Raw genomic sequence first — 121,896 nt, 5'->3', positions numbered from 1 at the left:
CCCAATGTTGGATGTTACTGAGTAAATAAAGCAAGGATCAGTGCCTCTTGTGTAATCAGCGCTCTATGACTTTTGTGTGTATATGTTTTCATTTAGTGGGACCCTCAGGGGAAGACACGGGACTTTACAGTTTGGTGATAGGTTGGCATAGTTATGTTGACAATTTCAACGCATCTTTAATTTCATTCTCAAAACAGATTCATCTCTGAACTGATCCTGACCCTGTAAGATAGTCCAGTTGAGATATTGTTTAATTGGCTTGACTCTAAGGAACCCATTCAAAATGGTGGGTTGCCCTAGGTTACCCATTCACAAGTAACATTAACCTTTTGCCTGCTACCTCTCACCAAACAGCTCAGCTGGAAGGGAACCTTCTATAGAGTAACAAAGCAAAGGCATTTGAGGGTTTCTGGTCACATTCTGGTTGTGAGAAGAATGAGACCACTATTTCCAGTGTCAGAAAACAGTGTTGAGTATTCCTAACTGTGAAAAGGGTAAAAGAAAAGGATTCCATGGTAAAGTTTGAGAGTAGATAAAGAAGTTACATGACCACCTAAGTTTTAGTTTGCTGACATACATTTTCATGAGCGCATGAACATGCGATTATCTCTAGTCTTTAGGAAATGCTCTTGACTCCATGCCCAGCCCCACCTACAGAAAAGCTTAAGCTTGTCCCAAAGTATCTTCCTGGAGTGACCCCACACTTCAGAGGTCCGCCCACTGCACGGAAACATCGTTGTCCTGCCCACAACGATGTCAGCACTGAGAGCAGAGTTTTGTTCCCAATACTGAGAACAAGTGCCTAGCAAGTTGTAGGTGTTCCAATATTTGAATGTGTTTCTTTAAAAGCATAGAATATGCAGATTTTTGTAGCCTCCTTTGCCCCCCAATATCTTGCAGGATAAGTGTTGTGCATAAAAAATGCTGGGCTGGACACCTGGAAGAAGTGCTACCGTGGTGTGAGTCCTCAGCTGTAACCTGGCCTCCCTCATCCAGATCTTTTGCCCTGGCAATACAAAGGTTTCACGTTTTAGATTTTATAATATGTTTTTAGAAGTTGGGCCTTGGTGTTCCTTTTTTAATTGAGAAGATGAACAAAAGTCTGCAGTGAGTCCCCCTCTGCCGTTGATTATATCCTGTATTCTCATATAGGTTGTGCCACAGTAATCCTGATAAACCCAGCCATCCTTGCCAATAGAGACTTCAAATTCTCCCAAGGATTACAGTAGAGGCATAGTCCTTGGAGCTTTGTCACATTGATAGTGGTGGTCTTTTGAAAATATATAAATTTTTTATTGTTTCAGAGAGGGAGATAGAAACATTAATGATAAGAGAGAATCATTGATTGGCTGCCTCCTGCACACCCCCTGGGGATCAAGTCTGCAACTGGGCATGTGCCCTAATTGGGAATCGAACCGTGATCTGGATCATATATAGGTTGATGCTCTGAGCCACACCGGACAGCAAGAAGGAGCCTTATTGTTAAAAGAGACTGGAGTGTGGGGAAGAAATGGGGTCCAGGTCAAAGTGAGAATGGGTAACCCTATGAGTTTCTGTTCTGTTTCTGAAAAAGCCAAACCCATGCACTTGCCCAAAGGCCCAGTGTGTTGATCTGGTCTAGGCCGCACCTTTGTGGAAAGTGCACTGAGGCAGAGGTGCAGGGAGGGGTATGTGTGGACCAGGAGCCCACTCACCAGTCAGAGGAAAGAGGTGTCGGTCCATACAGGCAGGAGGGCCAGCTGGGTTTGCTCCATGGGCCTAGACCAGATCAACACACTGCTTAACTGCAATGACTCCGACATCCGAACACCCAACAAAAGGCCTTATGATTATCTCTTTCTTTGCCTCACTTTTAATATTGTATTGCCTCTCTCTTTGTAAGCTGCCAGAAATACATTTGGGAACAAGTTGAGTATAAAAATCAAGTAGGAAAGTATGGTTATGTTTTAAGAGAAAAATTACTTGAATTTGGACTAGGTAAAGATAAGTATTTTTATTCATTAAGTATTGTTATACAAGGATGCATTCTTTTTATTTTTTGTGAATCCTTACCCAAGGATATTTTTCTATTGATCTTTTAGAGAGAGTAGAAGAGGGAAAGACAGAGAAACACATCAATTGGTTGCCTCCTGCACGCACTCTGACCAGGGCTCAGGCCGGAAGGAGCCTGCAAGTATGTGCCCTTGCCTGGAATTGAGCCCGGAACCCTTTGGTCCACGGGCCAATGCTCTATCCACTAAGCCAAACTGGCTAGGGCAAGGATGTGTTCTTTTTCAAATGAAGATGAGGCTCAGAGAGCTTAAGTTACTTGCCTAGGGTCACACAACTAAATAGGAACTCAGTTCAACAGTCTGTACTCTAAACCCAATCCCCCTAAAGTAGGTAGAGCAAGCTACATAACCCCTTTGTGTCTGTGTTCTATTGATACATGACCAATCACTCCAAAACTTAGTGGCTTACAACAACAATGATTAAGTTATCCCTTGTGGTGCTAGGCTTTGACTGGGGTCTGGGAGACCTCAGTTCCTTTTTTTTATATTAATCATCACTTGAGGATATTTTTCCATTAATTTTTAGGGAGATTAGAAGAGAGAGGGGCCCTGACCTGTTTGGCTCAGTGGATAGAGCATCGGCCTGCGGACTGAAAAGTCCCAGGTTCGATTCCGGTCAAGGGCATGTACCTTGGCTGCGGGCACATCCCCAGTAGGAGTGTGCAGGAGGCAGCTGATTGATGTTTCTCTCTCATCGATGTTTCTAACTCTCTATCCCTCTCCCTTCCTCTCTGTAAAAAAATCAATAAAATATATTTAAAAAAATAATAAAAATAAATAAAAATTAAAAAAATAAAAAAGAAGAGAGAGGGAAAGACAGAAACATTGATGTGAGAGAAACACATCAATTGGTTGCCTCCCGCACACACCTTGACCAGGTCCAAGGTGCGTGCCCTTGACCAGAATCGAACCCGGGACCCTCTATCCATTGAGCCAAACCAGCTAGGGCTATGAGGCAGTTCTTACTCAGTTTTCAGACAGACTGGCTGGGTTGGAGTCTGAGACGGCCTCTCCATGTGACCTGGGCTTCTTCATAGCATGATGGCTGGTTCCCGAGACACACTGCTAGGTGCATACTGCTAGGAGACTGGGATAGCATTACCATCACTGTACTCTATCAGTCACAATCCAGATGAAAGGGAGAGTATATAGACACTACTTGTCAATGGGGCCATGCTTAAAACCTTCACATTATACAATCTACAAAATGGGCATCTACACAATGAAGACACTGTTTCTGTCAGCCCAAGCCTCCCTTTTTCCAGCAATAGAACTCTTGTTTCCCTTTTGTGGGTTCCCTCTCCTCCCTGTCCACCCTCTCATGCCCTGGACTTCTCAGTTTGTGAAACTAAACTTCCTCAGGAGGTTTGAGTTCAGTTTCTATAACCTGTAACCAAAAGGTCACACTACATCCACTTAAAGATGGTTGTGGAGATTAAATAAGTGTAAAATGTGCCTTTTACACAGCAGATATTCAGGAAACAGTTTACTGTCACTATGGAATAATGTTATCATGAAGAATGTGGCCATAGGTGGAGGAGTTTTGACTTAATGTCCCAACTGTGATTCAAACTCAGGCTACCTGGCTCAGAAGCTTTGGCCATGCTCCTCCTGTATTTCTGTGGTCTCTATGACCCAGCCAGGGTTGGCTAACATACCCACATTTCAACTCCTTCCAATAAAAAAAAAACTAAAATGCCATGTTATTATTTCCTAATAGTCTAAAAACTGCTCTAAATCCTCAAGAAGTACTTAGCAGCTACTAATGTTTTGAAGCAGCAAGTGAAATGAGGCCTAAGATAGACTAACCACAAATTATGGCCATATTTTGAAGCTCTTCAAATTAAGAGGAATTTGGGCTTAACCATATGCCTTGCTTTGATCAATGGAACCTTACCAACATGACACAAGCTTGAAGAGCACTTGTGTATTGGGGTTTACTCTTCCTAGATGCTGGGAACGTGTGACCAGTTGCCCCTGTTGCCCAGCCAACCCTTGACAAGTGAGTGAGGTTATCTGGGACCAACCAGCCCCCTGGCGATCTGCCAGCTCACTTCACTCACACGAGAGCCCAGGTAAGTAGACCCACCCAGTTGAGCACAATGCAAATTGCTAAGCCACAGAATCAGAAGCTAATGTTTATGGAAAGGTACTAAATTTCAGAGTAGTTGTTATATAACAGTTAATAACTGATAGAAGGCCCATACTATTACTGGTCGAGGCCAACCCCTCATACAGACGAGGAAACAGATCTGGCAAGGAAAGACTTGCCTAGGGTCACAACCCAGTAAACCCACTGGCTGAGATACTCCTTCAAGATGGCTGCTAGAATCACAAATGAGGTTTCAGATCTTAAAAACATCTAGGGCAGTGGTCGGCAAACTCATTAGTCAACAGAGCCAAATATCAACAGACAACGATTGAAATTTCTTTTGAGAGCCAAATTTTTTAAACTTCTAATGCCACTTCTTCAAAATAGACTCGCCCAGGCCGTGGTATTTTGTGGAAGAGCCACACTCAAGGGGCCAAAGAGCTGTATGTGGCTCGTGAGCCGCAGTCTGCCGACCACGGATCTAGAGAGATTGGTCCTTTGGGCACAATCTGGTATCACATTTCTTCACCATCTCTTTTCGGTTTTCAGAGGTTAAGACAGCAAATTGAAAACTGTTGAGCATGGAATGGGAGATGACTTTCCTAACCCCAGACATGGGGAGGGCAGGCATATGTATGCAGGGTTTTATGGTTATGAACCTCCCGCTCAAGGATACAACTGTAACTGTAACTGGAATGCCAGGACAGGGATCCCATTCTCTGTCCAGGATATGTTCTGGTGCCAAGGCGATTAGGCAGGCCTCTGGGTAGAGCAGATGCTTCCTGCTCTTCTCATGGTTCTCTATGCCTGACATACTACGGAAGCCCATAGCCCCTGCTGTTCTAGCTGTTCCCCAAGCTCTGAAAAGTATCTCAGCCAAGTAGAGACTTGTAGAGTCTGGGAATGTTGTTACTGTGCAATGGGCATATAGCACTAGGCTCTGGGAACAAAGGAATACAGTGCCAGCCCTCAGTGTGAGGTTCATCAGGCTCCCAAACGCCTTCTTTAGACTTTGCCCAAGCTCCAGTACAGAGTAGTAGTTCCCCATCTTGTATAGGTGGGGACACAAACATCTGCCCAGGTATGCAAGCAGGTCTGCCAGAGCTGGGCTCTGGCCTTCTGGCAGTAAGGAAAGATTGTGGGTTCAAGGATGGTAGAGGTGTGTTTCACTGAGGGCTTTTTAGGGGGAAAAGGACATTCCTTGTGGACCTAGTATCTTCCTCATCTCTCCAAACTGAAGCCTTTTGTTTTGACCAAGCTGGGCAAGGGCCCATCCCGGTTCCAAGGGGCTTTTACCCCAGGTCTGGATCTCTGAAATTTCTCAGAGGTGAGGACTAGAATAGCAGCTTAATAATGAGTGGATACTTCCCAGGTAGAAAAAGTAGGAGCAAGAGTATGTTTATGAGTGCCTGCCCACCCACAGCCCTAAACCAATGAGACCAGCCTAAGTGGCCACACGTGAATCACCCGGTTCACTGGACCAGAGGAGATATCTGTAATCTATGACTAACTCAAAATATACTGCTGTGGCAGTTAATTCTCCACTGGGAATGTGAATGTGGAGAAATTGGACAATTTATGGGGAATATAGGGAAGGGGAGGGAGGGGACGTTAGGACAGAAGTGGAGGTTGAAGGAGCCTGGCCTGTTAAAGAACAGAGGTAAGTGCAGATAGGCCACATGTATCCTGATGCCAAACCCTACTGTGTGAGGTAACAGGAGTGGGGCTCCATTTTTTGCTGTTGATGGGTGTGAAGGACTTGTTTTGTGCAGTTGCAGTCTAAGGTTTGTGTGTGTGGTGTCAAAAGAACAGGAGAGACCAGGATCATGTACCCCATATCCAGAAGCTGGCATTTTGTCTAGATGGTGAGAAGCCAGTCAGAAAGGGTTTTGTACAGGGAAGGGATATAATTCAGAGGTAACACTGTGGTGGCCAATGAGAAATGGGGCAGGGAGAAGCTGGAGACGGGGAGGCTGGTGAGAGGACAAAGTCCAAGTGAATAAAAACTAGTGTCCTAAACCAGGACAGAGAAGGGGAAGAAACAGCAGGTTCTCGGATTGCTTTAGAGCTGGGAAAAACCAGACCTAGTGAGAAGCTGAGGCCTGGACCTACTGCCTGACCAAGTGGCTCACAATTGGCACTCAGCCACCAAGGTACTGGCACATCTGACCCTCCCCAACAACCCTGCTGGCTATTTTTATCTCCACTTTAGCTGTGGAAATTAAGGCCCAGGTGGATCAATATTATACACCCTAGACCAGCGCTCGCCAACCTTTCGGACCTCACGGACCACAACTGGTCCGCAGACCACCGGTTGGCGACTGCTGCTCTAAAGGTTTCCTTAACCCAGTGGTCGCCAACCTTTTGGACCTCACAGACCACAACTGGTCCGAGGACCACCGGTTGGCGACCGCTGCCCTAGACAATGGTCCCTGACAGGTGAGAGTGAAGGGGGTACAGCAGATCTGCTTTCTGGCTGGGCAAGAGGGCCAGGGTACCTTCATGAGAAAATGCAAACCATCCCATTTCAGAGAAAGTTGGAATCCAATCTCTTTATTGTCAGGGTCTCCTCCCTGTGCCCCCCACCCCTCCCCTCTCCAAACCTATAGAAAAACCCCAAGCCTGGGAGTGTCCTGGACAGAGTGTGGAGAAAACTCTGTGCTCTGCCCTCTGGCCTGGGCAGTGCCAATAGGGAGGGTGTGTGGGGAGGAGAGACCGATAACTCCACCTGCAGAGGATGTGGCACTGGCTGGGATGCATGGGGGATGAGGTGCCTGCTGCCAGTTCTCCTCTGGGACCTGCTGGGGTGGCATCCAGGGGTGGGTGCCCAGCCTGAGGCCTGGTACAGTGCACGCCCTTCGCCTTCCAGTGGCCATCGCTCCTGTCAGACTGAGAAAGAGACAAATAGAGACTAAGGCTGAGAAGAAAAGTCCCTTGTGCTCTTGAAAACGGGTTGGGAAAAAGCAAGGGTAGCATGATATTTGCTACTTGCAGACAAGACGTATGCCTGTGCTCTGGCTCTGGCCTCATCATTTTCTGGCCATGGAACTTTGGCCAAGTCTCTTCCCCCTTCCTGAGCCTCCATTTGGCCCCCGCACTTCACCTGTAAACTGGCTTAACAAGGTAAAACTTACTCTCTCTGGTAAAACCAACCATGAGGCTCCAAGAGAAAAAACTGCACGTATGGAATTTCCTAAACTAAACTGTCAGGGAAGCCCTTGCTGGTGAAGCATCTCACAGCATGAATGTTCCCTAAGGTGCTTCCTGTTGTTTGATGTCTTCCTCCATCCAAACCTGTCTAACTCTGAGCACGGCCCCCAAAGGAATAGGGCAGAGTGGCAGAGCTAGGTGGTGAGCACTGGCGAGAGTGGGCTTTGAAGTCACACACCACTGGGTTCAAATCTAGGCCCCAACAATGACCACCCTTGAGATCTTATGAGATATGTGGTTCATTTCCCTGCCCTCCCGTTCAGTGCCTCACTTTCCACATCTGTTATGGTATTAGCACAATCACAAGCTGTGGGGCACCTCCTGGCACACAGAGCATTTCCACCTGAGAGGATCAAGTCCCAGACCCTAAGCCTGGCACAACCTCACCCTCTGATGATGAGCAGCTCCCTCTCCCTACTATGCAGAGCTGGGACTGCAGCCACAGGAGATCCCCGGGCATTTCCCACACACTGAGGACTACCAGCACTCTGTGCCTCTGCTCAGGGCGTCCCTCGGATGCTTCTCCCTCAATCCTGAACAGGCTCAGCTGCGTATCACCTCTTCCACCACAGCCCTCTTTGACACCCCGCCCCCCCCCAGTTCTTCAGCCTGTGTTCCTGCTCACACTGGATGGTAATAGTTTGTGTCTTCCTCCAGAAGAGAGGATTCTCAGAGATCCTCAAGGGTACAGATAGGTACCATGGCTCAGTACCTGCTTACTGCAAGGAAACCTCTGCTGGACGAACCTGGCTAGCCCATCCTTGGTTCCTGCTCCCATAGCCTACCAAACCCCGACCACAAAGAGGGGTGGTGAGATGGCTGTGATAGAGGGGCCTTCATTGCTGGACACAGCACTACCCTGCCAAGTCGGCCTCATGGCATGCCCTCCACTTCACTTCACCCCTTGCCCACCAGGACCGCCGTACCTGCTTACTGCAAGGCCCCTTCCTCTGCATCTGTGTCCTGGCTGTGCTCCTGATAGGGAGGAGGCAACAAGAGACCACACATCACTCACTGCAAGCTCTGAGTCCTGCCCTGAGGCCCAGAGCACAGCTGGAGGCCACACTCAAAAAGCGAGAGGGACAGCCAAAGGAAATGACTGTGGGACCAGTCTAAACAAGGCTGATGTGGGATTGCATCAGGGTGGGCTGAGGGCCCCTCAGGAGAGAGAAGGGACCAGTCAAGGAAGTTCTATGTGCGGCAGGGGGCACGTTTCTGCATAGAAAGACCATCTCAGATTGGAGCGGGCTAATAGCCTACAATACCGGTGAGCTCCCCATCTTGGGACATCTAAGCCTTTGTTACAGCCTTTATGAAGACTCCTATGCCCCAAAGAGTGAGCTGAATTACCAGACTAGGTGCAAAGAAGAAATGAGCTGGACATGAGGAGGAGCTCTTAAGTCCATCTGTCCTCACATCAGAGCCCAGCAGGGATGAAAAGAGGAAGTTCCAGACCTAAGTGAAGAAGTCTGGGCTCCAATCCTGGCTTGACCCTTATTAGCTGTAAGGCCCTGAGCAAACTACTCAACTCCTCTGAGCCTCAGTTTCCTCACAGGGTAAAATGTGGAAGAGTAATACTTTGCACAATGCAGGGCTATTGTTAAGGTTAAATGAAGTTAGCAAGTATGGACTGTAGGGCCTGGTGCTCAACTGAGTGTTCCTTAGGTAAACAAGTAGTAAGCACACAACAAATACCATATTGGCTCAGAATGTGGTTTACCTTCCACTTAATGTAAGCTCCTTGCCAAATGGCTTTCCACCCTCACAGATGGGGAACTCCCTTGATCCCTCATAAGACAGCCTATTTCATGCTCAGGCAACAAAGGCTTTTAGAAAATCGTCAGGTAGAATGGATACCTACTTCCCTGTGGCTTCCCCAGGAAATCCCAGTCCTGCCCCCTGCAACTCTGCACACCGTATGTGCTTCATGAGCTCCTGACTCTTCTGTCCCCATGTGGAAAACCGAGTCTCGAATGGGCCCTGGGATCAAGAGAGGTCTGCCTCAGACCTCTGTGGGACTTCTCTGACTGGTGGCTGAAATAGGCAACTACTTCCTGCTCATTCCCCACTTTCCTCACAGGACTGGAGCCCCTGGAAAAAGGAACCAGCTCAGAGGTTCCCCTTCCCTTGAGGCGACTAGGAGTGAAAAGCCCAGTCTCAGCCCCTCCAACCATGCCCTCACCAGCTCTTCCTCGCTGTGTGTCAGCAGCCCCTCCTCATCGCCGTCATCTCGAGCCTGTGCTTCTCCCTGGGGTGTGCCTGCCTCAGAAGCTGTGTCCTCTTGGGGGGCCAGTGGTCGGCTACTGCCACCACTATTGCCGCTGCCGCTGCCGCTGTCGCCTTTCTTCTTGCCATCTTGAGGGGAAAGGGTGGTGAAAAGGGGAATAAAACTCAGCCTGGGACAGCTTCCTGGGCAACACTTCAGCAGAAGCTAGGCCTCAACACAGTGGGTCCAGGTGGGATGAGAGGCCATAGGCCCTCTCTGTACCATGCACTGTCCTCCCCCCACCCTTTGCCTTGGGCCCCTGGTCACTTGAATCAGGGAAGGACCCTTGGAAGCTGACCTGGGTTGGCCTTCTGCTCCTCAGCAATCTGTTCCAAGCGGCCCAGCAGGGCGTCAATGTTGGACTTGATCTGCGTCAGCTCTGTCTTGATGGCCTGCAGCTCACTGCTCTTTACTGGGAGTGGAGGGAGTACAGGGCTGTCACCTGGGGACTGGGAGCTCTACTAACACAAGACCCTAGCCCCATTCTGACATTAGGAAGCCAGGCCAATGGCAGGAACTGTCCTTGTCTGCAGCTCTTTTTTTGGCCAGGGGAGAGGCTGAGGCTGCCCGTGGCTTCCCTTGAGACTTTCTGAAAGCCATTCTTAGAGCGACCAGACTGCCCTTCTGAACCTGTATCTTTCCCACACCCAACCTCTCAATTCTGAAAGGGACTGGGGCTGGATAAGAAGGAGGTGTTCCTGAGCAAGCATGTGTCTTTGCTGGTGATATAGAGTGGTTTCTGCCTTTCAAGGTGTGTAAATGTGGGTGTTTTACAATCAGATTTCCTGGGCGCCTGACCACAGCGTTTGCACACTAGAGTGGATGTGAGTAGTGGGCCTGTGTAGACCTGTCCTGTCCTTACTAGAGGAAAGATGACCCCATCTCCTCACTGGGCTCCATGTCACAGCACTGGACTCTGCCCAACCCAAGCCCCTCCGCCTGAAACGTCAGCCTTTTTCTCTTAGAAATACACAAAAATACTCACTTGGTTGTTAGAGCTGCAGAACTGTGGGAGATTTGTTCCTTTATCTATTTTCCAATGTAAAAAAATGTAATTCTATTATTTTGCTAATGACAAAAAAAAGTTATTTAGGAAGAAAGTAAGTCACTCACACTTAATTTTGACTGAGCTGGTGGAGATGGCTGTGGAGCGGGCAAAGAGCTTGACAGGAATGGTGGTTTTGACACGCCGGACCAAAGGGACTGTGACCCGGGGTCGCTTCACAGGGACAGCCCTGGGCACAGGCACCGGCGAAAGGCGGCCCCGATGGTCGAACAGCCTGTGAGGGCAAATGGGCCAGAGGCTGCAGCATGGCCTGTGGCCACCAAGGGTCACTGTAACTTTAGAATGAAATGTGTGTAAGTGGTGACGGGCTGGCCTGCAATACACACCTCTGCTTGCTCCCAACAAGCCCTGGGGTGAAGAGAAAGGGTGTTCAGAACCCTAAGAGCTGCTGGGATCCTCACTACGTTCACTTTTCCTACCAGCCAGCTGCTTAAGGGCAGGTGAGGTTGCAGGTGGTAATAGTTACAGCCCCATTCAATAGAGCAGTAAACTGAGACCAGCCCCAGAAAGGAGCCTTCCCTAGATAGAGCCACCCTGACACCCAGGCCTGCTCTATTTCTGACCTACATTCTGCTCAATCAACTGCCACCTCAATCCCTGGTCAGAGTTTGTAAACTTCGCCAAAGCAGCACAAACCTTCAGCTGGGAACAGAGAGCTGTGGGACTGGAGGGCAATCCCTAAGTCTGCCTGAGCCTCAGTTTCCCCATCTGCCTAATGAGGATGGCTATCCCAAATTCTGAGCCCCTGTGCCCCCCAAAACTGCTGTGAGGTAACGCACAAGAGAACGTGGTTAAAACCCATGTTAGAAGGTGTGACTGACGAATGACCAAGGGTACTAAGAGAAGCATGAGGGCCTTTCCTCATTCTGGACCCCCTCAGTCACTTTCTCCTTCTTAATCCACTTCAGAGATGGAGGGCAGGAGACCCAGCAGAGTATCAAGGTTGGGCAACTCAATCAGATCCCCAGGTGCCCAGACTATGTGCTGCCTGCCCCCCTCCCCCCCAACACCATTACCCAGCCCTCCCAGGAAGGCCTCTTTTCCTGTCATGCAGCTCAGTAGGCTGAGTAGGAGTCTCTGCCATCACATCTGCTGCTACCACCTTTCTGCAGGGAATGGCAGCCTCAGGGGTACACTGTAGGATCACTTTCCTGATGACGACCAGGAAACCTGACATCAATGGGCAATTCAGTGCCCCATGCCTTGGCACTCCTTTGTTCAGGGAGCCCCTGCCCTGGGTTGGTGATGACTGGAGATGGAAAGTCTCTGGGAATGGATCCAGTCCCAGACACTGCATTTCTGCCCCAAAGGGGAGGCGGCAGCTCTGGCCTTGGTCAGAATCACTGAACCACAGAATCCCAGAGCGGGAGGAGCCCTGAGGGATCATTTGGTGCAAGCCTATTTCACAGACTGGGAGGGAATTTACCCAAAGTCACGCAATCCATTCAGTGGCAGAGCTGAGATTAGCACCCAGGTATTCTGACTCCCAGGCTAGGGCACTTTCAACTACACTGCACTGTCTCCTGAGACAATTCACAGGTGAGAAAACCAAGGCTCAGAAAGGTCTGTTCTTCTTGGACAGCCTGGGGCAGGCCAAGAGGGAGGGAGGAAAAGATAGAGGGAGAGAAGCCGAGGGAAGTTTGGGCCAGCTTCCACCATGATTTCCACTCAAGAATGTTGATGGAGCCATGGAATGGAGGCCACAGCCTCAAGTCTGGGGTCTGGGTAGGCTGGGCCAGAGCCTACCGGGGACTGATTCACATCTCTAAAAGGGCCGTTAACTCTTGGCCATAAAAATAAGGCCCAGCAGCTCAGACTGAGCTCTGAGGTCCCTTCCTGCTGGCTGGGTACCTTAGATGGAAAGCAGAAACATAAGAGCCCAAACTCCCTGCCCTGGGCCCTGTACCGTGTTGTACTCCAACTTGCTGCATTTATGTGTCTCTTGGCTGTCCAGTCCCACTGAGCTCCACCCTGGATTTAGGAGGAAGACGGGCAGGCAGAGAATGGGAGACAATGTGGGGTGGGGGAGCTATAGCCTGGGCACCTGCAAACTTAAGTCTAGTCCCCGCTCTGCCACCAACTTGTGGAGCAGCCTTGGGCAAATGCCTGTCCACATCTCTGGGCTTAGGTTCCACTTTGATGGCTGAATGGGCTGCACCAGCAATCTCTCAGGACCCTTCCAGCTTGGCTGCTTCATGCCTGGGCACGCCCCTTCCCTGCTCACCTGTCGTAGAAGTCGTCCCGGTAGTAATCATAGTCAAAGCTGTAGCCACTGGGGAAACAAAGGGGAGAGGGCAGGGGCTTAGGGACAGCCACTCAGCTCACTCTTCATAGGCCCTCATCTCCAAACACCCTCCCAAATTCTAGGCTCAGCACAGCAATCACCAGTGCTTACTCCCTCTGTGGAAGAGGGACCAATCCCACCCAGACAGACAGACAAGGCAGAGTGCCCCACCTGTAAATGGCAGATGCTGCTCTCTTTAACCCCTTGGGTCTGTTGGGCTTGGGCTCACCAGCCATGTTGATGTCTGTGTGAAGGGAAAAGGCAGAGTCAGATGCTGGCAGGACAGCAGGTGCCCATACACATATCACCCTCATGCAAGTGTGCAGCAATTTATGTGTACATATGATATACCCATGAACTTTAGTCACTAACACAGCCAACTCAACAGATGTCCTCACACATTAGACTCATACCCACATAACACATGGAAACACCTCTTTACATATTCATATACATTCAGACACATGCATGCAAGCTCATAAACATATCACTCACACATACTTCATGTACATCACACACATATGCATTCTCAAGTACACTCATGTAAACACAAACATAGATAACACCCTCACACATGTTCACATACACAGGTAATAAGGTCACACAGACACACACAATATATATATATACTCTCAAGTACATTCAGACTTGGTTCCAATACCATATACAAAAGATCTAATGTGCATTCATACAAACAATCTAACAAACATATTTATGCCTAGAGCAGTGCTTAGCACGTGATGGAATCTCAACAAATATTTGGTAAATGAGTATATGCATATCTGCTTACACACTCATATATATTCTGACACATACTACATACATATCCACCATAGGTATATGTCCACGTATTCAGTTATATCCACATACCACATACTCAGGAATACATATACAAATATCCCCTATCAAACATACACATATACACAATACACACTCCACACTAGACCACCAGCATGGCCACATCACATGTATATAACACCAAGGCCAAGGGTACCTGCTTGCTTCAACTGTGCTCCTAGCGCCTCCTCCTGGCTCTCAGAAAGGGTTCTAACCTAAGCAATCTGTAGCCTAATGCATTGATTTGTAACTTCTAAATTTATAACTAAGTTATAACATCTCCAACGGGGATAGTGAGTAGTAGTAGGGGTAACATAAAAGGGATTAAAAGGGAAGCTGGAGAGTGAAGGCCAGCACCTACTCAGGAGAATACTGGGAGCTTACCCAGGGTCTGCCCTGCCAGCACCCGCCCATTCTCTCCCAGCACAGCTGCTCGGGCATGGCGCTCGTTGGCATACTGGACAAAGGCATAGCCCTTGTGCACGGAACAGCCGGCCACACGGCCATACTTGGAGAAGATGGTCTCCACATCTGACTTCTTCACCACAGCTGTGTTGAGGTTTCCGATGAAGACCCGAGAGTTGATGGACTTGGGGTCATTCTTGTTGGTTACGTTGCTTGTCTGGATCTTCAAGGACATGGTGGGCACCTGAAGAGAGAGCCACTGTGAGGCTGGGTCCACGGGTTGGGCTCAAGGGCTGCCCATGGCCCACATCATAGCTAAATGGATTTTTTATGCTTTCCTACATCCCCCCACCCCACAGCATCCAGCTTCCCATTTTTGCTCATCTTATTGGCTGATGAGTTCATGCCAGGTGCTTTACATATGTTCTCTCATTTGGTACGGACAAGCAGAAGCAGGATATTTTACAAAGAAGAGAACGCACATTCAGAGGTCACAATGCTAGTGAATGGCACGGCTGGGATCTGAACCCTGGTCTGCTTGATTCTAATTCTGTTAAACCCACTCCATCTTTAATGCTCATCTCAAAGGTTACCACCCCACACAGGATCTAAATTTGAAGACCTGCCACAGCTTCTGTTCCTTCAATGTAAAACCATGGACAAAAAGTCACATGGTAATTACAAGTAATGTCTGCTCCAGAAAAATGCCATATTATGCGTATTGCTCAGTCTGATCCAGACATGGACCTAGCTATTGCTGTCCTTATTGGTACCCGCCATTTTGAAAATAAGTCTCACTCAACACTCAGTGTGGGCTCAGTCTTCTGCTCATTGGTGCAACTCCCTTTGGAGAATGCCTAACCCATGAGTATTACTAATATTTTACCAGAAACACACTTCAATAACTTCATTAACTTGCCAAGAATGGTCATTCAAACCCATGTCAGTTAGTCCCTAAAAAGCCCATTTCTTTCAACTTTATTACAGTCCTTCCCAGAGCTCAAGCCCATGTAAACACTACAGTAAAGTCAGCATATTTATTTGAGAATTGTTTTTAAATAACTTTTTTAGAGTTAACTATTTTTATACGTACTCATTCAAATTTATTTCTCTTTGCTAGATATACCGTACCTACTCTTTGCTCTCTATACTCTTGCAATGTCTTTTACCCCAAAGGGCTGTATAAATATCTCTGCTACCCCCTTCCATAGACAGGTTACAGCTGGGCACAAGCTACAGCGTGAAAGGGAAAAGGAAGCTCAATTTCAGTAGAAAGGGCTAATGTTAAGCCTTGGCATTTATGCTTCTTGGCTCAGTCTTCTGTTCATTGGCATGGGTTGATGTAACTCCCTTCTAGAGCATGCCTATCTCAATACCCCATCCTGGAGTTATTTCAGAAGGTGCTAAAAAGAAAAAAAGGTGCTAAAGACCCCAAGCCATATGTATAAAACTCTCACCAGTGTAAGCTAACCGCAAACTCCTACCTAATTACTTAATATATTTGGATAGAGGGGGCTTCTTTTTAGTAAAATAGAGAAGAGCTAGGTGTAAGCTGGAAAATCTGTATCCTTTGTTCCATCAGGGTTAGAGTCCACAATTCTCCTAGCCTGGAAGCTGGCATTTCTGACCAACAGATGGCATTGTTTACAAGGGAACCATAGGCTGGACCGGAGCATTCTGGAGAACCTGCTCCTAGGATGGGCTTGCAGTAGCTCCAAGGATATAGTGGGGTCAAGTGTGCCATCCTAAGTAAGAAAGTCTGAGAGGGCACTGCTGTTGATGAAGGGGCTGGTGCCAGCCTTGGAAATGGCCTGGGAGGGACAGATTATTTTTTGTTACTCAGTTTCCCTTTACATCCAGTCATCAACATTTATTGAGCAGTGAGGGACACAACAGAGACCCATAAAAACACACAATACACTGTCCATTCGCAGGAGGAAATGCTCGATATTTGTGGTTTTCTTTGGACTCCCCATTCCTCACAATTCTCTCTGACATGCTTTTTCCTACCTGGATGACAAGCCACTCAAAGGTGAATTCCTTTGCCCATCTGTGGGTATACAAGAAATTTGTGGAGCTTCTCCATGGTAATCAGATAACTCTCTTCTGGTTGGTTCAGCTCACAACCATTACGTTTTGGCCCAGGGAGATGCTACCTGCTTTGGCTGGAGGGGACCAACCAGGCCTGGGGTGTGGACTGAGTAGAAAGAGGAGAGGGGGATTATGGTTCAGAGATCTGTTGATGACTGCTGGCTCTGCCACTGATCTGGTAGGGACAGGACAGTTGTTGCGTTTCCTCAGACCTCTGCCAGAACCCTCTACCACCACGGTGCAACTGCTCTTGGTACAAAAGATAGCAGGATCAGTTCTTGCTGCTTGGCTGGTGAGCACAGTCCTTTCACTTTAGCCCTGGCCCTGTCCAGTCTTTTCTCTCATCACCTAGGGTTTAGACAATGCACATAAAAGGACTTTGCAAGCTGCGAAGCTTTTTGCAAGATCTAATAACTATTTTGACTAGGTTCAACTTCTCTGTTCTACTAACACTACCATTTGTGGGCCTATTCTAGATGAGGGTCAAGGTCAGACTAGAGCACATTCTGAATGATACCAAGGAGAGACAGCCAGAAGCCATGTTACAATGAAGGTCAGTTTTCTGATCTGTAGAGAAGAGACTTGGGAAGTGTATATATGTGGCCGCTCTGGGTGAGGAATCTGCAGAGCCAAGGAGAAATGTCCACCTGAAGCATGCTCCAGGCACCCAACCTCTATACCTTCCTGTCTAAACAGCCTCCAATCCGCTTTCAAAGCCTGCACATTCCTTGGAGGCAGGCTGTGCTACTGCTGTGTGTATCCCCTAAGTACAAGGGGATATATCTATGGAGATAGAGAAAAGCTCAAGTGTCTACATTCATGTCCATGAAGCTCCTAGTAGGGAGGAATGGGATTGGGGGTGGGAAGTGGAAAGGAAGCATACCCAGATTAATTCTCCCAGAACTGCTAGGTTCCAGTGCAGAATCCCAAAGAGTCAAAAATTCTAAATCCAGGCACGGTCTTCCGGGTTGTTAGGAAGAAAACAAATTTGTTAGCTTTACTTAAAACTTTCAAATATTTAGACATATGGTATGTTGGTCTCCATCTATCCTCTTTTTTTAAAATTTATTTTTATTTTTTTTAAAAATATATTTTATTGATTTTTTACAGAGAGGAAGGGAGAGAGATAGAGAGCTAGAAACATCAATGAGAGAGAAACATCCATCAGCTGCCTCCTGCACACCCCCTATTGGGGATGTGCCCGCAACCAAGGTACATGCCCTTGACCAGAATCGAACCTGGGACCCTTGAGTCTGCAGGCCGATGCTCTATCCACTGAGCCAAACAGGTCAGGGCTATTTTTATTTTTTTAAAAATATATTTTATTAATTTTTTATAGAGAGGAAGGGAGAGAGATAGTCAGAAACATCAATGAGAGAGAAACATCGATCAACTGCCTCCTGCACACCCCCCACTGGGATTGTGCCCGCAACCAAGGTACATGCCCTTAACTGGAATCGAACCTGGGACCCTTGAGTCCACAGGCCGACACTCTATCCACTGAGCCAAACCGGTTTCGGCTCCATCTATCCTCTTGCTCTGTCTTCCAAAAGTTAGAGACAGGACTAACAAGGCCTGGGGCACAGTGAGTGCTCAATAAATGTTAGAGAGAGGTGAGGAGGTGAGGTGAGAAGGGCTAGCTGATGGCCCTGCCATAAGTGGGACCATGAAGGGCTGAGATCCCAGGCACTTTCTCTGGTCTCTGACCCAAACACCGCCCTCCACAGACCAACCATCCTCAACTCAATCTTTCCAAGTAATTCTTTTTTGTTTCTTCCAGGCTTCCCCCTAGCTTAGAGTGGGAGCCCTATAAAATATTGACATCCTACTCAGCAGAAGTTGCTTAACTTGACAAGCTATTTTCCCTCCTGGGCTAAACTCTGCCTCACAGATTAGCTATGTAATTGAGAGCAAGGTATCTGCAGCCCCCAGAGGCCCCACGCTTAGCAATGAGCTAAGGAGAGAGCAGTAGAGGGACTGTTCTTGGTGGTGGTGGTGAGGAGGGGAGGTAAAACAGGGGAGGGGGAGAGAGAACCAGACTTGTTTCCAGAGACTTTTTACAAAAATATATTTTATTGATTTTTTTTATAGAGGGTAAGAGAAGGATAGAGAATTAGAAACATTGATGAGAGAGAAACATTGATCAGCTGCCTCCTGCACACCTGCTAATGGGAATGTGCCCGCAGCCAAGGTACATGCCCTTGACCAGAATCGAACCTGGGACCCTTCAGTCCGCAGGCTGTCGCTCTATCCACTGAGCCAAACTGGTTAGGGCTCCAGAGACTTGAAATGTCAGATTAGCAGGGACCTGAGTGAGCATGAAGCTTATATGTCCCCACTGAGGAATAGAGAGAATGCCACAGCCATGAGTAGTAGCGTCAAGAAACCCATGGGTCCTCTGACTCTAAATCTAGGGTCCTTATATTCCATTTTTCCTTTTGGGCTGATATGAGACAAGCCCCCAGGACAATGAAGAGCTGGGAGGGGGTGAGTGTAGATATGTTATGTTTAAGAAAACCAGGGTCTAGCTCCCAAGTAAGTGTCCATACCTTTACCTGCTAGAAAAACAACTGCTGCAGAAAACTGGGTCCTTAAGCTAATTAAAGCACACCAGGGACACAGTCTTTGAAATGCAATTTACAGCTCAAAAGGATGGGCTAGCTTCTTCAGGTTAATAGGAATAGAAGAAATTGGGCAAAAACAAATCATTTTCCCAGTTGAAACATTTCAGATGGAAGCTACGTTTTGAAAATCAAGAACCAAACCTAAACATGGGATGAAGTAACAGGGTTTTGTAAAGGTAGAAAAGTCCTAAAAGGTACCTCCACCCCTGAACTCTAGGTAAATGAGACCCACAGAGGCCCATCCCAGTAAGAATAGCCTCAAATTACTGACTGCTAACAATGCGTCAGAGACTTTTACATAACTCATCTTATTTAATCCTCACAACAGCCCAATGAGGAGGTATTTTAAATAGGGACACAGAAGCTCAGAGAGGCAAAATAGTTGATTAACAGAGCAAAGCCAGACCTGGGACCCAGTCTGTTTAACTCCAAATCCTATGCATAGAGATGTTTGGGGTAGTTATTCCCATGATGAGAATGTGTCAACCTGAGCCGTCACACCCTCTCCTTGGTCCTCACCTGTTCCTATTTTCTACTATAACGCCTCACACACACTTGCACAGGATTTTAGTAGACAAAGCCAGTATATACCCTTGATCCTGACATTGTTGGTCCTATTTTATAGATAAAAAAAGCCGAGGATCAGCAAAGATAAGTGACTTATTTAAGGTCACCTAGGTAGTGAAGCAAGTATCTAGGGGACTTGAATCCAGGCTTTTTGTCCAACATTCTGCATCCCAGTCTCAGAACACCTACAGTAAATAGGTAAACCCTCCGCAGCACTGGATCTTTTCCTTGAAATGCTCGTTTCAAAAGAAGAGCTGCTGCTCTTGGCCTTAATGATTTACCACCAACACCATCTGCTGGACATCTCTGACCTCAGTTTCCAGCATGGAATGAGGGTCACACCAGTCTGTGGCTTGACCTCTGCTCTTAAATAACCCTGGGGACATTCGGGCGGTTTTAAAGGAAAATAGCTATCAGAGATGAGGAGGCTATTTCTGAAGAAAGCCAAGCAATTATACTGATCAGTGCCTGGGGCCTCCTTGGTCCAGAGGCTCCTGGTTACCAGGAGGTCAGGGATGACAAAACATCTATTAATCTCATTAAACTCACCTGGCCCCAGCTCATTAGCATTGCCAAAATGATCATTACTGGCCAGATAGAACTAATTTTCCCAGGCGTGCTCTTTTAGTTCCTGACCATTCCCATTCCCATGAGAAACCCCAGCTTGAGCATTCTGAACCCTGAGGGACCCAGGGGTGGGTGGGAGTATAAGGGATACAGGCTACGGGTCCAGGAAGCTTGGACCTGGCTCTACTGTTATGTGACCTGCAACAAGTCATATAATTTGTCTGAGCCTTATCATCCTTATTCTGAAAACAGACATTTTTTTTCCTGATTACCTTTCAGATTTGATATAAAAATCAAATAGGCTAATCAATGTGAAAGTATTATGTTGCATCTATAACATACTATACAAGAACAGGGGCTTTAAACTATTTCTATTATTACCCAACACCTTTCCCCTTCATTCATTCAACAACCATTTCTTGCTTTTTCTCCTCGGTGCTGGCAGTGTGAAGATGCTGAAAACAGTGCTCATGGGCCTTGTCCTCCACTTGTTTTTCAAGACAGCCCTCTCCCCAGGAACCTGTTTCTTGACCATTTCTTAACAACAAAGGAAAAATGCACAGGAAATGGTAGTAAGAGCACAGGCTTTGAGGTCAGACAGGACTGAGTTCCAATCCCAGTCGTACTACTTGTGAGATGTAACCTTGAACAGGTCCCTTAACCTCACTGAGCACCTCAGGTGCCTCAACTACAAAATGGAAATTATGTCAACCTCCCAGGATTAGGGTAAGGATTAAAGATAAAGTGTGTAAAGTGCCCAGTATAATGGCTGGGACCAGTAGGAAGTTAAGTAAAAAACTAAAATGCCCTATGCCCTTTGAAAACAGAAACCCTCCATATTCCAGCCCTAATTTTCTTTATCATATCATCTCACAATGCTCCACACTTCACCTATTAAGGGGGTCAGAGGTAGTAGGTCTATGCATGCTTTTCCCATCCTAGTATTTGGAGCCAAACCTAGAAACTTCATAAAGGTGTCCTCCTCCCCATTCCTGTCAAATCAGGCATGTATGAGACTGGGAGAGGAAAGAACGCTGACTGGGAGGAGTTCTAAGACTTGCTGAGCTACGGACTCACCCTCAGCTATACCATGAGTTCTTTAGTCCTATACTATGTAACATTGGTGTCAGCATACCATAGGCCCAGAAAGGAGACCCCAAAATAGAAACAGAAGAAGGCAGAACTGGGGCCTCAGTCATGTCTCCCCATAATGTGGTCTGGGTATATGTATATACCTTACCTTCCCTGCACCTTGCACCCTAACTCTACCCCTGACTGTGGCCTTAGGTTGAGGCTTACAAGCAGCTCTTATAGATACAGGGAGAGAGGTAACAAGGAATGAATAGGTGCAACTTTGGCCCTACAATCCCAATACTGAGTTAGAGTTAGGGACCCACAAATTATTGGCAACCTCTTTTTTTATTTTTATTTATTTACTTACTTTTTAAATTTTTTTTTTATTTTTAAAAATATTTTATTGATTTTTTACAGAGAGGAAGGGAGAGGGGTAGAGTTAGAAATATCGATGAGAGAGAAACATCGATCAGCTGCCTCCTGTACACCCCCTACTGGGGATGTGACCGCAACCAAGGTACAATCGACCAGAATCGAACCTGGGACCTTTCAGTCCACAGGCTGACGCTCTATCCACTGAGACAAACCAGCTAGGGCTACTTACTTTTTAAATACATTTTTTAATTGATTTCAAAGAGGAAGGGAGAGGGAGACAGAAATATCAATGATGAGAATCGTTGATCGACTGCCTCCTGCACGCCCCCTTCTGGGGATGAGCCCGCAACTCGGGCACGTGACCTTGACCGGAATTGAAACCAGGACCCTTCGGTCACAAGCCAATGCTCTGTCCACTGAGCCAAACCGGCTAGGGCCAACCTCTTTTTAAAAATATTTGCCAAAGAAGCCCTAGTCGGTTTGGCTCAGTGGATAGAGCGTCGGCCTGCGGACTCAAGGGTCCCAGGTTCGATTCCAGTCAAGGGCATGTACCTTGGTTGCGGGCACATCCCCAGTGGGGAGTGTGCAGGAGGCAGCTGATCGGTGTTTCTCTCTCATCGATGTTTCTAGCTCTCTATCCCTCTCCCTTGCTCTCTGTAAAAAATCAATAAAATATATTTTAAAAAAATATTTGCCAAAGAATTATCTAAACACCTACCTACTCATTCAATCATAATTACAGATATCCAAATACTCATTGGGCCAACTATGGGCCAGGTGTTAATTAACAAATGAATTGTTCATTCATTCATCCAGCTATTGGTCTGTTACCTGATCTCAAAGAGCTCCCAGCCCAGAAGGGGACACTTACCACAGCCACAAAGCACATGTCACCTGGGCTGGAGTCCACTGACCAGAAGCAACCCAATGCAAAACAGCCAGAGATATCAGAGAAGGGGTAGGAGCATTATAGAAGGCTTTACAAAAAAGAGAACATGTTTAAGGTGAATTCCCATTGAGTGGTGACATGGGGAAAGGCAATACCTGGCAGGAGGAACAAAATATAAAACATGCTCCTTTCTCCTCTTTGCTCCTTCAATTCTGCCCTTTCTCTTGGTTTATTGAAATAAGAGCATTTCTTTAATGCTGTCTCCTCTTCCTTTGATAGCTGCATACTAATTCTTGTCTTGAGGGAGAACAAAAAGGGAACACACAACTTCTTTTTTCTTTTTTAATTTAAATTATTTATTGTTTAAAGTATTACATGAGTCTCCTTTTTCCCCAGTGACCTCTCCCCGGCCACCCCTACCCCCCAGCACAAGCCCCTACCCCCCTACTGTCTGTGTCCATTGGTTATGCTCATATGCATGCATACAAGTCCTTTGGTTGACCTCTTTCCCCCTCACCCCACGCCTTCCCTCATAGGTTATACAGTCTGTTCGATGCTTCTAAACACACAACTTCTTTATGTCAGGCACTGTGTTGGAAGCTTTTCAGGCATAATCCTATATAATAAAGAGGTATATGCAAATCGACCCTCACGCCCTCGCATCACAAGATGACCGCCTCCACGTTGTCACAAGATAGCCGCCCCCATGTCGTCACAAGGTGGCCGCCCCTACATCGTCACAAGATGGGCGTCCCATGTCGTCACAAGATAGCTACCACAAGATGGCTGCCTCCACGTCATCACAAGATGGCCGCCCCATGTTGTCACAAGATGGCCACCACAAGATGGCAGACAAACAGACATGAGAAAATAAGATCATGCTGCTAGGTGGAGACCCCACAGTGTCACAAGATGGCCAGCAGGGGAGGGCAGCTGGGGGTGACCAGGCCTGCAGGGAAGGGCAGTTGGGAGTGATCAGGCCAGTAGGGGAGCAGTTAGGTCTCAATCATGCTGGCAGGGGAGCGGTTAGATGTCAATCAGCCTGGCAGGGGAGCAGTTAGGGGGCTATCAGGCTGGCAGGCAGAGTGGTTAGGGGCAATCAGGCAGCCAGGCAGGCGAGTGGTTAGGTGCCAGCAGTCCCGGATTGTGAGAGGGATGTCCGACTGCCACTTAAACGGGCAGTCAGACATCCCCCGAGGGGTCCCAGATTGGAGAGGGTGCAGGCTGGGCTGAGGGACACCCCCCCCCAGTGCACAAATTTCGTGCACCAGGCCTCTAGTCTTATATAATTCTGATCACAACCTAATGAAAAATAAGTAGTATCATCTTCATTCTACAGATGAAGAAACTGAGGCTCAGAGAGAGCTTAAATAATTTTCCAAGTCACATTAAGTGGCATGATTAGGATAAAAGAGCCCCAAGCTTGCCTAGTTCTAAAGCTTGTGCACTTCCCACTTCACAAAATTGCTCCCACTAACCCCTCCCCCTCCAACAGGACTGGTCCTGGCTTTGCTGCTGATTTGCAACATGACCTTGGGTTCTGAAACATGTGACCACAAAGGACCCTTCCAGGATTAAATGTGTGATCGTGATTATCATTACCAACATTTACTTAGGTGTCAGGAACTGCACTAAGTCTCCTGCTATGAGGTGACGGTATGTATAATGCCTCCTTCACATGAGGAAACAGGGTTGGAGCTTAGTTCTACGTAAGCCATGCAATGCCAGCGCTGGGACCTTGGCCCAGAGTGGCTTCATGCTAAGCAGACCCTGTACCTTCCAGGAGATCAGCTTCTAACACTTTCTGATCCTTTTCAGTATAAACTCATGGGGCCTTGCTAAGAGCATACTTTCAACTTCAAGAGCCAATAAGTATTTGCTGTAAGCCTGGGGGATGCCCCTCCCCCCCTTTCCCATGCCTTAAGGGCTGGCTCCTCACTGTGATAATGTGGCAAGATTAGTCACTGCTTGCTGTTGGTTGATTATAGCTATTCTTTTCTGTAAATGAAGTTTAAAAGTCATCAAAGGGTTTATCAGCTGTGACTTATGAGCCTCTTTCCCGCAGGGAAGTCGGGCAGTGACAAATGCCCCTCTCGTTCTGCCATCTATTACAAGTCGGAAGGTGCCATGTTCCAATTACGGAGACCCCGATGGAGCTCATGGAAAACCCTGCTCCAGGCTGCAGCCATTACTCAGGCCTGGCAGGGCTGCCAGCAGAGCTGCCCTAGGCTCAGGCCCCACTGGATAAGAATGGAGTAAGAGCATGTTTCTGACTTTGTGATCCAGCCCCTTCCACTCTGTACTTTATTATCCCTGGTGAGTTTAGTCTAGACACATTTCACAAACGAGTAAAACCATGGGCACTATGTGGGCTGTCTCAAAGTACCCATGAACAAGGCTGGCTAAGACAAACAGACATGAGAAAATAAGATCATGCTGCTAGGTGGAGTAGGTGGAAATATGGTGCTCAGGAGGGAGGGAGGAGGATAAAGTACCTGGGATGTTCAGAGAAAGTAGAGACTGAAAGAACGCTTAGAGATCATCTAGTGCCGTGGTCAACAAACTGCGGCTCGCGAGCCACATGCGGCTCTTTGGCCCCTTGAGTGTGGCTCTTCCACAAAATACCACGGCCTGGGCGAGTCTATTTTGAAGAAGTGGCATTAGAAGAAGTTTAAGTTTAAAAAATTTGGCTCTCAAAAGAAATTTCAATCGTTGTACTAGTGTAATCAATTATATCAGTACTCAATATCCATTATATATCAAGCCCTATTCAGCTAAATGCTGGGGAACCAAAGATGAATATAACATAGTCTCACTACTGAGGATAGATGAGATAATCCTATATATAAAAGCCTAATATGCTAAGTGTCCGGTTGTCCGTTCAACCAATCAAAGCATAATATGTAAGGCCGCTCAACTGTTTGCTATGATGTGCACTGACTACCAGGGGGCAGACAGTCGATTGGTCGACCAGTCGCTATGACATGCACTGACCACCAGGAGGCAGACGCTCAGACCGGTAGGTTAGCTTGCTGCTGGGGTCCGGCTGATCAGGACTGAGCAAGACTGGCAGGACAAGACCTGGAGTCCTCCCACATCCCTCCCTGGCCCGGATCATGCACTGGTGGGGTCCCTTGGCCTGGCCTGTGCCCTCTTGCAATCTGGGACCCCTTGGGAGATGTTGGAGAGCCAGTTTTGGCCTGATCCCTCATGCCAGGCTGAGGGACCCCACTGGTGCACAAATTCATGCACTGGGCCTCTAGTTATGGTATAAAGAAGTGACTTGCCCAAGGTCGCAAAATCAGTTAGGGTCAGTGATGAAATGAGAAAGCAGGTCTCCAGATCTCTAGTAAAGTTGAGAAAATGGAATGACAGGGAGCCCTCCTGTGTGCCAGGGTTTTCATGCAGAACATGGTACAATACAGTTAAGAGTACCAATTCCCATTCAAGTTCCACATACACACTTACTATAGGTTTAACTTCTGGCAAGTCCCTTAACCTATCCAAGTCTCAGAAAAATGGGGATGATAACAAAACTTATTTCAGAGTTGTGGTGATGATTAAATAAGATAATACATCTATAATAATAAAAGCGTAATATGGTAATTAGACCAGACAGCTAAATGACCTCCCAGATGTCATTCTGGATGACCTTCCGGACGAAGCCGAGGCTGCAAGGGCTGAGCCCCTTGCACGAATTTTGTGCATCGGGCCTCTAGTGTACAATAAATGCACAGTGGCAGGCAAATATTATGTGTCCCAAAATTTTATTTACAATCAAGTAATTCCAAAAATAATAATTTGAGGTATTATTAATCTCACTAGTGGCCTGGTGCATGAAATTCATGCACATTAAAAGGGAATTATTAATTAGAGGAAATCTTAATATATAAAGAGGTAATATGCAAATTAGGCTGGGACGCTGTAACGAGACGACCAGACAGGAGGAGGTTGTGTGTGCAGGTGAGGCCCGGAGCGGAGACGGAGACGGAGACAGAGACGGGGTCCTGCCCAAGCTGGCGCAGCAGCTCCAGCGGCCCGGAGCAGACACAGGCAGAGGGACCGGGGGTGGGGGCGGGCCTGGGGCTGGCTGAGCCGCTGCGCCAGGCAGCCCCGGAGCAGACACAGGCAGGGGGGCAGGGGAGGCCTGGGGCGGAAGTCAGGCGCGGGTCCCGGCTGCCCGTGGTGGCGGACCGGCCTGACTCCTGCTGCAGCCCGCGGGGTGCCTCCTCACACGGCGGGAGGTGTGGCACCTCCTCGAGCGGCTGGGCCTCTAGTATTTTAATATTGTGGGTATCTGGCTCCCTCCTCCCTCCTGTCAGAGTCTGGGACAGCATCAAGACCCACCGGCACCACAAGACCCAGAGTCAAGTCCCGGCCCATCCACACCCGCCTTGCTGCGCACGCAGCCCCGCCCATCCACGTGCACCTCAAAAATGTGCGAGACCCAGACCTGCGGGGATGCAGCATCAAGCCCCTGCAGACATTGTGTGGGACTCCCCTGATTCCCGGAGTCCCGCCCACGGGGATGCAGCGTCAAGTCCCCGCCCACCTGTGTGCGCCTCGCTGTGCATGCAACCCCGCCCACCTGTGTGCCCCTGCCTTGCACGCAGCCTCCTGGTGATCGGTCATTACGGCGTGAGGGCGTCTCGACCACAGGCTTTTTATAATATAGGATTTTACAGACAAGAACACTGAAGCTCTTTTTCATTCTGTCACACTAAATAAGCCAGTATTTCTCAAAACTATTTACCATTTTTAGTGAAGGGCCAGTTTTTTTGTTTGTTTTGCTTTTTAAATCTCCAACCCATTATAAACACAATTATAAAATATAATAAAAATGTCAAATTTTACTGTAACAGTTTCTAAGCACTTATATACTTATCACAAACCAGCAACAGTTTGTGAACTGGCATCATTCAATGGGCCACACTTGGAGTAGCACAGCTCTAAGCCTCTCACCCATCCTATCAACCTCTATAAAAATCAAAGCAAACAAAAAACAGAGTTTATTAAATTTCTTTCAAGTCCTTTAGCCTGACTTCTTTCAGACTTTGGTGTTAAACTGATTTACTAAAATTTACCTAATCTTTTTCCTTTTCATTTCCTTCAAGAAAAAGAGAAGAGGATAAATAGGCCAAGGATGAGTTCAGGAATTTGCCTCCAAACACTTCAGGAGGTGATTTATTTTACTAATCTGCTCTAGGTCATGCCATATCCTTCAAGGGAAGATGATCTAGGCCTAATAGGGATTGAGGCCCGGGGTTCTGAGAGGAAGGTACATTCCTGAAGAGGCTGGTACTCCTAGACCAGTGATGGCGAACCTATGACATGTGTGTCAGCACTGACACGCGAAGCCATTTCTGATGACATGTGGCCGCATGCGAGGATGAAACATTTGCTGCTCCTGAGGATGAAACATTTGCGACTAGAGTCTTGGAGTTAGTTTTTTCCTCAAAGTGACACACTACCCGAGTTATGCTCAGTTTTTTGGCGAAGTTTGACACACCAAGCTCAAAAGGTTGCCCATCACTGTCCTAGACCCTCTCTCCTCACATTAGAAGATGTGAGGAAACCAGCCAGGAAGGGGAGGCATATTAGGACTTTTCTTTTTGGTATTTCTAATTTCAGTTTTGTATCATAGCTGTTTACAAAGCAGTTTTCTCACCCCTTCTAGGGAATTTTTGAGAACAAGATGGGCATCAGATTCACTCCTGATTGCCACTGTACACCCAAGAGTGTCACTGGATGGGGCAGATGAGTAACCAATGTGCCAAGACAAAGTAGTGTACCTTGAATCTTCCAGGTGTTTAGCCAAGTATGTCAGTGTACAAACTTCCTTTTGTTCTGAGCTTATGTGGTGCTATCTTTCAGCACAACCCAGAGATGAGAGGGTCATATGACATGGCGGAGAGGGAGGGAGAACCTGCAGCTATGAACAGGGACCTGCCATCAAGCAGGAGCTAAAGACTAAATGTTTACTCTCATGTAAGAGGCCATATGCCATATGGTCAAGAGAGTAAATTCTGAAGCCAAAATGCCTTCATTCTGCCACTGAACCAGCTATGTGACATGATCTTTGGGAAGTATCTTAAGTTCTTTATGCTTCAATTGTCTCACATGTAAAATGAGGATAGCAGTATATATCTCTATGGTTCCTGAGGATAAAATAATTTAAGTCATGTAAGTGTTTAGAACAGTGTATGGCATATTTAAAAGTATGCAAATATTAGCTACTATTATTATTGTTGGAACCTGCAAGAACTTTTCCTTGTGAGTATAAAAGGGAAGGTGGTGAGTTCTACTCTAACACTAACCTAGAGGTGAACTGTGGTCAAGGAAAGAATACTATCACTGTGGATTCAATAAAGTCTTTTCAAGCATGTCACCAAACTTCTAGTATTTGAAAATGTGCCTTGAACCCAAAATGAATCACAGGAGTAGGCACTCATTAAGTGTTGAATTGAATGGAAGGAAGGAAGGAAGGAAGGAAGGAAGGAAGGAAGGAAGGAAGGAAGGAAGGAAGGAAGGAAGGGTCTCTAGAATAAAGCAGCCTCCTGAGAATACCACTTGAGAAGGGGGCAGAAAGAGAGCCCCTAAGTCCTCTGTACCTTGAGGACACAGAAGGCATGCTGGGCTCCACTTCTGGGCAACAGGTATTTTTAAAAAAATATATTTTATTGATTTTTTACAGAGAGGAAGGGAGAGGGATAGAGAGTTAGAAACATCGATGAGAGAGAAACATCCATCAGCTGCCTCCTGCACACCCCCTACTGGGTATGTGCCCGCAACCAAGGTACATGCCCTTGACCAGAATCGAACCTGGGACCCTTCAGTCCGCAGGCCGATGCTCTATCCACTGAGCCAAACCGGTCAGGGCTGGGCAACAGGTATTGTAAGAAACCTGTTTGCTCACTGTTCTGTGTCTGATGGAAACTCCACATTCAGTGGCTATTCTAGAATAAGGCTGCAAAAGGCTGTGTGCATGTGTCCCCAATTTCCAGCCTATATTAGAAAAGCAAGGAACTCTCTGAGGAACAGATAGGGAGGCCTAACTTCTCCCATGGCAGGCCTCACCATAAGTAAAAATAGTAATAGGGTATTATTAGCTTTGGATTCCTGATTACCTGTGGAACTCTGGGTCCTACCCCCGCCCCCACCCCCCCCACACACACACACATGCTAGCTGTGTGAACTTAGGCACTTCACTCCTCTGAGGTTCCAGGCTCCCCTTCTGTAAAATGAGGAAACAATCCCTGCCCTGCCCACTTGCAGTGCAGGTTGTTGGGAGGGTCAAGAGAGATAACATATGGAAGGAAATGTACTGTTACCTGGGCTGTACAACATAAATCCCCAGGATGGACAGCTGCTGCAGGTCTTCTGAGACAGAGGCACCAGGCAGTAAGCCAGCTGGCTGAAAGCAGGAGGTAGAGGGTATACAGCCTGGCACTGCAACCAAGCATTGTGCCCCTCAGGTGTAAGGGCAGTTGATTAAAATCCTTTCACATGAAACCAATATTTTCCTCATTACAACAATCCTTCTCTTTGAAAACAGCAAAATGCCACCCCTCACAGCCCCACAAAGGCTTGATCCTGCAAATAGCATATGCACTAGCAAATATACAGGGTGTCCCCCAAAAATGTATACACACTTGAACAGCTGCTAATGCAGGTAATTTTCACTCCTTTTCAGGTTTAACTGATTTGAAATAATGGGTCAGGCCAGACTAAGCTTCGAACAAAAAATATTTATCCACTAGACTCTTTCTTATGGGAATACATAAAAAACAAAGTGTACTGTACAAAACAGGCAACAGTCGACAAATTCAGGGCAGCTATTGAATGAGAATGTGCAAAAATACCACACAAAATGATTCTTGATGTTTTGTGACTCCACTGCTTCGTGCTATCAGCAGTGCCTGGACCAGCATGGCCACCAGTTTGAAAACGGGCGTTGACAAAAAAATTACTAATTTCTGTAGATCCTTTTAAATTTTGAAAATGAACTGTATGTTAATGAATACTGTCTTTATAGTCATTCAAAGTGTGTATACATTTTTTTAAACACCCTGTATTTATATGTATATATATTTAATTTCCCACATTCAGATAGGAGAAGGGAAGAAGCTGACCTCTCTCCAGGATTCTAATCTAAACATAACTTAGGGCTCAGCTCAAAGCATCATTTCACAGTGCCATATGTTTGGCCCAAAGATGACCAAGACTAATACCAGAGTCATAGCCACGTTGCCTTCATCCCTCTGGTAACATTAACTTCACAAACATTACTAAGCATGAGCCTCTTGAGGGACTGAGCTTTCACCTCCTGTTTAAGACCCATCAGTGAAGTAGCTTCCCACCACCAAGAACCAAGTCCAACTCCTTTAATGCGGCTTACAAATCCCTTCATGAGTTAAGGCTACCAAATCCACACACAACAATTCTCTGAGGGATTATAAGTCACACTCACTTTACAGATGAGTAAACCCTAGTGCAGAGAGGCAAAATCAGTTGCCCAAGATCACACAGTGAGCAAGTCAGTATGAACTCAGTTCTTCCTGAACAATTGGGTATCAGACTCCAAAGTATGGATTCAAGTTTGACCCCACCTTTTCTTGGACTAGTCTTTATGTGTCACACATGGGGATGGGGCAGTGTATGGCTTAGGTGAACCCTTCCTGTCAGTGAGCTGCTTAGACACTGGTCATAAGTCTAGGTGGTCATTTTGTTTTTTTCCAATTCCTCACTATTACAATTAATAGCACTTGAGGGAAAGTTATTCTATATATTGGATTATTTCCTTAAGACAGATTCCCTGAAGTAAAATTACTGTGTCAAAACATATAAACATTTTCATGGCTCTTGAGATGCACTGCGTAATTGCTTTTCAAAAGTGCTGTACCAATTTACACTGCTATCACCAATAAATGCCACTTTCATGGCAACCTCACCAGAATCGTGTATTATCATATTGTGTGGGGGTGGGGATGTTAATTAGCAGGAAGAAAGCAAATCTTCATTGTGTTTTCATGTATATATGAAGGTAATAGTATCCTGTGTTTACTCATTTTTGAGTCTATAACAAAGAAGTTATCGTAGAGGAATAATATGCTGAAATTTTTAGTTATTTACTCATTTATCCAAAAATAATTTATTAAGCACCTATTACTGCCAAAGTGACTGTACAAAGGATAGAAATGAACAAAATACAACCCTACCCCAGAGGAGTTCACAGTCCAGTGGTAGAGATCTTAACAAAACCAAACCTGTGTGTCATTTTGAGAGGGGCTATGCCAGGAAGACTTGGGAACTGGGGGGCATGTCACTTACCAAAGGCACAGGAGAGAAGGGAAAGGAGGGAATCAAAGAAGAGGGATCATCAAGTTCTGATGTTGTATAAAGTTGAAATGAGCCCACACACGGATGAGATAACATTTAGAAAAGAGGAAACAACATGAGCAAAGCTGTGAAAGCTGGACAGAGCTTCCATATTTAGGGAATAATATGTATTGTGGTTTCGGCTGGAGTGTAGAGTGGATGACACAGGAGACAACAGCAGAGAGCCTGGCAAAGGCCGGATCAGAAAGGGCCTTGTGGGCCACTGAAGAGCCTGAACTTCATGGGAATGGACCACTCTTTTGTCATATGCAGGGCAGTGATCAGTAAGGAGGCACTCATGCGTTCCTATAGCTCCTGAGAGTCTGAGCCCCACAAGTCAATGCCTGATCAAAGCATCCTATCTGTGTTGACTCCTCTTGTCTGTGTTTGGCGAACTTTGGGGCTTTTTCACATCATCTTGCACATTGCTAGGCGCATGGCAGGAGCTCCAATAAACCTCATTAATCTATTAATTGAAGGTACCTCATGCAATAATACATATATTCATGAAGTCTTTGCTGCCTTGGCATAGCCCCTGCCAATCTCAGCAGATGCAAAGTCACTGCTTCTCTTGGCAGATTGTCCTGCCTCAGAAAGCTACCTCCCCCTTCTTGCTCATTCTACCAAATTAAAAAAAAAGTGCCTGGGTACAAGCAGCTATAAAATAAGTGATCACTAAGGAGCACATTGGGTGGCCAGAGGGCTATAAATCCTTCCCCATAGTATGTTCCTCAAGCCAAGGACTCACTAGCCCTACCAGCAGTTTAAGAACACCACTACCTCCCTCCCATACAAATAAAATTGAACATGTTAAAGGTCTCCTTTGAGAAACTGCTGACCTTCTCTAAGGTATTACTACTTTCCACATTAAAAATGATGCTTTAATGATGAGAAGGATATTAATAGGATGATTATTTCAACAATTAATATAACAGCAAATCATTCTCCTAGCTGTGGAATGAGCTATGGGCAGTGGAATCTGATGTGCTGCCTAAGATCCATCTGAGGTCACTGTATTAAAATGATCTGTTTTTGTGTTATCTCCCCACTTAGACTGACTGTGAATTCCTGGGTGGGGACCACAATCTATTTCATCTTGCCATTCCCCCTTGCCTTTCAAAATAGGTCCTGACCCCAGTTTAAGAACACCACTTAAACTGGAAAGTATCTGCTGAACTGAACACCATATACCACTGTCCCCTGCCCCATCCATTCTTTAAAAAAAACAAAGAAGTAGGCTGTACAGATAACAAAGCCAGGAGAGAAAGGTAGGAGGCATCTTTGCAAAGGCCCAATCCACCCAAGCCTTTAGGAAAGGCTGTTTTGTAATATAATAAATAATCATTATGATTTACTAATTACTTATCATTTGGTAGATGTATTACTACTAAGTATATTATTTCTCATCCTATATAATAAAAGGCTAATATGCAAATTGACCGAATGGTGGAACAACCAGTCGCTATGATGCACACTGACCACCAGGGGGCAGACACTCAACGCAGGAGCTGCCCCCTGGTGGTCAGTGTGCTCCCACAGGGGGAGTGCCACTCAGCCAGAAGCTGGGCTCGTGGCTGGCGAGTGCAGTGGCGGTGGTGGGAGACTCTCCCACCTCCACTGCAGTGCTAAGGATCCTTCAGGGGGTCCTAAGCCGGCAGTCAGACATCCCCTGAGGAGTCCCGGACTGTGAGGGCTGAGGGACCCTCCCCCAGTGCACGAATGTCATGCACTGGGCCTCCAGTTTTTACAATAATCCTTTGAGCTAAGAATTATTTCAAGGTCATGTGGTCTTTTGAGGCCCTTTTAGACTGACTCTGAAGTCAGACTGCATAGGTTCAAATTCCAGCTCTGTTACGTATCTGCTATATGATCCAGGCTAAATGACTTAACCTATATGTGCCTTAGTTTTCTCATTTGTAAAATGGGAATAATATTACAGTACCTTTCCCACGAGGTTGTTTTGAGAATTCAATGAGATAATGTACCAGTAAGTTAAGCATTCAAGAATTTTCTAAATAAAAGTATTATTACTATTGGCTCCATTCAATAGACAGCTTCAAATATCACACTCTTACCATTGAGCAAGGTTATGACAGATTGCTGATCAATTAAGCAGAGCTAGAACCAATTTCTGATTTAGTGATGGAGGCTGGGGGCAAGTTTCCTGAGCACAAATCCATTGATGTGGTGCCCTGATAAAAACTCTTAGGAAGGCCTTTTGTTTCCCATCCGTTAGGCAGATCCAGTCACTCCCTCCTATGCGCCCCATATCCTCTACAGACTTCTGATGCAGCAATTATTTGCTGCACATTTGTATTCACATACTTGTCTCTCCCCATTAGACTCTGAACTCCTTGAAGGTAGATTATTTTATTAATCTTTGTAATCCCAGTCACCAACACTGCCCTGGTAACCAGTAGATGCTCAGTGAATTTCAGCTAACTAATAGGGGAAAGGAGTCCAGGTGGACATTGTTTCAGTAAATGGTTTCTCAATGTGCCTGACACAGCAACTTTTTTTTCCCCCCAACTAAGTTAATGAAATGTACTGTCTTAGAACAGTTCTTTTTTTATTTTTTAAGTAATTCTTATTGTTGAAAGTATTACATATGTCCCCTTTTTTCCCATTGACCCCCTCCAGCCTGCTCTCCCCCTGTCTCCTTCCCCCACCCCATTGTCTGTGGCCAGGGGTCATGATATGCATACAATGTTCTTGGTTGATTACTTTCCACCCACCCTCCCCTGCCTTCCCTCGGAGATTCCACACTCTGTTCCATGACTCCATGACATGGCAACTTCTTTTTTTTTTTTTTTTTTTTTAATATTTTATTGAGTTTTTACAGAGAGGAAGAGAGAGGGATAGAGAGTTAGAAACATCGATCAGCTGCCTCCTGCACACCCCCTACTGGGGATGTGCCCGCAACCAAGGTACATGCCCTTGACCGGAATCGAACCTGGGACCCTTGAGTCCGCAGACCGACGCACTATCCACTGAGCCAAACCGGTTTCGGCACATGGCAACTTCTTAAAAGTGAACTGTATAGTGTTTATGAGATGAGCCCACATTCCTCACCCATCAACAGAACTGAAGGACAGGCAAGACAGTGATGAGAGAGAAAATAAATGAGGGACAGAGTGAGAAGCTGGAGAACACTGGTGTCTTCTTGTTCAGTGGACTACAGGGAACTCAAAGAGGTTGAATCTGCAGCCCAGAAACTGCAGAATCTGGGCTTCCTGTGGTGAGAAAGATGTACAAGGTCCTTACCAAGAAGAGCGCAGCAAAGCCTAGAAACCACCATCCTTGTCAGTAATCAACAGCAAGGGAGACAGAACCAGCCCTCCCTCTCCGAATTATCGATGACCCTGAGAAGAGCCCAACCACTATGCCCCACCATCCTAGCTTAATGGAAAAAACACTAGATAAAAAGTTCGAAGACCTGAAGTTCATTCCTGAGAATGTACTAATTATTTAACTGATTTATTTCTTAAGGATCTACTATGTCAGGCTTACACTGGACACCCGTAATACAACAATGAACATATCACTAACTTGCTGTCAGACCTTGGACAAGTCACCACACCTTCTCTCAGGCTTAGAGTCCTCATATGGCACATGGAAAATAAACTCTATGCTACAGGGTTGTATTGAGTATCAGATGTGTTGTGAAAAGTCTACTGCAGGGAGCCTAGCCAGGCTCCCGAGCAGCTCCTCAGACTGGTTAAAAGTTGGATTGACCTTGGGCCCAGTCTTCTCGTGGATTTATCTCAATCGATCTCAACAAAGAACATAATAAAGATGTTTTAGAGTATAAAAGAAAAAATGGGTTGGAATAAACTTTTAAAACACTAATACAGTATGTTCTATAGCAATTAAAGCAGTTTCAATCTATTTATTCAGTTGTAAACGTGAGAAAAAGTTATTGTGAATATGTTGTCAGCATCTGTTTGCATCATTAAATGAAAAAAATAAAAATACTTCTGTATTCTTAAAAAAAGTCTACTGTACAACTTTGCAAATGTAAAGGTAATATTTTTACTAGAGCTGAAATAGAAGGCTTAATAAAACGCAAAGGTAGCCTTCACCAAATGCCAAGGACAACTCCCTCTGCCAGGATCTGGATAGAAACCCAGTAGCATATCCCTAACCATTGAATTCAATGATGAAGATGCTGATGGAGAAGCAGAAGTTTGATACATTCTTTTCAGACCCCTCTCAGGATCGTTTCCATAGTTACTGCTTATCATTGGGAACTGCACTGTGGGCTTCTTAGATGAGCCTGTGGTTGCAAGGTTGCAACTGAAAAAAAAAAAAAAATAATAATATATACATATATACATACAAATATATATATTTATGTTGATTTCAGAGAGGAAGGGAGAGGGAAAGATAGAAACATCAATGATGAGAGAGAATCATTGACCGGCTGCCTCCTGCATGCCCCACACTGGGGATCAAGCCCAAAACCCAGGCATATGCCCTAATTGGGAATCGAACCATGACCTCCCGGTTCATAGGTCGACCCTCAACCATGGAGCCATGCCAGCCAGGCGCAATGGAAACTTCTGAAAGCAAGAACATACTTTAAACTGTGTGGAAAAGCAGAGGTGGGGAACCTTTACTCTGCTGAGGGCTATTTGGATATTTATAACATCATTCACAGGCCATACTAATTTATCAACTTAAAAATTAGGCTACTTCCCTAGCCGGTTTTGCTCAGTGGATAGAGCATCAGCCTGTGGACTGAAGGGTCCCAGGTTCAATTCCGGTCAAGGGCATGTACCTCAGTTGCAGGCTCGATTACCAGCCCTGGTTGGGGAGCGTGCAGAGGCAACCAATTGATGTGTGTCTCTCACATTGATGTTTCTGTCTTTCCCTCTCCCTTCCACTCTCTCTAAAAACCAATGACAAAATATCCTCCAGTGAAGATTAATAATAACAACAACAACAAAATTAGCCTGCTATATTGGTCAAACATTTAATTAACGCATCCCTAACGCATTGGCAGGGCCAGACCCGCAGGCCGGATAGAGAACCTTTCTAGACACTGAGATAATTACCTAACCCCTGCTCCTTCCATTGTTTGGAAACATTTGTTGGCCATTAAGCCTGTTTTTCCCCTCATTTTCCTATTTTCTGGGATAAACACATCAAAACAGAGAGCTCGACTCTAACAATGCTCTCTGATTAGTGGTTTGCAGAATGCTCTGTAATTTTATGATTTGCTGGCTAAAAATGGAAAAAATAGTGGAGTGCAAATAATGCTGTGGCCCAAAAGGGAGTGAGGCACTCTGAACTTGGTTCTACTGTGGACTGCCTCTATAAACTTGGTTACAGACCTCAGGTGCCTCATCTAGAAATGGAGAAACTGGACCAGATCCGTGTTGCATGAACTCTTCTGTGGAAGACCAGTGCTCAAGATGTTAGTAAGAGTTCTCAGAAAAGAGGCTCTAAGGTCAAAGACAGGAAAGTTGGCACACTCCATTCACCCACCCCCTCTCCAAGTCACATGCACACTAAAGGCTCTAAGATGTCAGCAATAAAGAAGTGTACTTTGCATTATTTTGATCTGACTTTTTCCTGGATTATTAATATCTATTCTGAGAAAGATACATTGGAATAAATCTCTAGGGTCCCTATCAGCTCAAACCCACTGTGATTTGTATCAAAAGTACTTAGCTAGTGCCTGGGATACCCGTTCTTTCCACTAATCCAGTTCTCTTAACCCACTATGGCACTTAAATGATACTCTGGTCAATAGGAATTTATTATGTGTAGTTCATTTTACTGTAATCAAGAGTAGTAATTTTCAAAAACTCAGAATACAAGACATTTAAAACACTAAGGGGAAAACCTACAGTTACTGAGCTTCTAATATTTAATCTATATTGTGCCAGCATTTCCCCTATATCATTTGATCTTCAGACAACCATTAGAATATCATTATCATTCTAATATAGAGAAGGAAACTGAGGCTTGGATAGGCTAAATAACTTGCTTAAGATTATGCAGCCAAAAAGTGGTGAGCACCAGATTTCAAATCTAGGACTATTAATCTCCCAAATCTTGGCTCTGCTTGGGGATCTGCCACTATGATTAACCTTCCCTGGTATCAAGTATCAAGTGGGAATAGTAATCCTCACATTGCTTCTCTCACAGAGTTGCTCTAAGATTCAAAGGCAACAACAGGTATGAAAGAGCTCTGTAATGTATAAAGATATAAATATGAAGGACATTTGAAACATTGTGCATATTTCCTTTCATAGTTTATAAGGTATTTGAGGTCTTGCAGGCTTCCCATCATGGAAGTCAATTGTCCTTATCCCAGACACCCCCCTCAAGTAGAGCTTCTTAACATTTTCCAGTTAGGATTTTGGATAAACAGGAAACATGTTGGTTTCTCAGTATCAGTACTGATTGCTCTTTAGGCTGTTTGTCAGAGTCATATTAAACAACCACTCTGCTTAAGGAGTCAGGAGTAAAAGCAGCAGAGTGGGCAGGGGCCTGGCAGAAGGCCTGTAGATAGAGGAGAAGCCAGACTGGCTATGGGGTGAGACTCCTTAATCTCATCTTAGAACATGCCTTGGACAGCAGGTCCTAGAAGCCTTTGTTTTTTTTTTTTTTGTTTGTTTTTTTAAATATATTTTATTGATTTTTTACAGAGAGGAAGAGAGAGGGAATAGAGAGTCAGAAACATCGATGAGAGAGAAACATCGATCAGCTGCCTCTTGCACACCCCCTACTGGGGATGTGCCTGCAACCAAGGTACATGCCCTTGACCGGAATCGAACCTGGGACCCTTGAGTCCACAGGCCGACGCTCTATCCACTAAGCCAAACCGGTTTTGGCCCTAGAAGCCTTTGTATGAAATCTATCCAGGTGACCAACAAGAGCGAGAGATGATATGGCGGGTAGCAGGGGGAGGTGGTGGGAGATTGGGGAGCAGGGTTGGCCAGCTTCACATTGTTCTGGAATAAAAAATACCTTGGCAGCAATAGATGAGTCTAGGGCTCTCAACTCATCCTCTAGTCTTGTCTGGGATCACACCCGCATGATCACATTGCTGTGGCCATCTGCTCCCTCCAGCTTCTGGCAGACTGAGGCCAAAAACAACAGCAAGACATTCTTGGAACTGGGCCTTGGTTAGGGACAGAGAAGTAAATAACAAAAGTCCTTGCTCTTAAAGAAAGCACTGTACCAAAATGGTTTGAGCCTAACCAGAGCCTCTCTTGTACAGCAAAGTGTCTACTTCACGGGATATATTCAAGAATTGTATGAAGTGAAATGAATCAACAGAACCTACATTCTATGACTTAGCACCTGTTTGGTGTCAGGAGCTCTGGATTCTGGCATGAATAATTCAGTGGCTATGGGCAAATTACTTACCTCTGTGGATCTCGGTTTACCCATCTGTATAACAGGCTCTGTCTATCCCACAAGTTGCTATGTGTAGCCAATGAGGTGATGGTTGAGAGAGCACTCTGTAAATGGCATGGGACGGAACTGCGGGAGCTGAAGGAGCACTGGGGCGCATGGTCCTAAAAACTTAGAGCCCAGTCTGTGGAAGACTTAAAATAAACTCCCAGAGGAAATAAATAAATAAATAAACTTCCTTTCTTTCTCCCTAGGCAACTTAGGTTTGCTTTTCTCACACTGGAGATGTTTTTTGCATTTCTAGTGAAGGGAAAAGGAAATTTGTTACTCAAGTAGGGGAAAGAAAGGTTGTCATCTGTCTTCTTTTCAAAGTTTGTTTGAACCACTGTACTGCAAAACACAGCACAGGATTTGGAATTACAATCCTAACTTTTGTTAATCAAAAGCTATAAAACCATGAATAAGCCTCAACCTTTCTGACACTTGGTTTCCTCATCTGTAAATTGGGAAATTTCCCAAGTCTTAATATTATAGTTAAGATTCAATTAATTGATGATAGAAAAGTGTTTTGTAACCCACAAAATGCCACACAAATACATCATTACAAAGCTGTCTTCCCATGAGCTCATGAGCTACATAGGACAGTAGTTATCACCATTTGACAGGAGGAATCATCAAAGCCTTGAGAAAATAATGACAGTAACATACAGTTCAATTCTGACTTCCTCCAGCAGAGGTAATTATTCCTTTGATTTATTATAGAAGTTGTTTATTGGTGTGTTTGCCTCATTAAACTGACAGATCTGGGGAAGGGGACTACATATACCTTACATCGCCCAATGCCCAGCATGGCACACTTAAAAGATCTTAAATACAGTAGGTCCTCGGGTTACTTCGGAGATCCGTTCCTACAGCGTGATGTAACGCGATTTTTGCCGTAAGTTGGAACCCACCTACATAAGCACCTACGTCACTCACATGCAACACATACACAGCAGTAATGAAGTGAAACAGTAAAAAAAAAAAAAAAAAATTAAAGAAAGATAACAATTCCTGACCTTTTCTTGTGGTAAATAAATAATAAAAAACATAAAGCACATATGTACATACATCAAAATGATGGAACTTTTTTTTTTATAAATAAATGGGAGATGGCGATGTAACCACGAAACGACGTACGTCGAGTCCGACATAACCCGAGGACTGCCTGTAAATGTTACCTGAGTGATGACTAACACATCTAAACCCAGAACTCCTAATCCCAGGTCTAGGGTTCTTATATCCAGAGGAAGTGGACTAAACCTCATAGATTTGACTTATCTTAACTTTTCATCTCTTCCACAATTCCTCCACTCAGCAACACTCAACTTTCCATTCCTGTAGAGTCTGGTTCTTTGTAGGCACTGGTCCTTGAACACGGCTCATCGACTTCTTTGCCAAGCTAATAATTCCTATTCACCCCTCAGGTCTTTCTAATCTCCCCTAATACTAGGGCTCCCTCTGTATCTGCTTTGTTTATCACAAAACCCTGGCACACAGCATGTGTCAAAATTACCTACTGGAAGCTGAATGAAATACTGGATCTAGAAACCCAAGGGTGTCGCAGGGGAAAATATTACTGGCATGGAAGTCCGGAGGCCTGATTGATTTTAATGCTAGCTCCACTACTATTGTGCTGGGTGATCTTGGCCAAGCCCCATTTGTTTGAACCATCCATAATGAGCTATCATCTACGAATGATCTCAAAAGGTCCTTTCAGCACTGACAGTATATGAGACTTGAATTCACGCTAAGTCGTAGGGGTGAGGAACTTCTGAAGCCAGCTGTGTGCTCCACAGTATGGGAAACCCAACATTCCCACCCCACAAGCAGCACTAGGCACATTGGACTCTGTTGTCAGCAGCCTCCCAGCCTGTTGGTTTACTTAATTCCTCTTGATGAACTGCCAAGAATAAATCGTAGGTGAGCAGCAGAGCATTTTAATGAGTCCAGAGTCTAATGAATCTTTTCCTTCCTGTGTCAATTAGAATTTCAAAGCTAGGATCCCCAAGGACCAATTTATTGGGAACAGAGAGAAGCCTTTTGTTCATTAGCTGCTGCCTGAGCTACCTGCCCTGGCCCTGTATGTCTGATATGTAACAATCCTGCTTACTCAGATATTTCACCTGGTCAGACAGAGATAGTATGGGAGGTCAGATAGAAATGCTCAACATTTCTGGGGCCTGAACGTAAGAAAAAGGAGGGGTCCAGGGTATTTGGAGGCAGTGGGGTGGTCAGAGAATCAGAGCAGCTGAGACTTTAATGCCACCTCCTAAAGATACTGGTCTCCAAAGAGATAATATGCCATTCACCCATCTAAGTATCAGGTGTGACACCTATTTAACTAAGATATTTTGAAGTCTAACCCCAAAAGTAGGTACCAATAGCACTACTTTATAGACAGGGATGCCCTAGCCAGTTTGGTTCAATGGATAGAGTGTCAGCCTGTGGACTTAAGAGTCCCTCCCAGGTTGGATTCCAAGCAAGGGCACGTACCTTGGTTGCAGGCTCAATCCCTAGCCCTGGTTAGGCCACGTGTGGGAAGCAACCAATCAATGTGTTTCTCTCAGTCCAAGTTTCTCAGAGTCCAATGTGTCTCCGTTCTACTCTCTCATAAAATCAATGGGAAAATATTCTTGGGTGAAGATTAATAAAAAGTTAAAATAAAAAAATATAGAGAGAGACAGAGAAACTGAGGCTCTGAGAGGTAAAATAAGAATTAGCCTGGCCTAACTGGTTTGGCTCAGTGGATAGAGCGTTGGCCTGCGGACTCAAGGGTCCCATGTTCAATTCCGGTCAAGGGCATGTACCTTGGTTGTGGGAACATACCCAGTAGAGAGGTGTAGGAGGCAGCTGGTCGATTTTTCTCTCTCATCGATGTTTCTAACTTTCTATCCCTCTCCCTTCCTCTCTGTAAAAAATCAATAAAATATATATTTTTAAAAAGAATTAGCCTAAGGAGCACAATTAGTAATTGTGCATTGTTGGTCATCTATTCAGTGGAGTTTGCAATCCCCCTTATTCCCAGAACATAATCTAAGCAGACAACCCCCAGGCCCATACCTCAGAAATCTTTTGATTTATTTGATTTGTGATGAGTTGCCAGTTCTTGATCTAAAGGCTCCCAGGCACCTAGTTCTTTGCCTCCTGTCCTGTCCTCTCCAAGTCACACAGGGCCAGCCCAGTGGCTGCTACTCTGTCATCAACACAGGAACATTTTCCAAGGCAAACAGGTAAGCAAGTCAGGTTTCAAAACACTTAAGAGTGAGGTCAAGAGGCTTGTCCAAATTTACACAGCTAGAAAATAGCAACAACTGGGACATAGGTACGTACTGAATCCTAATCTCACATCTATCTACATAACTTTTTATTTTGAGATAACTGTAGATTCACATGTAGTAATAAACACTTTTTTTAAGCACTTGGCACGTCGCCTAGCACACAGAAACCCACTCAATAAGTGTTACCTATTAGGTAATTAGGAAAAAGAGAGAGGGCAGTTCAAGATAGGCCTTCAAGGAAGAGTTAGCTTCACTTTATAAAATGCCTGAGGTGTATACATATAATACCTTAAATAATCTTTCTAATGACCCCATCAAGCAGGTATTAACATTCCATTTTACAGATGAGAAAACTGCTCTCAGGTCAAGTTACTTGTCTAAGATTACTTTGTTCCAGTATGTGCCAAAAGTGGGATTCAAATCCAGGTACAATCAAACCTTGTTTCTGGACCAATGATAATTCGGTTCTCAACCAAAGTTGTTCACAGAAAATGTCTCTGTTGTTGAACCAACTTCAGCTCTCCACCTAACAACCCTTTCATACTGATACCTCAGCATGACAAAAAGCATCTGAGGGCAAACACACACACACACACACACACACACACACACACACACACACACAAAAAAAAACAAAAAACAAAGGAGAGGATGCTTTTGTTGCTGGTGAAATCAAGGATTAGCACAATTTTAAAACACAAAGAGGCCCATCAAGAGTGCTAATGTTGCTAAGGTTGTGAAAGAAGCAATGATCACAGGCAATTGAAGAGGTAGAAAAACTGTTGTTGATTTGGATAAACAAAAAGCAGTTAGCCAGTGACAGCATTTCAGAGACAGTGATATATGAACAAACAAAGATGCTGCATAATGACCTGAAAGACACCCCTAGAATGAATGCTGAAAGTGATTCCTTTAAGGCGAGTAGGGGGTGGTTTGATAAACTTGAGAAATGTGTGTATTTATAGATTAAACAGTACATTAGATATGTACTGTATAGAAAGGTTAAAACAGAATCATTTGGGGGTCTGGATTGGATTAATTCAATTTATATTCTTTCTAATGGAAAAAAAATGATTCGGTTTTCAAACAAATCACTTCTTGAACAGCCTTCAAGAACCAATTAAGTTCAAGAACTGAGGTACGCCCTAGATGGTTTGGCTCAGTGGGTAGAGCATAGCCCTGCGGACTGAAGGATCCCAGGTTGGATTTCAAGCAAGAGCACATGCCTGGGTTGTGGGCTCAATCCTCAGTAGGGGGCATGCAGGAGGCAGTCGATCAATGATTATCTCTCACCAATGTTTCTATCTCTCTCTCTCCCTCTCTGAAATAAAAATATATTAAAACAAAACAAAACAGAACCGAGTTACCACTGTATATCCTTTCTACATTGCTTCTCTAGAGAAGCTGGGGCTGGGTTCAAAGACAAGCCTGGATACAGACTGGAGGTTAAGAGCAGGCTGCCAGTTCAAGTATGAGGACAGCATGAACAAGGGTGAGCAATTTACGGACATGCTGTCTTTGCAAAGGGTAGTTTAAAGACCCTGGACAGAATAAAACAGTAAATTCACATGACAAAAGCCAAATAAAATGCTAACGTAAGGGCAGGGGGAAGAGGGTCACTGAATGTGAGCTCAGTTATATGGATCACAACTTGACGCCCTTTAGCTGGACATTAAAGATAGTAGTAGCATGAATAAAATGAAGAGCCAGAGAATAGGAGACAAAGAAAATCAAGTTCTGCCACTAATTAGATAAGTGGCCTTGGGCAAGTCACTTGTCCTCCCTGGGTTTTTTATGTTGGAGGCTGAACTAAAAGACCTTCAAAAACTTCTGTAGCTTTGACCTTCCAGAAATCACTCTATTACCAGGTCATGTGTACAAATTTGAGTGTGGGAAATGCTAATGCTGTGATTAAGCAAAGAAGCCTGGAAAAACAAAACTTTTGTGCTGTGTGACAGAAGTCCTGGGCACAGGGGAAGGGAAAGATAACTGAGAGAGGAAGAGGAGATTGAAGAAATTAAATGGGGTTCAAGTTAATCTTGGGTAAAAGCCAGAAGACATCAGGGAGGTAAAGGAAGGGAGGCTGAAGCAGGATGGTACCAGTCCTGACCTTGCCACTAACTTGCTATGTAGCCGTGGGTATTCATCACCCTCATTTTCTCACTGGCTACTGGCCGAAAGGACCTCAAGGATCCTGTAAGTTCTGGCCTCAGCTGCCCCCTCTCCAACCTTACCTCCTGCTTCTTTCCCCCTCAGGGTACTGTTCCAGCCACACAGTCTGCCTTCTAGTTTTTTTGTGTCCCTCCCTCCCCCGCTGCAAACACACTCTTGCCTTGAGGCCTTTTCACCTGCTCCTCTCTCAGCTGGAAATAATCTTCCTCCTCAGAAAAGCCAGTCCCTGGCCACTTTTTAACCCTTTACCCCCGCTTATCTTTCTTTGCAACGCCTATGAAATGACATAATAAATGATATAATAACTGATTTACTCATTTTCTGTCTCCCACTACAAGAATTTCTATAAAGGCAGTCTGCTTTGTTCACTACTTTAACGCAGCTCCAAGAGTAATAGCAGGCATTTGTTGAATGGATAGATGTCTGAGCTACTGGTGCCTAAGATCACTTCCAATTCTAATGCTATGATTTGGGGACTTGTGGAACTGAGAAGTTCAAGCCCAGGTGAGCATAGGTCAAACCTGTTCTTTTGGCTCTAATTTTTGATATTTGCTTTGCTTCAGTGATCTTCAAAAATGATCTCCAAATGTAACACATACATCCTAACATACATAGACAAATACATACACTTAATTCAAGAATCATTATCTCATGTTATGTGTGAAACACAATATACATCACTAATTCCTTAAGCCTGGAATGTTAGGCCTAACAGTTTAGCCCTAACTTCCTTTGATAACTTTAACCCTAACCACACTCCATTCCTGAAATCCTATACTCTTGCTACACTGAACTGTTTACCCTTCTCTAAGACACACGTGCAAGCTTCTGTGCCTTTGTCCTCACTGGGTTTCTTTGCTTGGAAGCTACAGATTACCCTTCACAATTGCCAAATAAATACCTCATCTTTGAAGTCTAACTCAAATATCACCTCTTCTGTGAAGCCTTCCTTGATCTCCCAGGAAGTTAGTGTCCCCCTCTCCTCCATGTTCCCAAAACACTACACGTTTCCATAATACTGATCATCACTGTCGTCTACTTATTTTACCTGCCTGTCTTCCTTGATCAACATGGCTTCAAAGGCCTTGACTGTGTTTGCCTTCTCCTTACTCCTAAGTACCTACCCGTGGTGTGTGGCACAAATGTTTATCAAATTGGAATGTTTATCAGTTAAGAATGCTTCCTAACTTTCACGGGCAGATTTGATCAGGTTGTTAGATCTTTCTTCATATTATCCAAAACAGTTGGTTTCCCTAATATTTTTATCCACTAATATGAACTCCTATGGAACTGAAAGCCTGAGGAAGAGGGGGAGGAAAGGCTTCAAAGAATGAAGAGAAATAGTCTTTGCAGAGCCTTGAAGGTCATGCTAAGGGGATTAGATTTATTCTAGAAGTTTTATGAGCAGGGAAGTGGTAGGAATAAGATCTGTATCTTAAAACCTATGGAGAAAGAAAGGAAGTTATATTTTAGGAACAAAGCCTGGAGGTGGGGAGATGAATTAGTTGACAATTAAAACAGTCCAAGAGAGAGATGATTAAGATCTGGCCTGGGGTAGTAACAGTGGGGATGAGAGATGGGCAGAATGTTAGGAGATAAAACCATATAATGAAAAAGCAGTTACCTACTTTACCTGAGTAGAACTGTGTGCTCAAAACAAAAACAAACTTCCTCCACAAGTAACTCTGTAACCACTTTTCATCCAAGATGATCCTGAGAATAACTAGAGGCAGGAAAAAACACCTCCTTGACCAGAGAAGAAGCAAGTCTAGGATTAACAAAAGCCAAACTTCAGGCCAGTGAGCAGAGCTGCAGGAGAGCTCAACATCTTGCTGATGGCTGCTACCTGCAGAAGTTTTAGCAAAGAAGTGGGAACTCTACAACTGAGCAGAAAGGTAATTTCCTGGGCTAGGCCTGTTCTAGCTCTTTAACATAATAGGCTCTGATCACTTTCAATAGGATAAAGAAAAGTACCCAGCCCTAACCGGTTTGGCTCAGTGGATAGAGCATAGGCCTTCGGACTCAAGGGTCCCAGGTTAAATTCCGGTCAAGGTCATGTACCTTGGTTGAGGGCACATCCCCAGTAGGGGGTCTGCAGGAGGCAGATGATTGATGTTTCTCTCTCATGGATGTTTCTAACTTTCTATCCCTCCTCTCCCTTCCTCTCTGTAAAAAATCAATAAAAAAATAATTTAAAAAAAAGTATCCAAAACTTGGAAGTAAGGCCAAAAATTATTGTGTGACCTTTTAAAGTCGTTAGAACATTTTAAAATATGTACCTAAGAGTCATCTGACACAACTGGAGTATGGAAGTTTCTTTGACTTACTGTTCACAAGTGGTTAAAGACCAAGTGTTTAAAAACTGTAAAGTTAAAGGTTAATGTGTAGAAAACTGAGATGGTACACTTTTTTAAAGCACAGAGGATAACACCAAAGGTTCATTTCATTAGGACATTAATCAATGTTGGATCTAATTTAGCAATTTAATTTCAGCAATTCTTTTTCCACCAACAACATAAATCTAGTTTCTCAGCTATTCTCTTTCTGCTGTTTCCCACATTAATGAGTTAAACAAAACGTGAAACATGCTTACCATATGTATAAGAATTACTCCCATCCATAGGCTTGCCTGCTTCACAGGAACCAGATGCCAGCAGGCAAGAGAAGCCTGACAGCCAAGCACAGGATGTTAGTGAAGTGGAACAGGTGGTCACTTACGAACAGGGCACCAGACTAAGAGTCAGGAGACCTACCACTAATTCACTGTGCAGCCTTAGACATATTTTTTACTGCCCCCTTGCTGGATCTCAATTTCACAGTTATAAAATGGGAAAGTTGGTCTGCGTCAGTTGGTCAGGGTCCTGGGAACCCTGGAGGTTTAAGGCAGGGGCTATTTTTGGTGAGGGTAAGGGGAAAGCTGAACAGGTTCTAACATCACAGCACTTCCCTACCCCCACTTCAAACAGAGCAGCTGTTTGTTTGTTTGTTTGGTTAATCCTCACACCAGGATACTTTCTCTGTTGCTTTTTGGAGAGAGTGGAAGGGAGGGAGGGAGAGAAACAGAGAAACATCGATGTGATTGTCCCCACGTCCTCCCTGCCTGCCATGTAAATCACATTCAGTAGTCTTACTATTTGCCCTTTCCCTCTTGATGGAAGTAACTGACCAGGTATTGAACCAGCAACTTAGGTATGTGCCCTGACCAGTATCAAACCCTCAACTTTTTGATGTGTGGGACAACGCTCCAACTGACCAAGCCACCCTTCCAGGGCAGAGAGCTCTGTTTTTTTTGTTTGTTTGTTGTTGTTTTTATTGATGTCAGAGAGAAGAAGGGAGAGAGAGATAGAAACATCAAGGATGAGAGGGGTGTGGCTCAGTGGTTGAGCATCGACCTATGAACCAGGAGGTCACGGTTCGATTCCAGGTCAGGGCACCTGCCTAGGTTGTGAGCTCAATTCCCAGTAGGGGCATGCAGGAAGGCAGCTGATCTATGATTCTCTCTCATCATTGATGCTTCTATCTCTCTCTCCCTCTCCCTTCCTTATTTATTTTTTAATTAAGGGAGATAATAAATTTAAAGTACCTATTACAATACCTGCACATGGTGGGCATTCAATAAATGTTACTTCCATCAAGAGGGAAAAGGCAAATAGCATGACTACTAAATGTGACTCATGACAGGTAGGGAGGACTTGGGGACAAACCCCAGCCAGCTGCAGATCAGAACTACGAGTGGCTCAGAATGGAAATGGGCTGATTTGGAGAGTCTGTTGTGCTCTTCTAAGAGCATCTGGATCCTGTTCCAGCCAAAGCAAATCAAACAGGAGTGCTTCTGGAGCGCTTGTTTCTAAAACAAGTTCGGGCTGTGTTATTGACACACGCCACAGGGGAATTGAGAAGGCTGTTGGCAGAGATGTTAAGAAAGCTGACATGCTTTCAGTTCCAATCTTTGCTAACACATTTGTGTGGGTACAACTGACCTTGGCTCCAGAGGAGAAGAAAACCCTGGACTAAGACACAATAAAACCTAGGTTTTGGTCTGAGCTCGACCCTGAGCAGATGACTTCACCTCTCCGGCGTGTTTTTTTTTTTCCTCCTCCACATAATAATTCTCTATGTGCCTGCTCTATTATCAATATCCTAATTTTCAGATGATGATACTATAACTCAGAGAGATTAAGTTAGTACTGGCAGAAATTTGAATTCAAGGTCTGCTGTCAAAGCCTGTAGTCTTTCTACTCTGCTGCATAAATAAATGGATTGAACCAGGTGGACCAAGGTTATTTCTCAACCTGAAAACTTATGATCTTAGTGGCCTGAAATTGTGGTTTCAAGAGCATTCTAAATACTCCAGGGCTAGATAAAGCCTGGCTGGTTAAGGAACCTTTCTCATATGAATGATACACTCAACATCAGCAAAAACTAGGTACAAACAATTTAAGAGCCAGAAGAGAGTGGACAGTGAAATTTTAGAAAGCCCTGAAGAGGCCCTTGGAGAATATATCACCTGATGGAGAATATATTATAGATGAAGATATGGAGGCTGCAGAAAGAGAAATAGCTTGACTGGGAACACCCAGAAAGTGGGTAATGGAGCACAAACAAGGTTCTATGCCTCATGGTCTCTCTCATACTTGCTTTGTACTCAGTCTCCAACTTCCTAGGCCAGTGGTCGGCAAACTGCGGCTCGCGAGCCACATGCGGCTCTTTGGCCCCTTGAGTGTGGCTCTTCCACAAAATACCACGGCCTGGGCGAGTCTATTTTGAAGAAGTGGCGTTAGAAGAAGTTTAAGTTTAAAAAATTTGGCTCTCAAAAGAAATTTCAATCGTTGTACTGTTGATATTTGGCTCTGTTGACTAATGAGTTTGCCGACCATTGTCCTAGGCTATTCTCATCTTCTCTTTGATATTTCTTTTCCAAATGCTGGGTGACAGGCATTCAATGCTCCAGCAGCAGACTCCCAGACACTTCCAACACCTCTTTGTAGATAAGGGCTCTTTCTTTTTAACTGTCCCTGGTGTGGCCTCAGCAGGTCTGAGGCTAAGGCTTCTCCTTTGGCCTCCACTTGACTTTTTTTCCCCCTTTTAACTCTTTGATGTCTTTGAACCACAGACCAATATGCCTTTAATATATTTTTATTGATTTCAGAGAGGAAGGGAGAGGGAGAGAGAGATAGAAACATCAATGATGAGAGAGAATCAGTGATTGACTGCCTCCTGCACATCCCCGACTGGGGATTGAGCCGAAACCTGGGCATGTGCCCTTGGCCTGAATCAAACCTGGGACCCTTCAGTCTTCAGGCCAACGTTCTACCCATTGAGCTAAACGGGCCAGGGCCCAATATGCCTTTAAAGGCACAGAACTGGAAGGGACATCAGCAATTATAGATCAACTTTTTACCTCATTCCCTCTTTTTAGAGCTGAGGAAACTGTGGCCTAAAGATATTAAATGCTTTCCCAAGGTTGAGTTAGTAGAACAGGGTTAAAAGCCTGGATTGTAATACCTTCTACTACAATCTGTCAATGAACACATGGTATCAGAATTTACTCAATTACCTGATTGAACAACAATCTAGGCCAGGCATTTTTTTCATCATCTCCTATTGGCATCACAATAACCACATAGGCATTACTGTCCCCATTTTGCAGATGAGAAAACTACAGCTCAGAGAGATTAGTCACACAGGAAATAAATGCCAGAGCAAGGACTCAAACCTTTGGCTTTAAGGCCTCCTCTCTCTCCCCAGTATCATATGGCCTAAGGTTTTTAAAACTATATGCAATGGTGGAAAAGACACAGTTAATTAATCTCCCAAAAGGTCAGTTATACTATAAGTAACTTTTATCCCTTGGCCTATGCACTTATTATCATAACTCTTGACTGATATGCAAATTGGGAAAATGGAGAGGGGGATGAGGGTAAGGGAGGTGAGTGGAGATTCAGAAAATACCAAAGGACAGATAATTCAAAAGAAGCAATTTTTGCTTTTGTGTTAACATGGAATTCTGTAGGATAGTTTTATTTTTCTACATTTGCCCATCATAAAATCATAAATCCTGTTTATTCATGTCCTACTCTTCTCAGGGTTCTAACACTTTAGGCTCAGGACTCTGCTTCTCTGCCACGGACAACAGCCTAAGAACTGCCCTCTGATTGCTGACCTATAGGACCTATCAGTACCTCTTCTCTCTGGCCTGATGCTCCAGTAGGACAGAAAAATCCTCTTTAGTTTTAATGAAAACTGGGAAAGGCAGGAGGGAGACACAGGGCCCAAGGGGGCCCAGAGCCCTTTGCACACCATTCCTTCCCCATAAGTGAGCTGGGCCTTATTGCTTTTCTGTGACAGCAACCCTCAAGAAAGCCAGCTGAGAAACAAAGTAATAAAATGCGGGCAAAATTCCTGGGTGAGGAGAGAACCAGGACAGCTGTTTCTTATATGAGCCACTCTGTCAGCCTCCCCAGATTTTCTCAACTGAATTCTCTTGGGGCCATAGGATGACTACACTAGCAGACAATGAACCTCCTTATTAAGGCACAAGGTCCACTTTGGGCAGACATTCATCCCCACACCTTAAAGGATGATGAGGCACTGCTACTACTCCCAGACCTGACTCTGCCTAGGTCCCTGTCATGATAGTTACTAACATTAATAGTCCTTTAGATTTATATACAGCAGTTATTTGAGATGTGCCTTATACAGTAGGCTGGGTTAAAGCTGCTCATTGTTTATAGATAAAAAAAAAAACTAAAGGCCACAAATATGTACCCAGTAAGCTCAGACATTGCTCAGAGCTCTTGCTACTTCAATGTTACCCTATGGGATCTATACGTAAGACTTATTTCTCTCCTCCCCCTTTCCCCCCAAATATTCCCAAGTGGCCTTTATTTCACAAAAATATTGCCAAATACTACTTGTACTACATACTATTTAAATGGGAGAAAAAGGCAAATTCACAAATTATGTACCTTAAAAAGTTATTTCTTCTACTTTGAAGCTCTACACATCAAATAGCATCAGTTCCCAAGACTGAATCAGTGAATTCTAAACTCTCTTACATTAATCTTTCACATTAGGTGGGGTATACATACATCAAAGGAGCTTCTGAGTCATGTCACCTGCCCAGGCAGAGGCTTAGATTTTCTATGCTCTTGTGTGGCTTTCCCCAGTCCATTCTTAATCAATCAGCTAGTCTCTGAAAACCACAGCCTATAATTTTATATATATGTGCTACCACTGTGAACACAGAAACCACTAAGCCTTATTTCTTTAATGGAATCAAATCTCTCCTTTGAATCTTAGTCATTAACAGGCAACAGAAGTGTTCTGCAAGGCCTCCAAAACCACCTTGAAGCCTCTGAAGTCTGTGAGGTGGGCAGCTGTCTCCTCCAGCCATGTACCAGGCAAAATCTCCTCAGAAGCCTGGGGAGACTGGCTTTCCATGTGTCACCTGACTTGTGCTGCACTGCCTCCTTCTCCTACACAGAGCTCAGGCCTGCCCAGTGCTGACAGGCAGGCAGGATCCAGGCTGCCCAGCACTATGGGTCGAGCCCTAGCCCACTCCTTGTTGGTAAGGCATACACTACAGACCACTGTCTTCCCCACTGTTGCTGAGTGGGGAAGACAGTGTCTCTTCTCCAGAGACATCAAGAGCAAACTGCCAGCCCACAGGTAAGTCCAGCTGAAGAAAAGTTCATCTGGACTGCACAGTGCCTTAAAAAAAATTAATTAAGCCTTAAGAAACTAAAATAAAAGAAGAGCAAACTAAATCCAAAGCAAGCTAAAGTTAGAAAATAATAAAGATTAAAATAAGAAATCAATAGCCCTGACTAATATGGCTCAATTGTTTGGGTGCTGTCTCATGCACCAAAAGGTTGCCGGTTCAATTTCCAGTCAGGGCATAGGCCAGGGTTTCGAGCTCGATCCCTGGTAGGAGACATGAAGGAGGCAGCCAATAGATGTTTCACTCTCATATCAATGTTTTTCTCTCTTCACCTCCCTTCTTCTTCTCTCTCTCTAAAAAAAAAAAAAGGAAAAAAAATCTTTTTTCTAAAGAAATGGAATAAAAAATGCAACCAAAAGTTGGTTATTTGAGATCAACAAAATTAACAAAACTGTAGCAAAACTGAGAAAAAGAGAGAAGGTACAAATTGCCAAAACCAGGAATGAAAAGGTAATATCACTATTGACCTTACAGAAGTTAAAAGGATTATAAGGAAATACTGGGAACAACTTTACGACAAGAAATTAGGCAGGTTAGACAAAACAAACATATTATGAGAAAGATACAAATGATTAAACGTGACACAAAATGAAATAGAAAATCTAAGTACACCTAAAACAAGTAAAAAATTACTGAATTAGTAATTAAGAGAAAGCTACTGACTAATATCTCTTATGAATATAGATAAAAATCTGCAAAAAAATATTAGCAAACTAAGTCCAACACCATATAAAAATAAAAAGGATTATACACTACTAGAGGCCCGGTGCACGAAATTCGTGCACGGATGGGGGTTGTCCCTCAGCCCAGCCTGTACCCTCTCCAATATGGGACCCCTTGAGGGATGTCCGACTGCCCGTTTAGGCCCACCGGGATCGGGCCAAAACAGGCAGTCGGACATCCCTCTCACAATCCAGGACTGTTGGCTCCCAACTGCTTGCCTGCCTGCCTTCCTGATTGCCCCTAACCGCTTCTGCCTGCCAGCCTGATCACCCCCTAACCACTCCCCTGCCAGCCTGTTTGCCCCCAACTTCCCTCCTCTGCTGGCCTGGTCACCCCTAACTGCCCTCCCCTGCAGGGTTGATCGCCTCCAACTGCCCTCCCTTGCAGGCTTGGTCCCTCTCAACTGCCCTCCCTTGCAGGCTGGGTGCCTCCCAACTGCCCTCTCCTGCTGGCCATCTTGTGGTGGCCATCTTGTGTCCACATGGGGGCAGGATCTTTGACCACATGGGGGCAGCTATATTGTGTGTTGCAGTGATGATCAATCTGTATATTACTCTTTTATTAGATAGGATAGAGGCCTGGTACAGGGGTGAGGGGCCAGCTGGTTTGCCCTGAAGGGCGTCCCGGATCAGGTGGGGGTTCCCTTGGGGTGTGGGGCGGCCTGAGCGAGGGGCCTGTGGTGGTTTGCAGGCCGGCCACGCCCCCTGGCAACCCAAGCGGAGGCCTTGGTATCTAGAATTTATTTTCCTTCTACAATCGAAACTTTGTAGCCTGGAGCGGAGGCAAGCCTGGGGCTCCCTCTGAGGCCGGCAGCCATTTGTGTTGGGGTTATAATTGAAACTTTGTTGCCTTAAGCGGGTGGGCCCGGCCAGGGTGTGTGGAAAGCTTTGCTTCCCCTGTTGCCGGCGGCAACCCTGGCCTGCTCTCTCAAGCTCCAATCTGCCACCATTTGTTTGAATTTATTTACCTTCTATAATTGAAACTTTGTAGCTTGAGTGGAGGCTTAGGCCTGGCAAGGGCAGGCGGAAAGCTTGGCTTCCTCTGTTACCTAGGAAACCTTGCTCTCTGTGGCTGTAGCCATCTTGGTTTGGGTTAATTTGCATACTCGCTCTGATTGGATAATGGGCGTGGCTTGTGGGCATGGCTTGTGGGCGTGTCGGAGGTATGGTCAATTTGCATATTTGTCTATTATTAGATAGGATGATCAAGTGGAATTTATTCTAGGAATATAAGGTTGCTTTAATATCAAAAAAATCAATGTATTGCCATGTTAGTACAATAAAGGACAAAAACCACACAACAAAATCCAACATCCATACATAATAAAACCTCTCCATAAACTAGGAATAGAAGGGAACTTAGCCTGATAAAAGTTATATACAAAATACCTACAGCTAACACCATACTTAATGGGGAAAGACTGAATACTTCTCCCTGAAATTGGAGAAGTGTCTGTTTTCACCAATTATATCCAACATTGTACTGGAGGTCCTAGCTGGTACAATCAGGCAGAGGGATTTTTTTTTTGTTTTTAATGGACATTAGAGTATGTCATTCTACTCAAAACTCTCCAGTGACTTCCTATTTCACTCAATATAAAACCCTACATGATCTGGGTCCCTGTCTAACCTTGTGACTTCTCCATAATCCACTCATACCTACACCCTTGCTTACTTCATCTCTAGCCACACTGACTTCCTTTCATCAAACACAATAAGCATACTCCTGTTTCAGGGCCTCTGAACTTGTTGCCTGAAATGTTATTCCCCAAGATATACAATATACATAGCTTACTACTTTAGTTACTGCATATTTTTGCACAGATTTTATTTTCTCACAGAAGCCTTCTTTCATCACACGGTCCCTATCCCCTTACCCAGCTTTATTTTTCTTCATAGTATTCATTTATCTATTTTCCTTCACTAGAATGTAAACTACAAGAGAGAAGAATATTTTCTTCACTGCTATATTTCAAACTCTTAAAACTGTGCCTGGTACATGGTGGAAACTCAATAAATACTCACTGACTGAATGAATGTCTTTAAAAAGAAAATGTTATATAGGAGAATGAATAAAAGAAAGGGGGAAAGAATGACTAGCCCAAGAGGCTGAAAAGGACCAGGGTTTTGGATCACAGGGAATGAGCGAACAAAGGATAGCAGAAAAACGTGGTTCTCTGAAGCCAGAGTCTTCTGGGTTCTAAGCTTTGCTCTTCCAAGCACTGTCTATTGTGTCCCTCTCTAAGTCTCAGTAATTTATAAAATGAGAACATCACCACCTAACTCCTAAGTTGCTATGAAAATGAAATCAATTTATATATAGCACATAATAGACATTATAATTAACATTTTCTGATACCTCTGGCCTTTAAGAGTAACCTAAAATTACCTTAAAAATTACCACTTACTGAAGCACAGATATGTCCGTAGGGCTGTTGCCCCTAAATTAAATGGCCTCCATACTCATTTTAGCTTCTTTCTTATCATTCTTCTTTCACCTCCTCTCTTACTGTTGGTTCTCAGCTCTCACCACTAGCTCCTGTTAATAGAGCAGTTCCTCCCTGCTTTTTTATATGCTGCTTTTAATTTTATGGGGGTATAGAAACTAAACTGCTAAACTTGTTATAGTAACATGTAACAGTAAGAATTAGTGCTGTGCAAGGGCTTAAGGATGAAAATGACTTGCCTCCTCCTTGTTCTTTAGTTGGGCTCTACAAAATTGAGGATGTTAGATAAATACCCTACTATATGGATATCAGTATTTTATATACTTTTTAATGTGGAATCATTCAAATTTTAAAATAGTCAACGGTGGAACTTCTTCACAGGGTAGTTATTATAAGAACAATAAGATCCAAACTTGGGCCCTGGCTGCTGTGGCTCAGTTGCAACAAAAGGTTGCTAGTTCAATTCTAGGTTAGGCACATGCCTAGGTTGCCTTGCGGGGGGGGGGGGGGGGGGGGGGGGCGGGGATAGGAGCAGGAGGCAGCCAATATATGTTGCGCTCTCACATTGATGTTTCTCTCTTCTCCCTTCCTCTCTCTCTAAAAATCAATAAACTATTCTTAAAAACAAACAAATAAAGATCCAAACTTGGCAACCAAGATGTGAAAAAGCCAGAAGCTATAAAACTTTAGATTAACCAGACAAAAAGAGGTGGCAAACAAGAGTCTGGAGATTCAGAATAGGAAGGAAGGTTGGCCAACCAAGAGCACCAGGTAGGGGACAGACCCCTCTGTGCACCCTCAGGCACACAGAGGGAAGGACAGAATGCCCATTGTTACATAGTATTAAGAAAGTGGCCTACATCACTGGCCAAGGGTGAGAAAGAGATGGTGGGAAACACGACCTCTGATAAGTTATGGGGCTACATGTGTAAGTGCCTTTCTCACTAGCAGTTGGGGGGTGGGGAGGGCGGTGCCTAGAACCTATAGCCAAAAATAGGAATAGCCTTCCTCTTCTGAGATGACAGTAGGGAACAAGGCAACATATTAGTAGAACTAGTGGTTGAGTGCAAACACACGCTGGGAATGAGCTCTTGAAGAGTGCTTTAATATCTGTGCTGGCAGTGGCCTTGGAGCCAGGCTGTGTAAGTGCATTAAAACCTGCATTCGGCAACCAACATGCTGCAAATCATGGCTGATGCTGCCTGGCTTTGTCTCTGTGCCCTGAGATCCCTTCCCTTCTGAAAAGATTGAGCTTTGGGTAGGGCCTGCAGAAGGACAGAAGGACATGGGAAAAGATTTACAGTGCAGATTTCCAAAGGAAAACCCTCCCCTTTACCTTCGGGGAACGGAATGGCAAATAGGTCAGGGACTGAGATGTAAGGGACACTTATGTTTTCTTTACTTTCTCTCATTTCGGTCATGCTGCTTTACAATCCACAAAGCTTTCCAACTTGCATTTCTCATTTGATTCTCTATAACATCCTGCATGGTTACGGTACACACAATAGACGTGGGGTGTGGGGAGCACTCCAATTTTACAAATAGGATAATGGAGATTGTCCAAGGGCAGATGTTGAGAGAGAAGGTAAAAACCCACGATTCTCAGCTCCAACCCAGCTCTCCAGATCCCTGTCTGTTCTGGTCCAAGTGTTTATAGGACCCAATGTGTAACAGGTGTTTTCTTCTGTATTTAGCCTAGGCCTCTGCCTGTTTGAAGGGTTCTTCTTATCATTTTTAGCCTCTTATCCCCTCAATAGCAATGCCATTGTTCAGAAGACACCCCCAACTACTACCTGCCCTGCTGGGCCCCCTCAAATAACTAGACCTCCTTTCTGAATCTCTAAGGAGGTCTGTCTTCTTGAATTTATAAGAAAAATCAGTATTCCAGGGAGATTAGCAACGCAAAGAAAGCCTGCCAAGTCAGGGAGAACAATGGTATTTAGAGTTAGACTGACCTAGGTTCTAACATCAGCTTTGCCCAGGTATGAAACCTAGGCAAATTATTTTAGCTTCCTGAGCCTCCATTCCCTCATCTACAAAATGGGGTTTTGTCTAGAGTAAATAAGATCCATAACACAATTGGTTCTTAAGATGTAGATTTCCCGCCCTGACCAGTGTGGCCATCGCCCCTGCAAAGCATGGTTGCTGTGATCCGGGGAAGGGCACATGCCCAGGTTTGGGGCTCGATCCTTGGTAGGGGGCATGCAAGAGGCAACCAATTGATGTGTCTCGCTCATTATCAATGTATCTCTCTCCCTTCCTCTCTCTAAACATCAATAAAAATCTTTAAAAAAAGAGAGAGATTGATTTCCCTTCCCATTTCATTATCTGCTGTCTTCCCTCTAAGCTTCCCCTGACTTCCCCTTTACACAGCTCGACTCGATCACTCCACCCTCACCACAGTTCAAGATCACACTTTGCAGGGCTGATAAAACTACAGCATTTTCAAAAGCTGACTTATAGGCTTGGTAGGGCACAGTCAAGACTGGAATCAGGAAAGTCTCTAAGGGCTACAAGGTCTTGTTAAGAGATCTTGTGGGAACTGCCAGGTTCAGAAGACCTGCAGCACAAAGCAACTGGCAGAAGCCAGAAAGCATTGAATCTGTTTTGCCTTATTCATGGGAAAAGACCATCTCATGACAACTCCAGTAAAGGAAGTTCAGTTTTCCTTTCAATACAGGAGGCTACCTATGTCAATCTCTTAGACATGGAATAGGAGAGTAATCACCTATAAGTTATCTGTAGTAAGGGTAAAAATAAGCCCCAAACTAGTTACTCTGTACCTTAGCCCAAGCTTGCCAGAGTTTGCCTCACTCACCGAGGCTGAGCTCAGTCTGCGATTACAGAATCAGCACCAGCTGCCTCTGGGAACAGGGCTCACCTATAACAGAGAGGGAATTCAGTCAGGGTCCTGCTCAGAATTTAGGTATATGCAGGCATTCAGAGTCTTTGCCCTCACCCTGGTTGGTGTGGCTCAGTTGGTAGGAGCATCGTCCAGTACACCAAAGAGCCGTGGGTTCGATTCCAAGTTGGGGCATATACCTAGGTTTGATCCATAGCCCTGGTTGGTGGGGCCTGCGCAGTTGGGGGGTGGGAAGGGCGGAAGGCAACTGATGGATGTTTCTTTCTTTCTCTCTTCTCTCTCTCCCCCACTCTCTGAAAATCAATGAAAATGTCCTTGGGTGAGGATTAAAAGATATAAAATAAACAAAGTCCCTGCCCTCACATGTCTTGTATCATAGCAAAAGATAGGTTAATAATTAAATATATCATTGCAGGTCATGATAAGTGTGATAAAAAAAAAAATGCAGCCCTAACCAGTTTGGCTCAGTGGATAGAGCGTCAGCCTGTGGACTAAAGGGTCCCAGGTTCGATTCCGGTCAAGGGCATGTACCTTGGTTGCGGGCACATACCCAGTAGGGAGTGTGCAGGAGGCAGCTGATTGATGTTTCTCTCTCATCGATGTTTCTATCCCTCTCCCTTCTTCTCTGTAAAAAATCAATAAAATATATATTTTTTTAAAAAGCAGAGTAAAAGAAAGAGAATGAAGTCTATTTTTTAAAAAATTTACCTTTACTGCTGAAAGTATTACAGATGTCCTTTTTCTCCCAGTGACCCCCTCCACTCACCCCTAGGCCTTCACTGCACTATTGTCTGAGTACACAGGTTATGCATATCCTACATAATCCTATATAATAAAAGGATAATATGCAAATTGACCCTAACGGCAGAACAACCAGAACAACTGCTCGACCAGTCACTATGAGGCGCACTGACCACCTCTCGGTTCCTTCCCCCAGGCGGCAGGCTCTGATCGCCTGATGGCGAACAGGGAACCGGGGGTGGGTGGCAGGGGACACAGGTGGCACCAGGCCAAGACCCCTACCCTACCACTCACCCCACACACAGAGGGCAACCTGTGGTGGGGGTGGGCAGAACAGCCGATCTCTTGGTTCCTCCCCCTGGCCGGCAAGCTCTGATCACCTGATGGCGAACAGGGAACTGGGGGTGGGTGGTGGCAGGGAGTGGGACTTGCTGCGGGCAACCGGGGAAGATGGCCCTGATCGCAGGCCAGGCCTAGGGACTGTACCCATGCACGAATTTTATGCGCTGGGCCTCTAGTATGAATATAAATGCTTTGGTTAATCTCTTTTCACTCCCCCACCTCCCCTGCCCCTGTTCCCTCTAAGATTCATCAGTCTGTTCCATGCTTCCAGTATCTCTGGATCTATTTTTTTGTGTTTATTTTGTTCATTAGATTCCACATATAAGTGATATGATCATGTGATATTTGTCTTTCTCTGACTGGTTTCTTTTGCTTAGCATAATGACCTCCAGGTCCCTCCAAATGGTTAATGAGGTCTATTTTAGGTAAAATGGTCAGGAAAGGCTTCTTTAAGAGTTGACTACTAGACAGAGATTTGAATAAGTATGGGGTAAGATTTGCAAAGCTCTAAGGGAAGAGTGTTTTAAAGAGGGGGGGAAATAACAAGTACAAAGGCCCCGAGGCAATAGGCAAAAGTAAGTTTATTATGCTTAAGGAGCAAGTAAGTCAATATAGCTAGAATGTAGTGATGGGAAGAATGACATACTAGATACACATGGAGGAATTACTCATTCTCCTTATTTTACATATGAGAAAACTGAGGCTCAGAAAGGATGTCAGTGACAGAACTGGGAATGGAACTCAGGTCTTTGGAACAACTCTAACTCTATCTCACTCCTGGGCCAAGTTCAGATAGCCTAGAACCAAGCTGGGACAAACTTTTAAGTACTCTGAGATTACTTAGATAAGTTTCAGGTTTCTCTGATCATCCCCTCCTCTGCTGGGTGAGGAGGCTTGAAGAACAGAGAAACCCCATACATTACCTGGAATGTGGAATAAACATGACTTTGGGATAAGGAGAATAGGAGCACATGCCAAGCATTGTTGTAAACCCTTTGTTTGTATTACAACAATTTTGTAAGGTTGGAGTGTTGTTATATTTCCCATTTTACTAATGGGGAAACTGAGGTACAAAGAAATTAAATAAATGTGCCCAGGTTACAAAGCCAATACTAGTAGATGGTAGAGTTGGGACATGAACCCAGGAAATCCAGCGTCTAAGTCTTGCCCTTCTAACCACACACTATGCCAATTCTCAAAAATAGAAGAAATAAGTCAGGAAACATGTTCTCTAGTCCTAGCTGACATGGCTCAAAGACCCCATTTATAGCCAATCCTGAGATCGCCTCCATTTACTTGCAGTCCAGGCTTTTTACTGAATACCAGCTGAATGACTCCTGAGTCCTTCAGCCAATTAGTTCCAGAGGCTTCTCTAATTCTGTAGCTACTGTAATCACAAAGCTATGATGATAACCACAAAAATAGTCACTTCATAGCTACTAACATTTAACACACATTTTGAAATTAGACTAGGTACTAGGCTAAGCACCTTACATGTACTATCTTATTTCAGCGAGAGGAAAAAGAATTGTTCTAAGACATAGGTAGAGGGATCTGTGAGGGACTCCAGGCTTGAAACAAAGAAGAAAACACATGGGACTGAAGAATCTCTGATGGCCTGGGTAAAAGAACTAGGGCAGAGGCATTAAGGGATTGGTGGTAAGGGCATAGACTATTAGCACCTTCAATTCAACATGTCAGTAGACTGAACTCATCACCTGTTTCCCACCTCCATCATTCAGCAAGTAGAATAACTATTCTCCAAGTATTAAGAATCCAAATGTTCATGTTCTCCAACTCCTCCTTCCTTCATTCCCCATTCTCACAATTGCGAAGTCCTTGTGGGTTTTTTTTTTTTTTTTTTCTCTAAGAGCTCTACATCCACACTGTTCTTCATTATTCCCTACTGTGTCAACTTCCTCTTGGTTCAGGATCTCATTACCTCTTGCCTGCACAGCTAGAGTATTTCTTAAAATGTGCTGACATTATAAAGACAGACTGTTATAGTAGCCTCTTCCCTGGTCCTTATTTCACTAGCCTCCCTTCACTCCTCCTGTTCCAATCCATTGGGCACACAGTCAGACTAATGTTCCTAATGCTACTCTCCTGCTCAAAAAAAAAAAAAAAAAAAAAAAAAGGTCGTGGCTCCAACCACCTCAGACTCACTCCATAGGTATGCCATGATCGAGTCATCATCTGCCTTACATCTGCCTTGGGCCTTCCAAGCTCTCGTACATTTTTTGTTCATGCCATTGTCTCACCTGGGATGCTTGTCTTCGGGCATTTTTTAGTGCGCTTTGTACATGTACTATGTACTTTGTACATATTTAAATCCTTAATCTTCAAAGCCTAGAAAATCAGTGAAGTTATCCTAAATCCATTCTCACCACTTCCTGTCATGTTCTTGAAACATCTCTACATCTGCCTCTGGCCTCACCATTAGCTAAGGCCTCAGAACTATAGTCCCCCTGTTCCTTCTTGCTTATAATGATTTGTACCTCTTCCAAAGAATGGAAACCTAGTCAGTTAGGATTTCTAGTCTCATTCCTGTTACTCCTATCTTATACTGGAGCTATCTCTTAACAAGAGACCTGGATTCTAATTTGAGCCTCAGATTCCTCAGCTACAAAATAGGGATATAATTCCCATCCTGCCTATATCAGAGGGATTTTGTGAGAATCAATGTGGTAATAGAAAAGGGGAAAAGTTAGGATGGAAGACTCCCAGCCAGATCTTTATTTAATAGCTCTTTCTGTCAGCTGCAATACACTGAATATATATAAAAGCCTTCTATCCAATCAATCAAAAATATTTCCTGGGCCTAGTTGGCTATGGCCATAGCTCTGGCTTAAGGGATACTGAGAGTGCAGGGATGAATAACAGTCCTTATTCTTGGGCTCCTTACAGTTCAGGGTAAGACTGTGTCAACTTCCGGCAAAGAACTACTAACAATATTAGGCAGATCTAACAGTTCAGAGTGCCATAAAAGTGGAGAAAGAAATGTCTGACTGGATATGGCCTCAGAAGCTTCATAGAAGGAATAAGGACTTACGTAAGCCAGGTCTTGATGCAAGGTGATAGAAAGGCTTGGCCTACTCTGCACCAAACACTGAACGAGGCATTATGCTATTAACCCTCACGATACTCTGTGAAGCAGGTGATGGCATGTCCATTTTATAGCCAAGGTAACTGAAGATGGGTAAGGCTAAGTTTGCATTCAAGGTCAAACAGCTAGTAAGTAGCAGAGCCAGGATTTGAACCTAGGTCTGCTTTGCTTCACTTGAAAGCCTATGTGCTTCTTACTTTATGGTCTGCCTTACTTCATTATGTAGCAACATGAAAGGAAGAACAGATAAGGTCCTTTCTACCTCAAAATCCAATTCTTTGAATGGGGAGAGGAGGGAAAGGAGGTTTACGGCTGCTATGTCTTCCCCATAAGACTGATCTTATGGCAGGTTTAGGGTCTTATTAACTGGAATAGTCCAAGTATCTGGCAGAGAGCCTGGCAGGTATGCGACACTAAGTATTTGGGGAACATGTGAATGAATAAATGAATGAATAAACACCTGCCCCAGCACCTTGGTTCTGAGGTCTAAAAGTAAAGTCCAATATCTCAAGCTCCATGTTCTGACTCTCAGCCCCAGTACCTATAATATCAGTATTTCCTAATCTGTTAGCTAAAGGTGCGCTTTTCTCATTCTTGTTTTCAGGAGTTGGGGAGAGGCAAGGAAAGGAAGGGATAAGAAGGAAAGATGGGCAGTTAACAGAGAAAAGAGAGGGAGCCCAGCTGGAGTGGCTTAGTTGGTTGAGTGTCATCCTGTGCACCAAAAGCTGGAGTGGCTTAGTTGGTTGAGTGTCATCCTGTGCACCAAAAGCTGGAGTGGCTTAGTTGGTTGAGTGTCATCCTGTGTACCAAAAGCTGGAGTGGCTTAGTTGGTTGAGTGTCATCCTGTGTACCAAAAGCTGGAGTGGCTTAGTTGGTTGAGTGTCATCCTGTGCACCAAAAGCTGGAGTGGCTTAGTTGGTTGAGTGTCATCCTGTGCACCAAAAGGTTGCCAGTTAGATTCCTAGTCAGGGCACACACCTGGGGTTGCAGGTTCGAACCCTGCTTGGGGCATGTACGGAAGGGAACCAATCGATGTTTCCTTCTCACAATGATATTCCTCTGCCTCTCTCCCTCTCATTACCTCTCTTTCTCCCCCCTCCCCACCTTCCTCCAAGGATGTCCTTGGGTAAGGGTTTTAAAAGAGAGAGAGAGAAAGGGAGAGGAAAGTGGTGAAAGCAGAAAAAGTAAAGGAGGAGACAAAAAGGAAGAGGATGCCTAGGCAGGATTGAAATGTCTGAAGCCTAGACTTTGGGAAAGATTTATTTTTCCTTCTGGTTCCAGAACCAAGGATTTTTTGTTTGATTGATTTTTAAAAGCAGCAGTAGGAATTCCTCGTCATAAATTTTAAATGAAGGGAACTTACTTGTCTAAACCTCAGACTGAAGAGATAGGCAAAAATAAAGTAAAGCTCCTCGGGGTTCCAATCCTCAGTTCTCACCACTGTCCTGCCGGAGCCCACCCCTCGCCTGTTTTAGGCTGAAGCCTGCAGAGGTCAGAAGACATACAGGTTCTTCCGCTATTCCTCTGCTTCTTCTACAAGGGTTACTCCAGGCTAATAAGCCCTGGGAGTCTAACCTGCCTATGGATAAAGGGATACGGACATCCTCGGGACCCTTCCCCACAGCTCCCTGCCATAAAAACTTTATTGAACCATAAAAGGAAAGTGTTTCTCCTTATCTGAATTCCTTAAATGTTTGTAAATGAACTAGGATGAAGTGTAGATGGAGGAATCAAGGTCCCTTTTCAGAACTCTCTAGATCCTAGGTCCTAGTACAGATCAACCCTCTTTAGGCAGATCTAACAGTTCAGAGTGCCATAAAAGTGGAGAAAGACTAGGTCTCATCTGCATATTGTACACAAGTACTTTTCCTTCTTAACTAAATTAGTGGAGAGAGCACTGGGCTAAGAATCAGAAAACCTGAAGGCTAGTTTCAGCTTTACCTCAATTCACCATGTAACCCTGAACAAATCATTTCACCTTCCTGGACCTTAGTCTCCATATCTGTAAAATGAGGATAATAGAACCTACTCTTTTGAAGGATCTGCTGATGGGTCAAACAAGGTTGATAAAACTATTTGGTTTGATGTGAACAGTAAAAGAAGTAATGATGGGATTGTCTCTTTTTAAAAAGGTGGTAGCTATACCATCTTTCAGTTAAAGGGACCTGCTCTGAGTGGAAGAATTAAGAAAAGCTGTAGCATACACAATGTCACTATCTGTACCTCTAAGACAGTCAGGCATTAACTGTGACTTAAAAAGCTCAAGAACTACATGCACACAAATCCCAGCAGATCCAAGTAGAGAGAGAATTGCTCAGGGAAAGTAACAGAAAAGTAGTAATGACCAATTTAGGGCTGAAGAGCTCAGGCTCTAGAATCAGACACCTGGGTTTGAATCCCAGCTTTGTCTCTACTAGCTTTGTGACCTTAGGCAAGGTACTTACCTTCTGTGCTTCAGTTTCCTTTATTTGTTTAAAATGGTTCCTGCGTCACAAATGTGTTATTGGGAGAAATGAGATAGCATAGGAAAGCCCTTAGCTCAGGGCTTGGCAAAAGTGACTCAATGACAGGAATTGTTATTCCATTTAAGTACCACAAAAGTATAAGAAGCAATAAAAAGGCATAGGAAAAAGGAAAGAAATGTACATTTGCCCTTCCTATCATACCCTATGCCCAAAGCCTTATTTATTCTCATTTATTCCTAATAACCTTTTGAGGTCAGTAGAATTATCCCATCTTACAGGAGGAAACTGAGTCTTGGAAATAAAGCAACTTGTCTAAAACAACTCTGCTAAGATAGAGAACTTATTGGAACCCAGATCTGACTCCAAGGTCTGTGTTTTTTCTATTAGATACATTGCACTTTCTCATGCTCAAAAATAAAGGAGTCTGCGCATATCAAAGCAGGCACCAATAATAAAATTTTAGGAAATGGACCAAATTCTCCCATTTTGTAGTTGATGAAGCAACTGCTAGTTTTGCATGCCTGGGAAAAAGATGGGCAGGGATAGAATGCAAGTGCATATCAAGTTCCAGCGATGCAGGACTTGACTTACCAGGCTCTCCCCAAGGGGCTCTCAGCTCATTGTTGCAGTAAGAGAAGAGCTGGGCTTTTACAGAACTGGATGCCATGCCCTTATGGACAAAATATTCTAAGACAATCTAACAAATAGTCAAGAAGTCATGAGAGGTACCTGGGTTAAACCTGATCAGAATACCTTATACTGGAAGGAAATACGATGCTATGAACACCTTTGCAAGAATCAGCATGAACTGTGTCCTTGGGTATGTATACTGTCTCTATTTCTGGGAAGCAATTTACTATGTCCCAGATGACTGCAAGTTAGCCTGGAAAAAGCACTCCTTCCCATGGACCAGGTTATTATTTTGGAGCACTTCATAAAAAAAAAAAATAATAGGGCAGGTTCTACAGGAATATATGGAAACCAGGAATCTACAACTGGTGACTAGAGGAAAGAAGCCAGGAAGTGAATTAGGAGAAAATACTGGGAAGAACTGGGGTCTGGACATCAAAGGCTTTTGGTAGGTGAGGAACCAAGCAAAAGGCCTGGGAAAAGAGAAAGAGTGCTTCAGGGGGCTAAGGAGAGATTCTGACAAAAGAAGTTATCTCCTACACTTGTAAAGCACATTTAAAAAAAAAATAGCATGTCGCCCTAACCAGTTTGGCTCAGTGGATAGAGAGTCGGTCTGCAGACTGAAAGGTCCCAGGTTCGATTCCAGTCAGGGCATGTACCTTGGTTGCGGGCACATCCCCAGTAGGAGGTGTGCAGGAGGCAGCTGATCGATGTTTCTAACTCTATCCCTCTCCCTTCCTCTCTGTAAAAAAGCAATCCTATATAATAAAGAGGTAATATGCAAATTAACCCTCACAAGATGGCTGCCTATGACCAGGCCTGCGGGAGCGGGGGGGGGGGGGGGGGGGGGTGGAGTGGGGTTAGTGAGGGACGACCAAACGACTAAACAAGCAGGCTGTGTGGGGTGACCAGGCCAGCAGGGGGATTAGCGAGGGATGACCAAACGACTGAACAGGCTGTGTGGGGCAACCAGGCTGGCGGGGGGGTCGGGAGAGGCGACCAGGCCAGCACGGGGGGCTGTTGGGGATGACCAGGCCAGCAGGAGGGGCAGTTGAGGGCATAATAGCTCCAAGGCTCAATCAGGCAGGGCTCACCTACAGGTGGCCTCAGACTGACTTCTACTGTAGTCAGCACTTGAAGATGCACAACTGCCCACATCCATCAAGGAGTACAAGACTGGACATAGAGCAAATAGCCCTTGTCCCAGGAGCCCCACTTGCCAATCTCTTTGTTAGTTCTGTTCCAGCTGCCCCTAACCTCAAAGCTCTAACCGCCTCAACCTTCATGAGGCCTGCTTTCCCAGCCTTGACCAAACTCCATTGTCTTGCAGTCCTACCACACTCCTCCCACTCACAAGGATACCTGACCTTGACTCGTGTGACTGGCTCTACTGTGTGGTTGCCTGTGCCCTGGTATAATAAACCAACTAGTTGTGTTGCCAAGGGTATTAAAAATATGACCTCACAACATAATAAAAATGCAACCAGTCACAAAATGGCTCAGTAAAACTCTCCTCTACTCCCCAAGAAAGACAGGTCTCAGGATACCAGAAAATCACAAAAGGAAGCCCTGGAGGGCAGCTGACTTCTTAATGACAAGAGACAGACATTAGGACTCTTAAGCCCAATCCATGTTCATGTCTGAGAACATTATGCATGCCATAAATAGATGAAACTCAATCCAGGCAGTCTCCAGGCTGCCTGGAGGAATATCCAGAGAATGTAACAGATGTGCAAGACAATAATTCTTGCCTTTGCATTTTCTGAGCAGTGAACAGCATTTCTCCTTCCTCAGCTAAAACTGTCTCCAATTTCTCCCTCCTCCTTCCCTAGAAGAGCCAACCCACAAGAATCATCAAGGGAGGCACAAGTAATTACTGTTTTCTTTTCTCCATGCTAATGAGATAGTCAGATGGTTTCCCTTCCCCCTCCTGAGTTGGGAGCAAGAATCTAAGCCTTTACAATCTATAACCAACACACCAAAGCTTGGGCCAGATAGTGCTCTGCAAACTGAACTGTGTAGAAGATTGCTTTCTGTCCCTGATAAGACCAGAGCTGGAAGAGGCCCCACCACTTTACAGAAGGGGTGGTAAGACCAAAGTGGGGAGAGAATCTCTTCAAAGTCATAAAAGAAAAGCAGTGGCAGGGCCAGAATCAGTCTGCTTACTCCCATTCAGGGCACTTCCCACATCATCCAGACTTCTGACAGTACAGAATGACTTTGGAAGTATCCTCAATGTGGAACACGGAACTCGAAGTTTCAAGTTCACATATCGTTTTTTGAATAGTTCCTTAAAAAGCAAAGACAATGCAGCTCTGGTTGATGGCTCACTTGGAGCGTCATCCCCTGCACCAAAAGGCACCCAGTCAGGGCACATACCTGGGTTGTGGGTTTGATTCCTGGTCGGGTGCATGCGGGAGGCGACCGATTGATGTTTCTCTCTTCCATCAATGTTTTCCTCTCTCTCTAAAATAAAATTTAAAAATAAAGCAAACACATATCCTCAAGTGAAAATTAAAAAAAAAAAAAAAAAAGCAATGACCATGCTCTGCAGATTCGGACTCAACCCAAGAACCTCAGTTCCAGTATCTGGGAGATAATGACAATTTTACCCCAAAATTAAAATCACAAGTAGATGGTCAGGCAAAAAAAAAAAAAAAAAATTTGTGAATTCTAGTGGAAATTCAGTTGTTATGTGAAGACTATCAGATACCAAGGGTGGGGGCTGGTGTTAGCCTTAAGAATGAACTTCAGGCTTTGGCCAGTATTGCTCAACGGGTTCGGTTCCTGGTCAGGGACATGTACCTGGCCCCGGTCTCTCTAAAAATCAATGGAGAGAATACCCTCTGGCAAGGATTAAAAAAAAAAAGATTGAACTTCAGATCTGGCGGATAAAGGAGCTCCTGAGCATAGAACATTAGGACCTCGTTCTGGTAGCCCAATCCCTGTATTTCATAGATGAAGAAACTGAATCTAACACTATCAGGGGCTTCACAGAAGAGGACCCAAGGTGAAAGAGCAAGACTGAAGGGTGCTATGGCCCAGAGCTAGCCACAGCCTGCCCGCCTAGCCAGGCTCAGAGAAAAAAGAAGACAGGGTCTCTGGGGCAAGGAATGAACATTTGCAAAGGCTGAGCTGAGAAGAAAATGGTTTAAATTTTTTAAGCTGGAATAATTTGTAGAATCTAACAAGGCTTATTTTTTTTAACCTGGAGACTGGCTCCTGTCAGTCTCTAAAATCTCTTCCCTTCCTTCTCACTATTTATTCTAACTATCATTTCAAGGTGGGATTCAGCAACTCAAATCCAGTCCTCAAACTAATTTTGACTACAGGCAGGAAATATTTATTTTTAATATATTTTTATTGATTTCAGAGAGGAAGGGAGAGGGAGAGAGAGATAGAAACATCAACGATGACAGAGAATCACTGATTGGCTGCCTCTTGCACAACCCCTACTAGAATCGAGCCTACAAGCCGGGCATGTGCCCTGACCAGAAATCGAAACCATGACCTCCTGGTTCATAGGTCGACACTCAATCACTGAACCACACCAGCAGGGCCAGGCAGGAAATATTTAAAAGTCTTAGCTGTAACTCCCATCCCCTACCCATAGTCCCTGGATATCAACCATTCCTCCCTGTTCTCCTGAACCCCAGAGTTGACTCTGTGGTTCCTTGTGGTATTCGTGATATTGCCAGTGCTGACCACCAGGCCTTACTTCTAGAGGGCACAAAATCATGTGCTCCTTCTATAAATGGGCCCAGGTTCATGTGAAAGCCTCTACCTTTGTCATCTGCCTAACACCTCAGGCCTCCTACGACTAAAGTCCAGTTCTGACTCCCAAGGCCAAGCCTCCCCACTAGTGGCCACACTCCAGACTGCCTGCCAACCCGGACTTGCACTTGAGTTAGCCAACTCTCCCTACTCTTTTGCAGGGGAAGGCAGCATGGTATAGTAGAAATATAATGCAGACAGACATGGGCTTGAGCCCTGGCTCTGGGTATCCTTGTTACTTAACTGTATCCTCTTAGAGCTTTGACCACTCTGTTTACTTGTCTATCTCCTCTACCACTCTCCCCTACTTGGGAACAGGGAATATTTAGTTGTTTCCCTGTATCCACCATGAGTCAGTCACTGAGTTCCCACATCTGTAATACAGGATAATATCACCTATATCGTAAGTTATGAGATGAAAGGATGGGAAAAGTATGTAACTTGCCTAGATCAGTGCCTGGCCCTTCCTTCCTCTAGTGTATCACGGATGCCCAGGGCCCAATGTTTGCCTGTACTGAAACAGACTGCCCATCCTAGAGACATCATGCCTTGCTGAACACCTCTAGGGTCAGCTGAACCTAACCCCCAGGGTGTGTTTCATTATAATAATTAGATTTAGTGCCAGTTCCTGAAACCATACTAGTAAAAATAGCTAGAGATATGACTAGAAGGTAGTGAATTTCAAGTAAATGAGGTGTGGGTTTATACTACTTTTTTTTTTTTTTAATATATTTTATTGATTTTTTACAGAGAGGAAGGGAGAGGGATAGAGAACTAGAAACATCGATGAGAGAGAAACATCGACCAGCTGCCTCCTGCACACCCCCTACCGGGGATGTGCCCGCAACCAATGTACATGTCCTTGACCGGAATCGAACCTGGGACCTTTCAGTCCACAGACCGACGCTCTATCCACTGAGCCAAACCGGTTTCGGCTATACTACTATTCTTAATTGAAAGGGAAGGGGTAAAGAAAAAAGTGAAATAAAACATAGGGAAAAGGAAAAAGGCTGTCCTCTGAAGTTGGGTCTTAGGGAAGAAATCTCAAATCCCAAGAAGTGGCTAAAATAATTTGTACTGGAGTCTACAGAAGGGACAGGACCTTGAAACAAGTTGGTTGAGATCACATAGTAAGCTGAAGGGAGAAATGAGTTTGGAACCTACCACTGTGGTCTCCTCATCCAGTGTTTTGTTTTTTTCTGTTCTACAGGATAGATGCACAATGTTCGGGGGAAAAGGAGTAAAGCATAGGGGATACAGTGTAGTTGGCAGGAAGAAGCACATGGAGGAGATATTAAGGAGTACGTATACAGTTTCTGGCTGGGAGAGGTGATCCAGCCTTTAGTTTTGCAGGGGCCTAATATGCTCTGGAGGTTGAAGGCTAGGAATAAATTCAATTTGGCCAGAACAAGTACCAGTAATGAGGGAAGGGAGAGGGAAAGGGTACAGGGTGTCCTTAAAATTATCATGAGCCCCTCTCCACACCACCAACTGCTCTAGGTGATGAAAACACTCTGCATATCCATCCCCAACTTCTCAACTCAAACTATGTTACAGGTTTTCTAGGATGGCTCTTTCCCATTAGAAGGCCCTCAGATTTTTAAACTGGGGTGAAGTATAGAGAAGTGGCAGACTAAGAGCTCTGTGACATGAGGAAGAATCCGATTGATTCTTTTTGCTGTTGTCATCCTATTCACTATATTCACCTGAACTTCTGGGAATTTAAGTGATTACCCAAGGTCACACAGCTAAAAAGAGCAAATCAGGACTTGCCTGTATCCTGTGCCTTTTGTGACCATGGTGACTTTCAGCATATTTGACCTTTACAAAGTTTTGAGAGGCAGGTGGGATTGGTGTACTCTGATTAGTTATGCTGTCTCTTCTAAAAAGTCTCATTTGACACCTCCAATCCATTTCAGGCCTAGTCCTGATATTTATCATCTCTTACAGAACTTTCATAACTTACTTCTAACTCAGAGGTCAGCAAACTTTTTCTGTAAAGAACCAAATAGTAAATATTTCAGATTTTGTGGGCTTATATCAGTCTCTGTAGAGTCAACTCTACCACTGTAGTATGAAAGCAATCACGTAAGAACAAATGAGTGGCTGTATTTCAGAACTTTACCAAAAGAGGCATCAAGCTGAATTGAGCCAACAGCCTACAATTTGCTGACACCTGTTCTAATGTACTGTTTCCAATCACTGTCTCCCAATGCATTATACACCCTATCACAGCCCTGCACCCTCACTGGATACCCTCTGACTACAGGATAAAGTTTAAACTCTACCCTCATCCTCTACCATATCCTTCCCTGCACACTGTACTCCAATTTTTTACCTTTACCCATGCTGTTCCCTAACACCTGCAATGTCCTTCTCCCTTCCTCTGCCAATACTGCCTATTCAGTGACAAACTCAAATGCCAACACCTGTGAGACGTCTTTGCTTGTTCTGCTTTACATAATTAGTCATACTTATATGACTGTCACTCACTCACCACCGCCTCCCCACTTCTCCACAATTCTAAGCTTCTCAGGGGCAGGAGTAGTATCTTACTCAATTCTGTATCTCTTGCAGTACCTAACATAGCACCCAGTGTCTGCTTCTAGGCTGAGCAGAGGTCACTAGAACATAGGGATAGTTGGTTCAACAGAACTAATGACTCACAGCGTTAACGGGACTTCAATCTGCCTCAAGGGCTGCCCCCTCTCCCTCCTCATGTTCCTTGGGTCTGGACAGGTAACTAGTTAAGGGTAAAGATCAGGCATTTCTCTAGATGACTCTAGCCTGTGCTGAGATGTGCAAAGAAAATATCCTATTTTCAGAGCTCCTTGTCCCTGACCTCAAATTGTATCTTTAATATCAGCCATAAACTGAACCTAGATCCAGATTTAGCCCTAGAACAGCAGACAGCCTTCTAATAAGAGCAGGTTCCCAAAGGCAGGGTATTTCACCCAAGGAAAGGCTCAGGTATACAATGCAGTCTGACCTCAATTGAAGAGAGAACACAAAAGTATGTGATAGGAACCATCAGGGGCATCATCTCTGAATGCAAAGGGACCTCTATTGAGATTAGAGGTCCTGAGCAAGCCTGTAGCCCACAAGTATGACTATCCTAGCTTGGGGAAGCTGTGAGGCCAGACTAAAATGCTAAGGGGGGAAACAAAACAAACACATAAAAGAATTATTCTCCCAAGCCCAGAACAGAACAACATCCCATCTGGGTAGGTGAGCTTGTCACAGGCATAGGGTACTTAGCATATCTGCCATTCTAGGATTACAGCTGTCAAGGTTTAATTAGAGTAATTAGAGTTAAAAATGTAATTTCACTTCAGGGGTATTTTGAACTGATCCCATTAATTTCTTCTTTTAAAAGAACAGAGAAAGGAGGGGTAGGCTGAGTGGAACAGAGGATTTTGCCATCAGAGAAGCAAAGTCATGTGCCTGGGCTAGATGAGCTTTCAAACCACTGCCAAAAACCCCATCCAGCACCTTTGCAAGTTTGGTTCAGAGGACAGAGAGCTGCTGTTCATCAGCTTCCTCCCTTAGTTTCCTCCCTGAAACCAAGTATCAGTTGGCACCTACTAATAAATTCACCTCCTTTTCCCCACCTGTGTTACTGACACTCAGTGGTTACTATTACAGCCCTAAATCTGGCAAGGGGCTAGGGCTTAGGGCTGTTAATATGATTTGTTCCATGATAGAGATTGCTCTAATGTCCACTCCATTATCAAGAGTTCCTGGACACATCTTTATGCTAGTTCCTTGGTCTGAAGTACCCTCCTTGCCTTGTCTGTCTCAACTCTTTTCCTTCAAAGTACAGATCAAAGTTATCTCCTCCAAGAAAACCCACCTTCATGCCTCTGTAATCCCAGAGTCCCTTGCACAGGCCTCTATTAAGGCACACACAGAATATTGTGATTTGTTTCCTTTTTGACTCTGATGCTAGATAGTGAGGTCTTTCAGGGCAGAGACTGGGTCTTCATCTGGGAATCCTTACCACTAGCGTGCTCTGACACATAGGAGATACTCAACAAATATTTGTTGAATGACACAACTATAGGGGGAATTTGGTCTGACCACACTGGTAGCTGAGTGGGTTAAGCATGCGGGTTCTACAACGCCTAGAAATATCCATGAGTCCCTTCCCCCGCCTCCCACAGGGCCAGTTCAGAAACCTGACTCTGCACTGCATGCAGGAGGAAGCCTTCCCATTGATCCCAAATGATGATTGATCTCTCCCATTAGAGCCTGCTCATTCCTTAGGGACCTTGGAAAGGAGATGAAAAAGCAAAAGCAAGCAAAGCCTATCCCCCACCCTCCTCACGACTGGTTTTAAAGAATTTCCTCCAATCTTTGAAGGACCCTAGCCTAGAAGGATAAGTATGACCCTAGTTGAGAACAGTACATCAATTTGGAATCAGTGTTGTAAATAATCATAAATGTTGTAGTGTAGTACAACAGAGAACACGCTGTGTGATACATAGGGCAGCCAAGTCACTTCACTTATCTGAGCTTCCGTTTCCTTTTCCAGCCTATTCAGTAGGTTGTTAGGAAAAATAAAAGCAGCTTAACCCAATATTTAACACTTAGTAGGTATTCGATAAGATCATGTTGTATAGTTTATAAAGGTGGGGAATACATATCAAAGGGAGATGGACACAAGTTAACCATTTCCCCATTTGCTCAGAGCCTGCGGGTCCCACCGGAGGAAGTCTACACCAGCAGAACTGTTGTGTTGACAAGTGTAACCAGATCCATTTAATGGTAATCAGATTCTCCCTAGCCAGGAGCTCTCCTCAGGCCTCCTCACAAGCTCCCCAGGCCTGGATGCAAGCCCATATCGATCCACTTCTAATTAGGAGCCAAGTCAGTGCTTCTGACGGGAGGTCAGGGCCTAGATTGCCTCTGCTGGCCTCTGGCCAGACTGAAATGCCCTGCTCAGAGTAGGCCCAGAGAAGGAAGACATTTTTGATAGAAAAGGAGCCCAGACTGATCTTATCATAAAGCAGCCTAAAATTTTAGAGCTGAAAGGGTCCTTTATGAGAATGAGCTTTGTTATAATACAGCTGAAAAAGTTGAGGTCCAGCCCTTGCCAGCTTGGCTCAGTGGATAGAGCGTCGGCCAATAGAGCGTCGGCCTGTGGACTGAAGGGTCCAGGGTTTGATTCCAGTCAAGGGCACATGCCTGGGTTGTGGGCTCGATCCCCATTAGGGGGCATGCAGGAGACAGCCAGTCAATGATTCTCTCTCATTGATGTTTCTATTTCTCTCTCCCTCTCCCTTCCTCTCTGAAATCAATAAAAATATAAATTAAAAAAATAAATAAGAACATAAAAAAAAAAAGAAATTGAAGTCCAGAAAAGATAACTTATCCACGGTGATACAGGAAGATAATACAGATCTTACTTTTAGTTCTTTCCTCTCGATTACAAGTTTCCAATCTGGCTACACAACAGAGATTCAGGGAACTTGTTAAAAATACAGTTTGCCCAGCCGGCGTGGCTCAGTGGTTCAGTGTCGACCTATGAACAGTTCAATTCCCGATCAGGATACATGCCCAGGTTTCGGGTTCAATCCCCAGTGGGAGGAGTGTAGGAGGCAGCTGATCAATGATCATTTCTCATCATTGATGTTTCTATCTCTCTTGCCCTGTCCCTTCCTCTCTGAAATCAATTAAATGTATATGTATACACACACACACACACACACACACACACACACACACACACACTAATAAAAGGGTAATATGCAAATTGGTCACAACACCCTCACAGTAACAACCGAACAGCGGGCTGCATGGGGCGACCAGGCCGGCAGGGGGGTTAGCAAGGGATGACCAAACAACTGACCAGCAGGCTGCGTGGGATGACCAGGTTGGCAGGGGGGTGAGGGCTGACCAAACAACTGACCAGCAGGCTACATGGGGCGACCAGGCCGGCAGGGGGGTTAGCGAGGGATAACCAAACGAATGATCAGCAGGCTGCATGGGGCAACCAGGCCGACCGGGGGTTAGCGAGGGACGACCAAACGACTGACCAGCAGGCTGTGTGGGGCGACCAGGCCAGCAGGGGGGTTAGCGAAGGACAACCAAACGACTGGACAGGCTGACGGGGGGGGGGGGGCAGTGAGCGGCGATCAGGCTGGCAGAGGGGGGCAGTGAGGGGTGACCAGGCCGGCAGAGGGGGACAGTGAGGGGCAACCAGGACAGCAGGGGGGGGGCACTAAGGGGCGACCAGGCCGGTGGTGGGCAGGGCAGTTAGGGGCAACCAGGCCGGCAGGGAGGGGCAGTTAGAGGCGATCAGGCTGGCAGGCAGAAGCAGTTAGGGGTGATCAGGCTGGCGGGGGGGGGGGGAGTTAGTGGCAATCAGGCAGGCAGATGAGCAGTTAGGAGCCAGCGGTCCCGGATTGTGAGAGAAATGTCTGACTGCCGGTTTCGACCCAATCCCAGGGATCGGGCCGAAACCGGCAGTCGGACATCCCCCAAGGGGTCCCAGATTGGAGAGGATGCAGGCTGGGCTGAGGGGACCCCCTCCCCCATGCATGAATTTCATGCACCGGGCCTCTAGCATATCCTATATAATAAAGAGGTAATATGTTAATTGACTGTCACACCCTCAAAGACGGTGGCGCCCACAGCCACAAGATAGCTGCACCCAGTCCCCTCAGCCCCGCCGGGGCGGCAGGTGCGCGGCACAGCTGGGCCCGACCCCAGGCGGATTCGGCTGCTCCGCACGCCTGCCTCCAGAGTCCCCCAATCCCCTCAGCCCCCCAGCCACCCAGGGCTGTCCCGAGGCGCAGGCAAGCCTCGGATGTCAGCTGCCCAGCTGCCCAGGGCCACCTGAGGCTTAGGTATCTAGTGCCAGCCTAGGCTTGAGCTGCCGGCAGTAGCAGCAGCAGAGGTGTGCCGGATCGCCTCCCGTCCTGAGGGCTCCTGGACTGTGAGAGGAGGCAGGCTGGGTTGAGAGACCCCCCTCTCCAGTGCATGTATTTTCATGCACCGGGCCTCTAGTATATATATATATATATATAGAAGGGAACCTTAAAATACAGTATCAAGTTTGAACATAAGTTCAAATCCACACTGTGTCATAAAAGTGCCATTTAGAAGCAACTCACTACTCTCTGATCCAGCCCTGTCCGTCCCCCACCATAACAGGGTTATTTTATTCTATGGGCCTTATCAGACTTCCTAAAGGTTCACAGGCTTAGCTGTCAGCAAAGACATTTCCTTTAAAAACTAAACTGAAACTAAAATGTCTCTTATGAAGATGAGAAATACTTAAATCTAAGGAATAATGGGAGGTGGTGTGGTATTGAATGTGTGGGACCTGGGGTGTGTCTGTGTAGGGGAGGACTTGTGTGGATATGTAAGGGAGTAGACAGTGTGGTGTCTGTAAGACAGGATTGCAGATACTCTCATGTCACACACAATTCTGGGTATTTGGGTAGAAAACAATGGAAATGGATAGAATAACTGTAGGTACATGGCAGGAGGGAGTAAATGATTTAAAGGTATAAGGGAGACAGTATGGATGTGTATGGAAGAAATGTGTGCACCTTTGTGACTCAATTGTGTGTGATACCAACCTATAGGGATAGGAGGGAATGTGTCTCTGTGTGGCCTAAACACCTATATGAATAAGAAAACAAATCATGAGCACTTCTGACTCAGCTAAGCCCTGGTTTTGCCTGAAGGCTCATACCACTTAAGAATAGGCCTGTCTGCAGAAATTTCTCATTAAAATTGACATTTTGACAACTACTACAAAATTGACATTTTGACAACTACTATAACAATGACACTCACAGCACTGGGGGTGAGAGGGATGAGACAGATGAGAAACAACTATGCCATTATTACTTCTCAGTTTCACAAGGTGAGGTGTTGCCAGGAGTTAAATATTGTATAGCTGATTCACATCTTAACCCAAAGGCCTAGATTTCCTGCATAACCTGGGGAAGAGGGCAAGAAAGAAAGTAGCTAGATAGAGATAAACCAAACATACTTTTTCTTTCAAAAGGACTGGAGAAATGGGAAGATGAAAGAAAGGCAAGTATTGAGAAGAAACCAAAGTAAAAGGCAAATGGGTCTCAAGAGATAAGGAGAACAAAAGGAAAGAAGAACAGAAAGAAAAAAGGTAGAAAAGACAGGAGAAAAAGAGGATTTCATTTAGGCTGGCTTAGAATTTAGCACACATTCTAGCAGGAATCTGGCTGAGGGATGTATAATTTAGTAGGTGGGGACCTCTGTACTTCCTCATTGTTTTTTACTCCAATTATTTCCTCCATCTGGAATGTTCATCCTACCATCTTTGCCAAAGGGCATATTCAAATGCTACCAGCTTCTAGAAGCTTCCAAGATTTCTACCAGTTAGAAGGTATCTCTTAAGGACCAAGAGCTGCCCTTGCCACCACCAACATGGAGACTTTGGAATGCCCCAACCTGAAGCTGAAGCCGCCCTGGATACACATGCTCTAGGCCAGTGGCTGGCAAACCGTGGCTCGCGAGCCACATGCGGCTCTTTGGCCCCTTGAGTGTGGCTCTTCCACAAAATACCACGGCCTGGGCGAGTCTATTTTGAAGAAGTGGCGTTAGAAGAAGTTTAAGTTTAAAAAATTTGGCTCTCAAAAGAAATTTCAATCGTTGTACTGTTGATATTTGGCTCTGTTGACTAATGAGTTTGCTGACCACTGCTCTAGGCCATGACAGTGTATGCTTTGCTAGTGGTGTCTTACTTCCTCATCACAGAGGAATAATTTATGATGCTATTGGTGAACCTCCAAGAGCTGGCTCTATGACTGATAAACATGGGCATCAGAGACCAGTGGCTTTCTTGGCCTAATGGGTAAATGGACAATATATTATGGTGGGACTCGCATCCAGCTTCCTGTTTACAATGGGAGGTTTAGGTTTCATAATCCTAGACTGATACAGTGCTCCAAACATTCCAAAACTCAATAGATTTCTTCTTCTATTCATTGAGTTCATCTGTATCATACTGAGTTTTTTCATGGCTAGAGTATCAGAATGAAACTGCCGGGCTATCTAATGGGTAGCATGCTTTTTGAGAAGAAATCTGTGGATAGTGGAAGTGTTCCTGTTAATGAAGTTTTAAAGGCTGTACCAAACCTCTGATATGAAATATGGAAAAGGATGAAAAGCATCAGAGAAGCATCTAGTAGAAACATGGGAGCATATTGAGGCTCAGACTACAATATCTTCTTGGTATCAGAAACAAGCTTATCACAGTGTTTTTTTCCTGCTGACCTACACTGACATACCAATGATGTTAAGTGGCATTTTCTTCTCAGTTTTTAATTTCTTAAAGAAAATATACTCCATTTCTACACCTATAATATTAAATAGTGATTTTTTTTTACAAGCCTCAACATTTTATGGAGATGACATTTCTTTCAGAAATTATTGTAAAATCAGGAAACAAGATCTATAAGCTGAGAACTCAGGACAGCTGATCAGCTTTACCTGTAGTGCTTTGTCTTTAAACAGAGTATGTGGCAGTACATTACTTCAGATGTGTATGTAAGACTGTTTCCTAAACAGGTGTATGAAAGGAGCAGAAATAAATAATTTTTATAATTAATAAACAAAATATAATTCCTGTAAATCTCCAAAGCACTTTTTCATATTTCATCTGTAGCATTTAACATTCAACTTTATATGGTGGCTACTGTCATTCATTCTGCCAGGCCTATTACAGAGACACAAGGAAAACAGGGGTAAGAAGCACACACACTGTCCCCTGGCTCATATGGTCTCTATACCAGTGATTTTCAACCTTTTTCATCTCATGTCACATGTAAACTAATTACTAAAATTCTGCGGCACATTTTTTGCCAATCTGACCAAAAAATGGGTATAGTTTTTATCAATTCACACTGAATGACTACTGTTGTGTTGGATGTCATTTTTTAAATTTGATAATCTAAGGGAAAAGAGGTTGATGCCGCCCTGACTAAACAGTCAGGTACTGAATGTTTTAAAAATTCTTGCAGCACACTGGTTGAAAATTGCTGTTCTATACTATAAATAACAGCAGTTTTGGGTGTGATAGAACTCCAGAATACAACCATAAAAGTAGAAGCAAAATACAAAGATCAAAATTAATTCTGGCCCTAGCTTGTTTGGCTCAGTGGATAGAGCGTCGGCCTGCAGACTGATAGGTCCCAGGTTCGATTCTGGCCAAGGGCACATGCCTGGGTTGCGGGCTCAATCCCCAGTAGGGGGGTGTGCAGGAGGCAGAAGATCAATGATTCTCTCTATCATTGATGTTTCTATCTCTCTATCCCTCTCCCTTCCTCTCTAAAATCAATAAAAATATATTTTTAAAAAATTAATTCTGCTTATAGAGCAATCAGGGAAAGCTTTATTGAGGAGGTAGCAATTGAAATGTATGAAAGATGAGGAGGAGTTTGTCACATAAAGAGGAAAGGGAGTTGCCCAGCCAGTGTGACTCAGTGGTTAAGCATTGACCCATGAACCAAGAGGTCATGAGTTCCATTCTGGTCAGGGCACATGCCTGGGTTTTGTGCTCAATCCCCAGTAGGGGGCATGCAGGAAGCAGCCAAGCAATGTTTCTCTTTCATCAATGTTTCTATCTCTCTATCCCTCTCCCTTCCTCTCTCTCTAAAAATCAATAAAAACATTTTTTTTAAAAAAAGGAAAGGGAGTTACTAGAACTTTCTACTTTCTACTCAAAGGGAATTGTTAAAACAAAGTCATTCCACTGAGCAGGAGCACAAGGAAACAGTGGGTGTTAAGCACCAGGCAGCTGACAGAAGGCAGCAAATCAGGTGGCACCAGACTGTATGAGTCCTGTAACCAAGTCCAGAATTGAGATTTTATCCTTTCCAACCTGGGGTGAGGGTAAAGAAGCAGCAATTTAAAGACATCTAATCTTCCTTATTTAGTTGCCCTACTTAGAGCAAGTCTCCTCAAAAAATGTAGAAAACATGTCCAATCCCAGATTGCACCTATTGCACTGGCGTTATAAGAATTTCACAGTAAGGAGAAGGGCAACAGTGAGAGAAAAACAAAAGATAAAGGATGGAGGAGGGGTTGATGCAGAAGGGAAGGGTAGTAGGGCTCAAGGAGGAAAAAGCTGGAGGGGAGGAAACAGAAGAGGGGAAGATGCAAGGAAGACACAAGGTGGGACAGATCTAGCTTGGCACTGAAGCTCCTTTGCTTAGCTGTCTTCTACATCTTTCTAGGTAGAAAAAATAAGGTGAATCTGACGCTAGTGACAGAAATAGACCTTTTGCACCAAGATGAGGCTGAGCATGCTACTAACTGCTACCTCTACCCTCCCTTTGCTCACAATGATGGGACTGTATCAAGAAGTAAAGTTCTCCATCCCAAAGTATGCCAGGGAAGCCCCTTACCCCATACCGTAGGAGCATGTGAGATAGGAGTACCAAAGGTATGGAGTTTAAAGTGGGGCTGGGGTCATAGAGAACAACTCTACTTCCTTCTCTGGACCTTAGTTCATCTTCAAAACAAGGGGAGTAAATGAGAAGCTCTCTAAGGGCTGAGATAGCCTGTGAGTTCAGTAGATGCTTCCTACAGCTGGTGATGTTTAATGTGGGAATTATCCTAACTTTTCAACTCTTAACTTCACTCTTTCCACTCCGAGCTATATGGCCAGTCTAAAGCTAGAGAGGAGCCAGACCCAGAATGGCAGCTATCCCTGACACCATCATCCATTTGGCCCTGTTCAAAGTCTAGTTCCTGCCCTGACTGTTTATTTCATAGGTCATGAACAGATGCTCAGGCCCAAAGATGTGTTTTGTCTGACTCACACAAGTTTATTTAAAAACCTCTTAAGGCCCTAGCTGGTTTGGCTCGGTGGCTCAGTGAATAGAGCATTGGCCTTCGGACTGAAGGGTCACAGGTTTGATTTCAGTCAAGGGCACATGCCCTGGTTGTGGGCTCAATCCCCAGTGGGGGATGTGCAGGAGACAGCCAGTCAATGATTCTCTCTCATCATTGATGTTTCTCTCTCTCTCCCTCTCCCTTTCTCTCTGAAACCAATAAAAATATATTTAAAATAATAATAATAAAAACCATTAAGCCCTAGCTGGTTTTGCCTCAGTGGTTGGAATGTTAGCCTGAAGACCGAAGGGGTCACAGGTTCGATTCCTCAAGGGCATGTACCTCGGTTGCAGGTTCCCCAGCCTGGGTAAGGGTGAGCGGGGAGGCAACCAATCAATGTGTCTCTCTCACATCAATGTTTCTCTCTCCCCCACCTCCCTCACTTCCCTTCTCTCTAAAAATCAATGGAAAAAATATCCCTGGGTGAAGATTAAAAATAAATAATAAATAACCCTTAAGTTAACTGCCAACATTTAAAATCAGATCTCATTTTTAAACTTCTAGCTTCTCTTAAAAATATCAGCGATCTGGCAACACTAGACCCTCTGTAGTAAAGGTCAAAGGGCCTACTATAATCCTGTAATTTATTTGATGCTTTCTCATTTTATTAATAAAAGTTCATGCTAACATTATCCATTCCGTAACATGATAATAAGAGTAAATTTTTAAATTATTAGTTATAATATTTAAACCAATCCAACTTCAAAAAATCTGAGTACACTGACACTTTAGGAAGATATGTTTTATCTTGTGACTTCATGTATCATATGATATGCAGCCATGTATCCCAGTTTTAGAAACTCCAACAGTTTATCTATTCACTCAAAAAAATACTTAGGTCCTATGGTAGGCACTAGGGTAACATTAATTAACAGGACAAACATGGTTCCTCCGTGGAGCTTATGGTCCAGTGGGCTATAATAGAAAGAAGCCGTATAGAAGAGGAAGCACAAAGAAACACTAAACTGAGGATCTTGAATTTATTTCACAACATAGTGACCCCTTAAGCAAGTTGTTTAACCTCTCTGGACCTCTGTTTCCTTGTCTGCAAAAAGGAAAAGACTTAATTAGACAGTTGCTCCAAAACAGTCCTTTCCAGTACAACATTCTACTAGCATCACAAGAACTTAGCCCAATATCGTTTTTTGAGTTCCTAATACTTATTAGTTTCCTCCTTTTATCTGGGAAATAATGATCAGTTGTCATGAAAATTACCATGGTGCTCCACATTCTGTATGACGATATTACAGTAATTAAAAGAAGCCAAATGGAACAGGCAGCAAAAAAGAGTTGGTTACTTACTCAGAAAGTCACCTACTTTCAACAAATAGGAGCTGCTGTTCATTTAAGCAGGGGACGGGGAATGGGGGGCGGGGGTAAAAAGACTAGGTACAGCCTCATAAGTAAAACAGTTTTGATTTGTATTATATGTCATGATTTCTTCCATGAGGCATCAGAACCACTTCCCCCACCCCCTTTGTGGGTGTTACAGGCTGCTAAAAACTGCCAATTTTACAAAGCCAAGGTTCACTGAGCCTTGACTAGTTTGCTGTCCTTGTGAAGTTCTAAAACAAGCCAGAAAGACTTACTAGCCAACAGGTGCACCAAAAGTTCATAGTAAAATGAAGATAATTCATCTAATCCCAGGAGACTAAGAGCACTACATTGTAACTGGGTAAAGTCCCTGCATTTTACCAAGTTCCATTTAGAGCCCTCCCCCCACTCCATCCCAACCAAGCAGGTAGCAAAACTTAGTACAGCTGACCAAGTGTTTCAAAGAAAAAAGTGCTAGCCTGATGATAAATGGCAAACGGTACTGGGCGTGGATAGCAAAGAGGCAATAGGAAATGTTGTGGACTTGGATAAACTTGAGAACACATGTTGCTCATTGCATCTTGGTGTGTTTAATGTTTCTCTATCCTCTGTATTTCCTGAAAATTGGTGGCTGCCAGTTTGCAACCTCTGATCTAGAGGGTAAGATCCTCTGAAAAGATCTGGAACTGAAAGGATTTAGGAGTCCCCTAAGGACTCTAACTTTGGTTAGAGGAGCTGCTTTTCCAAGGAGCTATCCAGGGTCCTATATCATTTGGATCCTGAACTTTAGGAACCATGATTCCACAGTTGCCTTCTCTGTCAAAATATTTTTTTAGAAAAAGAGAGATATAAGAAGACATTTATTATATGCAAAGCACTATAGGGATACAAATGCCTGAACCTTCTCTTGACTTTTGACTTTAGTAATTGTATGTCAGCCTACATCCCAGTGCCACCTGCCTGTCACCCAAATTACTATAGACCCAAAACACTTCTCTGCTTGACTTCACTCCTATATACCATATTCATTTTAATGTCTTGGCTAGCCAGCGAGATAAAGGTTCAGCAGCTTGGTTTCCCTCCAAAAGGGATACAATTAAACTCTTCTCCCTGGACTCCACAACTAAAAGTTCCTTTTCTTTACAAAAGAGCATATATAATTGCCCCATTACAGTCAGATGTCCTTAGGAGTGAACAGTACAATGATAAACCTATGCTTTCCCCTGAATCAAGATGGCATTCCCCATGCTTCACTCCATCATTATACTATCATCTCCAGATTCCCTCAGCATTTCCATAAAATCAGTAACACCTTTGCCAAACAGAAAACTTATTGCCCTTGAAATATTAACTCAGTCCAAGGAGAAAAGGTTTATTGCTGGGAAAACTTTGTTTTTTATTTACCAGGTCCTCTCCTATGAGCAGGGAGAACACAACAAAAACAGTTTTTAGGAAGAGGTGCCTGGTTGCAGTGAGTAGAATGGCATAAAAGAAATCAAGACAGGATGCAAGGAGGCTAGTAGGGAAGCCTGTATGGGAAAATTAATGGTCTTATGTCTCATTATGACCAATAGGGGCTCCATGTCTGAAACCAGGTATGATCCCTATCTGACTAAATGCTCCTTGAAGACAGTCTTATGCATATGAGTATCAGTACCATTACATCGTAGGCACTCAAATGGTCAGACACATAGAATACTACTCCTGTAAGAACTCTCAGTGTACATATCATAAAAACTAAGGCCCAGCAAACTTAAAATGATTTGCCCAAGCTCACAGAACAGGTGAGTGGTGAAAAGGAAAAACCAAAGGCTTTGGAGATAAGATCTGTGTTGAAATCCAAGATTGCTATGAGGCCTTAGGCAAGTCATCCAACCTTTCTCAGTCTATTTTCTCAACTGCAAAATACAAATAATACCTATTTTTGTTGGGTTTCCATGAGAATTAGAAGATACTGACCTGTAGCTACAACCACCAATTTTCAGGAAATACAGAGGATAGAGAAACATTAAACACACCAAGATGCAATGAGCAAAATTCAGAACATGGAAAACTCTAGAGGAAAAATGACCAGTTTCTTCAATAAATAAAAGGAAAAAAATAAACTTATAAATTAAAATAGATTTAAAAGCTCTAACAACCAATTACATGTGTAAAGCTTACATGAATCCTAACCAAACAAACTATAAAAATAAGAGTGTGACATTTATGAGACAAATAGAAATTTGAATACAATCTGAATGTTGATGGTATTATGGAATTGTTAAATTTCATAAGGTATGTTCATGGCATTGTGGTTATGTTTTTTAGTCATCTTTTAGAAATATAGTAGGAAATATCCTATATAATAAAAGGCTAATATGCAAATTGACCGAATGGCAGAACAACTGAACTGGTCGCTATGATGAGCACTGACCAGCAGGGGGCAGACACTCAATGCAGGAGCGCCACTAAGCCAGAAGCCGGCTCACAGGTGGCGAGCGCAGGCTCCCGCCTCCACGGCAGCGCCAAAGATGTCCTACTGACGGCTCCCAGACTGTGAGAGGGCACAGGCCGGGCTGAGGGAGAGGCTTAGTGCACCAGACCTCTAGTTTAAAGGTAAAGTGATGGCTGAGATTTTCTTCAGAGCACAGGATGAGAAGAAGATCAGGGTATAAATGAAGTAAGTTTGTGAACTTATAACTGTTGAACCTGAGTGATGCTTCAGGTTCTGCCTACTTTACATATGTTTGAAATTTTCCCTATTAAAAATAAAGAAGAATTGGTTAGGTTCAAATCCTAGCAATTCCATTTACTAGCAGTGTGACTATGGGCATATTTCTTAACTTCCTTATTTCTTAGTTCCCTATCTATATGGTAAGGATCAACAGAATCTAATTCTTAGGGTTGAGGTGAGAATAAATATAAAGATTTATATAATATATAAGAGTTTTATATATAAACTAGAGGCCCGGTGCACAAAATTTGTGCATGGGAGGTGCGGGGGGAGGGTGTCCCTCAGCCTGGCCTGCAACGACACCAGCATCCCTCACCCCAGCATCTAGCCAGAGGCTCCTCCCCTCCCTCCGCACAGCCTCTGGGAGATGCTTGTCTTGGGGCCTCCTCAGGGCCCCGGCCCACGATGCCCGGTGGCTCGGGTACTCGGGGGCTTGGGCTCCCAGGTCCCGCTTCCCCGTTAGCATGGTGCGCATCAGCTGCCGTGGGAGCCGCGCCTCAGGAGTCGCTCCCTTGGACCGTACTACTTGCAAGCGCGGGGGGCGGGGGTGGCCGTGGCAGCAGCAACTTGATGTCTGTAGCACACCCACTGGCCCCCTCTCCCTGCTGCAGTGCCATGCTGGCCGCATCCGCACTGCGGGCAGGGGGCTTCCAGTCTGCAACTGGGGCTGTCGGGCTGCGACTGGGGGCTGCAGGTGGAGGACCCGGCACCCATAGGGCTCCGTCAGGGTCAGGAACTGGGAAGATCCATTTTTCTGGGTCTTCCCCTCCCAGCGTCGCTCGCCCCGGCCTCAGGCCAGAGGCCCCTTCCCTCCCTCCTCGCAGCTGGGGCACAGACGCTGGGCTCGCTTCGCTGGGGACAACATGAGCTCAGCGTCCCGCACCCAGTCCTCTGGCCAGAGGCCCCTCCCCTCCCTCCACGACAAGGAGCGGGCACTGGGCTCGCGTTGCCGGGGCACCACCGCCAGCGTCTGCCCTTGCCGCTATGGGCGCCGACACTTTGTTGCGGAGTGACGGTTAATTTGCATATTATTTTTATTAGATAGGATATACTTACAAATTTATAGACATAATATATTTTATATAAAATGTATATATAATATAGTAACCTTCAGTATGAATCAGCTCTATTAGTATGAACACAAGGTACTAACTATGCTATCTTGACAGAGTAGGCACTCAATTCATGGTAGCTATCCTATATAATAATCTACACTAATAAAATAGAAATATGTAAATTGACCATACCTCCACCATGCCCACCAGCCAATCAGGGGGGAATATGCAAATTAGCAGGACAAAGATGGCAGTGGCCCCATCCCCCAGCCACTCCAGGCGCAGAGCAGCTGGTGGGGCAGGACACCTGCTATGAGGGGGAAGGCGGGGGGCGGAGGGAGCTACAGGAGTGGTGCTCCGGCCAGAGCGAAGGCGGAAGGCAGCGGCCAGAGCCAAGGCCTGGGTCCTGGGTGCTGGAGGAAAACCGGTGCCGGCAGCCAGGTGAAGGAAGGCCTATGGCACAAATCTTCGTGTAACGGGCCTCTAGTCCTATATAATAAAAGGCTAACATGCAAATTATCCCCTCGGGAGTTCCACCGACTGGGAGTTTGACTGCTCACTATGATGTGTGCTGACCACCAGGGGGAGGCACAGAATGAAGGAAGGCCCTGGCCGGCAGCCGGCAGCCAGGGGAAGGAAGGGCCCAATCGGCCCTGATCGCCGGCAAGGCCTAGGGACCATGCACAAATTTCGTGCACCAGGCCTCTAGTTATTAATATGAAAGGCAAAGTTAGGTGTAGAACCTAGGACACATTTTTTTATATATATATATTTTTTATTGATTTTCCACAGAGAGGAAGGGAGAGGGATAGAGAGCTAGAAACATCGATGAGAGAGAAACATCGACCAGCTGCCTCCTGCACACCCCCCACTGGGGATGTGCCCGCAACCAATGTACATGCCCTTGACCGGAATCGAACCTGGGACCTTTCAGTCCGCAGACCGACGCTCTATCCACTGAGCCAAACCGGTTTCGGCCTAGGACACATTTTTAATCAAGTACTTGACTAGTGTCCTCAACAGAAAACCTAGATATCCTCTGGTGAATGGCAGCTCTAACACCGCCGCGCCCCCCCCCCACCCCCCCGCAACACACACACACACACACACACACACACACACACACACACACCCCTGCTGGTCTTTCCTAACAAATACCCCAGGATCAGGATCAGGAGCTGACTAATGTTTAACATGAAAGTGACACTCTCTGGGAGCAGACAGGGCCACCTTATTTCCCCCAACCAGGTAATTTAAGGTACATTTTCTAATATTTGCTGACAGAACAAAGGAGTAAGGCTCTAAGACATGATCAATATTCATGCCAGCCTTCAAAATGATTTGGTAAAACTACAGAAAATAAACATCCTGCTAGAGTCCACCTGGCAGGGTAAAAGCTGACAAAGAAATGGCAATTTTTCCCTGAGCAAATACACATGTAATAGATGAGCTCTGAAAGACTAAGCTCTTTAGGTCTTGGCATTTCCTCCCTCCCCTTTCATTTTAAAAGAAGACAAACTCTCTTTTGACACTCTTCAAGTATGACTATTTCCTGGATTAATTTCTTCCCCGAAATGATGTAATTATAGGCAAACTTATTCTCAAATTCTATCCAGTTTAAATACAAATTGGCTTGAGAACAGTATGACCTTTTCCACCTGACCCAAGAGGCTATGAGAAGGCATCACCCACCCCTAAAGTATGGGTCACATACACTCCCCTGCTCATTAGCAGGAATATATCATCTAGTCACTCATTTGTGTGTGGTTGGTTTTTTTTTAATTGATTTTTTACAGAGAGGAAGAGAGAGGGATAGAGAGCTGGAAACATCGATCAGCTGCCTCTTGCACACCCCCTACTGGGGATGTGCCCGCAACCAAGGTACATGCCCTTGACTGGAATCGAACCTGGGACCCTTGAGTCCGCAGGCCGATGCTCTATCCACTGAGCCAAACCGGTTTCGGCTCATTTGTGTTTTTGCTCAGCTGTTCCCATTGCACAGAATGTCCTCTCTCCATCTCTGCAATCTAAATCTCCTGTATACATACCTTCTGGGGGAAAGGGAAGGTAGAAGAGAAGCACAGAAACTAAGAAAAGATATCTGGGTATTGCTTCTGGGTAGTCCAGAAGATATAGTCCAGACACAGAAATATTGGTGTTTCATAATTTATAAGCACAAGTCCAGGCAGAATATTAGAAATTTGAATGGCCTGGATAATATACAGTCACTATGCTAATCCTTCAAAGTCCAGCTCAAATACTCCTCCATAAATGTTCCCTGGGCACCATATCCCAAAAAATGAAACAATCCCTCCCTCTCTGAACTCGCCAATCACTTTACTCCTTTATTGTACTGCTACCTGAGAATTCATATTATGGTTCTTTAAAATCACTTCTATAACTATACACTAACCAGAACGGCTTAAAATGAAAAAAAGACAGACAATGCTAAGTGTTGACAAGGACATGGAGCAACAGGAATTCTCTTACACACAGCTGATAAGAGTGTAATCTAGTATGCCTTTGCAAATAACTACTAACGCTGAACATACACCTAACTACCCTATCACTGAGTATGAGGTCGGAGAACACTCACTCACTGTTCCTCCAAAACAGTTTGCCTACAGACTTTTGCTCCAACACTGCCATGTCTAAATACTCCCATCATTCTTTCTTTCAGTCCTAGAGGCTGGTTCAGACCACTCTTCACATCACTCCAGCCCAGAAAGCTCTCCTATGGAAAACTCTGCCATTTACCTATTACCTTTGACAAATGACTCATGGATTCTTCACATATAAATTACATCATCTGATTTTAGAATATAGTTTTAGTAACCTAATTAACTTGCTCCTCACAATAACATTGTGCAAGATACAGACTATTAGCCCCATTTTATAGATGAGAAAATCCAGTTTACTTGGCCAAATTAGTTCCAGGGAACAAGAGTTGACCTTAGGCCGAAACCGGTTTGGCTCAGTGGATAGAGCGTCGGCCTGCGGACTGAAGGGTCCCGGGTTTGATTCCGGTCAAGGGCATGTACCTTGGTTGCGGGCACATCCCCAGTAGGGGGTGTGCAAGAGGCAGCTGATCGATGTTTCTCTCTCATCGATGTTTCTAACTCTCTATCCCTCTCCCTTCCTCTCTGTAAAAAATCAATAAAATATATTTAAAAAAAAAAAAAAAAGAGTAGACCTTAGGCTTCTGAACCAAGCCCTCTACACCAAATGCCTTACTGTGAGCCACATCTTCATGGTTATCTAATCTCCTCAAAGTCCATAGGTTCCCTGAAGGTATGAGTAGACATTTACTAGCATATCCTTCAGAGCACAGAGGAAGGCACTCAGTGGGCTCCATACAGTTTGGCCAATTTATTTCAATCTTATCCACAACCTTTGAGGATGAACAGCATTATTTCCTTTTTTTTCTAGACCTCACAGACAATGCTAAATTGTTGGAAGAAAGCATGAACACAACACAGCATTCCAAATTAACATTTCTTTTTGAGGGTAGACAAGGGAAGAAAAAGAACCTTTAAAGATTAGGGTAAGCTCAAGGGTCCCTCAACTTCCTAGGGCTCCATGCTGTGACGTATTCAAAGAAGGCTAGCAAAGACCATAGGAATGGGCTTCAAGAACCACAATTTAGCCCTAGCCGGTTTGGCTCAGTAGACAGACCTTTGGGCTGCGAAGTGAAGGGTCCTGGATTTGATTCCAGTCAAGGGCACATGACCCGGTTGTGGGCTTGATCCCCACCCAGTAGGGGGCATGCAGGAGGCAGCCAATCAATGATTCTCTCTCATCATTGATGTTTCTCTCTCTCCCACTCTGAAATCAATAAAAATATATTTTTAAAAAACAAAAAAAGAACCACAATGTAGTCCTGGCTGGTGTGCTCAGTGGTAATACTGTCAGCCCAAGGACGGAAGAGTCTCAGGTTCGATTCCCAGGCAAGGAAATGTACCTGGGTTGCAGGTTTGATCCCGGGCCCTGGCAGGGTGCGTGCGGGAAGCAACCAATTGATGTATCTCTTTCACATCTCTCTCTCTCTCTCTCTCTCTCTCTCTCTCTCTCTCTCTCTCTCTCTCTCTCATACAAATAAATAGGAAATATCCGGGGGGGGGGGGGATTAACAACAACAACAAAAATTTAAGAACCACAATTTAATCATAATTGATAAGTCACAAATTGATCAAATGCCAGAAACTATACCTCATATAATTCCACGTGTAAGTAAAATAGTTATTTTATTTTTAAACTGAAATATAATAAAAGTTATAAAACTTAAAATGATTCCATTGAAATTTAATTTTCTTCATTCCTAAATAAAAAGCTAGATAACATTAAATATTTCTGTAATTCAGCCAGAGAACTGATATGAGAATAGTGAAAGCACTAGGCGAATGTTTGAACATCCAAACCTGAATGTTGTCCCCTACCCTAACATTCTTGACTTTACACACTGGATGTTGGACACCTCAGCAAGAGGATGCTAGTAAATATCTAGAAAACAGGCAGAAGGAAGAGGGGAAGGGAAAGCCAAAAATAAATCTAAACAATGAAGTCAGAATTCAAACAGGTCTCCTTGCATAGTCATATATCCATCAATTTTGCTATTTCCAGCCTAAACCTTCAACCCAAATATCTGAGCCAGGGCAGCAGGGTTAAGAAGCAGCTTGGATCTCTTGGACTTATCTGTCTATCTCTCAAGACTAAAAATAATTTGTGGGAAGCAATCATATCTTGCTTAGTTTTTATGTTCTCCCTAAGGAGAACACATAGTAGGTACTCCAAATTCCTGGGATAAATGGTTAAGCTTAGGAATGAAAAGCAGTTGGACTTCTAAGCATAATCATGTTATAACAGCTAGGCAACCTACTTAGCATGATAACTCTACCTAAAACCCTAATTTTAGTAATTGATGTGAAAATCAATTTAGGGTGAGTCTTTAAGGTCTGAAAAAAAGATATTCTTGTGTTCAACTGATTAAGGCACAGCTATCATTATTGTACTGATTGTACCGTTCCTCAGTGCCAGCTTATAGCTATCTGCAAGAACAAAGTCCCAAAGCTTTAAAATGGTCTATGAAAGCAGGGAACAACATTTGATTTCTCAGTGCAACATGATCATACCTTCCAGAAAAAAAACGCAGACCTAGAGAAACAATGAGTTATGAAAATTATACTTTTAAATCTACTGCTGAGCTTGCTTTCTCACTAACACAAAGAATTACAAAGCAAACTAAACAAATTAACAAACATCATGCAAACAGTACCTTTAACTAGGCTTAGTAAAATTCTTATTAATAAAACAAATAAACAGGAGACAAATACCAGATAAATGCCTCTAGTATGAAGGAAACCTAGCCAATAACATTAAGTTTCTAAACCTGGCCTTTAAAAGAGGATACTTAAATAAAGCAATGATTCTTACCTTGACAAACAGAACTAGTATTCAGTCTCTACAGATGGCATTTCAAGGGCCAGGTAAGCTCATTTAGAGATATCTACCTCATAAAGCTAAAACTCCAAGGAAATGCAAATTTCTGGTCTAGTGTTTTTCCAGTCCTGGTACTGTTTGTGAATCTCTATTAGTGTTTTTTTACTTTCTCTTTATTATCTGATTTTAAACAGTTTGCTACATATTTAAATGTTTGTGTGTTTTTTTAGTCTTGGACTCCAAGTTCGTCCCATGGGACAACAGCTCCAAGTTTATAATGGAACTCAGCAGACAATTTGATAAATTCATCTCACAAGCAATTTTTCAGCAATCTGTTCATTCTAAAAAGCAATATCCATCAGCTGATATAGTAAAAGGTATCTGTGAACCCAGAATTTAACCCTCTGGGTATTCTCAATGCTCTAGCAAAGCCCTTTCTCCTTCCAGTGATGAATTCTTAAGCCACTTCCATAAAACCAAAAATTTAGACTGTTAAGAGGTAAAAATGTCATTCAAAATTATCTAGTCCAACCTCCTTGTTTTACAGACAGGAAGACTGAGATCCTAGAGAGTATTAGGTAATTACAATTAATGTGAGTTTGGCAAGCATCAAAAGCCCACTGAATGCTACTTCCCCCAGTGGAACTGCACTGGCATATTGGGAGGATGGCCAGATTTGCACCTTGGTCAGTGAAGCACTCCACATACATGTGTCTGAGCCTCAGAAAATCTGAGTAGTCAACCACAAACTCTCTACCCCTGTCCCAGCATAGAGAACAGGGTGCAGTGGGCAGCCTAGATGGCTCTCTGGGGATGCAGACTAGGGAGAATATCCCATCCTGCTTACCCTCCTTTCAGGAGATACAGCACATTTATTCACAAGAAGGCCATTATGAAGTGACAGAAAGATACTAAAACTCAGGAGGAAAAGGAAGGGCTATCAAAACCAGTCAGAAAAGATAACAATGACACTTGGCAGATGCCTGACTCTATTCTTCACTTGAGTGAGGAGGGGAACGTGACTAGAGAGAAACCGCCAATCCTTTTCCATCCCCAGCCTCCGCCTTTTGGGCAGATACAGAATTTCAGGACCTCCCAGATTGTTTTATGAGGAAACAGGCCAAAGAAGAGAGGGGGCTTTGCCAAGCCCACACACTGAGTTAGTAGCAGGGACCAGATCAAATGATCCATAGGCTCATGGCTAAGCTCACCATTTATCTCACTGCCCCTTTCTCTAGTCCTAAGAGTCTATGAGCTATACCACATCACAGATCTGAAACTTTCCTTACAGTAGACAGTGGGCAGTTGCAGGACAGCATCCTAACATTACTGCTGTCATCATCTCCCTTCCAGTCGTACATTTTATACATGAATCTAAAGTTGAATAAAACTAGGCTTTTATAGACACTCATTTGAAAACCCTTCTATCTCCACCTTTACCCGCCTCTTCCCCCCCCCCCCACCATAGCCTAAGAAAAAAAGAGGAAAAAGGAAGGAAAGAGCAAAGAGAAGGGGAGGGGAGTGAGAGAGAAGGAGAAAAAAATTCCTCCCCAACAGATATTTTGTATAAATCATCATCTAGAATCATAAAATGTTATTGCTAGAGGGGACCCTTGAAGTCATCTTAATTCTTTTCTATCATTATTCATATGAATAAGCCTGGATCTTTGCCACCTGACGAAAAGACTGGAGCATAGAGCAGGACTTCCTGACTCCTGTCCCTAATGAAATCCCTTAGTCCTTCCCCATCCTGTCCCATCCTGCCCTGCCCACCCCACTCTCTCCCACCACCACTGTATCTAAGCTACTGAACCCTGCTGCCCTTCTGAATGTGAGATCCTCAAAACACCAGTAAAGCTATGTTTTACTGGTCTTTGTTTCCCCAGTGCCTAGCAGACAGTAAACAGAGTTGACTTAGAGAGGTACACACTAGTACATGGAGAACAGTGCCAAAGGAAACTGTCGAGAAAACGTAAGGTTTCCTTGGCTTAACCATAGCAGTCTTCAGAGCTGTGCAGGGCCTGGATGTCTAGGATCCAATATTTCCATTCTTCCAAAACTAGTGTTTACATCCAGTTTATCCAGGGATAGTTATCCAGTAGTTACCAGATTTGCTGCCTCACTTCTGCTCTCCTGGCCATCCCCACAAAGAACTAGGATCAGCAGTAAGAAGACCCTGCATGAGAAACCTCCCCCCTCTCTTACCCCTGCATGAGAAACCTCCCCCTTCTCCTGTGTCCTCACCTCAATAAATAGCATTCCCATATAGATGATGTCACCAAGTAAAAACCTAGAAGTCATCCTTGATCTCTTCCTTACCATCCACACCAACAATCTTTGATTCTCATTGCTCAATTCCATTTTCTTCCTACAACCCTCTCTCCCGCCACCCCCCCCCCCCGCCCCCGCGCCACATACACATCCATTATCTTCATTTGAAACACCATCACCTCTTACTGCAACAGCCTAACTGGTCTCTTTGACTATGGTGCTCTATCCCTCAAATCCACTCCCCAAATAGGTAGCCAAAGTTATCTTTCTAAATGCACTGAGGACCATGGCCCCCCTCACCTTGAAATGAAGTCCAAACTCCTCAACCCAGGCTACAAGGCCCTTTCATAACTTGGCCTCTGCTCTGCCTACCTTGCTAGTCTCATCTCTTGTCACATCCACCCATTCCATGCCTTATGCTCCACCCAGGAATCTTGAGAAACTTATTTAACCCCAGGGTCTATTTCTTCACCTACATAGTAGATACTGTACCTCTCAAGGTATGAGAAGAAATGAGTTAACACGTGTTAAATGCTTAGAATAGTACCTGGTAGATAAAGGGGCCAAAAGTCTCATCTATTGCCTCTACCATCTCTAGACTTGCTATTCCTTCTGCCTAGAACAGTCTTATGTCTCCTCCTTGACTCCCCAAGCTCTTTTCCTGAGGTGTAGGCTTAGCCAGCTTCTCTGAGAAAGCCTTCCCTGACCCTCCGAGGCTGTTAGTTGTCACTCCTCCAAGCTTTCATGGTGCTTGTCCCTGTCACAATACTTTTCACACTGCCTGTTTGCCTGTATGTCTTCCCCACCAGGCTGAGTACACCCAAATCTCTAAGCTTAGCATGCTTAACAATAGTTCAGTAAATGAAAATCTTTCCAAGAATGAGGTGCCCAATGAAAGAGAATCTCAACAGGGAGCCAATCCAAACGTTGCCCAGGTGGCTAGCTGGCCTACATGACTTTAAAGCCCCTGAAATACAAGATGCTATCCAATAAACAAGTCAGAACACTCCGACTTCATTATCACACTTAGGGGTTTGGGCTGCAATATGGAGGAAATGTTGGGCCATCACATTTTTTTAAGGAAAGAGCAACATGCTCAGATCTGTTTATTGCCCTATTACCCATCTCTGGAACACACCCCTTCCCTGCTGGTATCAGGACAAAATTCCAACTACTCATCTCAAACATAAACACCACATCCCAACCCAAGTAAAGGAACAGAAACAGAGAATTGTGAGAGGCTAAATATGGCATTTAACTCCATCTTAACCACCTGTAAACAATGAGGATCCATAAACACCATCTAGAAACCCCCCAAAGCTAATCCCTCTTGTGTGCCTTTATGGAAAGAGGAGAGTGCAAAGAGGGAGCATTTCATCAAGGTAATCCATTTACTTGTCCTGAGTAGTTCTGATCTGAACTGCTGTCATAGCACTGCTATTCATGATCACTGAAGCCCCATGTGCCCAAACCTTATAGTCAGAAAGGCAGATGCAAACAAGGCAAGGGTCCTCTTGCTTCCATTTCAAAGTAGGAGGTCTCTTTGGAAGATACAGAAGGGGTGAGTAGAAATCTCGAAAAACGCTTCAGTAAGAGGGAAATTCACAGAATTCGGGGAAAAGGAAGTTAACCAGACGTACAACTAGGCCTGGGTTCCTGCTCTGGGGCTGCATGCCACATTCTACTGTAAATTCAGACTAGTAATCATTTTGTATTTACAGAGCACCCTGAGGTTAAGGGAAGCACTAAAAGTACCAGCTTTGCCAATCACAAAAGGACAAATATTGTATTATTCTACTTATATGAGGTACCTAGAGCAGTCAAATTCATAAACACAGAAAACAGACTGGTCGTTGCCAGGAGCTGGGGGAAGGGAGGAATAGGGAGTTAGTATTTAATAGGTACAGTTTCAATTGAGGAAGACCAAAAAATTCTAAATGGATGGTGGTGATGGTTGCACTACAATGTAAATGTACTTAATGCACAGAACTATACATTTAAAAATGGTTAAAATGGTAAATTCTATCTTATGTGTATTTTCACAAAATAAAGCATACCAGCTTTAAAGTTATACTAGAGGCCCGTTGCACGAAGATTCGTCCAAGAATAGGCCTTCCTTCCCCTGGCTGCTGGCACTGGTTTTCCTCCGGCACCTGGGACCCAGGCCTTCGCTCAGGCTGGAGCCTTCAATCTTCACTCCAGCCAGAGCGCTGCTCCGCCCCCTACCCTCCCCGTCATAGCAGGCGTCCTGCCCCATGCCTGCATGTGCAAATTAACCTACCATCTTTTTTGGTTGATTTGCAAACTCACTCCTGTTTGGCTGGTGGGCATCACAGAGGTATGGTCAATTTGCATATTTCTCTTTTATTAGTGTAGATTGTCTCTGAGAAAGTCATGTAACCTCTCTAAGCCTGTTTTTTTCTTCTGTAAAACAGGGATAATAATAATATCTAAGTCACACAGTTCCTCTAAGAATTAAACGAAATGTTCCACAGAAAGTCCTTAGTCCAGTGACTGGCAAATGGTAAGTGTTTAATAAATATTAGCTACTATTTCTACTACTCACAACTACTACAATGCGCTTTCACAGACATTTTTCATAGTCCCTACACAACCCTGTGAGAGTTCACAGATAAGGAAATTGAGGCTCAGAAAGCCAAAATGAAAAGCTTAGATGATTTTACATCAAATCCTCTGCCCAGGAGAGGTTTCTGTCCTGTCCTCGCCATTTATTCAGTGATCTAAGTAAGGCAGTGCTCTTAGCTGTAAAAACGCTAACTCCCTCACAGGACTGGATTAGAAATGAAATCAGATAATGGTAACAGAAGAGTATTATAAAGTACTAGACAATAAAATTGGTGACTTATGGGAACTAGCATATCTGTGCACAAAACCTGGTCTCCTTCTAATGCTAAACTTGAGCATGGAGAGTGTCTGAGATTAAACTTCCTTGTGATTTCAATATACTCAGGATTCCTGGTCTTAAGACCTGCATAAGTAATTTAATGCCCTTTCAAAAGGTAGCAAGGGCCCAGCCAGGTGGCTCAGTGGTTGAGTGTAAACCTATGAACCAGGAGGTCACGGTTCACTTCCAGGTCAGGGCACATGCCCAGGTTGCAGGACCAATCCCCAGTGTGGGTTGTGCAGGAGGCAGCTGATCAATGATTCATTCTCATCATTGATGTTTCTATCTCTCTTCCCCTCTCCCTTCCTCTCTGAAATCAGTAGAAATATATTTTTTAAAAATAAAAACGGTAGCAAGGTATGGCAGAAATAAAAATACTACTGGACTGAGAAGAAGAAGACTTGGAATTTTACTTCTGATTCTGTCACTAAGGCAGTCTGTGAATTTATTTATTTGTTTATTTTTTAAGTGCATGTGCCCTGACCAGGATTCAAATAGTGACCTCCTGGTTCATAGGTTGACACGCTCAACAACTAAGCCTCCCGGCAGGGCCTGTCTATGAATTTAGACTTACTTCTCCTTTCCAAGGTTCAGTTAAATGGGAAGGTGGGTGGGGTGGGCAGGCTGAAAAGCTGTACCAGATGACCTGTAAGACCCCTTCCAGGTCCTACACACCACAACTCCTAAATCCAGAATATTGGAAAGGGGTGAGCATAGCAGACCTCCAGACTCCAAAGAACTAATGCAAACATCAAGAGACCCCTCAAGCCGAAACCGGTTTGGCTCAGTGGATAGAGCGTCGGTCTGCGGACTGAAGGGTCCCAGGTTTGATTCCTGTCAAGGGCATGTACATTAGTTGCAGGCACATCCCCAGTGGGGGGTGTGCAGGAGGCAGCTGGTCGATGTTTCTCTCTCATCGATGTTTCTAGCTCTCTGTCCCTCTCCCTTCTCTGTAAAAAATCAATAAAATATATATTTAAAAAAAAAAAAGGAGACCCCCTCAAGACCTGGCCTAGAAACTGCCCTGCCTGATTTTTAGACACTCCCAACACCACCATCAAACACACTGAAAAATTAAAATACTTGCCAAAGTTAATTTTAGTTCGCTTTTACCCCTCTGGGTCTTATCTGAAAATAGAAGAAACAAAACCCTATTTGAAGGCAGGGAGCTGAAGCAGTTGACTTAAGCCACTTCCTGCTCCTCCTCCCCCAACTAGGAATTATACATCTGAACACTATAGAGAACATTCAAGGTTTGGAGGAAAGAACATGCCATAAACGAAAGAGAGGATGGACCTCACTGTTTATAATGACAAGCTTTCCTTGAGCCAAAACCCCAGGGAACCTCAGTGTGCTTGAGATCTGCAGTCTCCTACATCCATCAACTTCCAATGGGCAATACTAGGGGGAAAATCCATAGTAACGTCCTTTCCCTTGGACCTCCAGGAGCCCCAGAATGGGATTTCATCCATAGTACAGGGACACTGGCCCGGGAATCGGGGAGAAAGGAGCTACGTGTTTAACGGCGTCACCCCAGGGTTCCGTCAAGTGCCCTCTGACAGATGACAGAGGCTCACCCTCATACACAGCAGGTACTAGCACCACGGCTTTACACTTCTGTGGCCGCTAACTGTGATTTGAAGCCAATTCTTGAACCGCTCTGCGCCTTGATTTCTCCTGGTGTATCGGGGATAACCCAGGAAGGCCGCCGTGAGCATTCAATGGAATAAGACTTGTGAAGTTCCTGAGTCAAGTCCATTACATTGTACCTGTTGGTATTAAACACTTCTCTCACATATTACTTTCCCTCCCGGAATCTACAAACACCCTTCGAGGCGACTTTCTATATCTACCCCATTTCACCGAGGGGCAAACTGAGGCTCGGCCGAGAAGGGGGCGGCGTCACGTGCGGAACACAGCCTCAGCTCGAGGGCCCGTGGTTGAACCTCTCCAAGCCCAAGGTGTGTCACGGGCCCGGGACCCGCGTAAGGGGTGGCTGAGGCGGCGCTCGGGCCCGTGCGGAGCGAGGCAGGTCCAGTTTGGCGCGCCGCCGGGAGCCCGCAGACCCGGCCCGAGGCCTCCCCCGCCGGCCTCTAATGCCCCCGCCTCCCCTTGCGGGGCGGGGCGCGAGCACAAAAGACTCCCAACTTCCTAGCGGGCGCGGGCCCACCCCGCCAACTCCGGACCCCGGACTCCGGACCCAGGCCGGGCCCGCGGGCAGGCAGCGGCCAAGGAACGCGGGGCGCCCCGGCCAGGAGCGGGCGCGGATGGGCCGGGCGGCGGGCCCGGGAGGGTAGGAGCTGAGGGAGGGGCCAGGAGTTACTCCGGCTCGCGGGACTCCCAGGATGGCAACAAAAAAAAGAGTTTCTAAAAATAGGCAGCGGCCCGCGCGAAGAAGTGGGCGACCAAAAAGGAACAAGGGACACCCCCCTCGTCACCCCTGAGGAGACGCCCTCGGCTCCCACTCACCCGTGCCGAGGTCTAGAGGCAGCCGCGCGGCGCGGAAGGCGGTGCCGCCGCACTTGGGGGCGGAAGGGAGGGAGAGGGCGGGCCCGGCCGCGGCGTGAGAGCTGAGCACACGCGCGGGAGTCACTCCCGCCGCCGCCGCCCCCTCCGCTCTCCGCTCTGCCCGTCCCGCTCCCGCACCCCTCGCGCGCGCCCAGCCGCACTGACAGCGGCGCGGGCCCCGCAGCCCCGAGCCCTTCCCTCGGCCGGTACCACCGAGGCGCGCGGGGGTAGGGGAGCCCCGAGCGGCTTCCCTCTAGTCCGCCCGCCGGCCGCTCGGGCCCTGGCCCCGGGCTCTCCCTCTCCCCCTCCACTGCCGGCCTCCAGGGAAGGACGAGGCGACACACATTCGGGGAGTCCGCAGCCTCGCGCTGGCACAGCCCGGCTCCCCGGGCGCGGGGCTCTCCGCCGCCTCAGCGAGGCTTTGGAAAGGTCCGGAGCCGCGGCGAGGAGAGGAGGGGGGCGGGGCCGGGGCGGGAACCTGGGGGGGCGGGGCCGGGGCGGGAAGGGCGGCTCGTTCACACCCGCCGAAGGTGGGCTGGGACTGAGAGGGCGACGGCGCCGGGAAAGAGGGGAGCACAAGGCGAGTGTGGGAGACCGCGGAGGCTCTCGCAGAGCGGGAGCCCGGCCGGTGTTTGAAAGGGGGGGCTGTGGGCGGGGCTAAGGGGAGGCGGTGCCCAGAGGAGGAGTCAAGGGTGGAGGGAAGCTCGGGCGAGGCTGGGCTCAAAGGAAGCCCGGGAGGAAAGATTGAGGCGAGACTGGAGGAGAGCGGGAGGGGGGCGTAACCCAAAGGAGGATCGCAGGGGCGGTGCTGGGAGGGCGGGGCCGGGAGGGGCCCAAACAAACCCGCGGGGGCGGTGCCCTAGGGAGGCTCGAGAGACCTAGTGGGCAGGAGCACCGAGTTTTTTCACTTTCAAGGAACCTAGTGCTTCGTCTGGGAGAGGATCGCTCCTCACTGCCTAGGCTGGGACTGGGCGGAGAAGCCGCCTTGAGGATGGGTCTGGGAGGAGGTGCCTCCCCCACCTAAAAAAGAGGTCTGCCCCGGCCGGTTTGGCTCAGTGGATAGAGCGTGGGCCTGGGGATTCTGGTCAAGGATACAAGCCCGGGGTTGTGGGCTGGGTCCCCAGTAGGGGGCGTGCAAGAGGCAGCCAATCAATGATTCTCTCTCATCTTTGATGTTTCTCTCTCTCCCTCTCTCTTCCTCTTTGAAATTAATAAAATTATATTTTTTAAAAAGAGGTCAAATTAAGTTTACCTTTATCCTTCTGGGGTGCAGGAACTGTTTTATAACTTGACCTGGGTGGTGGTCCTCCCTTCTGAATATTTCTCCTGTCGGAAACCCTCACCTCCACTTCCAGCCTCCAGGACTCAAGACAGAGGGGTCTTCCAAGAGCACACAGGGACCATTGCCCTTCAGTCCTTAGCTACAGACCTCCCTGAAGGCTGGGAATTGTCCAGATTCTCCATGCATCGTCCAATATGTGATAATCGTGGTTGTATTTTTCACATCGCTGTCTCCAGAACCTAAGAGCTTGGATTCCCGAGAGTCTGGCAGAGCTTGAATTGAACCTCGGCTCTGCGAGAACAGCAGTTATAGCTCCAACTTGTTTTTTTTTTGTTGAACTCAGTGTCTCGCTTCAAAAGGAAAAGAAACCAGATATAAGAGAAGGTGACACTGAGACCAAAGCCAGGACCGTTCTTCCCCCATCTCTTCTAACTTCTGGTTCCTTATGCCTCAGGCCTCTGCCTAAATATCACCTCCTGGAAGAGGCTTTCCCCGAACACCGCCTCCCTTGCCATGAAGGCTTGCTTGATTTCCTAGGCTCCCTAGCAGGTGACAGAGTTCTGGCCATGATATGCAAGTGGGAGTTGCTTAGTTACTTAACCAAAAGAGGTTTTTAAAAAATATATCTTTATTGATTTCAGAGAGGAGGGAGGGGGAGAGATAGAAACATCAATGATGAGAGAGAATCATTGATTGGCTGCCTCCTGCACATCCCCGACTGGATCCAGCAGGCAACCCGGGCATGTGCCCTGACCAGAATCAACCTCCTAATTCATAGATGGCACTCAACCACTGAGCCACGCTGGCTGGGCCAAAAATGTTTTGTTTGTTTTTTAAGAGACAGGCTCAACTGGCATTCATCAGCCTTTTGCACTTACCCCTGTGTTCTGCCTGGAACAGAAATGTGATGCACAGAGGCACAGCAGCCATCTTGAAATACTGTATTGACTTGATAAGAATGGTACAGCAGAAAGACAGAAAGAACCTGGATTCCTCCAGGCTTCTTATGTGAGATAAAGCCCCATATATTTGTGCCACTGTTCCTTTTGATTTTTGCTTCTTGCTGTCAAGAGTATTTCTGACTCATACAGCATAATATCTGGTTCACTGTAGTACTCAATAAATATTAGCTATTGTTATTCTGCTTATATTACTTATTATAATCATAACTACCATATGCTGTGGGTGTTAGTATCCTCAGTTTAGAAGTGGGGAAAGTCAGACTTCTTCCCAGAGTGGGTTGTAAAGTTTCAATGAGATGAGTAACCGTAATAACAGCCAACATTTATCAGCACTTGCTATGTTCCTGGCACAGTTTCAAGTGTTTCACATATATTATTTCACTTAGACCTTACAGAAACCTTGGAAGAAAATGCAATTATTACTCCCATTTAACAGAATGAAGAAACTGAACATTAGAGAGACTAAGTGACTTGCCCAATGTCATACAGTTAACAAGCAGCAGATCCAGGACTCAATCTTAACAGTCTTAGAACAGTGTCTGGCATCGGGATATGTGTGTGTATATGTATTTTTTTATCAGAAAAAAAGTGCAGCTCATAGTTGCATAGTTGCTATAAAGCCATACAACCAGGAAGAGGTAATGAATTTGAATCCAGGATTTGGACCCAGGTCTGGCTGATTCCAGATCCATATCATTAAGGGAACCCCTGTGGGTAAAGAGGTAAGTGGCCTGCAGTGTTGAAGAGTCACAGTTTTTGTACCGTGAGGAAAGGCTATGCAGAGAGAAAAGACTGGAGCCATTCTCAAGGTCGCTGTGCCATCCAGATGAAGAATCTGAGGCTCAGAGAGGGAACATGACTCACCCAAGGTCGTCCAACTAGAAAGGGACATTGCTGTGCCTAGGATCTAGCTCTATTCCATGATTGTGTGGACTCAAGGGGTGAGAGGGGGGCTGTACATTCCTGATCATAATGAGCCTTGGAGACAGCAAAGAGTCAAGTGGCAGTGAGGGACAACCCAGCCATTATACAAGTTAAGAGGGCATTAAATTGAAGGGATACTTGCAGCCCTTTGGTTACCAACCAGTGTTCTGACAGCCTCACCATTCTCTATGAGTCCAGCAGGACTTGCATGAGGCACAGAGAGCAACCCCTCACACCCTGGCTCTCTACTAAAGCACTTAATTGTCCAAGAGAAAATAACAGTACTCTTGCCCAGTTTTGGGTGAAGCTACAATAAACTAATTGAAATTAAATGTTTTGGATCTGGGAAGGGAAAGGGCCACTAGTATGAAAATACAGAGCATACATTCATGCAACAAATATTTATTCAGCATCTCTGTGCCCAGCATAGAGCTGTGAGCTACAAGTACAGCAATGATCAAAAATAGGTAAAGGCCCTGTCTTCATGGAGATTATATTTGTGATAGGGTTGGAAACTACTCCACAACTCATAGGCACACAAAAAAATATAGATTCTTTATTTTTTTATAATTGACATTTTTTCTTGTGCCCCCTATTATTAAGAAAAATATAAACCTGATTATTAACAATAACTTAGTCTCTTCCAGTTTAAAATGGTCTTGCTTAGATAAATACAAGCATACCTCACTTTACTGCACTTCACAGGTGTGTTTTCATCAAAGTTGAGGCAATTTATTGGCAGCTTTTCTTTCTACCAGTGGAAAAAAATACAACTCTTGGAAGGCTCAGATGATGGCTAGTACTTCTTAGCAATAGAGTTTTGTTTTCTTAAAATGTTTTATTGATTTTAGAGAGAGAAGAAGGGAGAGAAAGAGAAACATTGATTGACTGCCTCCTCCACACTACCTACTGGGGACAGAGCTTGCAAGCAAGGCATGTGCCCTGACCAGGAATTGAGCCAGCAACCTCTCAGTGCATAGGACGACACTCAACCAACTGAGCCACACTGGCCAGGGTGTAGTACAGTATTTTTAAATTAAAGTGTGTACTTTTTTTAAACATAATGCTATTGCACACTTAATAGACTACAGTATCGTGTAAACATAACTTTTATATGCACTGGAAACTTAAAAAAAAATCATGTGACTTGATTTATTGGTCTGGAACTGAACCTGCAGTATCCCAGAGGTATGCCTGTAATATCTTTTGAGTAAAAGGTTCATCTTTCTGTGCCCTTTCTCAATCCAAGATGGTTTCTAGGTGTCAGCCAGTCAACATATGAATCCTTGTGCTGTCCTGTTAACCTACCAAGGCTGGGGACAGCATGTGTACTCAAATGTGGGCCACCTTCCCCTCCCCACTGAATCAATGTTAGGGTGGGAGAACCCCTTGTCACAGGAGCACACTTGGCTCATGGACTGGACAAGGCAAAAGTACTGGCAATGTAATGCCTATAGAAATATCCTTCAGCCAATGACCAATGGAGAGTTGATGGTGACCCTGGTGTCCTCCTCCCTCATATGGGATAGCTCTGAGGGGTATTCTTAATTGCCTCATTGAGTTCCTTGGTAAGATTAGATTCCATTTGCTCACAATAGTAAGTTACCTGATCACAGACAATTTTTTGGCAGTTTTTCTTTCCCTGCCTCACTCCCTACTCAACCAATGGTGTTTCCTGGGATCATCTCTCAAATAAACTAGTTGATCTCAAATTCTGGTCTCAAGGCCTGCATCTAAGGAAACCAATCACATATTCAATATTTTTAAGTATAATACCCATTATATATTCTACTAGGGGTTAATAAACAAAAAGTACAAATATGGAAGAAGCCCCTTTATTCATATTATCAAGACAGGTAATTGAACTAATAAAAATATTAGTTCAAATGTGGATTAATCATAATATATGATACATACATACCTTAAACATTTTAGTTTAATTTAAAATAAATAATTGCACAGTTAGTTGCCAACCTTTTGACAGAGGGCCAATAATTTGCCAGAAGGCCGATCTTCAGAAAATTCCACATTGCTCACTAGGCTTCTAGCTGAATAGAGATATGCTTGGGGACAGCTTGAAGTAGAGGCAAGGATGTGACAGAAGGGAATTGGTCAATGGCATGACAGAGCCAGTTCTAGAACTTAAGGCTCTGTCCTAATCCTCATGTCAAGGTTGGAATGCCCCAAGCTTTAAACAGTCACAATTGTGGTGAAGCTGGCTAGTAACCAGCCATCCAGGGGCCAGCAGCGGGCAACTGCTGTCGTTTCACATCCCAGGCCAGCTACCTCGGTGGCATTAAACCTGACCCACTCACCAACTCACAGGGACCAAATCCAGAGGGCCCCCAAAAGAGAGTATGAGAAGTGCCCTGGCTGGTGTTATTCAGTGATTAGAGCATTGGCCCCACACCAAAGGGTCTTGGGTTCGATTCCCAGTCAAGGGCACATACTTGGGTTTCAGGTCAAACCCTGGCCCCAGTCAGTGTGGGTGCAACCAATAAATGTGTCTTCCTCACATCAATGTTTCTCTCCCCCCCACCACTTCTACTCTCTAAAAATCAATTGAAAAAATATCCTCAGGTGAGGATTAATTTTTAAAAAGAGAGAATAGTGTGTTATTTTATGAAAGGGTCACAGGATATTTGTATGGAAAGGTTTTCCAGATCACCCAACCCTGCCATTATACATATGGGCTTCCTAAGCTACTGAATGGATAAAGGGCTTGGTACCAACTTCATAGTTCTCATAAGGAGCATTATAATTCATATAAATTAAATTCATTTCACAATTCACAGTGATTTCCCCAGATATCCCCAGCAATGAAAAAGATGAGCTTTCAAGTGGCCTCCCAGGCAATAGATATTCACAGGCAGAAGCTGGGACAAGAAAGGAAGGGCCACATAAGGATGACTGCCAATAGCTGGTACTAAGCATATAAGAAATACCTTCTGGAGACTCCTAGGAATACACATATCCCCTGCTTTATTTTGTATTTTGCCTCCTCCTTCTCTTCCTCCGCCACCTCCTCCTCCTCCTCCTTTTTCTCTTCCTCCTCCTCCTTCTCCTCTTCCTCCTCCTTCTTTCCTTCTTCTTCTTTCCTTCTTCTTCTTCTTTTCTTGTTCTCCTTCTCTCTCTCTCTCTCTCTCTCTCTCTCTCTCCCCCTCCCTCCCTCCCTCCCTCCCTCCTTCCCTCCTTCCTTCCTTCCCTGACTCCCTCTATGTATCTATCTATCTCTCCTGAGATAAAGGGGAAAAGCACTTTAAAGAAAAGGTATTGCCATAACACAACATTCCGAGTCAGTACTTATTATTTAACTCTCCTGTAAAGCCCAGGCTCTAGGTATATTCTCTCTCACTATATAAGGCAGAAAAGAAAATAGACACTTTATTGTTCTGACTCATTCTCCCTCTCCTTTCTTTAGCATTTCTAAATTAATTTATTACCTTTTATAACCTTATGTAACCATTAAAACTAGAACAGATCCATTCTTTATGAGGAATTGCACAGTACTTAGCTCCTCTCAAACAGAAGACGTCATGTGCATGTAAAAGCTTGACATAAAGCACTGAGGTTATTTGTCAGATTCTTCAAGAGCAGGGTCTGCCTGGTGGGTAGAGGAGGGAGCTTAGAGGCATAAACTTGGGATCAATATTTTATTTCTTTTTAATTATTGGGAAGAAATGTTGGGTAATTGAGAAAATAAGAGTAAGTTTTTCTAACGCCCTGTTCTAGGAGGTGGGAGAGGAGCCCATCCTATGAATTTCCTATGAATATTCATCATTTGAGGGTTAATTATACTGTGATACTTTGGGATTAAAAGGAGAACATGGGGAAGACTTGTAAAGGGCTATTGAGGTCCTATGTGAGTAAAAAACTGATGAGAAAAGGAACCATTGGCTTCTGATAAACGATAGATTAGATTGTTGCCAGGAACATCTCCTCTGTTCCCCTCTACCTTCATGGATAGAGTATATTTCCTCATCCCTTGACTTTGGGCTTGACTGTGAGACTTGCTTTGGCCACTGGGCTTGAAATGTGCTTGAGTTTGGCATGCTCTCTTGTAATCTAGCCATCGCTAGGAAAGAAGTATGTTCTGATTAGCCCAATGGTGTGAATGATAAAACAAGCTGTGATTCCTCTCTGAAATCAATAAAAATATTTTTAAAAGAGAGGGAGTATGTACCTGGGTTGCAGGGTCAATCCCTAGCCCAATTTGGGTGCATGAGGCAGGCAACCAATCGAAGTGTCTCTCTCACATTGATGTTTCTCTCTCCCCACCCCCATCCCCCACTTCCACTCTTTCTAAAAATCTATGGAAAAAATATCCTCAGGTGAGAATTAACAACAACAACAAAAAGTCAATTCCATTCTTCAAACAAAAAAATTATAGAAGTGCAGAACAGATTAGTGCTTGCCAGGGGTGAGGGAAGATAAGGATGAGAAAGCAGTGGGGAAGAAGGTAGGTTTGGCTATAAAAGCGCAACACATGAGATCCTTAGGGTGATGGAACTATTCTGAATGTTGACTGTATCGGTGTCAATATGCTGGTTGTGAGATTGTGCTATAGTTTTGTAAAACGTCACCCTTGGGAAAACTGGATAAATGATACATGGAATATCTCAGTATTATTTCTCATTAGAGGCCCAGTGCACGAATTCATGCACCAGTGGGGTCCCTCGGCCTGGCCTGCGGGATCAGGCCAAAACCTGCTCTCTGACATCCCCCAAAGGATCCCGGATTGCAAGAGGGTGCAGACCAGGCTGAGGGACCCCACTGGTGCACAATTGGGACTGGGGAGGGATGCAAGAGGTTGGCCAGCTAGGGAGGGACTGCGGGAGGGCTTCAGGGCATGTCCAGCCCGTCTTGCCCAGTCCTGATCAGCCAGGCCCCAGCAGCAAGCTAACCTACCAGTCTAAGCATCTGCCCCCTGCTGGTCAGTGCACATAATAGCAAGCAGTTAAGCAGCCTTAGCATATCATTAGAATATTACGTTTTGATTGGTTGAACGGCAGAAGGGTCAACTCGACACTTAGCATATTAGGCTTTTATTATATAGGACTAGTTGCCCAGTGCACGAAATTCGTGCACAGAGGGGGAGGGGTGTTCCTCAGCCTGGCCTGAACCCTCTCCAATCTGGGACCCCTCAAAGGATGTCCTACTGCCGGTTTACAGGGATTGGGCCTAAACTGGCAGTCAGACATCCCTCTCAAAATCCAGGACTGCTGGCTCCTAACCACTCACCTGCCTGCCTGCCTGCCTGATTGCCCCTAACCACTCTGCCTGCCGACCTGCTCGCCCCGAACTGCCCCCCGTGCTAGTGTGCTTGCCCCCAACTGCCCCCCCTACTGGCCTGCTCGCCCCCACCTGCCCTCCCAACTGGCCTGCTCGCCCCCAACTGCCCCCCCTACTGTCCTGATCACCCCCAACTGACCCCCACTGATGGCCTGCTCACCCCAAACTGGCCCCCCTGCTGGTCTGCTCACTCCCAACAGCCCCCCGCCCACAGGCCTGATCACCCCCAATGGCCCCCCCCCCGACCTGATCACCCACAACTGCCCTCCCCTCTTGGCCTCTAACCGCCTCTACCTTGGCCCCGCCACCATGGCTTTGTCCAGAAGAACATCCAGAAGGTCTCCTGGAAGGTCTCCCAGTCTAATTAGCATATTACCCTTTTATCCCTTTGCACTCGATAGCTTTTTTCTCGAGCTGCTACTGATGCTAACGATGTCGAGTCACACTCGACACCCAAGTGCAAAAGGTTAATAGTATAGATAGAGGCCTGGTGCACGGGTGGGGGCCAGCTGGTTTGCCCTGAAGGGTGTCCCGGATCAGGGTGGGGATCCCCTTGGGGTGTGGGGTGGCCTGGGCAAGGGGCCTGTGGTGGTTTGCAGGCTGGCCACGCCCCCATGGGGTGAGGGTCCCCGCTGGGGGGCATGGCCAGCCTCAGTGAGGGGCTGAGGGCTGTTTTCAAGCTTGCCACACCCCCTTCAGGGTGGGGGTTCCCACTGAGGTGCCTGGCCAGCCTGGGTGAGGGGCTGATGGCTGTTTGCAGGCTGGCCACGCACCCAGGCGACCCAGGCTCCCAGCCCCTCCTTGAGCAGAGGCCAGGGCGGGCTGGAAGCTTGGCTTCCTCCATCGCCGGGGGCAACCCAAGCCTCCTGCTCACTCCAGCTCCATGGCCACTGCCATCTTTGTTGGGTTAATTTGCATACTCACTCCTGATTGGCTGGTGGGCATAGCAGAGGGATGATCAATTTGCATGTTTTCCTTTTATTAGTGTAGACTAGTGGCCTGGTGCATGAAATTCATGCATGGGGGGATGTTCCTCAGTCCAGCCTGCACCCTCTCCAATCTGAGACCCCCTCGAAGGATGTCCTACTGCTGGTTTACAGGGATCGGGCCTAAACTGGCAGTCGGACATCCTTCTCGCAATCCGGGACTGCTGGTTCCTAACTGCTCACCTGCCTGCCAGCCTGCTCGTCCCCAACTGCCCCCTGCTGCTGGCCTACTCACCCCCAAATGCCCCCCTTGCCAGCCTGATCACCTCCAACTGCCCCCCGTGCCAGCCTGCTCGCCCCCAACTACCCCCCTGCTGGCCTGCTCGCCCCCACCTGCCCTCCACTCTGGCCTGCTCGTCCCCAACTGCCCCCATCCTGGCCTGCTCACTCTAAACTGCCCCCCCACTATCCTGACCACCTCCAACTGACCCCCACTGATGGCCTGCTCACCCCCAACTGGCCCCCCTGCTGGTCTGCTTACCCCCAACGGCCCCACCCCCCACCAGCCTGATCACCCACAAATGCCCTCCCCTCTTGGCCTCAAACCGCCTCTACCTTGGCCCTGCCACCATGGCTTTGTCCAGAAGAATGTCTGGAAGGTCTCCCAGTCTAATTAGCATAGATAGAGGCCTGGTGCACGGGTGGGGGCCAGCTGGTTTGCCCTGAAGGGTGTCCCAGATCAGGATGGGGGTTCCTTTGGGGCATGGGGTGGCCTGGGTGAGGGGCCTGTGGTGGTTTGCAGGCCAGCCACACCCCCATGGGTGAGGGTCCCTGCTGCGGGGGCATGGCCAGCCTGGGTGAGGGGCTGAGGGCTGTTTTCAAGCTTGCCACACCCCCTTCAGGGTGGGGGTCCCCGCTAGGGTGCCTGGCCAGCCTGGGTGAGAGGCTTATGGCTGTTTGCATGCTGGCCAAGCCCCCCAGCTGGGACCCTCACCCCTTGGGAGTGTGGCCAGGCTTGGTGAGGGGCTGAGGGCTGTTTTCAGGCTGGCCACACCCCCTTCAGGGTGGGGGTCTTCGCTGGGGTGCCTGGCCAGCCTTGGTGAGGGGCTGATGGCTGTTTTCAGGCTGACCACAGCCCCTTCAGGGTGGGGGGTCCCGCTGGGGTGCCTGGCCAGCCTGGGTGAGGGGCTGATGTTTGTCTGCAGGCTAGCCACGCCCCCCAGTGACCCAAGCTTCCAGCCCCTCCTTTGTTTCTTTTTTTTTTTTCAGCGCCTCCTTGAGCTGAGGCCAGGGCTAGCTAAAAGCAAGTACCTGGGATTTATTTATCTTCTATAATTGAAACTTTGTAGCCTTGAGCGGAGGCCAGGGATGGCCAGGGACAGCCAGGGCAGGCGGGAAGCTTGGCTTCCTCCATCGCCAGGGGCAACCCAAGCCTCCTGCTCACTCCAGCTCTGTGGCTGCCACCATCTTTGTTGGGTTAATTTGCATACTTGCTCTGATTGGCTGGTGGGCGTAGTGGAGGTACGGTCAATTTCCATGTTTCTCTTTTATTAGATAGGATAACTGCATGTAAATCTATAAAAGTTTCATATAAAAAAGGGAGAATGAGAATGCTTTCTATATGAATGTGGAAAGATATCACTGTTAAGTGATAGGAAAGGGGTCAAAAGAATGTGAGTGTGTACATGCATAGAGAAATCTGGAAGGATACACATGACACTACTTAAAGTGACTCCCTGCAGGTGAGAAGAGGTAGATGGAGAAGGGGCAGGTAGAAGAGGTAAATACAATGCTTGGCTTTTGAACAATAGGAAAAACTACAATAAAAATTCTTCTAGCTGCTGTGTGGAGAGTGGATTAGAGGAGCCAAGGTTTGTACTGAAGAGACCAAAAAGGAGACTTCACCCAGTTAGAGAACAGCAGAGTTCTACACTCTTAATGCAGGCTAACCTGCTTTTTAAAACAAATCTATCCGCTCTCTGCTTAAAATCCTCTTCACCCGAGGATAAAGGCTAGCAGCTCAGCATGGTATTCAAGATATTTCACAGTGTGGTCCCCAGCTGACTTTCCCAGGCTCATCCTCTCTCACCGATCCTTGAATCATGAAGCTCTCCTTTGTTTGAACTCTTAAAGTATTATCGCACCTCTGTGCCTTTGCCCATGCTGTTCCTGCTGCATGTAATGCCCTTCCTGCACACCTCACCCTTACAATCTTCAACTTCTTAAGACCAAGTTCAAGTTTTTCCTTCTTTCTGGATGCTTCTCTGACCAATCCATCTCCTAATGCCCCATTCACAATTAATTGCTCTCTGTTGAGGGCTTCCAAGGCACTTTCTCTAACTGCCATTTTATTACTTGTGATATTGGCATATACTCAGTGTTATTAAATAATTAATTGAGTGGTTACTTGTTTAATATCCTTCTCCCCCACTAGACTGCCAGTTCCAGGATGGTAGGAACCATGTCTGCCACACCCCCTTCCTGTGACAGTGTCTAGAATCCTGGAGCCCACTGCTCCCACGCATGTTAAAGGAGCAGTGTTCTTTTTAAAATATATATAATATATATATAATTATATATATTTGATTTAAGAGAGAAAGGGAGAAGGAGAGGGAGATAGAAACATCAACAAAGACAGAGAGTCATTGATTGGCTGCCACCTGCATGCCTCATACTAGGGATTGATCCTACAACCCAGGCATGTGCCCTGACTGGGAATCCAACTGGCAACCTTTCAGTGCTCAGTACCTGGTTTGTTTTTTTGTTGTTATTGTTTTTTTGTTTTTATTTAAACCTCACAACGGGTCTATTAGATGGATACTAGTATGATTCCCATTTACAGATGGGGCAATTGAGGCTCATAGACCTGAAGCTATTTGTCCAAAGTCATATGGTAAGCAAGTGACAGAGCAGGCTTTGAACCCTAAAGCCCAGTTTTCTAGACTTCTTCCTTTGAGGGGTGGGATCTTCCTTTGAGGGGTGGATCTGCCCCTAGACCAAACTGAAACTTGGTCTAGTTCCACAGTCCTCTTTGCCAAGATGAGTTCCTGCCAACTCTATTGGAGGCTCCAAGCACTTGATGGATGTTCCATACCCATCAGCGGGGGCCTCCAGCATCAGCTGGCATCAGTCGGGAGTTTTTCTGACTTCTCCTTCCTGCTGCCCTAGATGAGATGCTAGGCCCTGAAGCAGAGTGCAAGTAGAACATGAATTCTGCTGACAGGGTAATAACAAGGCTTCTAAATCAGCATTTGGGCTTTTTGCTTTACATATATTAGTCAGATTACATGTCAGGAATTAATACACATTATAAACCAGATGTGTCGGTTACATATTTCTCTCTGGAACATCTCTTGGGTGCCTCCTGAAACTGCTACTTGTATTAACCACACATTCTTCCCACTATGCTTGCCATGGTGGGGCCACACTGTCAGCAGAAGGGCCGGGAGGGATCAGGAAGGATGGGAGACATAGAGGAGCAGTAATGAACCAGAAGCTGGTTTTTTTACTTTGGAATCAGACCCAGCTGCACTGGATTTCACAGCCACTTCTGTATCTTTCTGCTGTGCAAGCTTTGGCTTTCAGGTTGGTGTCCCCAGTGCTTAGCCAGGGTAAGCATTGGGGACACCATGGCACATAGTACCTACTCAGAGGTGGTGGTAGAGGCTGCTTATTGCCTGCATTATGTCTATTCTCTTCTTGTTTCCGATGAACAAAACCCTGACATCATTTGGGAATGCAATGTACCAAGCTAAAAATACCTTCCCAATTTCCTTGTGGCTAGGTATGGGTGTGTGAACCAGCTATGGCCAATGAGATAGAAGAAGAAATATGTTGGGGATTTCTGGGACCATCACTTACTTCTTTGCAATTCCATCACTTTTCTTCCTTCCTGGAACATAGTTGTGAGGATCACAGCTGCAGCCATCTTGCAACCATGAGGTGATAAGCATGAAAACAAAAGCTGGCATGCTAGACTGGAGGTGTGAAAAGATGGGAGGATTCTGGAATCATGTGGCTGTATCTGAGCTTCGGTACCAGACATGTTGTGATATAAGAAAAATAAGCCATCATCTTCAGTTTGCAGTTATCAGGAGTTACTGCACTCCTGATACATTTGCTTTCCAAACCCCTGGGATCCACAGAGAAGCCACTCTTGGTGAACCTCCTCAGTCCTTGCCTCTCTTTTCTGAATTGTGCCTATCACCACATTCTTGTCCATACCTGCCTCTCAGAGAGTTTTTACTGGGAAGCAGTGTACCACAGCCACAGCTGATTGATTCAGTGGGTAAATCTGACCCTGAGAATTTTAACTGGACCCAGAGATTTATTCAGAACACACAAACTGGCAACTGCAGCCCATCCTGGCCCTGGGAGGTATTTGCTTGTACATTATTTTTTTAGATTATTAATATTAGAAAACATCTGACTTCTACAAAAATCTGGATTTCTGACTTCTCTTGAAATAGTGGAAAGTCTGGCATCACCAGGCTTGGCAAGGAAGGAAGGCTGCTGAGATGTGGCTATTCTCTCTAGACAGGCACACACTCTTCCATATTCTATAGTTTCCACCCTGCCCCAGTGCATTCTTACACCTGGCTCTACTTCCACTTATTACTGCTGCCTGCCTGGCTCCTGTAGGCACCTGAGTTAAGACATCTGCTTTAGCCTCCATTAGGCCCTTGAATCATGATGATGAAAATAATGCTGTTGATAAAGATAACGATAGTAACAATTATCAACGGTTACTATGAGCCAAGCAGCATGATGATGGCTTTACATACATTATCTTATTTAGTCTTCAAAACAAGAAGAAGGCCCTATGAGCAGTGTATAGATAAGGCAAGAGGTGCAGTAACCTGACCAAAGCCTCACAGTTTGTAAGCTGTACAGAATTCGAATCCAAGCATTCTGATATCAAAGTGGGCACTTTCCAACTAACAGGCTATACAGCTTTCCCACGAATTAAGGCAGAATTATAGCTGAAAAAGGACATGGCAGATGCACAGAGAGGGTAAGAGGCACCAGAGTGGGAGGCAGGGAGTGGTTCCCTTGGTCCCTGGCTGTTTTCTGGTTCCTTATGAGGCCTGGATGCACTCCACACTTGCACTCCAAGGAAATAACCACCAGTTGGGATTCATAAATGCAAGCAGTAGAAACTGACTGGTAGATTTAAGAGTAATCAGTAGAAAAGATACTGGGGAGCTTTTGAATTGCTGGAAAAGCTGGAGAACCAGACCTGGCTGCCAAACTGGCAGAAACCTGGGGCTAGTCTGGTGAGAACTCTGCTGCCCCCACCACAGACTGCCAGACCGTTTAGCTCACCTCTCTGACCCTGCTAACACGTCATACTTGGACACTAGGGACTGCCATTGGCCTTGCTGCCTGGGCTGCCCCAGAGACAGGATATTGCTGCTTCTATGGCTGCCACCATCAGATTTGGCCTCTCCTTGGTCCTTGTGTCTTCATGTCACTGGCTTCTCATTCAAAGTCCAGTGTGATTCTCTGACTGACTGAGCCCAGGTCACATGTCCAAACCCTTAGCTGCAAGGGAGGCTGGGAAAGCAAGTAGTAGTAGCCCTTATACATTCTACATTGAGAAGTGAGTTCTACTTCCCAGGAAGACTCACATGGTGGGAAATTCTCCAGATGTAAGTATGAGTCTGGGCAGCCAAAAGAGACAACTATCCATGAAAACTTTTAACCTACCTAAATAAAGTGCTATATCATTCAGGATTGCATTGGGAAAGGGATGACACACTCAAATGGAGTAATCAAGGAGCAATTAATAAAGAAAGAACTTATAAAGGTGCAAGAAGAATTAAGGGAAACCAGTAAAGGATGGGGAAGTACCCCAGAGTTTGGAGGGACATTATTATTCCAGGCCTCATTTCTCTAGTCTCCTGCAGGTACCTCCCACAGGCAAATCCAAATGGAAGTTAGAGAATGAAGGATCCTGTTGACATATTTCATAGAGGTGAGCCTCTGTGACATAGCCTCCCCAGGTGGAGAGTGTGGAGAGTGTGGAGAGTAGATCTGTAGAACTCTAGAATAGCCTACAACCCATGGTGTGATCTCAGTTCTTTCAGTTAATTACTCTGACCCAGTGTCTTCACTTTAAAGTGAGGAGCCCTGATAATTTGTAGTTCTCTCAAGTCTTTCTGCTGAATTGTAATTTCTTCCTTTTTTCTATGTGGCCTTAGGGATTCTCCTTTGCTGCAGGTAGAAACAATTCTCCATCCAGTTCCCCCAATTCTGATTTGGTGACTCCTCTGGAAGTTTGTCATACCAGCAACTTTTTTCACCCATTTTTTCAATATATCTTTTTATTATTGATAGTATTACAGATAGCCCCCATTTCCCCCACTCCTACCAGTCCCTAGGCCCCCACACCCCTCCCCAGGTCTTCACTACCCTATTGCTCATTTCCACGGGCTATGCATATAAGTTCCTTTGTTTATCTCTTCTCGTCCCCCCAACCACACATCGAGGTATGTCAATCTGTTCCATGCCTCCCTGCTTCAGGTCTTATTTTGTTGGTCAATTCATTTTGTTCATTAGATTCCATAAAGAAACAGCTTGTCTTTTTAAGGCATAAAATGTCTGCCCAGATCTCAAGAGCTACCTTGATGGGCTGTTTCTTTATCCTCTCACAACTTGATCCTCCAACTAAATACCCATTCTGGCTTCCCACATTCCCCTTTGAGTGATCATTTCTCCGTGACCCAGATCTCTCCTATTGCAAAGAACAACAGCATGTCTCTACCTTAATTGCACTTCGGTGACTCCACTGCCAGCATGATTTGAAATTGTTCTTGCCTAGATTTCTGATGGAAAAAGCAAAGTTTCTCCTCATTCTTTAAAGTTTTGAGTGGATGACTTAAATAGATGAGCAATGAAACTATGAAGACTGAGCTCAAAGGAGTGACTTTTAACATTGTGCTCATATAAAATTTATGCATAGTTTTTAGGCAATGCATTTAATAAGTGATCACAAATGATTAATGTGTACATATATAACAAGTGACAATGAAAAAATTAGATCACAGTTCTCAGGGAGTCGTGGCAGTGTTGTGGACGCTGATATTCCATACAGATACTCCACCACCACCACCCTTGAGGAATGAAGGACTCATTCCTCTAGTTGCTAGGAATACTGTTGGCAGATGGCCCCTAGACGTAAGGCCTCTTTGGGGATCTCTTTGCTGCTTTTTTGAGGCAGCCTGTATACAATGATTGATCAACTTGGGAGCAGAGAGGCCTGGTCCTTTTGCCCCAACTCAGGACAACTTTGAAGACAAACTTCAGAATTTCCCATGGGGTCAGTAAAAGCCTTTGTTCTGACATTATAATTCAGACTTCCCCCTTCTGTTTTTTGTTTTGTTTGTGTGGTTTTTTTTTTTTAAATATATTCTTATTGATTTCAGAGAGAGAGAGGGAGAGATAGAAACATCAATGATGAGAGAGAATCACTGATTGGCTGCCTCCTGCAGGGGGATCGAGCCTGAAAACCTGGCACATGCCCCTAACTGGATTCGAACCTGGGAACCTTCAGTCCGCAAGCCGATGCTGTAACCACTGCGCCAAACCAGCTAGGGGTCCTTCTGTTTCTTCTTTTCTCTTCCACAGCTGTTGATCCCAAGAGTACTCCCTAAATAACTTCCCACTTGCTAATCTCCATGTCAGAATCCACTTTGCAAAGAATGCAGCCTGCTATCCTCCACATACCCCTTCTTATATCCACGCCCATTGGAATGTGATTTTGCAGCTTCTCCAATCAAGAGGAGGCTTTTTCTTCACCCCTTGAATCTAGGCTGGCCTGTGACTTGCTTTGGTTAACACAATGAGGCAAAAGTGATACAGTACCAGCTCTGAGCCTGAGCCTTCAGAAGACTTGCATGCTTCTGCTCTCACTCTTGGAGCCCTGCCACCACCATGAAAATAAGCCCAAGCTAACCTGCCTGGAGCATGAAAGACATGATCAAGTTATCGCTGTTCCCCAGCTGACATCCTACCAACCCCCAGAAGCAGAGCCATCTAGCTGACCACAATGCATGAATGAACTTAGCCAGGACCAGACATACTACTTAACTGAGCCTGGCCCAAATTGCTGAGCCAGAATATCATGAGCTAATAGTGTTGTTTTAAGCCAGTTAAGTTTTGGGTGCATTTGTTATATAGCAATTCCTAAATGATTCAAGAGAGAAACGTGTTTGAGAAACCACTTTGACAAGATACAATAGAAAGTAAAACCGTAGAAGCAGGAGCATCAGGCCCCAAACAACACAAGGGATGATTGATTAAGCGGCTTTCCATGAGAAAACAGGAAAAATTCATATTTTGACCCTGTGAAGAAGGTAGAAAGATAAGGGGGTAGAGGCATAAAAAATAGAAAAGGAGAAAATTGGTAAGTGACTGTGCACAATATGGGTAGAAGCTGCAGCAGGAATACCCCAGAGGGTCTGAGTCCATATGCATGGAGGTGGAGTGGCAGGGCATTTAAGCACAGACAAGCCTAGTAGTTATTTTGAACTTCTTTGCATTTCTTTGATGTAACCATTTCTCTGTTTGTTTGCATCTCATTCAGTCTTCTAAAATCCTACGTAACAGGAACTCTTCTACTTTGCTGGTGGAAGTGTAAAACTGGCACGGCCACTTTGGAAAGCAATTTGGTAGTATTTATTTAGTGAAGTACAACATGTGCATGCCCTTTGACCCTACAATTCTACTTACAGGTTTTTACAGAAACTCTTGCACATGCACACCAGGAGACACATTCAAGAATGTTTGCTCTTCACAGCATTGTCTGTAATAGAGGAAATTTGGAAAAACCTTAATTGCCTACCAGTAGAGCTATTTAGGTAGATGAATTTCTAAATATCCTATATAATAAAAGGCTAATATGCAAATTGACTGAATGGCAGAACTAACGATCGCTATGATGCACACTGACCACTAAGGGGCGGTCGCTCAACATAGGAGCTGCCCCCTGGTGGTCAGTGCACTCCCACAGGGGGAACGCTGCTCAGCCAGAAGCCCGGCTCATGGCTGGCAAGCGCAATGGCAGTGGCAGGAGCCTCTTCCGCCTCCGCTGCAGCGCTAAGGATGTCCGACTGCTTAGGAAGCAGGCCTAAGCCATCAGTCAAACATCCCCCATGGGATCCCAGACTGCAAGAGGGTGCAGGCTGGGCTGAGGGACGCCCCCCTCCCCCGAGTGCACAAATCTCGTGCACCGGGCCTCTGCCGTGATGCACACTGGCTAGTTACAAAGAAACGGCAATGCAGACCTGGTGCCTACAAAGGAACACTCGGCTTCCCCTAAGTGGGACACAGGCCACGCCACCTCCCGGAGTGACAGCCCACCAAATCACAGCCGATGCTGCCGAGACCCCAAGGCGCAAAATGCAGCCCACAGCCCAGTCCAGCCCAGAATGGTTGCTGTGGGCACTGGGTAATGACGTCATGTAGCAATGCCCAGTTTCCTCTCCCTAGTGACTAGCCTTCTTGGAGTTTCTTTAGCCCAGGAACATGACTTGCTTTATAGCCAGGTGCAAACATTTTACACTTTAACCAAATGTCTATGAAGCGTTTTCCCATGCCTCATCTCATTTGATCCTCACAGAAGTCCTGGATTAGGTAGATAGGAGACTCAATGGAATCCTATTTTCTTTTCATAAACTGGAAAACGAAGATTTAGAAAGTTTAGAAACTTGACCCGATTGAAAAGAAGTAAGAAATGGTGGACCTTGAAAATGACTTCAGTCTACACAGAATGTAGTCAAACACTACTGCAGTTAAATATTTTACCCTTTGTTCTCCCTGAGTAATCTACAATAATAATCTGCTTCGTGTTGATATTTACTGCTGTGTTGCTGACAATTACCTGAAAGAGAAGTTGGGGTGCTTCACTGGGATGGAAAAAGTTTAGCTAAATCAGAAAGCAGGTCTAATTAAGCAAGTTTATTCTATATCTATAAAAGGCTAAGTTGACTCACACATGCGCGATATATAAAAGGCTAAGCTGACTCACTGGCGCCAATCGCACACATGTGTTTCCAACTGACATTATCAATCGTGAATTTGGTTGTTTTTGTTGACATTCTGAAGCTTAAAGAAAGTGGCAGCGTTGCATGGAAGTAACAATGGTGATTAAATATGATCATAATAGTGATCCGGTTAGATATAATTATCCCTGTTTAACCAAAGTTGCCGTCATATTCAGAAACAAAGATGGAAGACCTCCTTTTGAAAGGGACTTGCTCATTCATTGTAAACCAGATCCCAATAATCCGAATGCCACTAAAATGAAACAAATTAGTATCTTATTCTTTTCCCACATGGTGAAAAAGGCTGGGGAACGGATATTGCATTAAGACTCAGAGACGACAGTGTAATTGACAATAATACTAGATTCAACGGATGATGCCGAAAAGGAAAATTTTCCCTTCGAATTTCTTAAAAGTATTACTCCTTCGGGAATGCCGTGTCATAAATTAGAATTGAAAGTAGGTGCAATCATCATGTTACTGAGAAACCTTAATAGTAAATGGGGTCTTCGTAATGGTACTAGATTTATTATCAAAAGATTGTGACCTAACATAATCGAAGCTCAAGTATTAACAGGATCTGCGGAGGAGAGGTTGTTCTGATTCCAAGAATTGATTTGCCCCCGTCTGACACTGGCCTCAGTTAGAATAGGTTTAATCAATTTATCAGTCATTGTTTTTATCAATGTTGTTTTTGTTATTTTTATATCATGTTTTTATTCTTTTTATATAATGTCTTTGTTGTTGTTATATCATGTTGCTAGTTTATTTATTAATCAATTTATATATTATTTTCATATACATTTTACTAATTTTCTTTCATCTCTGACACTTCTATTATAGAGAAAGGGAAAATAGCGATATTAAAATATTTCTTCTAATTAATTTCCTTTTAATGTGCACGAATCCGTGCACCAGGCCACTAGTATACAGTAAAAGTATAAACTCAAGATTTGTACCTGGGGGGCAAGTAAGGGCTGGGAGGAAGGAGGTTGGGGGTGGGAGATATCTGTAATACTATCAATAATAAAAAATATATTTTAAAAAAAAGATTTGGAAGGACAAACACCAAATTCCTGATGGTGGATTCCTTTGGGAAGGGAGATGTACATAGATTTCACTTTTAACCCTATCAGATTTTTAAAAATCAGAAGCAAATACTATAAAATGATAAGATTAAATTCTGAGAGTTAGAGAACATGGGTTTGTTAGATTGTGCTGTTCTTTCCTGTATTTAAAATTTTTACCAACTGAGAAAAAAATCTAATTATACCCATGAATGCTTTTTGTGATGAGTGGTTATTTGTCTGTGTGTGTGGCTGAGTTTCACATCTGGGTCACAGAGATTCATGCCAGAACCAGGCCTTCAGAGGCAAATGTTATTGAGCACGTGAACCCCCTGGGGGTCTCTAGACTCTTGGAGAGAGCTCTGTGGACCTATAATACGAGTCAGTCTTACTAAGATCGCCCATGGTGAGAGACTTGAGAGTACATCTGGATTACGTGTTTAATTGTTACAGACACTGACACCAATGGCAAGCTGGTCTCATAAATTAAATGAGTGGTGGAAAAACTTACTTTGTTAATTTCCAGTGTCTATGATCAGGCTAGTATGAATGGTTTCCCCTAATTCTGTGTATAATCTCACACACTTTTAAAGGAAAGTTTCTGGAAATGACTGAATTATGGGTATTGGTTGATGAAACAGACAGATCTTAAAAAACGAGAACTCATCAGGGGAGCAGTGAGTGAATGAAGAGTGAAGGTGTGGCTCAGTGGATAGAGCATCGGCCAGCACACTGAAGAGTCAAGGGTTCATTCCCCATCAAGGGCACATACTGGGTTGCAGGTTCTTTGATATCGATGTTTCTCTCTCTCTCTCTCTCTCTCCCCTCTTTCTCCCTTCATTCCACTCTCTCTTCAAACCCCCGCTCCCCCCCCCCAAAAAAAAAAAACAACAACAAACAAACAAGAATGAAGAGAAGAGTCACAAAAAGAGAGCTCTTAGGAGCTCACTGACTTCCCTGGTGCTGTGCTCTGGACCCATTTTGGGTGCCTAATTCATTCTCACCTACTGTAACCTCTGGCTAAATTTTCTTTCTAAAAACTCTAAATGGAGCCAGGCCTCACTTTGATTTCTGTTTTGGGCACATAATTTTACAGATATACTAGCCGTGTGATCTTGAAGAAGTCACTGAACTCTGCTAAACCTCAAGTTTTCTCACCCATAAAATATGGATTGTAACCATTGCCTCCCCCACAGAACTGTTTTTAAAAGATTAAATAATGGATGTGACAGTGGATTTGCAACCTGTAAGGCTCTATTCGAAACAGTTGTAAATGATTCCTCAACTCAAGAGAGCAACTGCTGTAGAGTCTCTTTTATTTCTTTAAATTAAATCCAAAAGTGACAGGAACTACCACCCCTACAAGATTGGCAGGAAGTCTAGGATCACTACTGTTGCTGTTGCTCCTCCCCTCCAAAAGAGGCGCTATCATATTGTGGCTCACCTGTGTCCTTAAGTGCTGCTTCTCCAGGCTGCAGCCACATCTCTCCCCTCCCAGCTCCCAGCATCCACTACTGTGGTTCTTAGATGGAGGTTCCTCCACTGCTGTGGGCCATGTTTGACACCAGTTACCAAGTCACAGCTCTTGTACCCAAACAGCCATTTACCTCTAGAGTACAGATGCCCAGGAGGCTTTGTGCCAAAGTTAGTTAGCTATCGTTCCCTTATAAAAACCACAATTATCTTTCTCTCTTTCCAGCTTAAGGATTGGGTCCATTTCTTCTGGTGGGGTTTATAAAGACACAGAAAAATGTAAAGAAAAAATATCAATAATCCATATTTTGCCATGGTCTGTCTTAGCATATTTTCTTCCAGTCATTTAGAAACTTAACTCTATAGTTTTGGGAA

General features: G+C 45.0%; 1 protein-coding gene across 3 annotated transcripts; it reads right to left on the bottom strand.

Annotated features, from left to right (window-relative positions):
* Positions 1-6,695: 6,695 nt before the first annotated feature.
* Positions 6,696-99,791, bottom strand: RALY (RALY heterogeneous nuclear ribonucleoprotein). 3 transcript variants are annotated; one of them, XM_028157923.2, is made up of 9 exons: positions 99,511-99,791; positions 14,191-14,455; positions 13,141-13,213; positions 12,910-12,957; positions 10,733-10,935; positions 9,918-10,031; positions 9,536-9,708; positions 8,280-8,328; positions 6,954-7,032 (listed from the first exon to the last, which is right to left on the bottom strand). In XM_028157923.2, exons 2-8 carry the CDS (start codon positions 14,444-14,446, stop codon positions 8,284-8,286), a joined length of 912 nt encoding a protein of 303 aa, XP_028013724.1. In that variant the 5' UTR covers positions 14,447-14,455; positions 99,511-99,791; the 3' UTR covers positions 6,954-7,032; positions 8,280-8,283. The 3 variants fall into 3 exon arrangements, with proteins under 3 accessions (XP_054579932.1, XP_028013724.1, XP_008147942.1); XM_008149720.3 differs by having other exon boundaries at positions 10,733-10,899; positions 99,511-99,761; XM_054723957.1 differs by lacking the exon at positions 8,280-8,328 and having other exon boundaries at positions 6,696-7,032; positions 10,733-10,899; positions 99,511-99,789.
* Positions 99,792-121,896: the final 22,105 nt, after the last annotated feature.

Source organism: Eptesicus fuscus, chromosome 12 (assembly GCF_027574615.1).
Source record: "Eptesicus fuscus isolate TK198812 chromosome 12, DD_ASM_mEF_20220401, whole genome shotgun sequence".
NCBI classification, from domain to species: Eukaryota; Metazoa; Chordata; class Mammalia; order Chiroptera; family Vespertilionidae; genus Eptesicus; species Eptesicus fuscus.
Note: the sequence above shows the minus strand (reverse complement) of the source record. Positions and strands in the feature narration are given on the sequence as shown.

What these genes read in the sequence shown, in the direction of transcription:
- RALY (XM_054723957.1), bottom strand. Translation starts at nt 14,446, where the DNA reads ATGTCCTTGAAGATCCAGACAAGCAACGTAACCAACAAGAATGACCCC. An exon ending in GCTGGCAGGGCAGACCCTGG is followed by an intron (nt 13,214 to 14,190) that starts GTAAGCTCCCAG and finishes CCCTTCACACAG; the next exon opens with ACATCAACATGGCTGGTGAG. An exon ending in CGGGACGACTTCTACGACAG is followed by an intron (nt 10,900 to 12,909) that starts GTGAGCAGGGAA and finishes TTGCCCTCACAG; the next exon opens with GCTGTTCGACCATCGGGGCC.